The sequence below is a fragment of the Dermacentor albipictus genome, chromosome 5, assembly GCF_038994185.2.
Source record: "Dermacentor albipictus isolate Rhodes 1998 colony chromosome 5, USDA_Dalb.pri_finalv2, whole genome shotgun sequence".
NCBI classification, from domain to species: domain Eukaryota; kingdom Metazoa; phylum Arthropoda; class Arachnida; order Ixodida; family Ixodidae; genus Dermacentor; species Dermacentor albipictus.
This window is the reverse complement of record NC_091825.1, coordinates 108289427-108433605: the sequence shown is the minus strand read 5'-3', so window position 1 is coordinate 108433605 and position 144179 is coordinate 108289427. Positions and strand designations below refer to the sequence as shown.

Sequence of the window (144179 nt, the reverse complement as noted above, 5' to 3'; positions counted from 1 at the left end):
CACGTACGCCCTTACGCCGATTAACGCGTTAAATACACGAATAGGCTCAGAAATATTTTCTCGAAAAATGAAAAAACGGTAAGCCTATAGCCCATGGAAATACTGTTTCGGACAGGTCGAATAATTTATAACAAAAGCGCTAGTTCATCGCAGAAATCACTCCGCACGTACGCCCTTACGCCGATTAACGCGTTAAATACACAAATGAGCTCAGAAATATTTTCTCGGAAAAATGAAAAAACGGTAAGCCTATAGCCCATGGAAATATTGTTTCGGCCAGGTCGAATTATTTCTCTCTAAAGCGCTAGTTCATCGCAGACATCACTCCGCACGTACGCCCTTACGCCGATTAACGCGTTAAATACACGAATAAGCTCAGAAATATTTTCTCGGAAAAATGAAGAAACGGTAAGCCTATAGCCCATGGAAATACTGTTTCGGCCAGGTCGAATAATTTCTCTCTAAAGCGCTAGTTCATCGCAGACATCACTCCGCACGTACGCCCTTACGCCGATTAACGCGTTAAATACACGAATAGGCTCAGAAATATTTTCTCGAAAAAATGAAAAAACGGTAAGCCTATAGCCCATGGAAATATTGTTTCGGCCAGGTCGAATAATTTCTCTCTAAAGCGCTAGTTCATCGCAGACATCGCTCCGCACGTACGCCCTTACGCCGATTAACGCTTTAAATACACGAGTAAGCTCAGGAATATTTTCTCGAAAAAATGAAAAAACGGTAAGCCTATAGCCCATGGAAATACTGTTTCGGCCAGGTCGAATAATTTCTCTCAAAAGCGCTAGTTCATCGCAGACATCACTCCGAACGTTCGCCCTTACGCCGATTAACGCTTTAAATACACGAATAAGCTCGGAAATATTTTCTCGGAAAAACGGAAAAACGGTAAGCCTATAGCCCATGGAAATATTGTTTCGGCCAGGTCGAATAATTTCTCTCAAAAGCGCTAGTTCATCGCAGACATCACTCCGCACGTACGCCCTTACGCCGATTAACGCGTTAAATACACGAATAGGCTCAGAAATATTTTCTCGAAAAAATGAAAAAACGGTAAGCCTATAGCCCATGGAAATATTGTTTCGGCCAGGTCGAATAATTTCTCTCTAAAGCGCTAGTTCATCGCAGACATCGCTCCGCACGTACGCCCTTACGCCGATTAACGCTTTAAATACACAAATGAGCTCAGGAATATTTTCTCGGAAAAACGGAAAAACGGTAAGCCTATAGCCCATGGAAATATTGTTTCGGCCAGGTCGAATAATTTCTCTCAAAACGCTAGTTCATCGCAGACATCACTCCGCACGTACGCCCTTACGCCGATTAGCGCGTTAAATACACAAATGAGCTCGGAAATATTTTCTCGGAAAAACGGAAAAACGGTAAGCCTATAGCCCATGGAAATATTGTTTCGGCCAGGTCGAATAATTTCTCTCAAAAGCGCTAGTTCATCGCAGACATCACTCCGCACGTACGCCCTTACGCCGATTAACGCGTTAAATACACAAATGAGCTCAGGAATATTTTCTCGAAAAAATGAAAAAACGGTAAGTCTATAGCCAATGGAAATATTGTTTCGGCCAGGTCGAATAATTTCTCTCAAAAGCGCTAGTTCATCGCAGACATCACTCCGCACGTACGCCCTTACGCGGATTAACGCTTTAAATACACGAATAAGCTCAGGAATATTTTCTCGAAAAAATGAAAAAACGGTAAGCCTATAGCCCATGGAAATACTGTTTCGGCCAGGTCGAATAATTTCTCTCAAAAGCGCTAGTTCATCGCAGACATCACTCCGCACGTACGCCCTTACGCCGATTAACGCGTTAAATACACGAATAGGCTCAGAAATATTTTCTCGAAAAAATGAAAAAACGGTAAGCCTATAGCCCATGGAAATACTGTTTCGGCCAGGTCGAATAATTTCTCTCTAAAGCGCTAGTTCATCGCAGACATCACTCCGCACGTACGCCCTTACGCCGATTAACGCGTTAAATACACAAATGAGCTCAGGAATATTTTCTCGAAAAAATGAAAAACGGTAAGCCTATAGCCCATGGAAATATTGTTTCGGCCAGGTCGAATAATTTCTCTCAAAAGCGCTAGTTCATCGCAGACATCACTCCGCACGTACGCCCTTACGCCGATTAGCGCGTTAAATACACAAATGAGCTCGGAAATATTTTCTCGAAAAAATGAAAAAACGGTAAGCCTATAGCCCATGGAAATACTGTTTCGGCCAGGTCGAATAATTTCTCTCAAAAGCGCTAGTTCATCGCAGACATCACTCCGCACGTACGCCCTTACGCCGTTTAGCGCGTTAAATACACAAATGAGCTCGGAAATATTTTCTCGAAAAAATGAAAAACGGTAAGCCTATAGCCCATGGAAATACTGTTTCGGCCAGGTCGAATAATTTCTCTCAAAAGCGCTAGTTCATCGCAGACATCACTCCGCACGTACGCCCTTACGCCGATTAACGCGTTAAATACACAAATGAGCTCAGGAATATTTTCTCGAAAAAATGAAAAAACGGCAAGCCTATAGCCCATGGAAATACTGTTTCGGCCAGGTCGAATAATTTCTCTCAAAAGCGCTAGTTCATCGCAGACATCACTCCGCACGTACGCCCTTACGCCGATTAGCGCGTTAAATACACAAATGAGCTCGGAAATATTTTCTCGGAAAAACGGAAAAACGGTAAGCCTATAGCCCATGGAAATATTGTTTCGGCCAGGTCGAATAATTTCTCTCAAAAGCGCTAGTTCATCGCAGACCTCACTCCGCACGTACGCCCTTACGCCGATTAGCGCGTTAAATACACAAATGAGCTCGGAAATATTTTCTCGGAAAAACGGAAAAACGGTAAGCCTATAGCCCATGGAAATATTGTTTCGGCCAGGTCGAATAATTTCTCTCAAAAGCGCTAGTTCATCGCAGACATCACTCCGCACGTACGCCCTTACGCCGATTAACGCTTTAAATACACGAATAAGCTCAGGAATATTTTCTCGAAAAAATGAAAAAACGGTAAGCCTATAGCCCATGGAAATACGGTTTCGGCCAGGTCGAATAATTTCTCTCAAAAGCGCTAGTTCATCGCAGACATCACTCCGCACGTACGCCCTTACGCCGATTAACGCGTTAAATACACGAATAGGCTCAGAAATATTTTCTCGAAAAAATGAAAAAACGGTAAGCCTATAGCCCATGGAAATACTGTTTCGGCCAGGTCGAATAATTTCTCTCTAAAGCGCTAGTTCATCGCAGACATCGCTCCGCACGTACGCCCTTACGCCGATTAACGCTTTAAATACACGAATGAGCTCAGGAATATTTTCTCGAAAAAATGAAAAAACGGTAAGCCTATAGCCCATGGAAATACTGTTTCGGCCAGGTCGAATAATTTCTCTCTAAAGCGCTAGTTCATCGCAGACATCACTCCGCACGTACGCCCTTACGCCGATTAGCGCGTTAAATACACAAATGAGCTCGGAAATATTTTCTCGGAAAAACGGAAAAACGGTAAGCCTATAGCCCATGGAAATATTGTTTCGGCCAGGTCGAATAATTTCTCTCAAAAGCGCTAGTTCATCGCAGACATCACTCCGCACGTACGCCCTTACGCCGATTAACGCGTTAAATACACAAATGAGCTCAGGAATATTTTCTCGAAAAAATGAAAAAACGGTAAGCCTATAGCCCATGGAAATACTGTTTCGGCCAGGTCGAATAATTTCTCTCTAAAGCGCTAGTTCATCGCAGACATCACTAGGCACGTACGCCCTTACGCCGATTAACGCGTTAAATACACAAATGAGCTCGGAAATATTTTCTCGGAAAAATGGAAAAACGGTAAGCCTATAGCCCATGGAAATATTGTTTCGGCCAGGTCGAATAATTTCTCTCAAAAGCGCTAGTTCATCGCAGACATCACTCCGCACGTAGGCCCTTACGCCGATTAACGCGTTAAATACACGAATAGGCTCAGAAATATTTTCTCGAAAAAATGAAAAAACGGTAAGCCTATAGCCCATGGAAATATTGTTTCTGACAGGAAGAATAATTTCTCTCAAAAGCGCTAGATCATCGCAGACATCACCCCGCACGTACACCCTTACGCCGATTAACGCGTTAAATTCACGAATAGGCTGAGAAATATTTTCTCGAAAAAATGAAAAAACGGTAAGCCCATGGAAATACTGTTTCGGCCAGGTCGAATAATTTCTCTCTAAAGCGCTAGTTCATCGCAGACATCACTCTGCACGTACGCCCTTACGCCGATTAACGCGTTAAATACACAAATGAGCTCAGAAATATTTTCTCGGAAAAATGAAAAAACGGTAAGCCTATAGCCCATGGAAATATTGTTTCTGACAGGAAGAATATTTTCTCTTAAAAGCGCTAGTTCATCGCAGACATCACTCCGCACGTACGCCCTTACGCCGATTGACGCGTTAAATACACAAATGAGCTCAGAAATATTTTCTCGGAAAAATGAAAAAAACGGTAAGCCTATAGCCCATGGAAATATTGTTTCGGCCAGGTCGAATTATTTCTCTCTAAAGCGCTAGTTCATCGCAGACATCACTCCGCACGTACGCCCTTACGCCGATTAACGCGTTAAATACACGAATAAGCTCAGAAATACTTTCTCGGAAAAATGAAAAAACGGTAAGCCTATAGCCCATGGAAATATTGTTTCGGCCAGGTCGAATAATTGCTCTCAAAAGCGCTAGTTCATCGCAGACATCACTCCGCACGTACGCCCTTACGCCGATTAACGCGTTAAATACACGAATAGGCTCAGAAATATTTTCTCGGAAAATTGAAAAAACGGTAAGGCCAATGGAAATATTGTTTCGGCCAGGTCGAATTATTTCTCTCTAAAGCGCTAGTTCATCGCAGACATCACTCCGCACGTACGCCCATACGCCGATTAACACGTTAAATACACGAATAAGCTCAGAAATACTTTCTCGGAAAAATGAAAAAACGGTAAGCCTATAGCCCATGGAAATATTGTTTCGGCCAGGTCGAATAATTGCTCTCAAAAGCGCTAGTTCATCGCAGACATCACTCCGAACGTACGCCCTTACGCCGATTAACGCGTTAAATACACGAATAGGCTCAGAAATATTTTCTCGGAAAAATGAAAAAACGGTAAGGCCCATGGAAATATTGTTTCGGCCAGGTCGAATTATTTCTCTCTAAAGCGCTAGTTCATCGCAGACATCACTCCGCACGTACGCCTTTAGCCGATTAACGCGTTAAATACACAAATGAGCTCGGAAATATTTTCTCGGAAAAATGGAAAAACGGTAAGCCTATAGCCCAAGGAAATATTGTTTCGGCCAGGTCGAATAATTTCTCTCAAAAGCGCTAGTTCATCGCAGACATCACTCCGCAGGTACGCCCTTACGCCGATTAACGCGTTGAATACACGAATAGGCTCAGAAATATTTTCTCGAAAAAATGAAAAAACGGTAAGCCTATAATAGCCCATGGAAATACGGTTTCGGCCAGGTCGAATTATTTCTCTCAAAAGCGCTAGTTCATCGCAGACATCACTCCGCACGTACGCCCTTACGCTGATTAACGCGTTAAATACACAAATGAGCTCAGAAATATTTTCTCGGAAAAATGAAAAAAACGGTAAGCCTATAGCCCGTGGAAATACTGTTTCGGACAGGTCGAATAATTTCTCAGAAAAGCGCTAGTTCATCGCAGACATCACTCCGCACGTACGCCCTTACGCCGATTAAAGCGTTAAATACACAAATGACCTCAGAAATATTTTCTCGGAAAAATGGAAAAACGGTAAGCCTTTAGCCCATGATAATACTGTTTCGGCCATGTCGAATAATTTCTCTCAAAAGCGCTAGCTCATCGCAGACATCACTCCGCACGTACGCCCTTACGCCGATTAACGCGTTAAATACACGAATAGGCTCAGAAATATTTTCTCGAAAAAATGGAAAAACGGTAAGCATATAGCCCATGATAATACTGTTTCGGACAGGTCGAATAATTTCTCTCAAAAGCGCTAGTTCATCGCAGACATCACTCCGCACGTACGCCCTTACGCCGATTAACGCGTTAAATACACGAATAGGCTCAGAAATATTTTCTGGAAAAAACGAAAAAACGGTAAGCCTATAGCCCATGGAAATATTGTTTCGGCCAGGTCGAATTATTTCTCTCTAAAGCGCTAGTTCATCGCAGACATCACCCCGCACGTACACCCTTACGCCGATTAACGCGTTAAATACACGAATAGGCTCAGAAATATTTTCTCGAAAAAATGAAAAAAACGGTAAGCCTATAGCCCATGGAAATATTGTTTCGGCCAGGTCGAATAATTTCTCTCAAAAGCGCTAGTTCATCGCAGACATCACTCCGCACGTACGCCCTTACGCCGATTAACGCGTTAAATACACGAATAGGCTCAGAAATATTTTCTCGGAAAAATGAAGAAACGGTAAGCCTATAGCCCATGGAAATATTGTTTCTGACAGGAAGAATAATTTCTCTCAAAAGCGCTAGTTCATCGCAGACATCACTCCGCACGTACGCCCTTACGCCGATTAACGCGTTAAATACACAAATGAGCTCAGAAATATTTTCTCGGAAAAATGAAAAAACGGTAAGCCCATGGAAATATTGTTTTGGCCAGGTCGAATTATTTCTCTCAAAAGCGCTAGTTCATCGCAGACATCACTCCGCACGTACGCCCTTACGCCGATTAACGCGTTAAATACACAAATGAGCTCAGAAATATTTTCTCGGAAAAATGAAGAAACGGTAAGCCTATAGCCCATGGAAATACTGTTTCGGCCAGGTCGAATAATTTCTCTCTAAAGCGCTAGTTCATCGCAGACATCACTCCGCACGTACGCCCTTACGCCGATTAACGCGTTAAATACACAAATGAGCTCAGAAATATTTTCTCGGAAAAATGAAAAAACGGTAAGCCCATGGAAATATTGTTTTGGCCAGGTCGAATAATTTCTCTCAAAAGCGCTAGTTCATCGCAGACATCACTCCGCACGTACGCCCTTACGCCGATTGACGCGTTAAATACACGAATAGGCTCAGAAATATTTTCTCGGAAAAATGAAGAAACGGTAAGCCTATAGCCCATGGAAATATTGTTTCTGACAGGAAGAATAATTTCTCTCAAAAGCGCTAGTTCATCGCAGACATCACTCCGCACGTACGCCCTTACGCCGATTAACGCGTTAAATACACAAATGAGCTCAGAAATATTTTCTCGGAAAAATGAAAAAACGGTAAGCCCATGGAAATATTGTTTTGGCCAGGTCGAATTATTTCTCTCAAAAGCGCTAGTTCATCGCAGACATCACTCCGCACGTACGCCCTTACGCCGATTAACGCGTTAAATACACAAATGAGCTCAGAAATATTTTCTCGGAAAAATGAAGAAACGGTAAGCCTACAGCCCATGGAAATACTGTTTCGGCCAGGTCGAATAATTTCTCTCTAAAGCGCTAGTTCATCGCAGACATCACTCCGCACGTACGCCCTTACGCCGATTAACGCGTTAAATACACGAATAGGCTCAGAAATATTTTCTCGGAAAAATGAAGAAACGGTAAGCCTATAGCCCATGGAAATATTGTTTCTGACAGGAAGAATAATTTCTCTCAAAAGCGCTAGTTCATCGCAGACATCACTCCGCACGTACGCCCTTACGCCGATTAACGCGTTAAATACACAAATGAGCTCAGAAATATTTTCTCGGAAAAATGAAAAAACGGTAAGCCCATGGAAATATTGTTTTGGCCAGGTCGAATTATTTCTCTCAAAAGCGCTAGTTCATCGCAGACATCACTCCGCACGTACGCCCTTACGCCGATTAACGCGTTAAATACACAAATGAGCTCAGAAATATTTTCTCGGAAAAATGAAAAAACGGTAAGCCTATAGCCCGTGGAAATACTGTTTCGGACAGGTCGAATAATTTCTCAGAAAAGCGCTAGTTCATCGCAGACATCACTCCGCACGTACGCCCTTACGCCGATTAAAGCGTTAAATACACAAATGAGCTCAGAAATATTTTCTCGGAAAAATGGAAAAACGGTAAGCCTTTAGCCCATGATAATACTGTTTCGGCCATGTCGAATAATTTCTCTCAAAAGCGCTAGCTCATCGCAGACATCACTCCGCACGTACGCCCTTACGCCGATTAACGCGTTAAATACACGAATAGGCTCAGAAATATTTTCTCGAAAAAATGGAAAAACGGTAAGCATATAGCCCATGATAATACTGTTTCGGACAGGTCGAATAATTCCTCTCAAAAGCGCTAGTTCATCGCAGACATCACTCCGCACGTACGCCCTTACGCCGATTAACGCGTTAAATACACGAATAGGCTCAGAAATATTTTCTGGAAAAAACGAAAAAACGGTAAGCCTATAGCCCATGGAAATATTGTTTCGGCCAGGTCGAATTATTTCTCTCTAAAGCGCTAGTTCATCGCAGACATCACCCCGCACGTACACCCTTACGCCGATTAACGCGTTAAATACACGAATAGGCTCAGAAATATTTTCTCGAAAAAATGAAAAAAACGGTAAGCCTATAGCCCATGGAAATATTGTTTCGGCCAGGTCGAATAATTTCTCTCAAAAGCGCTAGTTCATCGCAGACATCACTCCGCACGTACGCCCTTACGCCGATTAACGCGTTAAATACACGAATAGGCTCAGAAATATTTTCTCGGAAAAATGAAGAAACGGTAAGCCTATAGCCCATGGAAATATTGTTTCTGACAGGAAGAATAATTTCTCTCAAAAGCGCTAGTTCATCGCAGACATCACTCCGCACGTACGCCCTTACGCCGATTAACGCGTTAAATACACAAATGAGCTCAGAAATATTTTCTCGGAAAAATGAAAAAACGGTAAGCCCATGGAAATATTGTTTTGGCCAGGTCGAATTATTTCTCTCAAAAGCGCTAGTTCATCGCAGACATCACTCCGCACGTACGCCCTTACGCCGATTAACGCGTTAAATACACAAATGAGCTCAGAAATATTTTCTCGGAAAAATGAAGAAACGGTAAGCCTATAGCCCATGGAAATACTGTTTCGGCCAGGTCGAATAATTTCTCTCTAAAGCGCTAGTTCATCGCAGACATCACTCCGCACGTACGCCCTTACGCCGATTAACGCGTTAAATACACAAATGAGCTCAGAAATATTTTCTCGGAAAAATGAAAAAACGGTAAGCCCATGGAAATATTGTTTTGGCCAGGTCGAATTATTTCTCTCAAAAGCGCTAGTTCATCGCAGACATCACTCCGCACGTACGCCCTTACGCCGATTAACGCGTTAAATACACGAATAAGCTCAGAAATATTTTCTCGGAAAAATGAAAAAACGGTAAGCCTATAGCCCATGGAAATACTGTTTCGGCCAGGTCGAATAATTTCTCTCTAAAGCGCTAGTTCATCGCAGACATCACTCCGCACGTACGCCCTTACGCCGATTAACGCGTTAAATACACAAATGAGCTTAGAAATATTTTCTCGGAAAAATGGAAAAACGGTAAGCCTATAGCCCATGGAAATACTGTTTCGGCCTGGTCGAATAATTTCTCTCAAAAGCGCTAGTTCATCGCAGACATCACTCCGCACGTACGCCCTTACGCCGATTAACGCGTTAAATACACGAATAGGCTCAGAAATATTTTCTCGAAAAATGAAAAAACGGTAAGCCTATAGCCCATGGAAATACTGTTTCGGACAGGTCGAATAATTTATCACAAAAGCGCTAGTTCATCGCAGAAATCACTCCGCACGTACGCCCTTACGCCGATTAACGCGTTAAATACACAAATGAGCTCAGAAATATTTTCTCGGAAAAATGAAAAAACGGTAAGCCTATAGCCTATGGAAATATTGTTTCGGCCAGGTCAAATTATTTCTCTCTAACGCGCTAGTTCATCGCAGACATCACTCCGCACGTACGCCCTTACGCCGATTAACGCGTTAAATACACGAATAAGCTCAGAAATATTTTCTCGGAAAAATGAAAAAACGGTAAGCCTATAGCCCATGGAAATATTGTTTCTGACAGGAAGAATAATTTCTCTCAAAAGCGCTAGTTCATCGCAGACATCACTCCGCATGTACGCCCTTACACCGATTAACGCGTTAAATACACAAATGAGCTCAGAAATATTTTCTCGGAAAAATGAAAAAACGGTAAGCCTATAGCCCATGGAAATATTGTTTTGGCCAGGTCGAATTATTTCTCTCTAAAGCGCTAGTTCATCGCAGACATCACTCCGCACGTACGCCCTTACGCCGATTAACGCGTTAAATACACAAATGAGCTCAGAAATATTTTCTCGGAAAAATGAAAAAAACGGTAAGCCTATAGCCCATGGAAATATTGTTTCGGCCAGGTCGAATAATTTCTCTGAAAAGCGCTAGTTCATCGCAGACATCACTCCGCACGTACGCCCTTACGCCGATTAACGCGTTAAATACACAAATGAGCTCAGAAATATTTTCTCGGAAAAATGAAACACGGTAAGGCCCATGGAAATATTGTTTCGGCCAGGTCGAATTATTTCTCTCAAAAGCGCTAGTTCATCGCAGACATCACTCCGCACGTACGCCCTTACGCCGATTAACGCGTTAAATACACGAATAGGCTCAGAAATATTTTCTCGAAAAAATGAAAAAACGGTAAGCCTATAGCCCATGGAAATACTGTTTCGGACAGGTCGAATAATTTCTCACAAAAGCGCTAGTTCATCGCAGACATCACTCCGCACGTACGCCCTTACGCCGATTAACGCGTTAAATACATGAATAGGCTCAGAAATATTTTCTCGAAAAAATGAAAAAACGGTGAGCCTATAGCCCATGGAAATACTGTTTCGGCCAGGTCGAATAATTTCTCTCTAAAGCGCTAGTTCATCGCAGACATCACTCCGCACGTACGCCCTTACGACGATTAACGCGTTAAATACACAAATGAGCTCAGAAATATTTTCTCGGAAAAATGAAAAACGGTAAGCCTATAGCCCATGGAAATATTGTTTCGGCCAGGTCGAATAATTTCTCTCAAAAGCGCTAGTTCATCGCAGACATCACTCCGCACGTACGCCCTTACGCCGATTAACGCGTTAAATACACAAAAGAGCTCAGAAATATTTTCTCGGAAAAATGAAAAAACGGTAAGCCTATAGCCCATGGAAATACTGTTTCGGACAGGTCGAATAATTTCTCACAAAAGCGCTAGTTCATCGCAGACATCACTCCGCACGTACGCCCTTACGCCGATTAACGCGTTAAATACACAAATGAGCTCAGAAATATTTTCTCGGAAAAATGAAGAAACGGTAAGCCTATAGCCCATGGAAATATTGTTTCTGACAGGAAGAATAATTTCTCTCAAAAGCGCTAGTTCATCGCAGACATCACTCCGCATGTACGCCCTTACGCCGATTAACGCGTTAAATACACAAATGAGCTCAGAAATATTTTCTCGGAAAAATGAAAAAACGGTAAGCCCATGGAAATATTGTTTTGGCCAGGTCGAATTATTTGTCTCAAAACCGCTAGTTCATCGCAGACATCACTCCGCACGTACGCCCTTACGCCGATTAACGCGTTAAATACACAAATGAGCTCAGAAATATTTTCTCGGAAAAATGAAGAAACGGTAAGCCTATAGCCCATGGAAATACTGTTTCGGCCAGGTCGAATAATTTCTCTCTAAAGCGCTAGTTCATCGCAGACATCACTCCGCACGTACGCCCTTACGCCGATTAACGCGTTAAATACACAAATGAGCTCAGAAATATTTTCTCGGAAAAATGAAAAAACGGTAAGCCCATGGAAATATTGTTTTGGCCAGGTCGAATTATTTCTCTCAAAAGCGCTAGTTCATCGCAGACATCACTCCGCACGTACGCCCTTACGCCGATTAACGCGTTAAATACACGAATAGGCTCAGAAATATTTTCTCGGAAAAATGAAAAAACGGTAAGCCTATAGCCCATGGAAATACTGTTTCGGCCAGGTCGAATAATTTCTCTCTAAAGCGCTAGTTCATCGCAGACATCACTCCGCACGTACGCCCTTACGCCGATTAACGCGTTAAATACACAAATGAGCTTAGAAATATTTTCTCGGAAAAATGAAAAAACGGTAAGCCTATAGCCCATGGAAATATTGTTTCGGCCAGGTCGAATTATTTCTCTCTAAAGCGCTAGTTCATCGCATACATCACTCCGCACATACGCCCTAACGCCGATTAACGCGTTAAATACACAAATGAGCTCAGAAATATTTTCTCGGAAAAATGAAAGAACGGTAAGCCTATAGCCCATGGAAATATATTTTCGGCCAGGTCGAATAATTTCTCTCAAAAGCGCTAGTTCATCGCAGACATCACTCCGCACGTACGCCCTTACGCCGATTAACGCGTTAAATACACAAATGAGCTCGGAAATATTTTCTCGGAAAAATGGAAAAACGGTAAGCCTATAGCCCATGGAAATACTGTTTCGGCCAGGTCGAATAATTTCTCTCAAAAGCGCTAGTTCATCGCAGACATCACTCCGCACGTACGCCCTTACGCCGATTAACGCGTTAAATACACGAATAGGCTCAGAAATATTTTCTCGAAAAATGAAAAAACGGTAAGCCTATAGCCCATGGAAATACTGTTTCGGACAGGTCGAATAATTTATAACAAAAGCGCTAGTTCATCGCAGAAATCACTCCGCACGTACGCCCTTACGCCGATTAACGCGTTAAATACACAAATGAGCTCAGAAATATTTTCTCGGAAAAATGAAAAAACGGTAAGCCTATAGCCCATGGAAATATTGTTTCGGCCAGGTCGAATTATTTCTCTCTAAAGCGCTAGTTCATCGCAGACATCACTCCGCACGTACGCCCTTACGCCGATTAACGCGTTAAATACACGAATAAGCTCAGAAATATTTTCTCGGAAAAATGAAGAAACGGTAAGCCTATAGCCCATGGAAATATTGTTTCTGACAGGAAGAATAATTTCTCTCAAAAGCGCTAGTTCATCGCAGACATCACTCCGCACGTACGCCCTTACGCCGATTAACGCGTTAAATACACAAATGAGCTCAGAAATATTTTCTCGGAAAAATGAAAAAACGGTAAGCCCATGGAAATATTGTTTTGGCCAGGTCGAATTATTTCTCTCAAAAGCGCTAGTTCATCGCAGACATCACTCCGCACGTACGCCCTTACGCCGATTAACGCGTTAAATACACAAATGAGCTCAGAAATATTTTCTCGGAAAAATGAAGAAACGGTAAGCCCATGGAAATATTGTTTTGGCCAGGTCGAATTATTTCTCTCAAAAGCGCTAGTTCATCGCAGACATCACTCCGCACGTACGCCCTTACGCCGATTAACGCGTTAAATACACGAATAAGCTCAGAAATATTTTCTCGGAAAAATGAAAAAACGGTAAGCCTATAGCCCATGGAAATACTGTTTCGGCCAGGTCGAATAATTTCTCTCTAAAGCGCTAGTTCATCGCAGACATCACTCCGCACGTACGCCCTTACGCCGATTAACGCGTTAAATACACAAATGAGCTTAGAAATATTTTCTCGGAAAAATGGAAAAACGGTAAGCCTATAGCCCATGGAAATACTGTTTCGGCCTGGTCGAATAATTTCTCTCAAAAGCGCTAGTTCATCGCAGACATCACTCCGCACGTACGCCCTTACGCCGATTAACGCGTTAAATACACGAATAGGCTCAGAAATATTTTCTCGAAAAATGAAAAAACGGTAAGCCTATAGCCCATGGAAATACTGTTTCGGACAGGTCGAATAATTTATCACAAAAGCGCTAGTTCATCGCAGAAATCACTCCGCACGTACGCCCTTACGCCGATTAACGCGTTAAATACACAAATGAGCTCAGAAATATTTTCTCGGAAAAATGAAAAAACGGTAAGCCTATAGCCTATGGAAATATTGTTTCGGCCAGGTCAAATTATTTCTCTCTAACGCGCTAGTTCATCGCAGACATCACTCCGCACGTACGCCCTTACGCCGATTAACGCGTTAAATACACGAATAAGCTCAGAAATATTTTCTCGGAAAAATGAAAAAACGGTAAGCCTATAGCCCATGGAAATATTGTTTCTGACAGGAAGAATAATTTCTCTCAAAAGCGCTAGTTCATCGCAGACATCACTCCGCACGTACGCCCTTACACCGATTAACGCGTTAAATACACAAATGAGCTCAGAAATATTTTCTCGGAAAAATGAAAAAACGGTAAGCCTATAGCCCATGGAAATATTGTTTTGGCCAGGTCGAATTATTTCTCTCTAAAGCGCTAGTTCATCGCAGACATCACTCCGCACGTACGCCCTTACGCCGATTAACGCGTTAAATACACAAATGAGCTCAGAAATATTTTCTCGGAAAAATGAAAAAAACGGTAAGCCTATAGCCCATGGAAATATTGTTTCGGCCAGGTCGAATAATTTCTCTGAAAAGCGCTAGTTCATCGCAGACATCACTCCGCACGTACGCCCTTACGCCGATTAACGCGTTAAATACACAAATGAGCTCAGAAATATTTTCTCGGAAAAATGAAACACGGTAAGGCCCATGGAAATACTGTTTCGGACAGGTCGAATAATTTCTCACAAAAGCGCTAGTTCATCGCAGACATCACTCCGCACGTACGCCCTTACGCCGATTAACGCGTTAAATACATGAATAGGCTCAGAAATATTTTCTCGAAAAAATGAAAAAACGGTGAGCCTATAGCCCATGGAAATACTGTTTCGGCCAGGTCGAATAATTTCTCTCTAAAGCGCTAGTTCATCGCAGACATCACTCCGCACGTACGCCCTTACGACGATTAACGCGTTAAATACACAAATGAGCTCAGAAATATTTTCTCGGAAAAATGAAAAAACGGTAAGCCTATAGCCCATGGAAATATTGTTTCGGCCAGGTCGAATAATTTCTCTCAAAAGCGCTAGTTCATCGCAGACATCACTCCGCACGTACGCCCTTACGCCGATTAACGCGTTAAATACACAAAAGAGCTCAGAAATATTTTCTCGGAAAAATGAAAAAACGGTAAGCCTATAGCCCATGGAAATACTGTTTCGGACAGGTCGAATAATTTCTCACAAAAGCGCTAGTTCATCGCAGACATCACTCCGCACGTACGCCCTTACGCCGATTAACGCGGTAAATACACAAATGAGCTCAGAAATATTTTCTCGGAAAAATGGAAAAACGGTAAGCCTATAGCCCATGGAAATACGGTTTCGGCCAGGTCGAATAATTTCTCTCTAAAGCGCTAGTTCATCGCAGACATCACTCCGCACGTACGCCCTTACGCCGATTAACGCGTTAAATAGACAAATGAGCTCAGAAATATTTTCTCGGAAAAATGAAAAAACGGTAAGCCTATATCCCATGGAAATATTGTTTCTGACAGGAAGAATAATTTCTCTCAAAAGCGCTAGTTCATCGCAGACATCACTCCGCACGTACGCCCTTACGCCGATTAACGCGTTAAATACACGAATAAGCTCAGAAATATTTTCTCGGAAAAATGAAAAAACGGTAAGCCTATAGCCCATGGAAATACTGTTTCGGCCAGGTCGAATAATTTCTCTCTAAAGCGCTAGTTCATCGCAGACATCAATCCGCACGTACGCCCTTACGTCAATTAACGCGTTAAATACACGAATAAGCTCAGAATAATTTTCTCGGAAAAATGAAAAAACGGTAAGCCTATAGCCCATGGAAATACTGTTTCGGACAGGTCGAATAATTTCTCTCAAAAGCGCTAGTTCATCGCAGACATCACTCCGCACGTACGTCCTTACGCCGATTAACGCGTTAAATACACAAATGAGCTCAGAAATATTTTCTCGGAAAAATGAAAAAACGGTAAGCCCATGGAAATATTGTTTTGGCCAGGTCGAATTATTTGTGTCAAAACCGCTAGTTCATCGCAGACATCACTCCGCACGTACGCCCTTACGCCGATTAACGCGTTAAATACACAAATGAGCTCAGAAATATTTTCTCGGAAAAATGAAGAAACGGTAAGCCTATAGCCCATGGAAATACTGTTTCGACCAGGTCGAATAATTTCTCTCTAAAGCGCTAGTTCATCGCAGACATCACTCCGCACGTACGCCCTTACGCCGATTAACGCGTTAAATACACAAATGAGCTCAGAAATATTTTCTCGGAAAAATGAAAAAACGGTAAGCCCATGGAAATATTGTTTTGGCCAGGTCGAATTATTTCTCTCAAAAGCGCTAGTTCATCGCAGACATCACTCCGCACGTACGCCCTTACGCCGATTAACGCGTTAAATACACGAATGAGCTCAGAAATATTTTCTCGGAAAAATGAAAGAACGGTAAGCCCATGGAAATATTGTTTCGGCCAGGTCGAATAATTTCTCTCAAAAGCGCTAGTTCATCGCAGACATCACTCCGCACGTACGCCCTTACGCCGATTAACGCGTTAAATACACAAATGAGCTTAGAAATATTTTCTCGGAAAAATGGAAAAACGGTAAGCCTATAGCCCATGGAAATACTGTTTCGGCCAGGTCGAATAATTTCTCTCAAAAGCGCTAGTTCATCGCAGACATCACTCCGCACGTACGCCCTTACGCCGATTAACGCGTTAAATACACGAATAGGCTCAGAAATATTTTCTCGAAAAATGAAAAAACGGTAAGCCTATAGCCCATGGAAATACTGTTTCGGACAGGTCGAATAATGTATCACAAAAGCGCTAGTTCATCGCAGAAATCACTCCGCACGTACGCCCTTACGCCGATTAACGCGTTAAATACACAAATGAGCTCAGAAATATTTTCTCGGAAAAATGAAAAAACGGTAAGCCTATAGCCCATGGAAATATTGTTTCGGCCAGGTCGAATTATTTCTCTCTAAAGCGCTAGTTCATCGCAGACATCACTCCGCACGTACGCCCTTACGCCGATTAACGCGTTAAATACACAAATGAGCTCAGAAATATTTTCTCGGAAAAATGGAAAAACGGTAAGCCTATAGCCCATGGAAATACTGTTTCGGCCAGGTCGAATAATTTCTCTCAAAAGCGCTAGTTCATCGCAGACATCACTCCGCACGTACGCCCTTACGCCGATTAACGCGTTAAATACACGAATAGGCTCAGAAATATTTTCTCGAAAAATGAAAAAACGGTAAGCCTATAGCCCATGGAAATACTGTTTCGGACAGGTCGAATAATGTATCACAAAAGCGCTAGTTCATCGCAGAAATCACTCCGCACGTACGCCCTTACGCCGATTAACGCGTTAAATACACAAATGAGCTCAGAAATATTTTCTCGGAAAAATGAAAAAACGGTAAGCCTATAGCCCATGGAAATATTGTTTCGGCCAGGTCGAATTATTTCTCTCTAAAGCGCTAGTTCATCGCAGACATCACTCCGCACGTACGCCCTTACGCCGATTAACGCGTTAAATACACGAATAAGCTCAGAAATATTTTCTCGGAAAAATGAAAAAACGGTAAGCCTATAGCCCATGGAAATATTGTTTCTGACAGGAAGAATAATTTCTCTCAAAAGCGCTAGTTCATCGCAGACATCACTCCGCACGTACGCCCTTACGCCGATTAACGCGTTAAATACACAAATGAGCTCAGAAATATTTTCTCGGAAAAATGAAAAAACGGTAAGCCTATAGCCCATGGAAATATTGTTTTGGCCAGGTCGAATTATTTCTCTCTAAAGCGCTAGTTCATCGCAGACATCACTCCGCACGTACGCCCTTACGCCGATTAACGCGTTAAATACACAAATGAGCACAGAAATATTTTCTCGGAAAAATGAAAAAAACGGTAGGCCTATAGCCCATGGAAATATTGTTTCGGCCAGGTCGAATAATTTCTCTGAAAAGCGCTAGTTCATCGCAGACATCACTCCGCACGTACGCCCTTACGCCGATTAATGCGTTAAATACACAAATGAGCTCAGAAATATTTTCTCGGAAAAATGAAACACGGTAAGGCCCATGGAAATATTGTTTCGGCCAGGTCGAATTATTTCTCTCAAAAGCGCTAGTTCATCGCAGACATCACTCCGCACGTACGCCCTTACGCCGATTAACACGTTAAATACACGAATAGGCTCAGAAATATTTTCTCGAAAAAATGAAAAAAACGGTAAGCCTATAGCCCATGGAAATACTGTTTCGGACAGGTCGAATAATTTCTCACAAAAGCGCTAGTTCATCGCAGACATCACTCCGCACGTACGCCCTTACGCCGATTAACGCGTTAAATACACAAATGAGCTCAGAAATATTTTCTCGGAAAAATGAAAAAAACGGTAAGCCTATAGCCCATGGAAATATTGTTTCGGCCAGGTCGAATAATTTCTCTCAAAAGCGCTAGTTCATCGCAGACATCACTCCGCACGTACGCCCTTACGCCGATTAACGCGTTAAATACACAAAAGAGCTCAGAAATATTTTCTCGGAAAAATGAAAAAACGGTAAGCCTATAGCCCATGGAAATACTGTTTCGGACAGGTCGAATAATTTCTCACAAAAGCGCTAGTTCATCGCAGACATCACTCCGCACGTACGCCCTTGCGCCGATTAACGCGTTAAATACACAAATGAGCTCAGAAATATTTTCTCGGAAAAATGGAAAAACGGTAAGCCTATAGCCCATGGAAATACGGTTTCGGCCAGGTCGAATAATTTCTCTCTAAAGCGCTAGTTCATCGCAGACATCACTCCGCACGTACGCCCTTACGCCGATTAACGCGTTAAATAGACAAATGAGCTCAGAAATATTTTCTCGGAAAAATGAAAAAACGGTAAGCCTATATCCCATGGAAATATTGTTTCTGACAGGAAGAATAATTTCTCTCAAAAGCGCTAGTTCATCGCAGACATCACTCCGCACGTACGCCCTTACGCCGATTAACGCGTTAAATACACGAATAAGCTCAGAAATATTTTCTCGGAAAAATGAAAAAACGGTAAGCCTATAGCCCATGGAAATACTGTTTCGGCCAGGTCGAATAATTTCTCTCTAAAGCGCTAGTTCATCGCAGACATCACTCCGCACGTACGCCCTTACGTCAATTAACGCGTTAAATACACGAATAAGCTCAGAATAATTTTCTCGGAAAAATGAAAAAACGGTAAGCCTATAGCCCATGGAAATACTGTTTCGGACAGGTCGAATAATTTCTCTCAAAAGCGCTAGTTCATCGCAGACATCACTCCGCACGTACGCCCTTACGCCGATTAACGCGTTAAATACACAAATGAGCTCAGAAATATTTTCTCGGAAAAATGAAACACGGTAAGGCCCATGGAAATATTATTTCGGACAGGTCGAATTATTTCTCTCAAAAGCGCTAGTTCATCGCAGACATCACTCCGCACGTACGCCCTTACGCCGATTAACGCGTTAAATACACGAATAGGCTCAGAAATATTTTCTCTAAAAAATGCAAAAACGGTAAGCCTATAGCCCATGGAAATACTGTTTCGGACAGGTCGAATAATTTCTCACAAAAGCGCTAGTTCATCGCAGACATCACTCCGCACGTACGCCCTTACGCCGATTAACGCGTTAAATACACAAATGAGCTCAGAAATATTTTCTCGGAAAAATGAAAAAACGGTAAGCCTATAGCCCATGGAAATATTGTTTCGGCCAGGTCGAATAATTTCTCTCAAAAGCGCTAGTTCATCGCAGACATCACTCCGCACGTACGCCCTTACGCCGATTAACGCGTTAAATACACAAATGAGCTCAGAAATATTTTCTCGGAAAAATGAAAAAACGGTAAGCCTATAGCCCATGGAAATATTGTTTCGGCCAGGTCAAATTATTTCTCTCTAAAGCGCTAGTTCATCGTCGACATCACTCCGCACGTACGCCCTTACGCCGATTTACGCGTTAGATACACGAATAAGCTCAGAAATATTTTCTCGGAAAAATGAAAAAACGGTAAGCCTATAGCCCATGGAAATATTGTTTTGGCCAGGTCGAATTATTTCTCTCTAAAGCGCTAGTTCATCGCAGACATCACTCCGCACGTACGCCCTTACGCCGATTAACGCGTTAAATACACAAATGAGCTCAGAAATATTTTCTCGGAAAAATGAAAAAAACGGTAAGCCTATAGCCCATGGAAATATTGTTTCGGCCAGGTCGAATAATTTCTCTGAAAAGCGCTAGTTCATCGCAGACATCACTCCGCACGTACGCCCTTACGCCGATTAACGCGTTAAATACACAAATGAGCTCAGAAATATTTTCTCGGAAAAATGAAACACGGTAAGGCCCATGGAAATATTGTTTCGGCCAGGTCAAATTATTTCTCTCAAAAGCGCTAGTTCATCGCAGACATCACTCCGCACGTACGCCCTTACGCCGATTAACGCGTTAAATACACGAATAGGCTCAGAAATATTTTCTCGAAAAAATGAAAAAACGGTAAGCCTATAGCCCATGGAAATACTGTTTCGGACAGGTCGAATAATTTCTCACAAAAGCGCTAGTTCATCGCAGACATCACTCCGCACGTACGCCCTTACGCCGATTAACGCGTTAAATACATGAATAGGCTCAGAAATATTTTCTCGAAAAAATGAAAAAAACGGTGAGCCTATAGCCCATGGAAATATTGTTTCGGCCAGGTCGAATAATTTCTCTCAAAAGCGCTAGTTCATCGCAGACATCACTCCGCACGTACGCCCTTACGCCGATTAACGCGTTAAATACACAAAAGAGCTCAGAAATATTTTCTCGGAAAAATGAAAAAACGGTAAGCCTATAGCCCACGGAAATACTGTTTCGGACAGGTCGAATAATTTCTCACAAAAGCGCTAGTTCATCGCAGACATCACTCCGCACGTACGCCCTTACGCCGATTAACGCGTTAAATACACAAATGAGCTCAGAAATATTTTCTCGGAAAAATGAAGAAACGGTAAGCCTATAGCCCATGGAAATATTGTTTCTGACAGGAAGAATAATTTCTCTCAAAAGCGCTAGTTCATCGCAGACATCACTCCGCACGTACGCCCTTACGCCGATTAACGCGTTAAATACACAATTGAGCTCAGAAATATTTTCTCGGAAAAATGAAAAAACGGTAAGCCCATGGAAATATTGTTTTGGCCAGGTCGAATTATTTGTCTCAAAAGCGCTAGTTCATCGCAGACATCACTCCGCACGTACGCCCATACGCCGATTAACGCGTTAAATACACAAATGAGCTCAGAAATATTTTCTCGGAAAAATGAAGAAACGGTAAGCTATAGCCCATGGAAATACTGTTTCGGCCAGGTCGAATAATTTCTCTCTAAAGCGCTAGTTCATCGCAGACATCACTCCGCACGTACGCCCTTACGCCGATTAACGCGTTAAATACACAAATGAGCTCAGAAATATTTTCTCGGAAAAATGAAAAAACGGTAAGCCCTTGGAAATATTGTTTTGCCCAGGTCGAATTATTTCTCTCAAAAGCGCTAGTTCATCGCAGACATCACTCCGCACGTACGCCCTTACGCCGATTAACGCGTTAAATACACGAATAAGCTCAGAAATATTTTCTCGGAAAAATGAAAAACGGTAAGCCTATAGCCCATGGAAATACTGTTTCGGCCAGGTCGAATAATTTCTCTCTAAAGCGCTAGTTCATCGCAGACATCACTCCGCACGTACGCCCTTACGCCGATTAACGCGTTAAATACACAAATGAGCTTAGAAATATTTTCTCGGAAAAATGAAAAAACGGTAAGCCTATAGCCCATGGAAATATTGTTTCGGCCAGGTCGAATTATTTCTCTCTAAAGCGCTAGTTCATCGCATACATCACTCCGCACATACGCCCTAACGCCGATTAACGCGTTAAATACACAAATGAGCTCAGAAATATTTTCTCGGAAAAATGAAAGAACGGTAAGCCTATAGCCCATGGAAATATTGTTTCGGCCAGGTCGAATAATTTCTCTCAAAAGCGCTAGTTCATCGCAGACATCACTCCGCACGTACGCCCTTACGCCGATTAACGCGTTAAATACACAAATGAGCTCGGAAATATTTTCTCGGAAAAATGGAAAAACGGTAAGCCTATAGCCCATGGAAATACTGTTTCGGCCAGGTCGAATAATTTCTCTCAAAAGCGCTAGTTCATCGCAGACATCACTCCGCACGTACGCCCTTACGCCGATTAACGCGTTAAATACACGAATAGGCTCAGAAATATTTTCTCGAAAAATGAAAAAACGGTAAGCCTATAGCCCATGGAAATACTGTTTCGGACAGGTCGAATAATTTATCACAAAAGCGCTAGTTCATCGCAGAAATCACTCCGCACGTACGCCCTTACGCCGATTAACGCGTTAAATACACAAATGAGCTCAGAAATATTTTCTCGGAAAAATGAAAAAACGGTAAGCCTATAGCCCATGGAAATATTGTTTCGGCCAGGTCGAATTATTTCTCTCTAAAGCGCTAGTTCATCGCAGACATCACTCCGCACGTACGCCCTTACGCCGATTAACGCGTTAAATACACGAATAAGCTCAGAAATATTTTCTCGGAAAAATGAAAAAACGGTAAGCCTATAGCCCATGGAAATATTGTTTCTGACAGGAAGAATAATTTCTCTCAAAAGCGCTAGTTCATCGCAGACATCACTCCGCACGTACGCCCTTACGCCGATTAACGCGTTAAATACACAAATGAGCTCAGAAATATTTTCTCGGAAAAATGAAAAAACGGTAAGCCTATAGCCCATGGAAATATTGTTTTGGCCAGGTCGAATTATTTCTCTCTAAAGCGCTAGTTCATCGCAGACATCACTCCGCACGTACGCCCTTACGCCGATTAACGCGTTAAATACATGAATAGGCTCAGAAATATTTTCTCGAAAAAATGAAAAAAACGGTGAGCCTATAGCCCATGGAAATATTGTTTCGGCCAGGTCGAATAAGTTCTCTCAAAAGCGCTAGTTCATCGCAGACATCACTCCGCACGTACGCCCTTACGCCGATTAACGCGTTAAATACACAAAAGAGCTCAGAAATATTTTCTCGGAAAAATGAAAAAACGGTAAGCCTATAGCCCACGGAAATACTGTTTCGGACAGGTCGAATAATTTCTCACAAAAGCGCTAGTTCATCGCAGACATCACTCCGCACGTACGCCCTTACGCCGATTAACGCGTTAAATACACAAATGAGCTCAGAAATATTTTCTCGGAAAAATGAAACACGGTAAGGCCCATGGAAATATTGTTTCGGCCAGGTCAAATTATTTCTCTCAAAAGCGCTAGTTCATCGCAGACATCACTCCGCACGTACGCCCTTACGCCGATTAACGCGTTAAATACACGAATAGGCTCAGAAATATTTTCTCGAAAAAATGAAAAAACGGTAAGCCTATAGCCCATGGAAATACTGTTTCGGACAGGTCGAATAATTTCTCACAAAAGCGCTAGTTCATCGCAGACATCACTCCGCACGTACGCCCTTACGCCGATTAACGCGTTAAATACATGAATAGGCTCAGAAATATTTTCTCGAAAAAATGAAAAAAAACGGTGAGCCTATAGCCCATGGAAATATTGTTTCGGCCAGGTCGAATAATTTCTCTCAAAAGCGCTAGTTCATCGCAGACATCACTCCGCACGTACGCCCTTACGCCGATTAAGGCGTTAAATACACAAAAGAGCTCAGAAATATTTTCTCGGAAAAATGAAAAAACGGTAAGCCTATAGCCCACGGAAATACTGTTTCGGACAGGTCGAATAATTTCTCACAAAAGCGCTAGTTCATCGCAGACATCACTCCGCACGTACACCCTTACGCCGATTAACGCGTTAAATACACAAATGAGCTCAGAAATATTTTCTCGGAAAAATGAAGAAACGGTAAGCCTATAGCCCATGGAAATATTGTTTCTGACAGGAAGAATAATTTCTCTCAAAAGCGCTAGTTCATCGCAGACATCACTCCGCACGTACGCCCTTACGCCGATTAACGCGTTAAATACACAATTGAGCTCAGAAATATTTTCTCGGAAAAATGAAAAAACGGTAAGCCCATGGAAATATTGTTTTGGCCAGGTCGAATTATTTGTCTCAAAAGCGCTAGTTCATCGCAGACATCACTCCGCACGTACGCCCATACGCCGATTAACGCGTTAAATACACAAATGAGCTCAGAAATATTTTCTCGGAAAAATGAAGAAACGGTAAGCTATAGCCCATGGAAATACTGTTTCGGCCAGGTCGAATAATTTCTCTCTAAAGCGCTAGTTCATCGCAGACATCACTCCGCACGTACGCCCTTACGCCGATTAACGCGTTAAATACACAAATGAGCTCAGAAATATTTTCTCGGAAAAATGAAAAAACGGTAAGCCCATGGAAATATTGTTTTGCCCAGGTCGAATTATTTCTCTCAAAAGCGCTAGTTCATCGCAGACATCACTCCGCACGTACGCCCTTACGCCGATTAACGCGTTAAATACACGAATAAGCTCAGAAATATTTTCTCGGAAAAATGAAAAACGGTAAGCCTATAGCCCATGGAAATACTGTTTCGGCCAGGTCGAATAATTTCTCTCTAAAGCGCTAGTTCATCGCAGACATCACTCCGCACGTACGCCCTTACGCCGATTAACGCGTTAAATACACAAATGAGCTTAGAAATATTTTCTCGGAAAAATGAAAAAAACGGTAAGCCTATAGCCCATGGAAATATTGTTTCGGCCAGGTCGAATTATTTCTCTCTAAAGCGCTAGTTCATCGCATACATCACTCCGCACATACGCCCTAACGCCGATTAACGCGTTAAATACACAAATGAGCTCAGAAATATTTTCTCGGAAAAATGAAAGAACGGTAAGCCTATAGCCCATGGAAATATTGTTTCGGCCAGGTCGAATAATTTCTCTCAAAAGCGCTAGTTCATCGCAGACATCACTCCGCACGTACGCCCTTACGCCGATTAACGCGTTAAATACACAAATGAGCTCGGAAATATTTTCTCGGAAAAATGGAAAAACGGTAAGCCTATAGCCCATGGAAATACTGTTTCGGCCAGGTCGAATAATTTCTCTCAAAAGCGCTAGTTCATCGCAGACATCACTCCGCACGTACGCCCTTACGCCGATTAACGCGTTAAATACACGAATAGGCTCAGAAATATTTTCTCGAAAAATGAAAAAACGGTAAGCCTATAGCCCATGGAAATACTGTTTCGGACAGGTCGAATAATTTATCACAAAAGCGCTAGTTCATCGCAGAAATCACTCCGCACGTACGCCCTTACGCCGATTAACGCGTTAAATACACAAATGAGCTCAGAAATATTTTCTCGGAAAAATGAAAAAACGGTAAGCCTATAGCCCATGGAAATATTGTTTCGGCCAGGTCGAATTATTTCTCTCTAAAGCGCTAGTTCATCGCAGACATCACTCCGCACGTACGCCCTTACGCCGATTAACGCGTTAAATACACGAATAAGCTCAGAAATATTTTCTCGGAAAAATGAAAAAACGGTAAGCCTATAGCCCATGGAAATATTGTTTCTGACAGGAAGAATAATTTCTCTCAAAAGCGCTAGTTCATCGCAGACATCACTCCGCACGTACGCCCTTACGCCGATTAACGCGTTAAATACACAAATGAGCTCAGAAATATTTTCTCGGAAAAATGAAAAAACGGTAAGCCTATAGCCCATGGAAATATTGTTTTGGCCAGGTCGAATTATTTCTCTCTAAAGCGCTAGTTCATCGCAGACATCACTCCGCACGTACGCCCTTACGCCGATTAACGCGTTAAATACACAAATGAGCACAGAAATATTTTCTCGGAAAAATGAAAAAAACGGTAAGCCTATAGCCCATGGAAATATTGTTTCGGCCAGGTCGAATAATTTCTCTGAAAAGCGCTAGTTCATCGCAGACATCACTCCGCACGTACGCCCTTACGCCGATTAACGCGTTAAATACACAAATGAGCTCAGAAATATTTTCTCGGAAAAATGAAACACGGTAAGGCCCATGGAAATATTGTTTCGGCCAGGTCGAATTATTTCTCTCAAAAGCGCTAGTTCATCGCAGACATCACTCCGCACGTACGCCCTTACGCCGATTAACGCGTTAAATACACGAATAGGCTCAGAAATATTTTCTCGAAAAAATGAAAAAACGGTAAGCCTATAGCCCATGGATATACTGTTTCGGACAGGTCGAATAATTTCTCACAAAAGCGCTAGTTCATCGCAGACATCACTCCGCACGTACGCCCTTACGCCGATTAACGCGTTAAATACACGAATAGGCTCAGAAATATTTTCTCGAAAAAATGAAAAAACGGTGAGCCTATAGCCCATGGAAATACTGTTTCGGCCAGGTCGAATAATTTCTCTCTAAAGCGCTAGTTCATCGCAGACATCACTCCGCACGTACGCCATTACGCCGATTAACGCGTTAAATACACAAATGAGCTCAGAAATATTTTCTCGGAAAAATGAAAAAACGGTAAGCCTATAGCCCATGGAAATATTGTTTCGGCCAGGTCGAATAATTTCTCTCAAAAGCGCTAGTTCATCGCAGACATCACTCCGCACGTACGCCCTTACGCCGATTAACGCGTTAAATACACAAAAGAGCTCAGAAATATTTTCTCGGAAAAATGAAAAAACGGTAAGCCTATAGCCCATGGAAATACTGTTTCGGACAGGTCGAATAATTTCTCACAAAAGCGCTAGTTCATCGCAGACATCACTCCGCACGTACGCCCTTACGCCGATTAACGCGTTAAATACACAAATGAGCTCAGAAATATTTTCTCGGAAAAATGGAAAAACGGTAAGCCTATAGCCCATGGAAATACGGTTTCGGCCAGGTCGAATAATTTCTCTCTAAAGCGCTAGTTCATCGCAGACATCACTCCGCACGTACGCCCTTACGCCGATTTACGCTTTAAATAGACAAATGAGCTCAGAAATATTTTCTCGGAAAAACGAAAAAGCGGTAAGCCTATATCCCATGGAAATATTGTTTCTGACAGGAAGAATAATTTCTCTCAAAAGCGCTAGTTCATCGCAGACATCACTCCGCACGTACGGCCTTACGCCGATTAACGCGTTAAATACACGAATAAGCGCAGAAATATTTTCTCGGAAAAATGAAAAAACGGTAAGCCTATAGCCCATGGAAATACTGTTTCGGCCAGGTCGAATAATTTCTCTCTAAAGCGCTAGTTCATCGCAGACATCACTCCGCACGTACGCCCTTACGTCAATTAACGCGTTAAAAACACGAATAAGCTCAGAATAATTTTCTCGGAAAAATGAAAAAACGTTAAGCCTATAGCCCATGGAAATACTGTTTCGGACAGGTCGAATAATTTCTCTCAAAAGCGCTAGTTCATCGCAGACATCACTCCGCACGTACGCCCTTACGCCGATTAACGCGTTAAATACACAAATGAGCTCAGAAATATTTTCTCGGAAAAATGAAACACGGTAAGGCCCATGGAAATATTATTTCGGACAGGTCGAATTATTTCTCTCAAAAGCGCTAGTTCATCGCAGACATCACTCCGCACGTACGCCCTTACGCCGATTAACGCGTTAAATACACGAATAGGCTCAGAAATATTTTCTCTAAAAAATGCAAAAACGGTAAGCCCATGGAAATACTGTTTCGGACAGGTCGAATAATTTCTCACAAAAGCGCTAGTTCATCGCAGACATCACTCCGCACGTACGCCCTTACGCCGATTAACGCGTTAAATACACGAATAGGCTCAGAAATATTTTCTCGAAAAAATGAAAAAACGGTGAGCCTATAGCCCATGGAAATACTGTTTCGGCCAGGTCGAATAATTTCTCTCTAAAGCGCTAGTTCATCGCAGACATCACTCCGCACGTACGCCCTTACGCCGATTAACGCGTTAAATACACAAATGAGCTCAGAAATATTTTCTCGGAAAAATGAAAAAACGGTAAGCCTATAGCCCATGGAAATATTGTTTCGGCCAGGTCGAATAATTTCTCTCAAAAGCGCTAGTTCATCGCAGACATCACTCCGCACGTACGCCCTTACGCCGATTAACGCGTTAAATACACAAATGAGCTCAGAAATATTTTCTCGGAAAAATGAAAAAACGGTAAGCCTATAGCCCATGGAAATACTGTTTCGGACAGGTCGAATAATTTCTCACAAAAGCGCTAGTTCATCGCAGACATCACTCCGCACGTACGCCCTTACGCCGATTAACGCGTTAAATACACAAATGAGCTCAGAAATATTTTCTCGGAAAAATGGAAAAACGGTAAGCCTATAGCCCATGGAAATATTGTTTCTGACGGGAAGAATAATTTCTCTCAAAAGCGCTAGTTCATCGCAGACATCACTGCGCACGTACGCCCTTACGCCGATTAACGCTTTAAATACACGAATAAGCTCAGGAATATTTTCTCGGAAAAATGAAAAAACGGTAAGCCTATAGCCCATGGAAATACTGTTTCGGCCAGGTCGAATAATTTCTCTCTAAAGCGCTAGTTCATCGCAGACATCACTCCGCACGTACGCCCTTACGCCGATTAACGCGTTAAATAGACAAATGAGCTCAGAAATATTTTCTCGGAAAAATGAAAAAAACGGTAAGCCTATAGCCCATGGAAATATTGTTTCTGACAGGAATAATAATTTCTCTCAAAAGCGCTAGTTCATCGCAGACATCACTCCGCACGTACGCCCTTACGCCGATTAACGCGTTAAATACACGAATAAGCTCAGTAATATTTTCTCGGAAAAATGAAAAAACGGTAAGCCTTTAGCCCATGGAAATATTGTTTCGGACAGGTCGAATTATTTCTCTCTAAAGCGCTAGTTCATCGCAGACATCACTCCGTACGTACGCCCTTACGCCGATTAACGCGTTAAATACACGAATAAGCTCAGAAATATTTTCTCGGAAAAATGAAAAAACGGTAAGCCTATAGCCCATGGAAATACTGTTTCGGCCAGGTCGAATAATTTCTCTCTAAAGCGCTAGTTCATCGCAGACATCACTCCGCACGTACGCCCTTACGCCGATTAACGCTTTAAATACCGAATAAGCTCAGGAATATTTTTTCGGAAAAATTAAAAAACGGTAAGCCTATAGCCCATGGAAATACTGTTTCGGCCAGGTCGAATAATTTCTCTCTAAAGCGCTAGTTCATCGCAGACATCACTCCGCACGTACGCCCTTACGCTGATTAACGCGTTAAATACACAAATGAGCTCAGAAATATTTTCTCGGAAAAATGAAACACGGTAAGGCCCATGGAAATATTGTTTCGGCCAGGTCGAATTATTTCTCTCAAAAGCGCTAGTTCATCGCAGACATCACTCCGCACGTACGCCCTTACGTCAATTAACGCGTTAAATACACGAATAAGCTCAGAATAATTTTCTCGGAAAAATGAAAAAACGGTAAGCCTATAGCCCATGGAAATACTGTTTCGGACAGGTCGAATAATTTCTCTCAAAAGCGCTAGTTCATCGCAGACATCACTCCGCACGTACGCCCTTACGCCGATTAACGCGTTAAATACACAAATGAGCTCAGAAATATTTTCTCGAAAAAATGAAAAAACGGTAAGCCTATAGCCCATGGAAATACTGTTTCGGACAGGTCGAATAATTTCTCACAAAAGCGCTAGTTCATCGCAGACATCACTCCGCACGTACGCCGTTACGCCGATTAACGCGTTAAATACACGAATAGGCTCAGAAATATTTTCTCGAAAAAATGAAAAAACGGTGAGCCTATAGCCCATGGAAATACTGTTTCGGCCAGGTCGAATAATTTCTCTCTAAAGCGCTAGTTCATCGCAGACATCACTCCGCACGTACGCCCTTACGCCGATTAACGCGTTAAATACACAAATGAGCTCAGAAATATTTTCTTGGAAAAATGAAAAAACGGTAAGCCTATAGCCCATGGAAATATTGTTTCGGCCAGGTCGAATAATTTCTCTCAAAAGCGCTAGTTCATCGCAGACATCACTCCGCACGTACACCCTTACGCCGATTAATGCGTTAAATACACAAAAGAGCTCAGAAATATTTTCTCGGAAAAATGAAAAAACGGTAAGCCTATAGCCCATGGAAATACTGTTTCGGACAGGTCGAATAATTTCTCACAAAAGCGCTAGTTCATCGCAGACATCACTCCGCACGTACGCCCTTACGCCGATTAACGCTTTAAATACACGAATAAGCTCAGGAATATTTTCTCGGAAAAATGAAAAAACGGTAAGCCTATAGCCCATGGAAATACTGTTTCGGCCAGGTCGAATAATTTCTCTCTAAAGCGCTAGTTCATCGCAGACATCACTCCGCACGTACGCCCTTACGCCGATTAACGCGTTAAATAGACAAATGAGCTCAGAAATATTTTCTCGGAAAAATGAAGAAACGGTAAGCCTATAGCCCATGGATATATTGTTTCTGACAGGAAGAATAATTTCTCTCAAAAGCGCTAGTTCATCGCAGACATCACTCCGCACGTACGCCCTTACGCCGATTAACGCGTTAAATACACGAATAAGCTCAGAAATGTTTTCTCGGAAAAATGAAAAAACGGTAAGCCTATAGCCCATGGAAATACTGTTTCGGCCAGGTCGAATAATTTCTCTCTAAAGCGCTAGTTAATCGCAGACATCACTCCGCACGTACGCCCTTATGCCGATTAACGCTTTAAATACACGAATAAGCTCAGGAATATTTTCTCGAAAAAATGAAAAAACGGTAAGCCTATAGCCCATGGAAATACTGTTTCGTCCAGGTCGAATAATTTCTCTCTAAAGCGCTAGTTCATCGCAGATATCACTCCGCACGTACGCCCTTACGCCGATTAACGCTTTAAATACACAAGTGAGCTCGGAAATATTTTCTCGGAAAAATGAAAAAACGGTATAGTCCATGGAAATACTGTTTCGGCCAGGTCGAATTATTTCTCTCTAAAGCGCTAGTTCATCGCAGACATCACTCCGCACGTACGCCCTTACGTCAATTAACGCGTTAAATACACGAATAAGCTCAGAATAATTTTCTCGGAAAAATGAAAAAACGGTAAGCCTATAGCCCATGGAAATACTGTTTCGGCCAGGTCGAATAATTTCTCTCTAAAGCGCTAGTTCATCGCAGACATCACTCCGCACGTACGCCCTTACGCCGATTAACGCTTTAATACACAAGTGAGCTCGGAAATATTTTCTCGGAAAAATGAAAAAACGGTATAGCCCATGGAAATACTGTTTCGGCCAGGTCGAATTATTTCTCTCTAAAGCGCTAGTTCATCGCAGACATCACTCCGCACGTACGCCCTTACGTCAATTAACGCGTTAAATACACGAATAAGCTCAGAATAATTTTCTCGAAAAAATGAAAAAAACGGTAAGCCTATAGCCCATGGAAATACTGTTTCGGACAGGTCGAATAATTTCTCACAAAAGCGCTAGTTCATCGCAGACATCACTCCGCACGTACGCCCTTACGCCGATTAACGCGTTAAATACACGAATAGGCTCAGAAATACTTTCTCGAAAAAATGAAAAAACGGTGAGCCTATAGCCCATGGAAATACTGTTTCGGCCAGGTCGAATAATTTCTCTCTAAAGCGCTAGTTCATCGCAGACATCACTCCGCACGTACGCCCTTACGCCGATTAACGCGTTAAATACACAAATGAGCTCAGGAATATTTTCTCGGAAAAATGAAAAAACGGTAAGCCTATAGCCTATGGAAATACTGTTTCGGCCAGGTCGAATAATTTCTCTCTAAAGCGCTAGTTCATCGCAGACATCACTCCGCACGTACGCCCTTACGCTGATTAACGCGTTAAATACACAAATGAGCTCAGAAATATTTTCTCGGAAAAATGAAACACGGTAAGGCCCATGGAAATATTGTTTCGGCCAGGTCGAATTATTTCTCTCAAAAGCGCTAGTTCATCGCAGACATCACTCCGCACGTACGCCCTTACGTCAATTAACGCGTTAAATACACGAATAAGCTCAGAATAATTTTCTCGGAAAAATGAAAAAACGGTAAGCCTATAGCCCATGGAAATACTGTTTCGGACAGGTCGAATAATTTCTCTCAAAAGCGCTAGTTCATCGTAGACATCACTCCGCACGTACGCCCTTACGCCGATTAACGCGTTAAATACACAAATGAGCTCAGAAATATTTTCTCGGAAAAATGAAACACGGTAAGGCCCATGGAAATATTGTTTCGGCCAGGTCGAATTATTTCTCTCAAAAGCGCTAGTTCATCGCAGACATCACTCCGCACGTACGCCCTTACGCCGATTAACGCGTTAAATACACGAATAGGCTCAGAAATATTTTCTCGAAAAAATGAAAAAACGGTAAGCCTATAGCCCATGGAAATACTGTTTCGGACAGGTCGAATAATTTCTCACAAAAGCGCTAGTTCATCGCAGACATCACTCCGCACGTACGCCCTTACGCCGATTAACGCGTTAAATACACGAATAGGCTCAGAAATATTTTCTCGAAAAAATGAAAAAACGGTGAGCCTATAGCCCATGGAAATACTGTTTCGGCCAGGTCGAATAATTTCTCTCTAAAGCGCTAGTTCATCGCAGACATCACTCCGCACGTACGCCCTTACGCCGATTAACGCGTTAAATACACAAATGAGCTCAGAAATATTTTCTCGGAAAAATGAAAAAACGGTAAGCCTATAGCCCATGGAAATATTGTTTCGGCCAGGTCGAATAATTTCTCTCAAAAGCGCTAGTTCATCGCAGACATCACTCCGCACGTACGCCCTTACGCCGATTAACGCGTTAAACACACAAAAGAGCTCAGAAATATTTTCTCGGAAAAATGAAAAAACGGTAAGCCTATAGCCCATGGAAATACTGTTTCGGACAGGTCGAATAATTTCTCACAAAAGCGCTAGTTCATCGCAGACATCACTCCGCACGTACGCCCTTACGCCGATTAACGCGTTAAATACACAAATGAGCTCAGAAATATTTTCTCGGAAAAATGGAAAAACGGTAAGCCTATAGCCCATGGAAATATTGTTTCTGACGGGAAGAATAATTTCTCTCAAAAGCGCTAGTTCATCGCAGACATCACTCCGCACGTACGCCCTTACGCCGATTAACGCTTTAAATACACGAATAAGCTCAGGAATATTTTCTCGGAAAAATGAAAAAACGGTAAGCCTATAGCCCATGGAAATACTGTTTCGGCCAGGTCGAATAATTTCTCTCTAAAGCGCTAGTTCATCGCAGACATCACTCCGCACGTACGCCCTTACGCCGATTAACGCGTTAAATAGACAAATGAGCTCAGAAATATTTTCTCGGAAAAATGAAGAAACGGTAAGCCTATAGCCCATGGAAATATTGTTTCTGACAGGAAGAATAATTTCTCTCAAAAGCGCTAGTTCATCGCAGACATCACTCCGCACGTACGCCCTTACGCCGATTAACGCGTTAAATACACGAATAGGCTCAGAAATATTTTCTCGGAAAAATGAAAAAACGGTAAGCCTATAGCCCATGGAAATACTGTTTCGGCCAGGTCGAATAATTTCTCTCTAAAGCGCTAGTTAATCGCAGACATCACTCCGCACGTACGCCCTTACGCCGATTAACGCTTTAAATACACGAATAAGCTCAGGAATATTTTCTCGAAAAAATGAAAAAACGGTAAGCCTATAGCCCATGGAAATACTGTTTCGGCCAGGTCGAATAATTTCTCTCTAAAGCGCTAGTTCATCGCAGACATCACTCCGCACGTACGCCCTTACGCCGATTAACGCTTTAAATACACAAGTGAGCTCGGAAATATTTTCTCGGAAAAATGAAAAAACGGTATAGCCCATGGAAATACTGTTTCGGCCAGGTCGAATTATTTCTCTCTAAAGCGCTAGTTCATCGCAGACATCACTCCGCACGTACGCCCTTACGTCAATTAACGCGTTAAATACACGAATAAGCTCAGAATAATTTTCTCGGAAAAATGAAAAAACGGTAAGCCTCTAGCCCATGGAAATACTGTTTCGGCCAGGTCGAATAATTTCTCTCTAAAGCGCTAGTTCATCGCAGACATCACTCCGCACGTACGCCCTTACGCCGATTAACGCTTTAAATACACAAGTGAGCTCGGAAATATTTTCTCGGAAAAATGAAAAAACGGTATAGCCCATGGAAATACTGTTTCGGCCAGGTCGAATTATTTCTCTCTAAAGCGCTAGTTCATCGCAGACATCACTCCGCACGTACGCCCTTACGTCAATTAACGCGTTAAATACACGAATAAGCTCAGAATAATTTTCTCGAAAAAATGAAAAAACGGTAAGCCTATAGCCCATGGAAATACTGTTTCGGCCAGGTCGAATAATTTCTCTCTAAAGCGCTAGTTCATCGCAGACATCACTCCGCACGTACGCCCTTACGCCGATTAACGCGTTAAATACACGAATAGGCTCAGAAATATTTTCTCTGAAAAAACGGTAAGCCTATAGCCCATGGAAATACTGTTTCGGCCGGGTCGAATTATTTCTCTCTAAAGCGCTAGTTCATCGCAGACATCACTCCGCACGTATGCCCTTACGCCGATTAACGCGTTAAATACACGAATAAGCTCAGAAATATTTTCTCGAAAAAATGAAAAAACGGTATAGCCCATGGAAATACTGTTTCGGCCAGGTCGAATTATTTCCCTCTAAAGCGCTAGTTCATCGCAGACATCACTCCGCACGTACGCCCTTACGTCATTTAACGCGTTAAATACACGAATAAGCTCAGAATAATTTTCTCGGAAAAATGAAAAAACGGCATAGCCCATGGAAATACTGTTTCGGCCAGGTCGAATTATTTCTCTCAAAAGCGCTATAGTTCATCGCAGACATCACTCCGCACGTACGCCCTTACGTCAATTAACGCGTTAAATACACGAATAAGCTCAGAATAATTTTCTCGGAAAAATGAAAAAAAACGGTAAGCATATAGCCCAGGGAAATATTGTTTCGGCCAGGTCGAATAATTTCTCTCAAAAGCGCTAGTTCATCGCAGACATCTCTCACCACGCACGCCCTTACGCCAATCAATGTGTTAAATACACGAATAAGCTCAGAATAATTTTCTCGGAAAAATGAAAAAACGGTAAGCCTATAGCCCATGGAAATACTGTTTCGGACAGGTCGAATTATTTCTCTCTAAAGCGCTAGTTCATCGCAGACATCACTCCGCACGTACGCCCTTACGTCAATTAACGCGTTAAATACACGAATAAGCTCAGAATAATTTTCTCGGAAAAATGAAAAAACGGTAAGCCTATAGCCCATGGAAATACTGTTTCGGCCAGGTCGAATAATTTCTCTCTAAAGCGCTAGTTCATCGCAGACATCACTCCGCACGTACGCCCTTACGCCGATTAACGCTTTAAATACACGAATAAGCTCAGGAATATTTTCTCGAAAAAATGAAAAAACGGTAAGCCTATAGCCCATGGAAATACTGTTTCGGCCAGGTCGAATAATTTCTCTCTAAAGCGCTAGTTCATCGCAGACATCACTCCGCACGTACGCCCTTACGCCGATTAACGCTTTAAATACACAAGTGAGCTCAGAAATATTTTCTCGGAAAAATGAAAAAACGGTATAGCCCATGGAAATACTGTTTCGGCCAGGTCGAATTATTTCTCTCAAAAGCGCTAGTTCATCGCAGACATCACTCCGCACGTACGCCTTTACGCCGATTAACGCGTTAAATACACGAATAGGCTCAGAAATATTTTCTCGAAAAAATGAAAAAACGGTAAGCCTATATAGCCCATGGAAATATTGTTTCGGACAGGTCGAATAATTTCTCTCAAAAGCGCTAATTCATCGCAGACATCACCCCGCACGTACACCCTTACGCCGATTAACGCGTTAAATACACGAATAGGCTCAGAAATATTTTCTCGAAAAAATGAAAAAACGGTAAGCCTATAGCCCATGGAAATACTGTTTCGGCCAGGTCGAATAATTTCTCTCTAAAGCGCTAGTTCATCGCAGACATCACTCCGCACGTACGCCCTTACGCCGATTAACGCGTTAAATACGCAAATGAGCTCAGAAATATTTTCTCGAAAAAATGAAAAAAACGGTAAGCCTATAGCCCATGGAAATACTTTTTCGGCCAGGTCGAATAATTTCTCTCAAAAGCGCTAGTTCATCGCAGACATCACTCCGCACGTACGCCCTTACGCCGATTAACGCGTTAAATACACAAATGAGCTCAGAAATATTTTCTCGAAAAAATGAAAAATCGGTAAGCCTATAGCCCATGGAAATACTGTTTCGGCCAGGTCGAATTATTTCTATCTAAAGCGCTAGTTCATCGCAGACATCACTCCGCACGTACGCCCTTACGTCAATTAACGCGTTAAATACACGAATAAGCTCAGAATAATTTTCTCGGAAAAATGAAAAAAAGGGTAAGCATATAGCCCAGGGAAATATTGTTTCGGCCAGGTCGAATAATTTCTCTCAAAAGCGCTAGTTCATCGCAGACATCTCTCACCACGCATGCCCTTACGCCAATCAATGTGTTAAATACACGAATAAGCTCAGAATAATTTTCTCGGAAAAATGAAAAAAAACGGTAAGCATATAGCCCAGGGAAATATTGTTTCGGCCCGGTGGAATAATTTCTCTCAAAAGCGCTAGTTCATCGCAGACATCACTCCCCACGCACGCCCTGACGCCAATTAACGCGTTAAACAAACGAATAAGCTCACAAATTTTTCTCGGAAAAATGAAAAAACGGTAAGCCTGGAAATATTGTTTCGGCCAGGTCGCATTATTTCTGTCTAAAGCACTAGTTCATCCCAGACATCACTCTCCACGCACGCCCTTACGCCAATCAGCGTGTTAAATACACGAATAAGCTCAGAATAATTTTCTCGGAAAAATGAAAAAACGGTAAGCCCATGTAAATATTGTTTCGGCCCGGTGGAATAATTTCTCTCAAAAGCGCTAGTTCATCGCAGACATCACTCCCCACGCACGCCCTGACGCCAATTAACGCGTTAAACAAACGAATAAGCTCACAAATTTTTCTCGGAAAAATGAAAAAACGGTAAGCCTGGAAATATTGTTTCGGCCAGGTTGCATTATTTCTGTCTAAAGCACTAGTTCATCCCAGACATCACTCTCCACGCACGCCCTTACGCCAATTAACGCGTTATATAAACGAATAAGCCCAGAATAAGTTTCTCTGAAAAATGAAAAACGGTAAGCCTATAGACCATGGAAATACTGTTTCGGCCAGGTCAAATGGTTTCTCTCTAAAGCGCTAGTTCATCCCAGACATCACTCCCCACGCACGCCATTAAGCCGATTAGGGCATGAAATACTCGAATAAGCTCAGAATAATTTTCTCGGAAAAATGGAAAAAAACGGTAAAGGAACTGTGAAGGAATGGATGCACCATTTCAGGAAAATGAATTCGAGTAGGCCGTGAGTCGGGATCATAGTAATATTCTGCCATTCGAAAGCGCCAAATATTTGAAGCAGATTAACATTAATATATAAAATGGAACTCTATCATAGTTTTTATTGGATAGATACCGTATTCTACTGGGGTCAAGTGGAAATTGTGTCTTTGTCGTCATTTGCAATACGTACCACAATATGCAACCTATACCCATACCCAACCCATACAAACAATGAAAAAAAAACATGAACTATCGTTTGTGGTTGTTTGAGCATTGGGCTGTGAAATTCCCATTGAACTGATTGGCCCTTTGCCTGTAAAATATTTTGACTGGTAAACTTCCAGTGTGTAATTAAAAATAAAAACTTTTTACCCTTGACACAACATGCATTTCCTTTACCCTCTTTGACAAGTCTCTTCCAGGGCCTCCACTGTACAAGACTCTGGACACGAGCTCCGGCAGAACGTCACACACCTCCCTGTACAATTTCTCTTTTTTTTCACTGTAGAGGAATATTTATTTGAAAACTCGTGGTGAGAAATATCACATGTGCGAAATCTCCAATGTAACAAAAATGTCTTTCGAGATGTTTTCGGTTGTAACAACAGTTCAGCATTGTGCACGAGGCTTATTTTGCAGATGGTGCGTAAAAAGGATCGTTGACGTCAGAAAGGAACAAAAACGTGTTAACAACCCGCCGCCAAGAAAGATGTCCATGCCCAATCCACGATTGTCCACTCTTCTAAATAAATTAGTCCGGCTGCACCTGTCCCATTGAGCGGCCCACGCAAAATTGCGAAAATTTGATCTAACTTCTGTACGTTGAGTCTTTGACAATGTAACACTTGGATCACATACCACAGCCTACTAATAAAGAACAGGTTGCACGGGGTAGCTCTAACAAAAATCGATGTCTTTTATTTTCACAGTTCCACCTTATCACGCAAATGTTGCATCGGCGCTCTCCAATATGTCTCGTGATCACGATAGCATTCTAGAGGTACACCGAAGTACTTCGTTGGGGTCTTCGCCCAGGATACGTTTGCAAAATGGTCAGGCGTCGGTTGTCGTGCTCCGTGGGAAAGTTCACTCTGCTGCCCGAGACTTTCCAGAAATCTGCAACACATCCAACAGCCTAAGTTATACCTTCCTGAATAATTAAAAAATAACGTCACATCATCTGCATATGCCAGCAGCTTAATTTTCGCCGCTGCAACCGATAGTCAGAAATTCTCTTTTTTTTCATGATGTTTAAGCACATCGTCTCGATGTAAATGAAAAATAAAAGAGGGCTGAAGGGGCGCAGCCTTTCTGTGCCAAACGCTGCACGCTGATCGGTTCTCCCGTGCTCTGGTTAACGATCAATCTCGTTGTGTAGCTCCGATAAGCCTGGGTCACATACCGAATCACAAAACAAACATTAACATGGTCCAGAATGCAAAGCAAGATTTCATGCGCGACACAGTCGAACGCTTTCTAAAAGTCAAGTGCAAGATGGCCACGTGGCTATCTGTAACATCACAGCACTCCAGCACACATCTCGCTGTATGAATATTAGACATAATTGATCGTCCCTTTATCTCACACGTTTGACGAGGACTAAACATTTTCTGGATTACCGACTGTAATCTTCGCGCTAACACCTTAATATAAATTTTATAACCCACATTGGTGAGTGCAATTGGCGGGTACGCTGTATCTTGTCTAAACTTCACTGCTTCGTCAGCTTTGGCAATTAGGTCAGTATGCGAGTTAGCATAATACGGAGGCAATTCATATACTTCGTAAGCTTCATTAAACACAACCGTGAACACTGGCGCGACTCAGCGCTTAGACGCTTTGTAAAACGCCGCGCTGATCCCGACTGATCCTGGCGATTCTCCAGGGTTTAAATTCTCTGTCACCATTTCTACCTGTGATTCGGTTATTGGCAGCTCTAACCTATCTATCTGCTCATCGTTCAGTCGCGGAAATGGCCCATGGAACCTATCCTTAAACGTGTTCGTATGCACATCATGCAATGCGAACAACACCTGATAGTACTCGAAAAATTCACGCTTACTATGTTCGTTGTCATCCGACAAGACACCTCCCCATTGTATGCTGTCAGTAGGATTTCGCCGAACATGGGCTTTTTCAATTCCAAGCGCTCTTTTCGAAGGCGCCTCCCCTGCAGCTACATGTTCCGCTCTCGCCCGCACCAGCACCCCAAGATAACGCTCTTCTTCGATCAGTTAAATTTTTTTTTGTTTTCCTAATGTAAGTAATCCATTTGCCAGGCGCTTCGCATTCTTTTTCAAGCAGTTTTGCAAGCACAGCCCTTAGAGCGCGCTCATTTAGCTTCTCCTCGTACGCAACGGAACAAAACCGCTCTATTGCTTTTATATTAAGTTGTTCCTTCAAAGTTCCCACTGTCGCCATATTTTCAGTTCTCTACTCGGCCCTATTTTGCCGATTTCCTCCATTGCTGCATGATTGAAACCATTGTCTTTAGTGAGCTTGTCATTTATTTTCCCCAGGTCCCAACTAAACGCAATGCCACGTTTTTGTGATCCCGTCCCATACTCTACTAAACAGCGGTCCTAGAAAGACACCGGCTCTACCTGGCAACTGTTGCATTTTGCAGTCACGTCCAACGTTATATATACGGTCCAGGTGAGCGTGGCTAGCACGCTGAAAGTGTGTGTACGTCGCATCCCACGCACCTTCCACACACTTCGCCACATCCTCTTGAGTCAGACGCGCTACCGTTGTGCCACCGAGTCCCGACAAAAGTGCTATATCCGCGCCTTTGTCCAAGCTGGATGCAGCATATGGTTATGCAAAAGAACGATCGGGGCGCGTTCTCAATGGAGTGCAGATGACGCCCTATGCCTATCGCAATAATGTAGCCGAGTGACAACCAGATGAGGTTATAATGCGTTATCGGAAGGAAAAAAAGTTATTGACCCGGACGTGATTTGAACACGCAACCTTCTGATCTGGAGTCAGACGCGCTACCGTTGCGCCACCGAGTCACGACGAAACTGTTATATCCGCACCTCTGTTCAAGCTGCCTGCAGTATACGGTTATGCAAGAAGAACGATCGGAGCGCATTCTCAATGGAGTGCAGATGACGCCCTATGCCTATCGTAATAATGTAGCCGAGTGACAACCAGATGAGGTTATAATACGTTATCGGAAGGAAAAAAAGTTATTGACCCGGACGTGATTTGAACACGCAACCTTCTGATCTGGAGTCAGACGCGCTACCGTTGCGCCACCGAGTCACGACGAAACTTATATCCGCACCTCTGTTCAAGCTGCCTGCAGTGTACGGTTATGCAAGAAGAACGATCGGAGCGCATTCTCAATGGAGTGCAGATGACGCCCTATGCCTATCGCAATAATGTAGCCTAGTGACAACCAGATGAGGTTATAATGCGTTATCGGAAGAAAAAAAAGTTATTGACCCGGACGTGATTTGAACACGCAACCTTCTGATCTGGAGTCAGACGCGCTACCGTTGCGCCACCGAGTCTTTTTTTTTCTTTATTGCCGTTTTGGACGCATAACACAAAGTAACGTGATAAAACACTTCAGCCACACTTGGACTGACGCGAGTGGAGCTAAAAACTTTTGTGACAAATCATCAAACAGTGATATCCATTCTGGTGGATCAGTCTGAGCCCTGAAACATTCGCGAAGATAAACAACACTTTCGATGAAGTTTTCACGTGTGGATCTTGTATTTATGTCTACATGTCGCACCTGCATTCGCGTTTTCCACAAACTGTGGAGGCCAAGAAGCATAATTAATTCGTAGGGCACTTCTTCACTTTCAACTGATAAGTACCGGTTGCCGTAAGGACTTAAAGGTAGTTCCTTTTTAATCGTCCTCTGAAGGACATCCCAATAAAAAATTGGATCCCAACATTCTAGGAAAACATGTTCCACTGTCTCGGGCTTCCTGCATAACAAGCAGTTTGTTGTCCATGGCACGAAAAGACCCTTATCATGCAGCCAGGTTTTAACAGGCAGCGTACCGGAATACAGTTTAAAAAAAAAAGTTTTGACCACAGGTCTAACGGGCATGTTCTTAACTCTTTTTAAAATATCTTGCCCTGGGCCTCCAAAGTGAGGTGTCCGATAAATGGGTACCGGCAACATCACGTCAACCAACGCTTTGTACAGCTTTTTCTTATTGACATTACATAAGTATTCAGGGCTGAAACGTACTTCCAACATCTTGCACGAAAGAACAACCTCGCGCAAGTATCCTGTCACAGCACCACACATGTTATCACAGGAGACTATCCTTCCAGGGAGCAGTCTGTGTAGGCGCACTTGCATAACAGATCTTAGAAAGGGATCACTTTGATCACGCAAAAACATAAATCGCGAGACCACTTGACGCAAAAAAAAGATGCGCCAGGCCAAGGCCTCCGCTTTTAACGGAAACAAACAGTTTAGTTCGGCTGGTTCTTTCCCAGTTAGACGCCCAAATAAAAACAGCAAAAACACGATGCATTTTTTGAATAGCTGTTCGGGTCGCACACAGCACATTCATGACATACCAGAGCTTCGAAATTAAAAAGACATTACAGATAGAGGCACGGGAAAACATTGATAGCTGTCTTCCTTGCCACGCGACCGCTTTCTCTTTTATTCTCGAAGTTTCTTCTTTCCAGTACGAGCTGGGATCCCGATAACAATCCAGAGGTACTCCTAGATACCGCGTTGGCAAGGTGGACCATCGAAGCCGAGAAAAACAAGCCGGTGCTACGTCCCATTCGCCATGCCAAAAACCGGAGCTTTTTCCCCAATTGATCTGACTTCCAGTCTGAGCGCAGAATTTTTCAATCACAATTGTCGCTTCACAGATGCTCTGTCTATCAGCGCAAAACACCGCTATATCGTCAGCATACGCGAGTACTTTCACGTGCGATGACTGCAGTCTGTAACCTGAAATTCGGTCAGAGTTGATAATTGCCAGGCATAGTGGCTCTAAATACACTGCGAAAAGCAAGCGGGAAAGCGGGCATCCCTGTCTTACTGAAGAACGTACAGCAAGTTTGTCAGTGAGATCGCCATTAACTATAATGCGGGTCGTACCGTTCTTGTAGGCCATTTTTACGCCCTCTACTATAATGTCCCCTAGTTTGGAGTGTTCCAGGATGGAAAAAAGGATTTCATGGGAGACGCGGTCAAAGGCTTTCGCCAAATCGAGCTGCATCATTGCTATCTGACCGCCAACTGCATCGACACACTCTAATACGTTGCGTGCGACATGTATATTTGTAGCGATGCTACGGCCTTTAATTCCACACGTCTGGTGAGACCCTACCAATTTCGTGATCACAGACTGCAGTCTTTTTGCTAGAACCTTCATAAATACTTTGTAGTCGACGTTGGTGAGACTAATCGGTCGATATGACCCCACCAACAGTCGTTCTTCCGGATCATCAGTCTTGGGAATTAGAACGATGTGGGACGTATTGAAAGACAATGGAACCCGTTTGCGCTCATAAGCCTCAGTTATCACATGGAGCATGCACTGTGCAACAGGAAGCCGAAAGGTTTTATAAAAGGCCGCGCTTAGCCCATCTGGCCCAGGAGCTTTCCCAGATGTTAGGTCGTCTATTGCTTTTTCTATCTCCTGTAAAGTTATAGGCAGTTCAAGACGTTCCTTAATTTCATCATCTAGTCTTGGCACCAGCCTCAAGAAGTCTACATGGAAGCCTTCTATGGTCTCGAGCTTATTGCTAAGAAGTTCTGTGAAATGTTCGGCTATAACACACTGAATGTCTCTCGCATCTTCCGAAGTCCGGCCGTCAAATCGGATGCTCCTAATTTCTTTCTGGCAAGCGTATCTTTTCTCGTCTGATAGCGCTCGTTTTGTCGGCGTTTCGCCAGCCCACAATTTTTCAGACCTTGCGCGTATGACGGCGGCCCTATACCTGTCGGCGTCGATTCTTTCGAGCTGGCATTTCACTTCCCGTATTTCTTTCGTGAAAGTTCCCGGCGCGCTATTTTCCATGCTCAGCATCCATTCAAGTTGCCCGTTCATTTCTTTTTCTTTTTCTTTTTCTTTATAGCGAGCCACGCTGCTCTTTTCTATTGCTTTCATTTTTACCCACTCTTTGAACCCTTCCCATTCAGTTGCAAAACTAGCTGGCTGCGCGTCTAGCAGTTTGTCTAGCTTGGTCTTTACTTGCATAATGAACCCTTCATCCTCCAAAAGCCTTGTGTTCAATTTCCATAAGTGCCAGTTAAAGCGCGATTTCCTGCCCTTCATTCCTAAAGTCATGCTCACGAGGCAATGATCACTGAAAGGCACAGGTTTAACGTCATAACTTGAGCATAGCGGCATAAGATCGACAGATACATACATTCTGTCTAGTCTCGCATGGCTCTCCCGCTGAAAGTGCGTGTATTCTGGGTGGGTCCCAGTGGAAAACACATTGCCAACATCCTCGAGACCATACTCATGCACAAAAGTATTCAAAACTTCAGAGCTCTTGTCTCTCAGTGGCCTAAAATTCACTCTGTCAGCTGCGGCGCACACACAGTTGAAGTCTCCCAGTACAAGCAAAAACTTGTCGCCATTCAACCATGGCTCAAGGGATTCAAAGAAAATTTTACGCTCGCTTTCTACATTAGGAGCATATACACAAACAATTCGCCAACAAAAATTCGAAAATGTGAAATCAGCAATCAAAAGGCGACCACTTGGGCATGCAAATACAGCCTCTACGTTCACTCTTAACGTCTTACGTATGAATACAAGGCACCCACCCGACGTCCCAACAGAATGACAAACGCAAACATGAAAGTTTGCTTGAAAGGAAGACACCATGCGGTCAGTGTGCTCTTGGCTCTCTATTTTCGACTCTTGTAAAGCAATTATGTCAATATCGTTATCCAGAAGAAGGCGATTAAGCTGGTATTGTCGCCTTCTTGCTCCCAGACCTCTGACGTTCAAGGTCGCAACTCGAAGTGGAGCAATAAGATTAAAAGCCATGTCTTAGAAGAAGAAACGCCTCTATCCGCATGGTGCCTACCTTCATGGTTGACGTAGCCTTCCTCACGACTGCCAGGACCTCTTGACACCGGTCAACCAACACAACCGGCGCTGACACCGACCAGGACACTGTGTTACTACGGAGGCGGTTTCCCCGCCTTCCGCGTGTCGGCCGGAATGTTCGGCCGCGGTTTTAAAGACGAGCGTCTCAGTCCCCCTGCCTTCGGCGGAGGCTCATCGCCGCTACCGCCAGGCTGCAGCTTGACGTCTCCGCTTTCTTCATGTGGACGTTTTCCAGCAATGGTGCTCGCCGCTTCCTGGTTCGTCTCCATGGTATCAATGCCGGGGGTCTCCACGCTGCTTTCTTTAGCGTCCGCGACTTTCGCCGCCTCCTTTGCCTTGTCATCGTCGTCCTGTTCAGGCTTATGCTGCGCCTGTACACTACCATCTGTTGCGCCGGAGGGCCCCGCCTTCTGCTTCACCAGAGTCGTGAATGATGGCCGAGTCTGGCGCTGTGGTTGTCCACCCACACGGGCTGCTTCCTCAGCATCCGCCTCGTCCATCAGCATCTCGGACGAGTCCTCGCTGGTTCCCGGGCCTGTAATGCTCGCGTAAGTGCGAGTACACTGGTCGTCTTCGTGCCCGAAGCGTCGGCAGATTCCGCAACGCGGGACTCGACATTCCTTGCGGATGTGGCCCGTACCGCGACACCGAAGGCACGGCGGGGGTCTGCCTGGTACCACGACAAGCGCCAACTCACCGCCAACGCTCAGCTGGTGTGGCAAGTCATCCAACTTCACGCCCGCTTTCAACTTGAGGGTGACAAGCCGGGTGGTTGATCCCTTCTCTGTCATACCTTGCACACGCCAGCGCTCCCGGCCTACTTCGGTAACTTTCCCATAGGGCGCAAAGGCGACACGCACGTCCTCATCAGGCACATTGTGTACAAGCCAGTGGAGCTTCAGTCGAACGTCCTGGTTCGCCGGGTCAATCACCAGGCAGCGCCGGTTTTTTACACGCAGCTCCCCGATGCTCGAGATCCTCTTCACCGCGTCCGCGTCCTTGAAAGTGATAGCCCAGACATGGCTCATGCGATACGCCCCCAGGGCGATAACATCCGGAAGAAGCGAATGCGGTGCCAATGCGTCACGGAAATCTTCAATCCGGTACGGTCGCGCCGTAATATCAGCGTGCAAAAAAACTGTATTTAAAACATAACGACCTGTTGGCAGACCTGGCAGAACAACTTGGTAGGTGCCCTCCTGTTCCATCGTCCTGTTTCCGCGGCTAGAAAAGGCCGCTGAAGCCGCTCCAACGGAGCCCGTCATCATGCGTCCGTCACGCTCGGTGGCCGGATGCAGAATCTGCGCCACCGAGTCACGACGAAACTGTTATATCCGCACCTCTGTTCAAGCTGCCTGCAATATACGGTTATGCAAGAAGAATGATCGGAGCGCATTCTCAGTGGAGTGCAGATGACACGCCCAATGCCTATCGCATTAATGTAGCCGACTGAAAACCAGATGAGGTTATAATGCGTTATCGGAAGGAAAAAAAGTTATTGACCCGGACGTGATTTGAACACGCAACCTTCTGATCTGGAGTCAGACGCGCTACCGTTGCGCCACCGAGTCACGACGGAACTGTTATATCCGCACCTCTGTTCAAGCTGCCTGCAGTATACGGTTATGCAAGAATGATCGGAGCGCATTCTCAGTGGAGTGCAGATGACACGCCCAATGCCTATCGCATTAAAGTAGCCGACTGAAAACCAGATGAGGTTATAATGCGTCATCGGAAAGAAAAAAAGTTATTGACCCGGACGTGATTTGAACACGCAACCTTCTAATCTGGAGTCAGACGCGCTACCGTTGCGCCACCGAGTCTTTTTTTTTCTTTATTTCCGAAGTTCACATGAGGAACAATAAGTCACAAACGATAAAGCACTTCAGCTACGCTTGAGCTGAGGCGAGCAAAGTTAAAATTTCTTCAAACTCACTAAATCATCAAGGAGTGTTACCCACTGAGGTTGGACATGCTGCGCCCGGATGCATTCCCGAAGGTAAGCAGCGCTTTCAATAAAGTTTTCACGTGCACTGCGCGTATTAACATCTGCATGCCTTACTTGCATTCGTGTTTTCTGGAGGCCAAGAAGCATGAACAAATCATATGGTACATCTTCGTGATCAACCGGTAAAAACCTGATACCATAAGGGTCCAGTGGTAACTATTTCTTTATAGTTCTCTGTAGGACGTCCCAGTGGAATATCGCGTCCCAGCAGTCCAGAAAAACATGTTCGACTGTCTCTGGCCTCTTACATAAAATACAGTTCGTTGTCCAAGGGACAAAGATTCCTTTTTCTTGAAGCCACGTTTTGACAGGTAATGTATTAGAGTGTAACTTGAAAAAGAATGTTTTCACGCCTGGCCTAACTGGCATCTTCTTCACTCGCTTTAAAATATTCTGCCCTGGGCCTCCACGATAAGGCGCCCGGTACAATGGCACCGGCAGCATGATATCCACAAGATCTTTGTACAGCTTTTTCTTGGGAACACTGTACAAATAGTCTGGAGAAAAACGCACTTCTAACAACTTACAAGAGAGCACAACCTCGCGCAAAAATCCGGTTACAGCACCACACATGTTCTCACCAGAGGACACTATGTTTCTTGGGAGTAGCCTCTGCAATCGGACCTGTATAACCGTTCTTAAGAAGGTGTCATTTTGATCACGAAAGAAAATAAAGCGTGATACCACTTGACGCAAAAACAAATGAACCAGTCCAAGGCCTCCACTCTTCACTGAAAGAAACAGGTTTGTTCTCCTCGTTTTTTCCCAGGTCGAAGTCCAAAGAAAGACGGCAAATATACGATGCAATTTTTGAATAGAGGTCCGCGAAGCACACAGCACATTCATGAGGTACCATATTTTTGAAATTAGAAAAACATTGCAGACAAAGGCACGTGAGAAAATTGACAGATTCCTTCCCTGCCATGCTCCCGCTTTCTCTCTCGCCCTTGACGTCTCTTCGTTCCAAAGTGGGCTGGGATCGCGATAACATTCTAGGGGCACACCAAGGTATCGCGTTGGCATGGGAGACCACTGCAGCCGTGAGAAAAATTGCGGTGTAATATCCCATTCCCCGTGCCAAAATCCAGAACTTTTTTCCCAGTTTACTTGACATCCAGTCTGGTTACAAAACCTTTCCAGAGTGTTTGTAACTTCATAAATGCTTTCTCTGTTCGTGCAAAATACCGCTATGTCGTCCGCATACGCAAGAAGTTTCACCTCAGCAGATTGCAGCTTGAAACCCGTGACATAGTCACTGTTGATAATGGCCAGACATAAAGGCTCTAGATACGCTGCAAAAAGCAGGGGAGAGAGCGGGCAACCTTGCCTCACCGAAGAACGCACTGTGAGGCGCTCAGTAAGGTCACCATTAACTATAATGCGTGTCATACAATTTGCGTACGCCATTTTTACTCCTTCTACTATTACACTACCCAGGTTAGCGTGCTCTAGGATGGAGAAAAGAATGTCATGTGAAACGCGGTCGAACGCTTTAGCCAAGTCCAGCTGTATCATAGCTACCCGGCTTCCAAGCGCGTCAACACATTCCAATACGGTTCTGGCCACATGTATATTTGTAGCAATGCTACGTCCTCTGATTCCACAGGTTTGGTGCGGCCCTACTAATTTGTCGATTACACCCTGAAGTCGTTTGGCTAGTACTTTCATGTACACCTTGTAGTCGACATTAGCGAGGCTGATAGGTCTGCAGGAACCCACTAACATTCGTTTCTCCGCATCATCAGACTTGGGAATAAGTACAATGTGTGAAATACCAAAGGACAGTGGAACTTTTTTGCGTTCATAGGCTTCTGTTATCACTTGTAACAGGAACTGAGAAACATCATGTTTAAAGGTTTTATAGAAGGCAGCGTTCAGCCCATCTGGCCCCGGCGCTTTTCCAGACGGAAGATCATCTATTGCTTTCTCGATCTCTTCCAAAGTAATAGGCAATTCAAGACGCTCTTTTACATCATTGTCGAGTGTTGGCATTAGTCGGAGGAAATCCCCTTCAAACCCTTGCGCATGCTCGCGCCTATTGCCGAAAAGTTCAGCAAAGTATTCCGTAATAGCGCGCTGAATCTCACTAGGGTCGCTTGTAATGTGCCCCTCGTATCTTACTTGCCTGATTTCCTTCTGGCAAGCGTACCGCTTTTCATTTGATAGCGCCCGCTTTGTAGGCGTTTCGCCTGCCCACAAGTTATCGCTCCTTGAGCGTATTATTGCTGCTCTATACCTGTCAGTGTCAATTGTTTCGATCTGACACTTCACGTCTTTTATTTCTTTACTAAAATTTCCTGGCTTATTGGTTTCCATCCTAACCAAGCACTCAAGTTGTTCGCGAAGTTCCCTTTCTTTTCCTTTCTGTTTATACCGAATTGCGCTACTTTTTCCTATAGCTTTAAGCTTCACTCGTTCTTTGAAACTTTCCCATTCAACGGCAAAGCAGTCCACTTGCTCAGTTAGTACCCCATCAAGATCACTTTTAATTTCCTTGACAAATCCTTCATCGTCTAAAATTTTCTCATTTAGTTTCCATAGGTACCAATTAAAGCGTGATTTCCTTCCCTTCGTTCCAAAAGTCGCGCTTAGAAGGCAATGATCACTAAACGACACAGGTTTTACATCATAGGCTGTGCATAGTGGCACGAGATCAGCAGAAACATACAGTCTATCTAATCTTGCGTGACTGTCGCGTTGAAAGTGTGTGTAATCAGGCCGTGTTCCAGCCGAAAACACACTTCCAACGTCCTCCAATAAATAATCGTGCACCAATTGAGTCAACAGTTCCGCGCTCTTGTCCCTCACTGGTCTACACTTCACTCGGTCAGTAGCAGCACATACACAGTTGAAGTCGCCCAATACAAGCAACACCTTGTCACAATTCAAGTACGGCTCAATGGAATCAAAAAAACATTTACGTTCACTTTCAACATTGGGGGCATAAACACATACAACGCGCCAGTGTAGGTTTGAAAAAGAAAAATCAACAACCAAGAGGCGGCCACTTTCACATGCAAATACAGACTCCACACTGATACCTAATGTGTTGCGAATGAAGATAAGGCATCCACCCGATGTCCCAACGGAGTGACACACACACACTTCAAAGTTGGCGCGGAAAGGGGGCACCATGCGGTCAGCATGTTCTTGTGACCCTATCTTTGATTCTTGCACAGCTATTAGGTCAAGGTCATTATCAATAAGCAGGCGATTAAGCTGACATTGCCGCCTTCGTGCTCCCAGCCCTCTAACATTCAAAGTTGCTACACGCAATGGGGTTCTTAGCTCAACTACCATACGTTTACGTAATAAAAAGGGGCGCGCTCCGCATGGTGCCTACCTCTGTCGACCATGTGATTTTCCCGACTGGTGTTCCGCAATGATGTACGGGGGGTCTGTCTGGCCACCCAAAGGGTTGACTGGTGCTTGTCTCGAAGTGGTCTGAGGCACCTCCTCGTCGCATCCTCCACTTTGCATGCGCGCAAACTCGAAAAGTCAGCCAAAAACACCGTGTCGGTCGATACACAACCGACGCTGACATTCCACAGAACACGGGAAAAAATTTACGGAGGCAGTTTACCTGCCTGCCGTGACTCGGCCAAAAGGTTTATACGCGGCTTCAACGACGAACGTCGACTTCCTGTCGTTTTTGGAGGCGGCTCCCCACTGCTACTACCACCGGGCTGCAGGTTCTCCCCGGCGCTCTCTTCGCGGGACCGTTTTCCAGCGGTTAGGGCAGCCGCTTCATCGTCGGCGTCCATGGCGTCGGCAATGCGAGGCTCCACGCGGTCCGGGGTTTTCAGCGAAGCTTTCGTATCGGCCACCGCACTGTGACCGCTGTCGCTTTCGGGGTCACGCTGCGCTCGCTGAGATGCCACCATTGCTGAAGACGTCAACGTTGTCGTTGTCTTCTGCTTAACCAGAGGCGTAAACGAAGGCCCATCTTTCGTCTCCGTTTTCCCAGTTGTCCTCGCTGCCTCTTCTGCGTCCGCCTCATCCATCAAATGCTCCGAGGCATCTTCACTGGTTCCAGGGCCGGCGATGCTTGCATAAGTACGGGGGCACTCACCGTCTTCGTAACCGAAACGTCGACAAGCTCCGCATCGCGGCACCTTACACTCCCGTCGAATGTGTCCCGTACCTCGGCAGCGAAGACATAACGGAGGCCTTCCAGGCACAACGATGAGTGCCAACTCACCCCCAACGTTAAGCTGGTGCGGCAAGTCGTCCAGTTTAACGCCAGCTTTCAATTTCAGCGTGACCATCCTACTCGTTGAGCCTTTCTCTGACACGCCGTGCACACGCCAGCGCTCTCGGACCACCTCGGAGACCTTTCCGTACGGTGCGAGCGCGACACGCACGTCCTCGTCCGGCACGGTGTGAAGCAGCCAATGGAGCTTGAGACGTACGTCCTGGTTTGCCGGGTCAATAACCATGCAGCGGCGTTCTTTGACGCGCAGCTCACCGACGCCTGAAATCTTCTTAACGGCATCCGCATCCTTCAGTGTGATGGCCCAGACATGGCTCATCCGATACGCCCCCAGGGCGATAACATCCGAGAGAAGCGATTGCCTATCCAACGCGTCTCGAAAATCTTCCACCCGGTACGGGCGGGCCCTGATATCCGCGTGCAAAAAAACAGTATTTAAAACTAAACGCCCGGTTGGGAGACTTGGCAGAACAACCTGGTAGTCGTTTTCCATTTCCATAGCCCTGTTACCGCGGCCAGAAAAGGTCGCTGAAGCCGCTCCAACGGAGCCCGTCATCATGCGTCCGTCAAGCTCGGTGGCCGGAAGCAGAATCCTTTGCGCCACCGAGTCACGACGAAACTGTTATATCCGCACCTCTGTTCAAGCTGCCTGCAGTATACGGTTATGCAAGAAGAACGATCGGAGCGCATTCTCAATGGAGCGCAGATGACACTCCCAATGCCTATCGCAATAATGTAGCCGAATGACAACCAGTTGAGGTTATAATGCGTCAGCGGAAGGAAAAAAATTTATTGACCCGGACGTGATTTGAACACGCAACCTTCTGATCTGGAGTCAGACGCGCTACCGTTGCGCCACCGAGTCACGACGAAACTGCTATATCCGCACCTCTGTACAAGCTGCCTGCAGTATACGGTTATGCAAGAAAAACGATCGGAGCGCATTCTCAATGGAGCGCAGATGACACGCCCAATGCCTATCGCAATAATGTAGCCGAGTGACAACTAGATGACCATATAATGCGTCAGCGGAAGGAAAAAAAGTTACTGACCCGGACGTGATTTGAACACGCAACCTTCTGATCTGGAGTCAGACGTGCTACCGTTGCGCCACCGAGTCTTTTTTTTTCTTTATTGCCATTCTTTGACAACTGAAACAGACATACAGATGGCGTAAGGATGATATGTACAGTGCTGTGGTGATATAACCACCTGCCGTCATTTGGCAGGCGTGCATTGTTAGAACTGCTTTAGACAGACGAGTTCATCTAACAAGGTAGCCCATTCAGGCTTATCTTGTCGTGCATCGCAAGCCTCGCGCAAGAACAAAATACTTTCAGTAAAGTGCTCTCTAGCTGGGCGAATAACCAGTCTTTCATGCCTGACGTCCATACGTGTTTTCCACAGGCTGTGTAGAATCAACGCCATAAGCATATCATAAGGAACACCACCTTCACTGGGAATTGGAAGGAAACGGATGCCGTACGGTGTGATAGGCAACTCCTTTTTTAGTGTACGTTGCAGAATGTCCCACAAGAAAAGTGCGTCCGAGCAGTCCAAAAATATGTGTTCGATCGTCTCTGGTTTTTCTACACCTGCTGCAGTTGATCGACCATGCGACAAAGAGGCCTTTTTCTTGTAGCCAAGGTTTGACGGGAAGGGTTCCAGTATGCAATTGGAAGAAAAAAGTTTTAACCCCAGATCGCACTGGCATCCGTTTCACTCGCTTCAATACATCTGCCCCTGTGCTCGGTGAATACATAGATCGGTACAAAGGAACAGGCATACAAACGTCAACTAGGTCCTTATACAATTTTTTCCTCCCAACAATAGCAAGATAATCAAATGAAAAGCGAGCATGCAAGAATTCTACGGACCAAGCTACCTCCCGTAAAAATCCGCGGAGACTTGCGCCATTTGCCGTTCTTGAGGTTACGATAAATTGAGGTAACGCATTTCGTAAACGTAGTTGGCACACTGTTCGCAAGAAGGGATCCTTCTGATCTCGCAAAAAAAGAAATCTTGAGACAACTTGCCTCAAAAACAAATGCGCCAAACCAAGGCCTCCTGACTTCACGGACCGAAATAAATTAGTGCGGCTCGTTCTCTCCCAAGTGGATCCCCATATAAAAACAGCGCATGCTCTGTGTATCTTTTGGATGGTCATTCTTGACATGCACAGTGCAGTACATACCAGATTTTTGCAAAAAGGAAAACATTGCATACGGTTGATCGCGCGAAAATCGATAAATTTCTACCTCCGAACTTTGTTGTTTTAACTTTAACTTGCTCTAGTTCTTCTTGCCAATAGTCTTTTGTATCATGATAATGTTGCAGAGGTACCCCAAGGTACCGCGCAGGGGTCGTGGTCCACTGCATATTTTCAAAAAATTCTGTTGTATCATTCCAATTACCATGCCAGATGCCCAATGACTTACTCCAGTTTATCGCACTTCCAGTGACCTTGCAGAATCTGTTCGCCACTTCTACTGCATTAGAGATGCTTTGCTTGTCTCGACAGAATATGGCGATATCGTCTGCGTACGCCAAGATTTTAACTTCTCTGGAGTCCATTGCAAATCCCCTTATGTTATTACTACTAATAACCTTTAAGCAGAATGGTTCAACGTACAATGCAAAAAGTAGAGACGATAATGCGCATCCTTGGCGGAGTGCTGACTTAACTTCTATCATAGCCGTAGGCTGTTTGTTAACTATTAGTTTCGTAGATACGCCAGCGTAGCACATTTTAACACCTTGCAAAAGAACAGAACCTATCTTGGCATGTTTTAAAACAAGAAAAAGGATTTCATGTGACACTCTATCAAACGCTTTTTCAAGATCAAGTTGCAACAGTGCAACCTTTTCTGAGAAGGCATCGCAACTTTCCAATATTGTTCTCGCTGCATGTATATTGGTGACAATGGATCGTCCTCTTATGCCACATGTCTGGTGCGACCCTACTAATTGCTGTATCACATTTTGGAGTCTCCGTGCAAGAACATTCGTGTATATTTTATAATCTGTGTTTGTGAGACATATCGGGCGGTACGCCCCTGTCGACAGTAGTACATGAGGGTCCTCGGACTTCGGTATCAACACCGTGTGACTCTGACGAAAAGAAGGGGGCAGCACGCAGTTCTCACACGCTTCCGCAATTACATTGTAAAGGGCAGTGGCTATGTCTTGTTTAAAAGCTTGGTAGAAAGCGGCGCTGAGACCGTCTGGCCCTGGCGTTTTTCCGGAACTTAGTGCGTCGATCGCCCATTTTATTTCTTCTAAAGTAATCGGTTCTTCGAGCCTTTCCGTTACTTCCCTTTGAAGACTTGGCAATAGCGACAGGAATTCAGTATCGAATCCTTCATCGCGAATGCGTTCTTGCCCTAGTAGATTGCAGTAATGCTCATAAAAGGCCTGTCTTATTGTTTCTTTATCTCGTGCAACCTCACTGCCGTATGTTACGGCTGTTATCTCGTTCCGCGAGGCATAAGCTCGTTCGTCCCCGAGTGAGCGCTTTGTCGGCTGTTCGCCGCACCATAATTTTTCTGCGCGTGCGCGGACGACCGCCCCTTTGTATCTTTCAGCTTCGACTAGTTCTAACTGGGATTTAATTTCTTTAATTTCCTTCGTATACTTTCCGGGACTGACATTCTCAACACTCAAATAAAAATTTAAATTATTTTGCATTTCTAATTCTTTTTTCTTTTCCTCTCGGCGCAAGGCACCAGACCTCTCTATGGCTAACATTTTAACGTCTTGTTTGAAATTCTCCCACGCTTCTGCATAACTTTTGTGTTCTGTCTCGAACCATCCGTGAAGGCTATCATTAACACCCCTCAAAAATAATTGATCTTCTAAGAGCTTAAAGTTAAATTTCCACAACTCCCAGTTAAAACCAGTCGGCTTTTTCGGACCAACGACAAAGTTGACTAAGCTGTGATCGGCGAAGGAAACATGATTTACTTCATATAGAAAACACAATGGTATTAGATCCGCTGTAACGTAGGCGCGATCCAACCTGGCATGACTATTTCGCTGATAGTGAGTGAATGGTGGCGTCTCTGCATTGGACATCACATCCCCAACATCCTCTAAATTGTATTTTTCTATCGCTGCGTTCAAAGACTTCACACTTGCATCATGAATAGGTGGGCTTCCAACTCTGTCTTTTACATTACAGACGCAATTGAAATCACCCATCATCACAACAATTCGGTCACACTGCAAATGGTTTTCAACACTTTCAAAGAAATTCTTTGGGTCGTTCACCTTGTTAGGCGCATACAAGCAAATGACGCGCCACTTAATATCACGGAAACATAAATCACAAACAATAAGCCGGCCACTATCATCTGTGAACACATTTTCTACTGAGAGGCCTATAGCGCTTCTCAGAAAAAGCGCACAACCACCTGAAGTACCACATGCGTGCGAAACACACACGTAAAAGCGGGACCTAAATGATTGCAACATTTGATCCGTCCCTTCTTCACTATCGACTTTTGTTTCTTGTACACCGATTACGTCAAGATTCTTTTTCATGAGCAGGCGACAAAGCTGATATTGCTTGCGCCTTCCTGCAAGGCCTCGAACATTAATTGTACCAAATCGTAAGGCTGTGTCTAGAAGTATTTTCATGGTAATGTGAGGAGGCGCGTGAGACTAAAGTCCTTCTTAAACAGACTACTGACACTGACTTCGTTCGAATGCAACGACAGTCTTTACATCTTCCCCTCCCCCACCTCAGTACTCACACATACTGCGAACACTTGCTGGGGGCTCACGTCGGTCCCGACGGTGGCCCTTTTCGGCCAGTTGGGATATTAGGCGTCGGCTTGAAGCTCGACCGACGGCCACTCGGTGTTTTCGCAAGTGGCTCCTCGTGGCTTGACCCACTTGATCCGTCACCCCTTTTCTCGTTAGCTTCGAGTGGACGTTTTACCGGGCCCGCTCCTTTAAGGGGCTCCGTCGTGTCCATGAGACTCGGAGAGTGTCCGGGCGATTCCGCAGGCTCGTTGCTTGTCTTGTTCTTGTCATTTTCCGCGTGGTGCTCTTTTTCTTTAGCTCGAGCAGGCTTCTCCTCTAATTCTTTGGTGTCCGCTTTCTTCGCTGGTTCACGGGTGTCTTCCTTTGGATCAGGACGTTGCACCACGCCACCTTTTCCAGCCGTCTCTTCAGCATCGAATGCGTCCATTGTGTGCTCCTGGATGACTTCATCACTTTTGGATGGTCCCGCCACATTCGCGTACGTTCGCACGCACGAGCTTTCGTCGTGCCCGAAGCGCCGACACAAAGCACAACGCGGTACGCGACAGTCTCGCCTGATATGACCTGTGCGGTTACACCTCAGGCAGAGCGGGGCACGCCCAGGCGCAACCAGCAGTGTCATGATGCCGGCGACCCGAAGTTGATGAGGGAGGTCGTCTATGGTAATTCCTGGTTTCAGCTTCATCGATACGATGCGGGTTGACGAACCTTTATCGGTGATGCCTTGCACGCGCCAGCGTTCCTTGAAGACCTCCGTAACTTTCCCAAAAGGCGTGAGAGCGGCGCGGACGTCCTCATCTTGCACGTTGTGAAGGAGCCAGTAGAGCTTAAGCCGCACATCCTGGCTGGCTGGGTTAACCACCAGGCAGCGACGCTCCTTAACCGTAATGTCTCCGAGGGCCAGCATTTTCTTCATAGCATCTGGGCTTCTGAAAGTAACCGCCCACACGTGGTTCATCTGGAAAGCCCCCAAGGCGTCAACCTCGGGAAGCAAACCCAGACGCACCAGCGTGTTTCGAAAATCTTCGACTCGGTAGGGCCTTGCCTTTACGTCTCCGTGAAGAAAAAGCGTGTTGGCCACGCATGGTCCTGTAGGCAGAGGCGGCAAAATAACTTGGTAGTCCTGGCTATCAATAGCAGCATTCCTGTTACCGCGGCTCGTCTGAGCCGCAAACACCGCCCCAACGGAGCAAGGCATTCTGCGTCCGCACCGAACGGTAGCCGGAAGTAGGACTGCCTTGCGCCACCGAGTCACGACGAAACTGTTATATCCGCACCTCTGTTCAAGCTGCCTGCAGTATACGGTTATGCAAGAAGAACGATCGGAGCACATTCTCAATGGAGCGCAGATGACACGCCCAATGCCTATCGCAATAATGTAGGCGAGTGACAACCAGATGACCATATAATACGTCAGCGGAAGGAAAAAAAGTTATTGACCCGGTCGTGATTTGAACACGCAACCTTCTGACCTGGAGTCAGACGCGCTACCATTGCGCCACCGAGTCACGACGAAACTGTTATATCCGCACCTCTGTTCAAACTGCCTGCAGTATACGGTTATGCAAGAAGAACGATGGCAGCGCATGCTCCACGGAGCGCAGATGACGCCCAATGCCTATCGCAATAATGTAACCGAGTGACAACCAGATGACCATATAATGCGTCAGCGGAAGGAAAAAAAGTTATTGACCCGGACGCGATTTGAACACGCAACCTTCTGATCTGGAGTCAGACGCGCTACCGTTGCGCCACCGAGTCACGACGAAACTGTTATATCCGCACCTCTGTTCAAGCTGCCTGCAGTATACGGTTATGCAAGAAGAATGATGGCAGCGCATGCTCTACGGAGCGCAGATGACGCCCAATGCCTATCGCAATAATGTAACCGAGTGACAACCAGATGACCATATAATGCGTTAGCGGAAGGAAAAAAAAGTTATTGACCCGGATGTGATATGAACACGCAACCTTCTGATCTGGAGTCAGACGCGCTACCGTTGCGCCACCGAGTCACGACGAAACTGTTATATCCGCACCTCTGTTCAAGCTGCCTGCAGTATACGGTTATGCAAGAAGAACGATCGCAGCGCATTCTCAATGGAGCGCAGATGACACGCCCAATGCCTATCGCAATAATGTAGCCGAGTGACAACCAGATGAGGTTATAATACGTCACCGGAAGGAAAAAAGTTATTGACCGGGACGTGATTTGAACACGCAACCTTCTGATCTGGGGCGCTATTCTGGACACGCATGGCGGCTGCACAGCCGCCATTATCCGCCATGTTTACTCTCTTATTGGCTGTGGCGAGCTCACGTGCCTAGAAATTTTTGCCGGGAAACGGAAGTTTTGCGAAATGTCATTTTGCGTTTTCATCAAGATGACGAAACGTGACGTGGAGCTGCAAATGTTATGGACTAATACATTTTTTTGGTCCTTGGCAGATATATTGTGATGTTAGTGCTTCAAAAAGAATGTGAGCGGTAGCGTGCAGAAGCTAGTGCAATGCATCTGCGATTGCGCGAATATGTGGTGGCGATTCAAGATATGCGCCATGCCAGCTTGCTGATTGGCTGAAGGAATATCTCGTGAGGAGCGTCACAGGAAGGGCTGTTTCGTAATCGTCATTTTGACAATGCGTGACGTTGCACTGGGCCGCCATTGCTGAGATTTTCCGCCATAATTTTTGCTGCGACGAGCCGCGCGAATTATGCTAATGAGCAGCCATATGCAATGACAGCCGAGAGGAATGCGTATCGCCACATTTTCCCCATCGTTTGGCGCCACGAAAATTTTTTGTTCATAACGCGTGCTCATAGTATTTGCATCGCTCTCGGGTGGTGTTGGCATTTGTGTTTGGGGCCATCATTTTTTTAAAGAACGCGTTTATACAAAATAATATTGGTTGAACATAGCAAACTTTCAGCAATGTTGTCCACTTTTCACTGCTGCATTTGTATTGTAATCGAGATTAATGCCTTTTCGCACAATCAGACGTTATGACAACGGCCTCTTTCTAATTTATAAAAAGAAATGTACGCAAGGCGGCGCCTTGAAGTTTCCTCCCGCGGTGCGAGTAACCAGCGAAATGAACAAGAGATGGCAGCGCCGGCGCTTGCGTCGCGCTAGTGGTTATCTCTGGCGCCCGCAACGCTATCGGTGATATTCGGCCGTTTCTCAGCCAGCCGAGTCGGGCTGAGTCACTTACGTTTCACGAAATAGCGATAACGTGGCCTAGAACGTGCGCGCATCACCACTGGTAGGTCGCGTATGTTGTCTCAAGCAAGCAAACAAGCGCGTTGCCGCCAACATGCGATGACTCATTGCATTTTCCGGGGACACGCATCCTAGCTATTGAAGCAGACGACGGCTTGTACGCAGCAGACGACGGAAGCGCGATGCGTTTTCGACGGAACAATCATAAGCTTTGAGATAGCTGCTTTATTTTTACTGCGGAGGAAAACTGTTTTGCTTTACCGATAACGCTACATTCAGTGTCTTTATTTCAGTTTCTTAGGCGAAACGTCAAGTTGGCGTCACGTTACATAAGCAAAACTGGGCCACCAGCGCCATTTTGTTTGCGCCGCGCCTACGTCACGCACCGAAGAAAATGGCGGAATGTCCAGAATAGCGCCCCTGGAGTCAGACGCGCTACCGTTGCGCCACCGAGTCACGACGAAACTGTTATATCCGCACCTCTGTTCAAGCTGCCTGCAGTATACGGTTATGCAAGAAGAACGATGGCAGCGCATGCTCTACGGAGCGCAGATGACGCCCAATGCCTATCGCAATAATGTAGCCGAGTGACAACCAGATGACCATATAATGCGTCAGCGGAAGGAAAAAAAGTTATTGACCCGGACGTGATTTGAACGCGCTACCATTGCACCACCGAGTCACGACGAAACTGTTATATCCGCACCTCTGTTCAAGCTGCCTGCAGTATACGGTTATGCAAGAAGAACGATCGCAGCGCATTCTCAATGGAGCGCAGATGACACGCCCAATGCCTATCGCAATAATGTAGCCGAGTGACAACCAGATGAGGTTATAATACGTCACCGGAAGGAAAAAAGTTATTGACCCGGACGTGATTTGAACACGCAACCTTCTGATCTGGAGTCAGACGCGCTACCGTTGCGCCACCGAGTCACGACGAAACTGTTATATCCGCACCTCTGTTCAAGCTGCCTGCAGTATACGGTTATGCAAGAAGAATGATGGCAGCGCATGCTCTACGGAGCGCAGATGACGCCCAATGCCTATCGCAATAATGTAACCGAGTGACAACCAGATGACCATATAATGCGTCAGCGGAAGGAAAAAAAAGTTATTGACCCGGACGTGATATGAACACGCAACCTTCTGACCTGGAGTCAGACGCGCTACCGTTTGGCCACCGAGTCACGACGGAACTGTTATATCCGCACCTCTGTTCAAGCTACCTGCAGTATACGGTTATGCAAGAAGCACGATCGGAGCGCATTCTCAATGGAGCGCAGATGACGCCCAATGCCTATCGCAATAATGTAGCCGAGTGACAACCAGATGACCATATAATGCGTCAGCGGAAGGAAAAAAATTTATTGACCCGGACGTGATTTGAACGCGCAACCTTCTTATCTGGAGTCAGACGCGCTACCATTGCGCCACCGAGTTTTTGTTTTCTTTATTGCCGGATAATCACAGATACAGGACATTGACCACACTAAAGTAAGAACATAACAAAGTGTTACACAGTCATTACATATACTTCTCGAAATGCCCTTGTCAAAAACGCTTTAAGGTCACCAGTGTATCCAGTACAGGTAACCATTCTGGTGGTTCAGCCTGAGATTTATACACGTCTCTTATTTGTGAAACACTTTCAATAAAATATTGTCTGGCTGGTTTGGCGTCCACATCAGCATTTCGTACGGCCATTCGTGTTTTCCATATGCTGTGTAGGCTCAGCGTCATGATCATGTCATAGGGCACGTTGTTTTCATTTTCAACTGGGAGAAAGCGGATACCGTAGGGTGATATGGGGAGCTCTTTTTTCAGCGTTCTCTGTAAGACATCCCAGTGGAATATTGCATCCCTGCACTCTAAGAAAATGTGTTCGATTGTCTCAGGCTTTGAACAAATGAGACAATTAACTGACCACGGTACGAACAGTCCTCTCTCTTGCAACCACGGTTTAACAGGCAAGGTATTGGTATGGAGCTGAAAGAAGAACGTCTTAACTGAGGAGCGGACTGCCATTCTTTTAACACGTTTCAACACGTCTCCTTCGGAGCCTACACAATACATGGCACGATATATGGGCACTGGCAACATAATATCAATCAGATCCCTGTATAAACGCTTTTTTGGTACATTACTTAAGTACTCCATTGAGAATCTCACTTTTAGCATTTGAAAAGACATAACGACCTCACGGAGAAAGCCGCGAACACTCCCTTTTTTTGTGACATTTGATACAACATATTCAGGAATTACATCACTCATTCGTAATTGTAAAATTGTTCACAGAAATCCGTTATTTTGGTCACGCAAAAAAATAAATCTTGACACAACTTGTTTGAGAAATAAATGACATAAACTGAGTCCACCGCTACGGACTGATCGAAATAAATTAGTTCTGCTGCATCTTTCCCATGTTGAACGCCACACGAACACTGCAAAGACTCTGTGCAACTTCTGCACGTTGGTACGAGACATACAAAGCACTTGAAGAACATACCACACTTTCGCGACTAAAAACATGTTGCAAACTGTAGCACGCGCGAAAACGGAGAAATCCCGCCCACCCCATTTATCTGTTTTCTCCCTAACGCGTTTGGTTTCCTCGTTTCAGTATTGCGTAGTATCGCGATAATGTTCCAAGGGCACTCTGAGATATTTGACAGGTGTCACAGTCCATTTCATGTTAGCAAAATAATCTAATATGTTTTCCCACGGCCCATGCCAGAAGCCTAAACATTTGTTCCAATTTATCATACTGCCCGTGAGCGAGCAAAAAAGTTCTGCTTCTTTAATGGTCTCCTTAACGCTTTCCTTATCGCCACAGAAGACTGCTATGTCGTCAGCATAACACAGTATCTTTACTTCACTTGCGAGTAATTTGAAACCATGTATTGTGTCATTATTAAGAATTTTCAAGCAGAAAGGTTCGAGAAAAATGTCAAACAATAATGATGATAATGGACACCCTTGCCGAATACTACACTGAACTTTGAAACTTTCGCTGACACTTTTGTTTACAATTATGCTAGCTGAACTGTGAGTGTAACACATTTTCACACCTGTCGCAATCACAAACCCAACATTAATATATTCCAAAAGACTAAAAAGAATTTGATGCGATACACGATCGAAAGCTTTTTCTAGATCAAGCTGTAACATTGCCACCCGTTCTGAAAAGTCATCGCAGTATTCAAGTACGCTTCTGGTAACATGAATGTTAGTAAATATTGAGCGTCCCCTGATCCCACATGTCTGGTGTGGTCCTACCAAAACTGTGATCACGGTTTGCAATCTCTTTGCCAGTACTTTCATATATATTTTGTAATCTACATTGCTTAAGCTTATCGGTCGATAGGACGAGACCGATAGAAGTTTGGCCGGGTCATCTGTCTTGGGTATTAATACAACGTGAGAACAGCTGAAAGATAGGGGCACTGCATTTTCATTATATGCTTCGGTTATTACATGATGCAGGGCTTTTGCCAGATCTACTTTAAAAGCTTTGTAAAAACAACTGCTTAAACCATCCGGGCCTGGAGATTTGCCTACGGATAACTCATCAATTGCGTCTTCAATTTCGCGTACGGTAATATCTGCTTCAAGGCGGGTCTTCACCTCATCATCTAACCTTGGCATTAAGTGAAGGTACTCATTTTCAAAGCCAGTTGCAATATCAATGTTATGATCTAACAGATTTTTAAAGTACTCTACAAAAGCAAGTTCAATTATCCGTTTGTCTTTTGTAATAACGCCCTCGTACTGTATTTCTTTTATTTCATTTTTGACGGCATAACTTTTCTCATCCGCTAGCGAGCGCTTAGTAGGCGTTTCTCCTAACCACAGTGTTTCGCCACGAGCGCGAACAATGGCTCCCTTGTATCTTTCGACATCTATTGCTTCCAGTTTGTTTTTGACATCTTTAATTTCATTATTTAATGCCCCTGGTTGTGTGCTTTCTGCGTTCAGCAAATAGTCTAATTGACTACGGAGCACATTTTCTTCGTTTCTTTCACTGCGGCGTAGTGCGCATGCCCTCTCGATTGCAATAATCTTAATCTCTTGCTTGAACAGCTCCCATTCAGCGATAAAACTATCCGTTTTAGACAGTAGTCTTTCTATGCATTCTTTTGATTTGCTTACAAAGCTATCATTGTCCAGAAGCTTATCATTAAACTTCCAAAGTGTCCAACTGAATGACGACCCTTTGTGCTTTGCTCCTAAGGAAACCATAACCAAACTGTGATCACTGAATGAAACATGTTTTACTATATAATCTTGGCACAGCGGCACTATATTTGCAGATACGTATAATCTGTCCAAGCGTGCATGGCTTGTGCGTTGGAAATGAGTGAACTGTGGCCGTTTTCCGCCAGCTGCAATATGACCGATACTATGGTGTTGGGCTGCTGAGCACGAGGTCGCGGGATCGAATCCCGGCCACGGCGGCCGCATTTCGATGGGGGCGAAATGCGAAAACACCCGTGTGCTTAGATTTAGGTGCACGTTAAAGAACCCCAGGTGGTCAAAATTTCCGGAGTTCTCCACTACGGCGTGCCTCATAATCAGAAAGTGGTTTTGGCACGTAAAACCCCAAATATTATTATTATTAATATGACCGATATCTTCTAGGCAGTGATCCTGAACTATTGCGCTTAATTTCATGGCACTATTATCGCGTACCGGTTCGTTCTTTATTCTATCAGCAGAGGCACACACACAGTTAAAATCACCAAGCATTAGAATCAGTCTTTCCGAGTTTAAAAAGGGTTCAAGGCTTTCAAAAAAAGCTGAGCGCTCCGTTTCTCTGTTAGGCGCGTACAAACATATTGCCCGCCACTTCAAAGCAGAGAAAAGAAAATCACATACAACTAACCGCCCAGTTTTACACACAGTCACGGTCTCTACTACAATTCCCAGGGAGCTGCGTAGCAACAAGGCACAGCCTCCGGACGAGCCTACTGCGTGACATACGCATACATAGTAGCGTCCAGTAAAAGGTTCTACCATGCGATCTGTTTGATCTTGGCTTTCGACTTTAGTTTCTTGAATTGCTACGATGTCAAGGTCATTTTCCAGTAAAAGACGGCTTACTTGGTACTGTCGACGCCTTGCAGAAAGGCCCCGCACGTTTAACGTGCCTATGCTAAGCGGTGCGTCAAGTTTTACTGCCACTTATGAGAATAATCAAACAGGTCGCATGGCGCTCACCTTGTTCTGTGCGAGGCTGAAAATTTTGACTGGAGGCTTTTCTATCTTCAGTTGCCACGTGCAAACACACCATGAGTGCCTCAGAAAGAAGGAACTGGGGTACCAGCCCCTTAGCTTGTCCTCGCCCACTTTTAGCATGTGTAGCGTCGGAACCAGGAGGCTGACCCGGGCTTCACTGAAACAGGGGGCTACGTGCCCCCTGGAAAATGACGGTCTAGTGGTACGTTGGGCTTTGGCTTGAAGCTCGTGCGGCGTCCTTGGGTCGCTTTAGGGGGTGGCTCGCTGGCAGTGGGCTCGTTTGAGGCCGCGTTCGCTGCTGCTGTTTCCTCGCGTGTTCTCTTCCCTGCACCGGTCCTCGAATCCTTCATGTTGACATCTTCGGATTTCTCTAGAGGCGTTGACTGACTCTTGATGGGTTTTTTCCCTGAACTGTTGGGCGCACTGGTATTCGTCGCGGGAGGCAGTGCAGGTTGTACAACTTCCTCACCGTTATCCTCTTCCTCTTTGTTGACGTTGGGTGAATGCGACGAAGGGGGCGTTTCCTCTTGTTCGGGTTCTCTGGTCTTGCTGGTAGAAACATCCTCAGCTTCCGATTCGTCCATTTGTAGCTCTGCGTTGTCGTCCCACGCAGATCGGCCTGTGACCTTCGCATAAGTCTTCACGCACTCTTCCTCAGCGTGGCCAAAACGTCTGCAACACGCGCACCGAGGAACACGACATTCGCGTCGTATGTGGCCAGTCCCTTTACACCGTAGGCAGAGCGGAGCTCTTCCAGCGACCACGACCAATGTCAGGTCGCCTGCCACTCGTAGTTGATGTGGGATGTCTTCCTTCGTGTAGCCTGCCTTGAGCTGAAGACTGATAATACGCGTAGTAGAGCCTTTGTCCGATAATCCTTCCGTTCGCCATCGCTCTCTTGCGACTTCGGTGACTTTTCCGTAGGGTGCAAACGCGGTCCATATGTCTTCGTCGTCCACATAGTGAAGGACCCAATGCAGCTTTATACGAACATCTTGGTTATTTGGATCTACGACGAGACAACGGCGCTCCTTCACGATCACTTCAGTTGCAGAAAGCAACCTATTCTTAGCCTCCGTAGTCTTCAGCGTGACCGCCCACACATGGTTCATTTGGTATGCCCCTAACGCTTCAACGTCAGGGAGCATTGCCAAAGCACCCAGTGCATCACGAATATCTTCGACACGGTAGGGCCTTCCATGAACATCCGCATGAAAAAATACAGTGTTTAAAACAATACGACCGGTTGGTAGAGCAGGTAAAATAATTTCATAATCCTGGTTGGCACTGGCTGCATTCCGGTTTCCACGGCTAGACATAGCCAATGACACCGCCCCAGAGGAGCGAAACATTCTTCGACCGTTCACGGCGGTGGCCGGAAGTGGAATCTGTTGCGCCACCGAGTCACGACGAAACTGTTATATCCGCACCTCTGTTCAAGCTGCCTGCAGTACACGGTTATGCAAGAAGAACGATCGGAGCGCATTCTCAATGGAGCACAGATGACACTCCCAATACCTATCGCAATAATGTAGCCGAGTGACAACCAGATGAGGTTATAATGCGTCAGCGGAAGGAAAAAAAGTTATTGACCCGGACGTGATTTGAACACGCAACCTTCTGATCTGGAGTCAGACGCGCTACCGTTGCGCCACCGAGTCACGACGAAACTGTTATATCCGCACCTCTGTTCAAGCTGCCTGCAGTATACGGTTATGCAAGAAGAACGATCGGAGCGCATTCTCAATGGAGCGCAGATGACACGCCCAATGCCTATCGCAATAATGTAGCCGGGTGACAACCAGATGAGGTTATAATACGTCACCGGAAGGAAAAAAAGTTATTGACCCGGACGTGATTTGAACACGCAACCTTCTGATCTGGAGTCAGACGCGCTACCGTTGCGCCACCGAGTCACGACGAAACTGTTATATCCGCACCTCTGTTCAAACTGCCTGCAGTATACGGTTATGCAAGAAGAACGATCGGAGCGCATTCTCAATGGAGCGCAGATGACACTCCCAATGCCTATCGCAATAATGTAGCCGAGTGACAACCAGATGAGGTTATAATGCGTCAGCGGAAGGAAAAAAAGTTATTGACCCGAACGTGATTTCAACACGCAACCTTCTGATCTGTAGTCAGACGCGCTACCGTTGCGCCACCGAGTCTCTTTTTTTTCTTTATTTCCAGCTTGGCTACAAGCCTCAAAAGTTTTTGTGATCGTAGATCACACTCGTTTTATACGTGTCAAAGTATCAAGCATTGACACCACTGCTTCATCGCAGTCATTCATCTTGTACACGTCACGCACCTTCACAACCATTTCCACAAAATATTCATACACAGTTCGGCCTTTAACATCGCAATGTCTATATGCCAACAGACTACGCCATACTGCGTGCAGTCCAAGTAAAAAGATAACATCCATCTGTTCAAAATCGCGTTCAGGGGGTAAAAAACGAATGCCATGTGCATTGAGGGGTAGGTCTATCTTTAACGTTCTCTGTAATATATCCCAAAAGAATATGGCGTTATTACAATCGATGAAAACATGTTCAATCGTTTCAGCTTTGTTGCACAGAAAGCATCTGCTTCCCCATGGCACATAAATCCCTCTTTCCTCTAGCCACGTTTTAACAGGCAAGGTTCCCGTGTGAAGCTTGAAGAAGAATGTTTTAACGTTCGCCGGTATACACATATTTTTAACCCTTTTAAGTACGTCTTGCCCAGGCCCTTGTTGAAAATTTAACCGATAAAATGGAACAGGGAACACACTTTCAATGAGATCCTTCATAAGACGCTTTCTTTTTACATTGGAGAGGTACTCAAGGGAAAACCTCGCCCTAAGGAAACGATAGGATGTTACAACTTCACGCAAGAACCTTGAAATTGTGTAGTGAGGGCCAATGCCTGAAGAAACAAAAAAATCAGGCATAGAAACTGTTAACATGGTTTGAAAACAACACAGAAACGGGTCTCTTTCGTCCCTTATCAATATGAAACGTGATACTACTTGCTGAAGAAACAAGTGGCACACCGACAGACCACCTTTCTTTACTCGACGAAACAAATTTGTCCTTGATGTTCGCTCCCACGTAGAACACCAGATGAACGTGGCAAATATTCGGTGAAATTTTTGAATGTGCTTACGTGTACAATACAGTGCCTGCAGAAGATACATAATTTTCGCAACGAGAAAAACGTTACAAATAGTGGCACGTGCAAAAATAGACAACTCACGGCCACCCCATGCTTCGGCCATCGCACGCATTTCATCCGTTTTTTCGAGCCAAAGTGACTCGTTCTCACGATACCCATCCAAAGGTACCCCCAGGTAAGTGCTAGGTGTCGTGAGCCACCGAATATCTTCAAAAACACCGGGCGTGGCATTCCAATGGCCATGCCAGAGACCAATACTCTTTTGCTTATTGATTTCACTGCCGCTTTTCTCGCAAAACCTTTCAGTAATTCTTAATAATGAGCTGACACTCTCCCTATCTGCAGCGAATAGGGCAACGTCATCGGCATAAGCTAGAACACGTACTTCACAGGACTGTATCTTAAACCCCCTGATTTCTGTACTATTAACTATTTTTCTACAAAGCGGCTCCAAAAACAAAGCAAAAAGTAAAGTACTTAACGGGCAACCCTGTCAAACGGAAGAAAGTACTTGTATGCGTTCTGATAGTTCACCATTAACAATTAGAGAGAGAGAGAGAGAGAAGGGAAGACGGAAAGGCAGGGAGGTTAACTAGACTGAGTCCAGTTTGCTACCCTACGCGTGGGGAGGGGAATGGGGAGTGAAAGAGAAAGAGAGGGAACTTAAGTGTAGGTTGTCTATAGTCGGGCACTCAAGTCCGTCGCCTTAAGGTAGCGAAAAAGCGCTCTAACTGCTTTTTGGGCCAATGAGCTGTGAGGCCAGGCTCCCAAGATCTTCGCTTCCGTGAATGGCCTGTCATCCAGTCTATTTAATGCACACTGGAGAGTCTCACGTTGATTATCGAAGCGAGAACAGTGGCACAGAAGGTGGCTGATGGTCTCTTCACACTTGCACTTAGCGCACATTGGTGAATCCGCCATTCCAATGCGGTAGCTGTAGGAGTTGGTGAATGCTACTCCTACCCACAGCCGACACAGCAGTGTTGCGTCACGTCGTGGAAGGTTCGCTGGTAATGTAAGTTTTAGTGATGGGTCGAGACTGTGTAAACGACACTTAGAGTTCTGTGGTGTATGCCAGCAACCTAATGTGATTGCACGAGCAAGACTGCGAAGCTCTCTTGCAGCGTCGACTCTGGATAAAGGTATAAGGACTGTCGGTGAGCCAGCCTGGGCACGTCGGGCAGCGTCATCGGCGAGGTGATTACCAACGATGCCACAGTGTCCCGGCAGCCACTGAAATATGATGTCATGTCCTCGTTCAGATGCGCAATGGCAGGTTTCGTTGATTTGTGACACCAGCTGTTCATAATTGCCACGTCGTAAGCTTCGCAAGCTCTGGAGGGCTGCTTTCGAGTCGCAAAATATTGCCCATTTGTTGGGCGGTTCTTTTTCAATGTATTCGACAGCAGCGCGAAGAGCGGCCAGTTCAGAACCTGTAGATGTCGTTACGTGAGAAGTTTTGAACTTGATGACGACCGATTGAGATGGTAGAACAACGGCGCCCGTAGAATTTTCGGACACGGAACCATCCGTGTAAACATGAATTCGGTTAGCATATGAAAAATGTAGAAGTTCCAATGTGGTCTGCTTGAGAGCCGCGGTGGGCAGGCTAGCTTTCTTCACTATTCCTGGAACAGCAAGGTACACAGGAGGCTTCTTCAAGCACCACATAGGGGATGGCGTTCTTGTTGCGGGTGAGTGCCTCAAAGACAAAAAGTGCCGGTTAGCCGCAATCGATCTGGAGAACGCTGCCTTGGGTCTTTTCTCGGGCAAGTGAGCGAGATGGTGGTCAGGGACTCTGGATATATGGCGAACATGCGCCCGGAGTGTGTCGATATCTATATAGGTCCTTATTAGGTTGTCTCTCGCGAGGGCAATTGTTGCCACGGTTGAAGCATTTCGAGGTAGCCCCAGACATGTTCGAAGGGCTTGGCCTTGAATGCTCTGTAGGACATGGATGCTAGTTTTGTTAGCATTGGACAGCACTGGTGTGCTGTATCGCAAGTATCCTAGGAAGAGCGTCCTGTATAGTTGAAGCATAGATGCCACGGATGTGCCCCACGTTTTACCGGCAAGAAACCTTAGTATATGGGAGATAGAAGTAAGCCTCTTCTTCAAGTATGAGATGTGGGGGCTCCATGAAAGGTCTCTGTCTATAATAACGCCTAGGAATCGGTGAGTTTTTGCGTACGAAATTGGTTGGTGGTCAATAGAAATGGGGTACCAGGTCATGGGCTTGTGGGTAAAGGCGACTAAGGCGCACTTCTCGGTCGAAATGCTTAGGCCTTGCGCACGCAGGTACGATGATGTTAGAGTCACTGCTTTTTGGAGCCGTGCACGCACCTGGAGACGTGTAACTGCCGAGGCCCATATGCATACGTCGTCAGCATATATCGAGAGGTTTACTGTATGCGGTAGAACGTCGGCAAGGCCAAGGATTGCAAGGTTGAACAAAGTGGGGCTAAGAACCCCACCCTGAGGGACGCCACGATAAGTGTAATGGTCAGTAGTTCGGCCATCTGCACTGTGCACAAAGAAGGATCTTTTGGATAGATAGCTCCGAATCCACCGAAACATGCGTCCACCAATTCCATTATTTTCCAGGGCATCAAGGATGGCTTCATGCGTTACATTGTCGTAGGCGCTTTTCACGTCGAGGAATAGTGCAACCGGTATACGCTTGTGGTGTTTTTCTTGTTGTACAGACGTGACTAGATCGATGACGTTGTCAATAGACGAACGGCCTCTTCTAAAACCAGCCATGGCATCGGGGTATACGTTGTGGCGCTCAAGATACCATTCTAGGCGGGTGAGAATCATTCTTTCCATGACCTTCCCAACACAGCTGGACAGCGCAATGGGTCGGTAGGACGCTAGGTCAAGTGGCGACTTTCCAGGCTTCAGGAGTGGTATCAAGCGGCTGGACTTCCACCGCTCAGGAACGACGCCATCAGTCCATGACTGGTTATAACATTCCAGAAGTCTGCTTCGGCCATCTTCACCTAGGCGGCATAAAGCAGCGTAGGTGATGCCGTCTGGTCCTGGCGACGATGAGCGCCTGCATGAGGCCAGAGCAGCGTCCAATTCCTCAAGTGAGAAGGACACATTCAATTCCGGGAAGCGTGTCGCAGGAACCTCACCTAGAATTTCGCCACTGATGGTGACCACACTGCCCGCAGTCTTCACACAGAAGTCTTCGGCTATATCGACCTGTGAGCGGCCTTGATAGAGGGCTAGGGATGAGAATGGGTGTCGTTGCTGTGGAGACGAGCCAAGGCCGCGCACCGTCCTCCATATGATAGACAGTGGCTTGCGGGGGTCAAGTGATTCGCAGAACGTCTTCCACCGTTGTTCCTCCAGCCTGTCCATACGACGTTGGATTTTCTTCTGTATACGTCGAGCGACTCTAAGGTCATGAATTGACTTCGTGCGCCTGTATCGCCTCTCGGCTCTTCTGCGAATGGTTCGAAGTCGCTCAAGCTCCATGTCAAAATCCGTACGTTTTTTAGCGGATGTAAATGTGTACTTAGACGATTCCAGTACACTTGTAATAAGATTCTCAATGGTGCCGGTAAATCCTTCTTTGCATGCCTCTTCCACCTTTGTCTTATACGTTGACCACCTTATATATACTTGTCGGGAAGTACAAGAGGAGAAGCTTCCGAATCCAGTGATACTTAAGTAGGTGGGAATATGGTCACTACCATGAGTCTCGATGTCAGAGAACCATCGAACATTTTGATCAAGTTGCCGTGACACCAAGGTCAAGTCTAAGCAACTGCTGTAGTTCGAACCACGCAAGTACGTCGGACTGCCATCGTTCATAATGCTAAGTTCATGGTCGGAAGCAAATTCCACAAGTTTCCGGCCCCTCGAATCTATTCTGGAGCTTCCCCAAGCCAAGTGATGAGCATTAAAGTCTCCCGTGATAATCCAGGGTCCAGTAGTCGCCGTCAGGATGTCTCGCAATCGGTCGCCGTCGAACCGACTATATGGGGATATGTAGGCGCCGATAAGGGTGAAGGCCACTTTATTCTTTGTAATGCGGAGACACACGTATTGGTTTCCATCATGAGGCTGCACGGAGTGGGGAATGTAAGTCAGTTCTGTACGGATGTAAACAATTACTTTGCTGGATTGCCCGCACGTCGACGCCATAAAGGCTTCGTATCCAGAGAGTCTTAGCGCTTTGGACACGTTCGGTTCACATATTACCACTACAGGAAATTGGTGCGTGAAAACGTATTGGCGGAAACATGAAATCCGTGATTTAAGTCCTCTGGCATTCCACTGGAAAATCGTCGCGCTACGCACTTCATCACGGAATGAAGGCAGTGGAAGAGCCATTGTGCTTATGCAAGATTTGCAAGCACTGGGCTCAGGGCATCCAACACTTGCACTGCGCTTCGAGCTGTTGGCGTATTCGAGTTGCCCACAAGCGTGCGAATCGCATGTATCAAAGACTTGAGCATTGTAACAATTCGGCGGTCATGCTCTGTCAGCTCATCTGGGTGAGGGGTGGAGCATTGTGGTGCCTTTCCTTGTTGGGGTTTTTCCACAGGGCTTACCCTTGGCAGTGGTGGCCATTCCTCATCCACGGCATTCTTTTGAGATGCTCCGTTATCTATACATGGTTTGGAAACATTCTGCACTGAGGTTGGAGCAGATTTAACAGCAAGAGGCTGTGCGGCACGCGTATTCTGTGTGCGGAGAGCAGAATTCCTTGATGAGCGTCTGCGACGAGAACGACGTCGCCTGACGTCAGCAGCTGCTTCACGATGAGTGGACCGGTCCCTCACCATTTTCTTCAAGATGGAGAGTTCTCGCTTAACTCTAGGACATTCCTTTGATGAGGCATCGTGGGGCCCTTGACAGTTCGGACACTTAAAAGTTTTTGCCTGGCAGTTGCCTGCAGAGTGTTGCGCTGCACAGCGGGAACATACAGCAGACTTTCCACATACGGCGCTCACGTGACCGAATTTCTGACAGTTTCTACACTGAAGCGGCTTCGGAACAAAGGGCCGGACAGCATGTCGAAAATGACCTACCTTCACATGCGATGGAAGGCAGTCACCTTTAAAGACAATTTTCACGCATCTGGAAGTTCCGAGACGGGCCACCTGTAGTATCTGGATCCCATGATTGGCAGGCTTTATCAAAAGGGGTAAATCCTCGCCTGAGATGGCCGCATCAATGTCATATATGACGCCTGTAGTAGTCTCTTTTCCCATCGGGATGATGGTACGGACGTTCATGCCACCCAGAACAGTGACGGCTCGCAGAGAATCTAACGCCGACGCTTGGGCGACGTCTACCGCGACAATATTCTTCCGAGGGTTGACTCGTACGTCCTCAATGCTATTCGGCAACAGTCTCTCGAGTTCAACCGATGCAACTTGCCTGTTGAGGAACCTCATGTTGTCGGAGGGTAGCACAGGTAAGAAAAGGATGGTGTACTTCGGCGAACTCTGCGGAGTCCTCATAGTAGATGTGTCCACAGAGGCCCTAAGCATCCGCCGCTTTGCTTTCTGGCTCAGGACAGTCACGTAGTCGTCGTCGGAGCTGTCGTCGCTCTCGGTCGAGTCTATCAGGGTAGCCTCGCTGTCGCTCGAGAGGCTGTTCCGCTTCCTTGAGGCTGCCGACGCGGGCGCCGCTACATCAGGTGGGAGTGCGGGTGGCTCCACTTCCATTCCCGTCGGGCAGGGAACAGTGATGCCCGGAAGGAAGCGAGAATTACCACAAATAACTGGTGACGGAGAACAAGCACTCAGCAATAGAATCACTTCTTCTTCTTCCCTCCACCATTAACAATTAAATTGGTACATGAGCTTTGATATGCCATTTTGATGCCTTTACACATGACGGAACCAAGCCCTACATAATTAATTAATAAAAAGAGAACACTATGTGGTACCATATCAAAAGCCTTAGCTAGATCTATTTGCAGCATCGCTACCTTGAGGAGAGCGCTATCGCAATATTCTAAAATGCTTCTAGCTGTATGAATATTTGTAAATATTTTCCTACCTCTGATGCCGCATGTCTGATGCGGCCCAACTAACTTCCGTATAACTCCCTGCAGCCTTGCTGCAAGAAATTTCATGAAAACCTTGTAGTCAACATTAGTCAACGTAATTGGCCTGTATCCCGTTACATTACGTAGTATATTTTTTTCTTTGCCTTTTGGGATATGTACTTTGTGCGCACGATTGAACGATGGTGGTAAAGTCCCCCGCTCGAGTGCCTCTGAAAATACTTCATGCAATGCTGTTGCCATGTCCGTATTGAACGCCCTGTAAAATGCCGCGGTAATCCCATCCGGACCAGGCGATTTGCCCGAGCTTAGTTCCTCAACAGCCCTCTCAATCTCTTCCATACTAATATTCATTTCTAATAAATGCGTTTCCTCTTTGCCTAGCGTCGGCATTTCTGCCAGAAAGTCATCCTCGTAGCCCGGCGCCTTTGGCTCACGACAAGCAAACAAATCTCTATAGTAACTTTCAAATGCCGTCATGATAACTTTCTGTTCTCTGAATATCCTACCATTATATTCTATTTCCAATATTTCATTTCCTCGGGCGTACGCCTTTTCATCTGACAAAGCTCGCTTTGTAGGTACTTCCCCCGCGAGGTATTTTTCGGCTCGTGCTCGTATAATTGCACCTCTGTATTTATCCTCCTCTAAGCTTTCTAGTTTTCTTTTAATGACTTGCAGTTCTTGCGTCACCAAACCCGGATTAGCTGTTTCGATTCGCACCAAGTCTTCGAGCTCCTGCCGCAACATCTGTTCATGTTTCTGAGCCTGATACTTCATATGCCCACCTCTTTCTATTGCGTTCAATTTTACCCTTTGTTTAAATAACTCCCATTTCTCTGCGGCACTGCGTAGTGGGTCATTAAAAAATTGATATATTTCTTTTTTTGTTTCATCTATGAACACGTCATCCTTGAGAAGCTTGGCATTCAATTTCCATCTTTCCCATTCAAGCTTCCTTTTTTGCTTTTGGCCAATCTCGAAGGTCACTAAACAATGATCACTGAAAGAAACAGCATCGACATCGTAGTTCTGACACAAAGGCGCAATCTCCGAACACACATACACTCGACCTAGTCGTGCATGGCTGGTGCCTTGAAAGTGTGTGAAATGCTGGCGACTTCCACCTCTTGCGAACTGTGCCACATCATTTAAAGAGAATTTGCTCACGCATTCTTTAAGATACGCAGCACTTTCTTCATTTACACCAGCAGTAGTTGAACCGTCTTCCTGATTAAGGACACAATTGTAGTCACCCAACACAATCAAACACCTCTCACAATCAAAATACATACTCAATTCGCGAAAGAACAAACATCTTTCATGCGGCTTTGTAGGTGCATAGACACAAATAAATCTAAATTTCGCTTCCCCGTAAGAAAGATCGCACAAAACAAAGCGTCCTTGCAAGCAACTTGTAACCGTTTCAACAACAATGCCAATTGAATTTTTAACAAACAACATACACCCGGCTGATGTTCCCACCGCATGGCTCACGCATACATTGTACCTCAAAGAAAATTTTGCTACCACGCCTTCGGTCGCCTCCTCTCTGCTAACCTTCGTCTCCTGGACCGCAAGCAAATCTAGGTCTCTTTCTTGCATTAGGCATTTGACCTGATATTTGACCTGCAGTATACGGTTATGCAAGAAGAATGATGGCAGCGCATGCTCTACGGAGCGCAGATGACGCCCAATGCCTATCGCAATAATGTAACCGAGTGACAACCAGATGACCATATAATGCGTCAGCGGAAGGAAAAAAAAAGTTATTGACCCGGACGTGATATGAACACGCAACTTTCTGACCTGGAGTCAGACGCGCTACCGTTTGGCCACCGAGTCACGACGAAACTGTTATATCCGCACCTCTGTTCAAGCTGCCTGCAGTATACGGTTATGCAAGAAGCACGATCGGAGCGCATTCTCAATGGAGCGCAGATGACGCCCAATGCCTATCGCAATAATGTAGCCGAGTGACAACCAGATGACCATATAATGCGTCAGCGGAAGGAAAAAAATTTATTGACCCGGACGTGATTTGAACATGCAACCTTCTGATCTGGAGTCAGACGCGCTACCGTTGCGCCACCGAGTCTTTTTTTTTCTTTATTGCCGGTTTGCAATACATACATATAAGAACAAAACACTGCGAGAAAAAATTTTAAAAGCGTCTGCCACTCTGAGGCTGACGCGAGGCATTTAAAAGCACTTCATAGATGCCAGCTCATCTAATACTGAAATCCAGTCATTGTCCTCGTTTCTGGCCTTGTACACTTCCCGCATGAGGGCCATGCTCTCAATAAAGTTTTCCCTTGAAGACTGAATATTAATATGCTCATGACGTATCGCCATTCGTGTTTTCCATAGACTGTGTAGACACAATAACATCAACATATCATGAGGGACTCCATCGTCATTTGATGTAGGGAGAAAACGGATACCTTACGGCGTCACCGGTAGCTCCTTTTTTAATGTTCGTTGCTAAATGTCCCACAAGAATACTGCGTCTGGGCAGTCCAGGAACATGTGCTCTATGGTTTCTGGTTTTCTGCATATTAAACAGTTTACTGACCATGCTACAAACAAGCCTTTTTGTTCGAGCCATGGCTTAACCGGTAAACTTTCGCTGTGAAGTTGAAAGAAAAAGGACTTGGCTGACGAGCGCACCGGCATCCGCTTTACCCTTTTTAACACATTTCCTCCATTTTATATACAAAACTTCGTCCTATATATAGGTATAGGCAGCAATGTGTCGACAACATCTTTGTAGAGTTTCTTTCGCCTAACACTGCTTAAATACTCTAAAGAAAAACGCGTGCACAAGAATTGGTACGCCCATACAACTTCACGCAGGAAGCCCTTGATAGTTGTTCTCGCTGGTCGTGTTGACACAATATAATTTGGTAAAGCGTCACTCAGACGCTCCTGAAACACAGTTAATAAAAATACATTTTGTTGATCGCGCAAGAACATAAAACGTGAAACCACTTGCTTCAAAAACAAGTGAGCTAGGCCCAGGCCGCCTCGTTTAACCGATGTGAACAAATTGGTGCGGCTGGTACGTTCCCACACAGATCCCCAGATAAATACGGCAAATTCCCGGTGCAGTTTTTGTATGCTCGTTCTTGATGCGCATATGGCCTGCAGCACGAACCAAACCTTGGCGACGAGAAAGAGGTTGCATACGGTTGCTCTCGCGAACATGGAAAGGTCCCTCCCACCAAATTGTTTTGTCTTTCCCTTCACTTCTGTGCATTGCTCTTTCCAGCAATCTTTCGTGTCCCGAAAATGCTGTAGCGGTACACCGAGGTACCTCATAGGGGTAGTCGTCCACTGTACACTTTCCATTTCACAGGGAAAATATTCCCAAACCCCATGCAATATGCCTACTGATTTTCCCCAATTAATGCACTTCCTGACATTTTACAAAAACTTTTGGTCACATCAACCGCTTTATTAACACTTTCTTTGTCCCGCCAGAACACTGCTACGTCATCTGCGTATGCTAGTATATTTCACTCGTGCCTACCCGATAACCTACGATTTCACTACACAAAAGTACCTTTAAACAAAATGGCTCTAAATATGATGCAAAAAGCAAAGGTGACAAACAGAAACCTTGTCTTAAAGAAGATTGGATTTGTATATTTTTTGATAATGTATTATTAATTATAATCTTAGAAACTATTTGATCATAACACATTTTAACACCTACTAATAACATACATCCAACGTTCACATGTTCAAGTATAAGAAAAAGGATTTTATGCGCCACCCTATCGAATGCCTTTTCAAGGTCCAACTGTAATATTGCCACCTTCTCTGAAAAGGCATCACAACACTCAAGGACCGCCCGTACCACATGAATGTTTGTCATAATGGACCATCCTTTTATTCCACACGTTTGGTGTGGTCCAACTAACTTCTGTATGACCGACTGTAGTCGCCTCCCGAGAACTTTCGTGAATATTTTGTAGTCTGTATTTGCAAGGCTAATGGGACGATATGCCCGCACCGAGAGTAGAGTTTGAGGGTCTTGACTCTTTGGTATTAATACCACATGGCTCTCACGAAACGAAGGTGGTAGAACTTGTTTCTCATATGCCTCATTATTTAACTGATGCAAAATTATTGCCATTTCCTTTTTAAAAGCCTTATAAAAAGCGGCGCCTAATCCGTCAGGCCCTGGCGCTTTACCTACAGCTAACTCATTTATTGCTTGTTCTATTTCTGCGATAGTAAATGGCTGCTCAAGGTTCAGCCTTGCGTCCTCATCCAACTTTGGAAGAAGCGTTAAAAATTCACTATCGAAATCTTTCGAGTGCTCGCGTTTACTGCCTAACAACTCGCTGTAATATTCATAAAAGGCCCGCTGAATGTGTTGGTTTTCATGTACAATTGCGTTTCCATATGTGATGGCCCTTATCTCCTTTCGTGAAGCGTAGCCCTTTTCGTCCGACAGAGCTCTTTTGGTCAGTACTTCACCGCACCATAATCTTTCTGCGCGCGCACGTATAACCATACCTCGATATTTCTCTTGATCGCCGCTTTCTGAGCTTTTACTTCTTTTATTCCCTTCGCAAAGCTACCTGGGCAAGCACTTTCCATGGTTAAGCAGAAGCTAAGTTGACACTGCAACTCTTTTCCTTTTCTTTGTTCCTCCCGTCGTAAAGTGCATGATCTTTCCATTGCCATTAACTGCGTTTCCTGCTTGAAACATTCCCATGCTTCTGCAATACTTTGATGGTCCTTTTCTAATAGGTTCTGAATATGATATTTAACTTTCTGAACAAAAACATCATCATCTAGTAGTTTAGAGTTTAATTTCCACAACGCCCAATTAAATTTTGGTTTTCTAGGGCCCAACGCAAACATAGCTAAACAGTGGTCACTATATGACACAGATTTTACCTCATAGTTGCTACACATTGGAATCAAATCAGCAGACATATACACTCAGTTTAATCGTGCGTGGCTGACTCCTTGAAAATGCGTGAACCTTGTATTCGTACCATTTCCCATGGCATGGCCCACATCTACCAGATTCACTTCGCCAACAATTTCGGCTAAAAATTGCGCGCTTGCGTCGTGAACCGGCGGGCTTAGCACTCAGTCCTCAGCGTAACACACACAGTTGAAATCCCCCATCAATAAAATGTTGGTTTGACAATTCAATTGGCTTTTAAGGCATTGAAAGAAAACATTGCGTTCACATTCCTTGTTAGGTGCGTACACACATATCGCTCGCCACTTCACTGCTCCAATAACAAAGTCGCACACTATTTGTCGGCCATTAACATCACAAACCACGCTTTCAATAACTACGTCCAGAGAAGTGCGAACAAAAAGGGCGCACCCACCAGACCTCCCTACACCATGTGACACACACGCATAATACCGTGGCCGAAAAGTCGCTACCATACCTTCCGTTGCTTCTTCACTTTCGATTTTAGTTTCTTGCACTGCGATAATGTCAAGATCGGTTTCCATGAACAGCCTGCTTAGCTGGTACTGTTTACGTTTAGAACCAAGGCCCCTTACATTTATACTTCCAACACGTAACGCGACATTGGTGGAATTCATTTTGTTATGAAGAAGGAAAAGACCGGTCATGGCCTACATTCACTGCACATAACTCGCTGCACACTCACGTTTACCGGCATAGCGCAGCGAAAACCATCCTCTGGACTGTCGTTGTTGGATGCCATATCTATGAATTTCCATCGCGAAACTTGGGTCTTGTTGCAGTCACCCGCTACCCCACCGTTCCCGCGCACACCCTCCCTCCACCCATCCCACAAAAAAAAATAAAAGGAAAACGGAAAGCGTCTGTAGGCACATGCTCATGCTATGTCAGCGTTGACGCCGACGGTTTCCTATCGGGCGGCACATTCGGCGCCGGCTTCAAAGTCGGTCGCCGGACGTTGGTTGTCTTCAAAGGGGGCTCGCTTTGAACCGCTTTGATTTTTCCTGGTTCGCCGTCATTGCTATCCTCAAGGGACCTCTTCGGCGCCGTACCGCTTGGGCCACTGATGTCCATAGTTGTTGCCTTCTCCGCTTCTGTCTTTTTGTCTTTGCCGCTGTCCTTTGTGGCGACCTTGGCCACTGCGTCCTTGGCAGACTTTTCCGCGTCCGCCACTGTTCTTTGCACTTTATCGTCCTTTCCATGCTTGACAGTGCTGCTGGCCCCGTCAGGCGTAGCGAGGACTTTTGCCTTTGAGCCTTGCGTAACGTCGGACCCACCAGCCGCTTCCTCGGCATCAGCGGCATCCATGACGTGCTCTTGTAATACCTCGTCAGACTTTGCGGGGCCTGCGATGTTCGCATACGTCTGCACACACTGGCTGTCATCGTGGCCAAAGCGCCGGCAAATAGCGCAGCGCGGTACGCAACAATCCCTCCTGATATGTCCCGTGCGGTTGCACCTCAAGCATAAGGGAGCCCTTCCAGGGGCTACGAGAAGTGCCAATATACCGGCTACTCGAAACTGATGTGGCAGATCCTCAATGGTCACGCCCGCCTTCAGCTTCAAGGTTACGGTGCGCGTTGTCGAACCTTTGTCCGTGATGCCTTGCACACGCCAGCGTTGTCTGGTCACGTCACCGGCTTTTCCATATGCTGCGAGTGCCGCGCGGACGTCTTCGTCTGGGACATGGTGAAGGAGCCAGAAAACCTTCACGCGTATATCCTGGTTAGCCTGGTCCAACACTAGGCACTTTCTTTCTTTTACCTCAGCTTCGCCGCACGCCAACATTTTTTTCGTAGACTCCGAGTTCCTGAACGTAACCGCCCAAACGTGGTTCATCTGGAACGCCCCCAAGGTGACAACCTCGGGCAGTAGTCCCAGACGAGCCAGCATGTCCCGGAAATCTTCGGCGCGAAAAGGTCTTGCCGTCACGTCCCCGTGAAGGAATACAGTATTCAAAACGCAGGGTCCTGTAGGCAATTGCGGCAAAACAACTTGGTATTCTTTGTCTTCATCGCCAATAAGCCTGTTTCCGCGGCTCGGCTGAGCCGCAAGCACCGCCCCACCGGAGCAAGTCATTCTGCGTCCGCACCGAACGGTAGCCGGAAGTAGAATCAGACGCGCTACCGTTGCGCCACCGAGTCACGACGAAACTGTTTTATCCGCGCCTTTGTCGAAGTTGGATGCAGCATATGCTTACGCAAAAGAACGATCGGGGCGCGTTCTCAGTGGAGTGCAGATGACGCTCAATGCCTATCGCAATAATGTAGCCGACTGAAAACCAGATGAGGTAATAATGCGTTATCGGAAAAAAAAAGTTGTTGACCCGGACGTGATTCGAACACTTTTTTTTCTTCTTTATTGCCGACTTCGACGTTCTAAATCATGGTTTACAAAGGATAAAACATGTGAGCCACACTTCGGTCAACACAGTACTCAAATCTTTTCAACATTGCTAATTCATCAAATACAGAGATCCATTGCGGTGGATCAGGCAGCGCTTTGAAACCATCTCTCACACACACAACACTCTCAATGAAATTTTCCCGAGTCGGTCGAGCAACAATGTCTCCGTTTTGGAATTGCAGTCTAGTTTTCCACATTGCGTGGAGGCTCAGGATCATAATAAGGTCATACGGGACATCCTCGCTGTTATCAATCGGTAAGAAGCGTATTCCATATGGGTCTAAGGGTAAGTGTTTTTTCAATGTTCTCTGCAGAACATCCCAGTGAAAGATGGCGTCCCAGCAGTCTAGGAATGCATGTTCTATTGTTTCCGGTTTTTTGCATAATAAGCAGTCGGTGGTCCAGGGGATGAATATATCCTTTTCATGAAGCCAGGTCTTAACGGGAAGTGTGTTTGTGTGTAATTTGAAGAAGAAAGATTTAGCTGACGGCCGTATTGGCATTTTTTCACTCTCTTTAAGACGTCTTGTCCTGGGCCTCCACGGTGTGGAAGACGGTACAAAGATGCAGGGAACATCGTGTCCACGAGATCTCTGTATAGTTTTTTCCTTGTAACGTGATTCGAACACGCAACCTTCTGATCTGGAGTCAGACGCGCTACCGTTGCGCCACCGAGTCACGACGAAAGTGCGATATTCGCGCCTTGTTCCAAGTTGGATGCAGTATACGGTTATGCAAAAGAACGATCGGAGCGCAGATGACGCCCAATGCCTATAGCAATAATGTAGCCGAGTGACAACCAGATGACCATATATTGCGTCAGCGGAAGGAAAAAAATTTATAGACCCGCACGTGATTTGAACACGCAACCGTCTAATCTGGAGTCAGACGCGCTACCGTTGCGCCAGCGGGTCACGACAAAACTGCGATATCCGCACCTCTGTTCAAGCTGCCTGCAGTATACGGTTATGCAAGAAGAAAGATCGGAGCGCATTCTCAATGGAGCGCAGATGACGCCCAATGCCTATCGCAATAATGTAGCCGAGTGACAACCAGATGACCATATGTTGCGTCAGCGGAAGGAAAAAAGTTACTGACCCGGACGTGATTTGAACACGCAACCTTCCGATCTGGAGTCAGACGCGCTACCCTTGCGCCACCGAGTCACGACGAAACTGCGATATCCGCACCTCTGTTCAAGCTGCCTGCAGTATACGGTTATGCAAGAAGAACGATCGGAGCGCATTCTCAATGGAGCGCAGATGACGCCCAATGCCTATCGCAATAATGTAACCGAGTGACAACCAGATGACCATATGTTGCGTCAGCGGAAGGAAAAAAGTTATTGACCCGGACGTGATTTGAACACGCAACCTTCTGATCTGGAGTCAGACGCGCTACCGTTGCGCCACCGAGTCACGACGAAACTGTTATATCCGCACCTCTGTTCAAGCTGCTATGCAAAAAGAACGATCGGAGCGCATATTCAATGGAGTGCAGATGTCGCCCAATGCTTATCGCAATAATGTAGCCGAGTGGCAACCAGATGACCATATAATGCGTCAGCGGAAGGAAAAACGTTATTGACCCGGACGTGATTTGAAGACGCAACCTTCCGTTATGGAGCAGGGAAGAAGTTTGGGCGGGTTGGAGGGATACATACGAACTGGGATACATAGCGCAAGAAAGGCACAGAGATAAGCAGGAACACGGGACGGGCGCTAACTTTCAACAAATTGATTTATTGGAGTTGGTGAGCATGCATATATATATATATATATATATATATATATATATATATATATATATATATATATATATATACTGACTGGGACGCCACTGCAATAGACACACAGAAGGCAAGGAGGAAGAGCAGTCATGTGACTACTATGCCCAAAAATTCAAGCTCTTTCTTTGATAAAAGTATAGACGGCGTGCTAACGCTATCGTCACCTGCTCTGGCTATCTCAGCTGCTTCGACGATTTCCCTCGTAATCTTATTCCTGTGGCGATAGACAACAACAGTTTGCTTCAGGAGAGGGAAGCATGGTGCTTTCGCGTCACATTTTCTACAATGTGCAGCCAGATGCCCATCTATTGCGATGCTCTCCATATGCTCCGCCAGACGCACGTGTAAACATCTGCCCGTCTCGCCCACGTAGCACTTCCCACACAAAAGTGGAATCTTGTACACCACGTTGCGAGTGCATTTACCAAAAGGATCTTTGTGCGTGGTAGCGCAACCAGGCTTCCGTTTCCTCATGGGACAGCTCAACACACTCAACCTCAAGAGTTTGTTAGGTGCTGTAAAAACAACGTTAACCCCAGAACGTTGCCCAACCTTTCTTAGGTTGTGGGAAACCTTATAAAAGTAGCGAATTACAGCCATCTTTCGTTTGTCCCTTTCTTCTTTCCTCTCTTTTTCGTCACCCGCTCAGAAGAACAAACTAACCGTATGGTAGCCATCTCATGCGTCTGGGGTAAAAGCTGCTTTCGCATCGTGCACAAACCTTCCGTAGCTGCCATGGCAGCCTTCAGAAGGCACAGTTGATGTCCCTGTCATGGCGTTCCATCGTCTTTTGAGTTTGACTTGTTTACTAAGTAGACTAGAAGAGACGCCGCGAAGCACGAATATTGCTACGTCGGCGGCGTCTCCGCCGCCCTCCGGTCCGGAGGCATGTTCGGACGCGGTCTCAGCTTTGACTGCCGAATGGTCGCCGCCTTTGGCGGCGGTCCTTCCGAGATCCTTGCAGCCAGGACTTCATGTTCGTGCAGCGTAGCGTCATGGACGCGCTTGGAGACTGAGGCGCCACTTGTTCTCTCACTCACGTCCATGACTGCTGGCTCCTCAGATGACTTCGACGGCGTTGTGGCATCCTGCATTTTCACGACGCCGGTGGCATCGCCAGCTTCGTCGGTCAGCTTTCGGCTTTCCTCGTTAACACTTACGTCTTGGGGCATGTCGGGCGGGCTTAACGTTGCCGTATCATGTTCCTCGAGCTTCGACGTTGCTTCGCTTGCGGCTTCTTCAACGTCAGCCTCGTCCATGACGAGTTCAGCAGTGTCTTCTGCTCCAACCGGCCCCGCAACATTTGTGTACATCTTCACGCACTCAGATTCTTCGTGTCCAAAACGATGGCAGTGCGTGCAGCGAGGAACTCGGCATTCTCGTCTGATATGGCCCTTACTGTGACACCGCAGGCACAGTGGCGCTCTTCCAGGCGTGACAAGAAGGGCCATGTCACCGGCGACGCGAAGGTGCCGTGGAAGGTCATCTACCTTAATGCTGTTATGCAGCTTGAGGCGCACGAGGCGCATCGTCGACCCCTTGTCTTGGATCCCTTGAACTCTCCACTTTTCCTTCGAGACCTCGGTCACATTTCCGAACGGAGCAAGTGCTACACGCACATCATCGTCGGCCACATTGAAAAAAAGCCAATGAAGCTTCAGATGCACGTCCTGGTTTGCCGTATCAATAACCAAACAACGTTGGCCCTTCACCCTCATTTCGGCACATGCCAAAGCTTTCTTCATCCCTTCCGTGCTCTTGAAAGTCACAGCCCATACGTTGCTCATCTGATATGCACCCAACGCTATCATATCACTTCAGGGAGCAACCCAAGACGCACCAACGTGTCCCGGAAATGTTCGACCCGGTAAGGCCTCGACCTGACATCCGCATGCAAAAATAAAGTATTCAAAACACTATGACCTGATGGCAGAGTAGGCAAAACAACTTCGTATCCCTCGGTATGCATTCCGTCGACCCTGTCACCACGGCCACTGTTAGTCGCAACCACCGCTCCTTGGGAGCACATGAAATGCACGTCCTTTCACATCTATATCCGCACCTTTGTTCAAGCTGCATGCAGTATACGGTTGCACGCCAGCTAGTGAGTGGTTTCTCTCCGAATTCCTCTGTGTGAGTTGACTGGACGTGACTTACCTTCAGCCCTTCTACGCCAGGGAGTGGTTTCTCTCCGAATTGCTCTGTGTGAGTTGACTCGACGTGACTTCAACCCTTCTACGCCAGGGAGTGGTTTCTCTCCGAATTCCGTTGTGTGGGCTGACCAGTGTGCTGACAAGGCCCTCTACCAGGCAGCAAGAGAAAATGAGGTTGCCCGGATGTTGTAGAATATAAGGACAGCGAGACACAACATGGAGACACATCTTCCCTGCCTTTGCGTGCCGCAGTACGCACGACGAACGTTCTGTACTTTTTTTTTGGTGCACACTGCTCATCCGTAATGATATGTTAAACTTCTGTTACTTCATTTTACATCACCTCATGTTCCCTGCCGAACCCTCTCCGATGGTCAATCTGGTTCGAGCTCCAAGCAGACGCAAGCTGTTGAAAGTCGTCGAAACCTTGTCCCCGTGACAACTGGTGGCAGCCGTAACTGCAGTCTTTGAAACTTTAGATGCAACATCTGTTCTCATGAGAACAGTTGCAAGAGTGAAAAACCCCGGTGTGTGAAAGGCGATGCTTGTTTTAAGAGTGTTCAGTAAACATAATGAAAACATGCAAAACATCGGCATGCCGTTTGTACAGTGCACTAGAGTACACGCGCTGCTTCTAATAATTTTACTGGTATACATGAGGATGCAGAATTCGGAAACGGAGAAATGTTGTGCTCGTCTAAGAAATGGTCTGCTCAGACATATACGTCCAACTTTTTTTGACTGCTCTACAAAATGCGTGTCGGCTCTCAGACTTGAATTTTTCAAACAGTACCTGAAGAACGAACACACTTGTAAAGCTTCAGACTCAGAACTATTTTGTCTGTTGTGTCCATCAAAGTTTTCAACCACAGCTTGAAGAAGACACACGATACACAGTGGTGGCTGGGCCAAGAAAGCGCTTATTGCTATAATGCGTGTTAATATAGGCATTGTGCGAAACGTTGGGGAGCGAGGTTGGAAGGGAGGGAAGAGCGGCGATAACCTCTGCCGTACGCTGGAGTGACGTCACACCGATGCAGCACAAATGCAGCTGTTAGTAGAAATAAGTATATGTATCCCAATTCTGTTCTTTTTTTCTCTCGTTATGACACTCTTGCTGCTGCGCACCCCAAATAAATGAACTCCTCGGGTCTAGGGAACTGATATGACAGGCCGAAGCAAGAAAGACGATGTTGCAGGAAAACAAGACAATACTTTATTTGTAGGTTTACGTTTTGAACAGTTCATCCAAGGCTCTCCTGACAGCTTGGCCAGCAAGCTGCGGTTACATAGCAAATGCAAAAAGTCCGCCTCTGTCTCTTCGGTGGTCAGTGGTACCAAGTCTGTGAACTGCCACTTGTTGACTCAGTCACCATGTCAACATGCGGCTTCGTTGCAAGTACGCAAGCCTCGCCAAGGCGCTTCACCAATCTTTCGTCCGATGCCGCTGTTTACCCTGTCTTGTAAGGTCAGGGCAAAGAAAAGATAAGGACTTAAGCGTACAGAAGCACCATCGTACCATAAACTAATAGCCCTTTACCACGTATACGAAACGTGCAAGTCACCTAAGCACCAGCTGTGCTCTTGCCATCAGCCTAATTCACGTCCACCGTAGAATGGTGGACTCTTCCAGCGATCTCAAATGATCCCTGCCTTGCGTCCCCTCACTCTATCTTACGACTCCAAATTTCATAATTTCATCACAGTACCTCTGCCGCGATGAAATCATGCGGCTGTCCTGGAACGTGTTCTCTTTACTTTGACCCTCTTCCCCCATTAGGTTACCCAAACATCCCGATCGGTATCTGCTCTACGCAATACATGGCCTGCCCAACTCAATTTTTTCATTTTATTGTCAATTAGAATATCGGTTACTCCTGTTGACTATCTTATGCACACTTTTGTCTCCTGGTCTCTTAATTGCACACCTATATTTTTTTTCTTTCACTCGTTGCGGGATCCTTAGCTTCTTCTCGGCCGGGCGCGCTAAATCTTTCAATTAGATAATTTTAAACCACCGCTGTCGCATCGACAAGAGAGAGAGAGAAAACTATTTGGTCCATTAAGGGTTTAGTGTTCGGTCTTCGTCTTCATCGCTGCAGACACTTGACCTTCTTAGCAGTGTTGGGCCCCTAGTCCAGGGCTCCACTGAGCCGCGCTGCTTCGCTTGCGTGCTGCACCATTGCCCTTTGGGCGGTGAGCTCGCAGCTGGTGTGCCGGCTCTCCCACTGCTCCGCACTCGGGGTTTTGTGTTGGTGGAATGTGTAGTTACGTTTACACTCCCAGGTTATATGGTAACGAGTGGGGGTTGCCCCGCACCACGGGCAACTGTTCCTAAATTGTGTAGGATACATCTTGCTTAGTTTATGTAAGTAAGAGAAGGTTCCCGTTTGCAGCCTCCGCCAACTAGCTGCTTCTTGCTGTGTTAAGGCTTTGTGTGGCGGGGAGTATATAATTCTCTTGCCTCTGTGGTAGTTCAGTAACTCTGAATAGCCGATCTCCACGGTGAAGTGCTGTCCCAGGGCGTGTGGCCACTCGACTCGGTACGTGATCTCGCGAGCCAAGCTGTCTGCCCTTTCATTTCCTTCTATCCCCGTGTGTGCCGGAATACAGATTAGTTTGTGGGTAGCGGTGTGTCTGAGGTGTTCTGCCTTGCGGAGAATAGCTAAGGCAGCCCTGCAGATTCTACACTTTGTGTAGTTCCTGCATGTCTCTTTTGAACACGTTAAAATGACCATTGATTTGTCTTTTCGATAGCCCTCAACCGCTGCCAGCGCAACAGCGACTTCCACCGCTTCCACTATCCTGGCGCATCGACAAACATTTTCTCGTACGATATAGTTCTGTACGTGCTAGCTTAGTCGCACAAGATATGCACCTGACGCAAACTATGCAGATAGCACGTGATAAGCTTGCAGTGGGCGCGGTGGTAGCGCGAAGCGTCCTCAAAATAATTATATATTAGAATGGGAAGGACAAGTTCGAAACAAGTAATGGCACGTGCCGATTCTAACGTGCACAAATGTAATTTTGAGTTTAAAATGTGAGATATTGTCGGGCATTGGAAGCATGAGCCGATTACCAATGGGGCCTGCGGTAAAACCACAAATAAAAAGTGCAGGGTTACATTGGTCAGGCCTCTTTCGAAGACAGATAGCCGCCGTTGGGGCGTAGTGGCTTTGGCCTTGCACAGCTAAGCCCGAGGGCACGAAGTCGAATTCCTGCCGCAGAGGCCACATATCGATGGGCGCGAAATGCAAAAAAACTCCCATGCACTGTGCAATAGGTGAACGTTTAGGAACCCAAGGTGGACAAATTTAATCCAGTGTCCCCCTCTACGGCGTGCCTCATAATCATACGGAGGTTAGATGCGCAGGAAAAAATTAGTTTAGAGGAAATGATTCAAGAACATGGATGAAGAGAAAGTGGCGGCTGTAGCGCACAAATATATGTACAGTAAAAGCGTGTACACAGATGGAGGATAAGGTAAAGAAAGTCGGCAACCAAGTACATGGTAATTGGAAGTACTAGAAGACAGCAGCTAGCTGGGTGAGCCGGTACATCTGCATTATTATTACTTACAGTGCACACAACTACACGGACACTATGTCCATTTCTTTAGTGCACGCTGTAAGTAATAATAATACTAGAAGACCGCCCGGAGTCACCGAAAAGAGAGTGAGAGAAACAGACGGCAGATTGGATGGAAATTACAGAAGAAAAAGCCTATCAGGTTTTACGAAGGCGGCAAGCACAAAGTCGTGAAAGAAAATTTCTACGACTACGCAAAGAGGAATTTCCTTGCTTTCTGAGGCCTGAGTTGGCTGAATCGAGACAAAAACATACAGAAACAAATATTCGCAGCAAGATGAGACATGTGTCTGCTGTAGAAAAAGATCCGGAGAGGACTCGGCACATTGGAATATAATGCCTAGATATTCAACCATCCCGAACCGTAGGGAACGTCCACTTTTCAGAAGCGTTGTTCAAAGAACTGGTGACCGGAAGAGATAAGCGAAATAAGTTTACCGTATTGGTTAAAAAGAAAGACTAGATAAGGTGGGACCGGGATCGTTATAGGTATATATAATTTTAATAGATTAAGTCGAGGTAGCAAGGTGCTGTAGACTGAATATTGATTATGTAATTAGGGGACTTGTCTTCGTCAGGGCGTCAAACAGACAGAAAAAACAGCAACATAAGCACCTTTGTCGGAACGATGGCTTCAGCTACGTTCTTTGCTCAAGCACTGTTAATAACTTCAAGCAGCCATCTTCCTGTGAACCTCTTGTTTGCTTTATAAAGACTACAAAAGACATAGCAAGAGTTATAAAGATATAGTAAACCCTACATCATTATTGCCAAGGAAGGTGACTATAGGCACACCGTTTCAAAGGTGATTAATTTAAAACTATCAGCAGCATTAGCTCAATTTCGCTAAACAGCCCTCCGTCAGTGAAACCCACATGATTTGTCGCCCTTTACCTGCAGTCGCTGGTCAGGCGACGTTAATGGCAGCTCCGTGCCCCTGATTACCCCTGTCGAGGGTAAGGAGCCGCTGCACGCGGCAACCCGGCTTACTTTGGCTGCGTACTATCGGGTGAACGTCGGCGGGCAGGAGATCACAGGGCGAACACTGTGCGAAGACCGCATGTGCAAGGACCTAATGGCCGTTTTTCCCTTGTGTGGCAAGCGCGAACAAGGGGGCAGCAAGGCGCACTCAAGACACCGGAAAACGACAATGAAAGGGTTCTCCCGCGTTGGATTCGCTATGTTCGTTTATTTTTTCCATTCAGAACTGAGTCAACAACTTTACTTGCGGCGCCTTCGCTGCCCTGCGGAACGGCGTGGGCGGGTTTGGCGACGTACGTCTTGATGTAGAAGTTTATGAAGAGGCAGAGAATGAGGAACGTCTGCACGTTACCCAACATGACCAAGTGCTTCGGGAAGCCGCAGTCGACGAAGAGCGGTATGGACAAGTGTATCATGATCAGGACGAACTGCACAATCTGCAGTGTGGTCAGGTACTTTTTCCACCACAGGTACTTGCGCACGGAGGGACCGAAAGTCGTCAGGAAGTAGTACGAGTACATGACGACGTGGACGAACACGTTCAGGCACATGCTCATGGTGGGCTGACCTTCGGGTGCGAACAGCGCGAAGAACCACGTGTTGGCTACCACGATCGTGTGGTGCAACACGTGCAGGAGCGAGACGTGGGTGAACTTCTTGCGCAGCACGAAGAACACGGTGTCCAGGAGGTCGCTGTAGTGGGCCGCGATGTAGATCCAGCCGGTGCGGTAGTACTCGCGCATCTCGTCGGTCATGTAACCCGTGATGCCCTGGCACCAAAGGTTGTAGTGGCCGCCCGGAAGGTAGGTGAACTTCAACACCAGGTACAGGAAACGGATGCCCAGGGCTATCGAGATCAAGTTGTAAACGCGCACGAGGTTGATGATCCGGAAGGGTTCCCGGTTCTTCATCCAACGAGGGCCGGCAATTTTGACGAAATACAGGTAGGATAGCAGAAGCGTGAACACGAACAGAGGGTCCGTTACCACAGGGTAGTCCCGTGTTCGGGGATCGCCCATCTGGCGGATCTGGTGGGACAGCGTGAACGGGTTCAGGCTGAATTTCATGGTTTCGGTATCTCTGAGGAACGCAGTGCCAGGATATATCTACGAGCTGCAGAATAGAATGGGCTGTGTTAAAGAGACAGTAGTGGCAAACACTTAATTAACCTAGAAACTTCTCACATCTTAAAACAATCTAGAATGTAGAATAGCAGCTCTAGTTTCATAATAAAATTACGCACAAGACACTTTCGTGCACAAATCAATCACATTGGCTCGATCTAATGTTTGACATAGTGAGTGTTAAAACATACGTCGTGCAGCGCAACTTGTAAAAGATTATGCGGCTGACTTTTATAATTTCACAAGTTCATTCCAGCTTGTCAGTTCTCGGCCTCGTGCTTAGCTGCGCAACGCTTGTCAGTCAAGTGCAGCGTGCTTGTGTCCCCTCGTCTGCATTGTAATGACTTCAGAAAACTAACTTCTCTCTCTCTCTCTCTTGGATAACTAAACATTGCTAAGGAAATTATTGACGTCAAAGTAGAGTACTCAAACGTGAATGCAGTGCTCGGATTTCGACAAGATAGTTCAAGTATATATACAATGTAAAATTATCTGGAGGAATTCACCAAGCTTTCCGGTCGAACTCATGTTTGCCGTTGGCCTACCGCTCACTCTATGTCCGACATCGCGGTTGATTGACGTGCGCTCTTGCGAACAGTTACAGGGTAAGAGCATTTTTGTGAATGCGGGCCCGGGGTATTAGAATTTCACTCACGCACTGTGCACTGCGCACGCGCACAGCGACCCGTCACTGCCACTCTCCACGATTCGAACACTAAAAATTCCCGGGATGGTAGTCATTCACCAAACTGGCGTCAGCCTAATAATCCGTTCGAAGTGTCTACGCCTTATGAACGCAACGGCCACAATTCGTTAATCCCAATACATGTCTTAAAGTACACTTACTTAAAAACTTAATTCACGAGATTGTGTTAATCAGTCAAGTATGCTTTTCAACTCCTCGTGCAAGCTAGGTCGGCCCCTTCGAGTGAGCCAGCTCGAGGACTAGAATTGCGCTACCTGCCACAGACGATTTCTTTATACTATGTGTAGTCTCTAAAAAATATAAGTAGAACGCCCGGTATTGCGAATTTTAAGTTATGCATAGTCTCTAAAAAATAAAAGTAGAACACTCGGCGCTGCGAACGTCGCGATTCACGGCGCATTGACGGAGCAGACAAATGCATCACAAATGTCCGGACTCTCTATGTGCTACTGTTGAATATCATCGCGAAGCCCCTGTATGAACACCAAAATATCAACCAAATTCATCTGCAGAACTGGTATCGATTACATCATGACAAGCATCCCGCTCACGAAGATGAATGTCTTTGCGGCTCATATTAATAAATTCAAAAATGTCAAAACGCGTTCTCTCGAATGTGCACACACACCCACCTCCAAGAGCAGCGACAGCGGCTTCACCTCGCATCCGATTCCGTGCATATGCAGTGGGCGAGACGCGGTCAGGGGTATCCCTTCACGCCTCTCTTCAGGAACAAGAACCTTATTTGCGGGTCTTGACACAATGGAGCATTGTGAACTTTATTTTTTGCACAAGGTGGACGCTTTTGAAGCGCACCAGTATTTTATTTATTTATTGCGTTTTAAGGTTGCACGTCAGCCTTACTCGCCAAGCTAATTTGCCTTCTTCTTTAAAATTCTCTCGTTTTACCAGCCGCAGCAATGATATCTCATTGTAGTACCTACCTTAAGCTGTCCCCCCCCCCCCCCCCTATGGTGCCTTGCTCTACGCTACACATTTTCCTTCCTTTATGCCGCGTTTCGGTCGTCTTAATTACGGCTTTGTTCTCGACGACTGCCATGAGTGAGCGAGCGGCCTTGAGCGGCCGGCTATGCTAAACTCAGGTAGCACAAAAGGTAGCACAAAAAAGAAAGAACATATCGTTCTTTCTTTTTTTTTCGCCGTTTCTCCAAGACAATAAAATCGCCCTAAAGAATCAGGCTCGAAATAGAAATGCATCGTCCGGGAAAAGTCGCATATTAATCGCCAGCTGGGATGATGTTTTCAAGACAATCTTAATCCCGTCAAAAAAAAAAAAGGAGAGAGAGAGAGATACGTGGTAAGACGTGCTGTTTAAAAAAGTTCCGGTGTGATCGAGTGCTCTAAGACCCGTTTCAAGACATTTCCAAAATTTCGCGGAAAATGTGGTCCAGTATTATGTTGTCGTTTTTGTTTGCAACTATAGCTTAAGTTTCCTTTATCTTTTTCACGGTGGCAGTGCGAAAGCTACAGGTATGGAAGAGCATCGCTGAGGCGAACTTGCGACAGGCGGTGCTGCAGCTAACAAGCATGGCTTACTGGGATATCTTCAGAATGGTTTTAGAATCGGCGCGCGTCTGGATGATAACTTATTTGTTCTCACTCAGTCTATAGAAACATCCAGAGAATAAAGGAGATCATTACATGTGGCTTTGTTAAACGAACGCAAACGACACATGGTGAAAACGTTCGAGCCCCACAGGGGCAAAGTACATTGAAGGGGCGTCAATCGCAGCCTCAGCCGCAGCGTCTGTTCGCGAAAGCGGAATCCAGACGCACTGACCATTTTCATGTGCAGGTCGGGTGGCTTCGTCGGCGTGGTCATTCCCGCTGATAATGCAATGCCCTGGAAGCCATTGAAAGGTTATGTTGTGTCTCTTGTCATGGCTGCGATGATATATCTGTCGAATTTCTGAGGCCAATCGTTCATAGGGTCCGTGGCGCATTGGGCTTTTTATGCACTGAAGAGCTGCCTTGGAGTGACTAGAGGTTGTCCATTGTTGCGGTGGCGATTAATGACATCAAGTGCAGCACGGAGGTGCCGCAAGTTCTGCATCCGTCGATGTGGTCACACATGATGTATTTAATTTGATTTCTTCAGATTTTGCCTGGACGATGACTGCGGCAGCAGAGCTGTTGAGCTTTACCGAACCATCTGTGTAGACACGTTGCCAGAATCTGTGCACATTGTGAATGTGTTCCAAAGTTGCTTGCTTGAAAGCTTGCAACGGCGTTCCAGCTTTCTCTCTGATGCCTGGAATTATCAATTGCACTTGCGGCCGGTGCAGACACCACAATGAGTCTGATAATCGAGTAGCAGGCGTGAATTGTGATGGCAAATAAGACTGATGTCTGACAATACTTTTGGCAAATCTTGAATGTGGCCTCTTTGATGGTGAGAAAGGAGCGAAGTCGAGCGTCGGTAGGTAAGCTCTCCCAAATAACAAAGGACCTAAGAAAGAAACGACAAAGCATGAACGTGTCCAACTCAAGAGATCAGATAGAATTTGAGGAACTGTCAGAACTGACCAACAAGGAGAAAGTAAGGGATATTCTAAATTATAACGTATGAAAGACTGATGAGGCAGTAAAAGATGGACGCAGCATGAAATCAATGAGAATAAAGCTTGGCATAGGACGGGCACTGAAAGATAAGCAGGGTAATATCATCAGCAATTTCCAATATTAGTAAAAGCAGCGGAAGAATCCTATACTTACCTGTACAGTACCCAGAGCAGTCACGCTACCTCTATTTGAAGTAGTAACAAACAGGATATAGAGGAACATTCCATAACTAACAATGAAGTTAGAGGGGCCTTGCAAGACATGACCCTGGGAAAAGCGGCAGGAGAAGATGGAATAACAGTCGATTTAATCAAAGGTGGAGGAGATATCATGCGTGAAAAGATTGCGACCTTTTATACACAATGTGTCACGACTTCAACTGTTCCTTAGAACTGGAAGAATGCTAACATTATAGTAATACAGAAAAAGGTAGACATTACGGAATTGAAAATTATAGGCCCATTAGCTTACTTTCAGTATTGTGTAAAATATTCACCAAGATAATTTCTAATAGTATAAGGGCAACACTTGACTTCTATCAACCAAGAGAACAGAGTGGTTTCAGGAAGGGATACTATACAATGGATCACATCCATGTCACCAATCGGGTAATGGAGAAAGCTGCAGAGTACAATCCACTTCTCTATATGACTTTCATACATTACGAAAAGGCATTTGATTTAGTAGAGATACCAGCAGTCATATAGTCATTACGTAATCAAGTAGTAAAAGAGGCATACGTGAATATCTTGGGAAATATCTACAAAGACTTCACTGTTACCTTGGTTCTCCACAAGTAGAAAGATACCTATAAAGAAAGAATTCAGGCAAGGAGACACACTCTCTCATGCTATTCACTGCATGCTTGGAAAAAGTATTCAAACTAGTCAACTCAGAAAGCTTGGGAGACAGGATCAACGGCGAATATCTCAGCAACCTTCGGTTTGCAGATGACATTGTCCTGATCAGCAACACTGGCGACGAGTTACAAAAAATTACCGAAGACCTTAACAGAGAGAGTGGGCGTAAAGATTAATATGCAGAAGGCAAAAATAATGATGAATAGCCGGGCAAAGGAACAAGAGTTCAGGATCGCCAGTAAGTCTCTAGAATCTCTGAAGGAGTACTTGAAGGAGCACAGTACCTGGGTCAATTACTCACAGGGAACCCAGATCATTAGAAGGAAATGTACTGAATAAAAATGGGTTGGAGCGCATACGGCAGACACTGTCACCTCCTGACTGGAAGCTCACCATTATCATTGAAAAAAAAGGTGTTCAGTCAGTGCATTCTATCTGTGCTAACATATGAGGCAGAAACTTGGAGGTTCACAAAGAAGGTGGAGAACAAGTTAAGGACCGCGCAAAGAACGATGGAACGAAAAGTGTTAGGCGTGACGCTAAAAGACAGAAAGAGAGCGGTGTGGATCAGCGAGCAAACAGGCCTAGCCGATATTCTAATTGACATCAAGAGAAGACACATGGAGCTGGGCAGGGCATGTAATGCGCAGGATGGATAACCGGTGGACCATTAGAGTTACAAAATGGGTGTCAAGAGAAGGGACGCGCAGTTGAGGATGGCAGAAAACTATAAGATGAGGTGATGAAATTATTAAATTCGCAGGCGCAAGTTGAAATCAGTTGGTGAAGGAAAAGGTTAATTGAAGATCGCAGGGAGAGGCCTTCGTCCTGCAGTGAACATAATAGGCTGATGATGATGATATGATGATGATGATGAAATGGTTCCAGGGCTTACATTTGAAAATGCGGTTGTTTGATTTAAGCCAGGGTTACAATCAGGACTCGATGGGAACCAAAGTTCAGTGGGACGCCTCATTGCCGCATTGGCGCTCGTGGGAAAATTACTAATGAAGCTGTGCAGTGTGATACGGGCTGGACAACTTTTGAAGCGAGAGAGGCTCCGAGTAAGATTAGTTTAGAAGAAAACTTAGGAATATTGAAGAAAGTAACTAGATTCCGAGAGTGTTCAGATTTTGGTACAGGAAGAACATTGACTCATAGTGAAGTAAAAGAACTAAGAAGCTTACAAGACTACGCGACCGATATGGTCAGCAACATGGCAAAAAAGAACGTCAAACACAAAGTGAGAGAGGCTGAGACAATCTCATGGGTGGTGGCAAAGGAAAAGAAAGCTGCTATGAGTAACTACCTCAAAGGAAAAAAAACGAAATCAGAAAAGAAACAATTCATGATAACTCAAAGGGAAGCTCCTTACTTTTCGAAGCGATATCAGGATGCCAGGTACACCAAGGACGAATTAAGAAACATGGGTTGCTGCAGTAAAGCTAGGGAAACGATGGAAAGCGTTTTATTAGAATGTGAAGATATTTACCCAGTTCTCCGGTTAGGCTCCTCTGGCCTCCTTGAAGCCCTAACTCTGGTTAACCTCCCTGCCTTTCTCTCCTTTGCATCTCTCTCTCTCTCTTGAAGCCCTTGGGTTCAGAGACAGCAGGGGGAAAGTAAACATGTCCACAATAGATATTAGTAAGAGGTGATTGGAGGTTTGATGGCCGAAAAGTAGGGAGACCACAAATAATAGAAACCTACAAAAACAAAGTTCTCAGTAATGGTTCAAAAAGTTTGATGCTGAGAATTCTTGGTGTTTGCGTATTTTCTCAAAAATATAGGTAGGATATTAGGCAAAATAAGAATAAGAGCTTGGTGGCGCAACCCACAACCCCGTTTCAAAGGGGACGCTCATAGCATCCATCCATCCAACTTACATTCATGCAGGCTTAACAGGGTTTTCCCACTTCTCACAATCCAGGGTAGTTAAATGTACAGTTGCGGCTTAGGAATAATTATTTCGTTTCGATGGCTGGCCAGCGCGATCGCGAGCTGAAGAAATCGCGATGCTGACCGCTGGGACGCTGTTATAGATAACTGCCGACCTCACCCGCGTTAAACATGGGAAGAGCCCAGCACCCTCGATATCAAGACGCGTATTCCTGCACAGCAGCGCCACTTATCGCAAGTTCGCAGCTGTGGTCGCCGGCCACGTTTGCTATTTTCCGTTGCCGGGCACTGTGGCATTGTATGCGCGAAGGGGCGTGCACGGGAACTCTAGCTCCATAATAAGTGGATGAGCAAACAAATTACCGACGGTGCAGGATGTTTTAATGCGAAAACATTATGTGTCCCATAAGGCATAAAAGCCGGCGATGTCCGTGACCAGTGGTTAGCCACCATACAGTGGTAACAAAGATCATCATGCGTGAAGCCATCAGCGTCTTGTATGACGTCAGTAGTAATACAGAATTCGAACAAGTTAGAGTAAGGTGGCTAAAGGTGAAGTGAATAAAGGTGAAGTAAACTGAATGAAAGTGAATTATAGTGGAATAAGGTGGAATAAAGTTGGTTGAGGTGGACCAAGGTGCAATAATGCGTATTAGGAGTGCTACAAATTAGAGCAAGGTGGATTAAAGTAGATTACATTGGATTAAATTTGGACAAACTAAAGCAAGGTGAATTAAAGTGGATTAAGGTAGACTTGTGAAGGAGGCGTGGTAATGTAACACATCACGTATCATGGACGCAATCAATTAATTAGAGAAGTCATGCTTTCGCATTCAAATCACGTAAGAATACTTAAGTGACTGGCAATTTTTTTTAAAGCAACGGTTGCAGTACACCTGTGTACATAAAAGAAACGTATATACAACCCATAATGGAAAAATGAACACCACCGTTGATGCAAAATTTGGCACTTTCTGCACTAGAATGAAAATGCAGAAGCAGGTAAAAGGCTCCGAAATAATCACAATAGCAGAGTTCTTTTGGAATGCAGGAGGCTAAACAGCAGCCGGGTAAAACACGCCTCCAAGTTTTGACACGATAGCAGGAATAACCGCAATAACGCAGGCCTCCCATAATTTTTAACGCCATAGCGTTAAGGGTCCCGTGTCACAGAAAATCCGGTGTCGGTGTCCGACGCCGGGCGTATTGTTAGCGAAAATCACCCTATATATTGACACGTGGAGTTGTTTACCTTTTACGGGCGAGTGTTTTTCACCGTCTAACAAATGTTATCGCTCAGCGCGGGACACGCCCGCATGTATCGGAAGTATCTCGAACGTTATCGATTGTTCTGCTGTCGTCGAAGCTTGTGTAATCTGATTGCATGTGTGACGCGAATTGTGTAGAACTTTCTGGAAGACACGCGGGCACCACTGATTATTCTGGAACCTTCGATGACTCGTTTATAAAAGCCGAGGCGCTTGACCGGCAGATGCCATTTTCGACGATCGCCGCTGCCGCCTTTCTTTGAGTGCAGCCTGTTTTTTAGGGCACACATTCGCCCAATAAAACGCTATAGTTTCGTCATTCCCCGTCTTGCTGCTTTCTACACCGTCACTGCTACGCGACAGTATTCAATACGGCAATAAAGTTCTTCTATCACTGAAGTTGCTCATACCTCGTCTTACATTCTTTACAAAGTTATTACTTGGGATTTTGAGAATGACAGCCCACAAACAAATGTCATGAAACAGAACACCGGCAGCGGCATGCCTCTTACGTTAAATATTCTCTGACTGAAATATTAAAAGTGCTCAACATTAACAGAAGATCGGCCCACGCAAGAGGCCTCATTTCTACCAGAAAAAAAAAAAAACGCCTTCGTGCATAGCGTTCGCCGCCACCGTTTCCCGGCAAACATTACGGTTACATAAGCTGGCGTGATGAGCAGCCAGGGATCCTTGAATGCTATCGCGTTCCACTCTTAAAGGTGAAACTTAAGTGTTCTTCAAATTTTCCATACCAGACATGTTTATTATTTATAAGGCAAGCCAAGGAATAATTCCTATTTTGTTAAGCATGTCTGAGCATGATTTTCTCATGCAAATTTTCTCACCAAAAAGAAAATTACACTGCAATATATGAAAAATAGCACATTTGTTTCTCCCAGTCACGTAACAAGAGAACCGTGCATCGCCTGCACTGCATCGTGCATCGCAGCTGAATGAACTAATTAACAAGGCCGCAAGCTTTATTCCGTTTTCTTGTAGGCGAAAGACAAAGGCAAAAAAAAAGAATAACATTCTATTAAGGCACAAGAACCAAGCTGCAAAGAGTCTGTACACAGGGGTTATTTGCGACAAAGTTGCTCTTAGTGTAACCATTCGAGGAAACAAGCTTCCACATTTGGAAAGTCCTTGCACGCGCATTGCAGTGACGGATTAATCCTAATGCTCAAGGTTGTTACAGAAACCTCGCCTGCATTACGTCTTATTTGTATGAAGTAAACTTCTAAATCATTTTTTTAGTCAGTGATAAGTTACATTAACATTGAAAAATACTCAGGACTTAGAAACTGTAATTTAACAGACTGTCCTTGCGAAAGTAGATCATTTTCAGTTTTCACACAAATATGCAAAAGGTCAGCGATTGGTTAGTGTACGTATATGTTCAAGCAAGTATTTGAATCGTCAGATTACATTAAATGATATTTAATATCTGAATGCATAAAACAAAGGAGCCCAGACATTCTAAGAACATTTATTTCACACACTGCGATATTTAAGGGAATTTTGTCCTGTAAATTGGAAGCAAACAAACTGCATAAATATAATTTATCCATCATATAATTTATCCATCATGTTCTCGCGATTCATCATGCAATTATAGCTGGGGCATTTAAAGCCGTGCTTTTATATAGTAGACAATATTACTTACTGTAGCCAGAGCGCCAGCTGTTAACAATTCTTTTAACTGCCTGAACCAACAAGAACCAGTGAAGGCACAAGAGGCTGCTGGACTAAGAACTGCTCTTACTTGAAAACACAATTTCCGCTTGCTAAAGGTTAGCACATGCGTAAGTTCCAACAGCCTTCGCGATAAGTATAGCGACAACAGTTCCAGTCGGTCACCATGAAGAAAACTAATCTAAGCATGCGCATCAAGCTACAAAAATTTATTTCCTGCGTGAAGCACGCACCTACGGAGCGCTTGCGCATCACCCAGGTGCACATGTCTGAATAATATATATATATATATATATATATATATATATATATATATATATATATATATATTGCTACGGCATGAGCCGGGCGAGGAGAAGAAGAAGAAGACGTTAGCGTGTGCATGCGTGTGCAGCCTCGGGACGCCATCTTTACTTCGCCATCAATCTCGGTCCTTAAATAAAGCCTGTTTAACTTTAACCGTAACAGTTTTGTGGTGGAGGTGCGGGGTAGTCGAGCGAGGCGTCGGCTCCGGCGTGGTACTTGCTGCAGCAGCTCCGTCGTCTTGGTCGAAGTATATATATATATATATATATATATATATATATATATATATATATATATATATATATATATATATATATATATATATATATATATATATATATATATATATATATATATATATATATATATATACACATTTGATAACTCTCATACTGCGCCTTCCCACGTCACTGTGTCCGTACTTCACTGAGGTTGCAGCACCGTTTTTACCAACGCATAGGCAGAAGGGCTCCGTCCCAATCACAACCTACTTTGTTACATAGCGTGTAGTGCAAATGCCTGATATTTGGTCTTCACGCCTCGAACTTTCACATAAAGTTTAGCATGTGCAGATGGTATAGGTCACAAAGAGGTACCATCACACACCCATGATGAAGGCAAGCCTTAAAGCTAATGACATTGCGCTACAGCCTGCCTCGGTCGTTCATACCGTAGACGGGTGAACCTTTGTCACTATACGGCTGATATGGGGTACAGTCATTCACGCATCTGTCTATAGCAATGAATCGGCACGCTGTGATGCAAAGAATTGTGTGCCCGTGTGCGCTGCTGGTTGATTTGAGAGACAATGCTTGCGAACAACCGAAGGCACAAGGACACGCCGCAGCTACAGAGTATTCATTCCGGTACACCGATACCTTGAACATAGCAGCTGCTTCGATACTGCACTTTCTACATGCCCTAGCTGTGGCGAAGCGCTCGAGCCCTCTAGACAGAAGTGTAAATGCTCCCAAGCTATGACGATTGTCAACTGCAGGCCGAGAAGGAGGCGGTTTCGAAGTTATTTTCGGAGTGTTCGATGGCGTGCCGTCGCGCAAAATCTCACTGCAACAAGAGACATGCCACCACCACCTACGCAGGCTAGCTGCACAACTTGGGTTCTGTACTCTTTGTCACTCGGATGCGGTCGCATCTACATGGACCAAACGGGCAGTTAGCCATAAGTGAAGTAGTAACTTAGCGCGATGAAAACATGGAAACAAGAAAGGTGTTACCGTGTCTTTATCGCGCTAAGTTACTACTTCAGTTATGGACGACCAGTTAACTAGCCCAACAATCAACTCTTCAAGGGCAGTTAGCCGCCTACCGAAAAGCTCTAATTCACTAAACGCCGCAGGTGGCTCACGTTTTCCAGCCCCATCGTAACGAGTCGTCCGCGGTTTGGTCGCACAAGACGAGTAGTCGGCCGAAAAACAGGGCAAGGTCGACTCGAAAGGTCGACCACCTCGAGGTCGCGTCAACTCGGAAACGGGGGCACGGTGGGGCATAACCGTGTCGTCTCTTCCTCCCCGAGACCGAGAGACGTCGATTATCTCCTGAATTAAGACAGCGTTATGTTCATCCGCCACGGAGAAAACAAGTGCTCGTTCGTCTGCAAGCTTCTCATTGTTTTGCTTCATTTTCCCCCGCTGTTGATCCCACTGACAGGCCGCGTTTTCACTCGGCACCGGCGTAAGCTGCTTGCTCGCAGCTTCCAACAGCCGTTGGAAGCTGCGAGCGGGCTCATTTACGCTTACTTTGTCGCGACCCACGTCGCTGTTCCGCCTTGTTCAACTGAGTCCTCTCGCTCCGCGCAAACCCGGGACGCGCTCGCTGTATACAGTAAACACCACGATCCCCTTTCTGCCCACAAACAAGGAACAAGCTCGGCTGACCTCGCGCTGCACCGTTTGCATGGCGAGGCCTTCGGTCTACTAAGCTCTATTGAGATTCCCCCCCCCCCTATTTTTTTAATACCGCCGTGGTTTCGTTTATTTTGAAGACAAAGAAAAAGACGTGCCGTTTCGCCAGCTTGGACTTTACTGTGCGTTTGTTCTTCGCTAACCGCCACATAATTTGTCAAACCGTCTTAGATGAGCTCTATTCCTTGTTCCCAGGATATTTGCACCTAGTTCGTTGGTATGGGCCACGAAGGTTTAGTCCCAAATAATCTGCTGATGCAAGTTCGTTGTATAGCGTCGCTTGATGGCCCAGTAATCCCCGTTTTACCAAGATATAGGGCGTTTTATACGTGGAGTAACGCGGTCTCCTCGAAAAAATTGCGCAGATCTGCTCGAAAGGCGGAGCACCGATTGCGACAGCAATTTAGTAGATAGCTGTACCAGAGTCCTTCCATCCAAGGACTCTGGTAGTAGTTTTATCGACCGTATAAAATTGCAAACATTCGCTTACTAACTAAATCAGCAATGATAGAATGCGTAAGCGCGACTCAACGAGGACGTAGAAAAAGACACACAGAGACAGCGCTGTCCTTGTGTGTGTGCTTCTTTCTACGTCCTTGTTACGCTCGGCCGGAATGGATCAGGGAGGTAGCGGGTGTCAGCCTGGTGCCGGTGGTTGGCAGGGACCACTTAATGTGCTTCCCTACGTCCTTGTTCAGTCGCGCTTACACATTCTGTCATGGATTCAAATCAATATGCCCGTCAACGTGTTTGAACTAAATTAACCAGCACGTTGTCACGCGCGCACAGGTAAACAAGAACAGATTTCACTCGATGACAGCGGAAACTGTCTGTGAAAATGCTGGAGTTAGGAATCGCGGCAGCAACCACGAGCACCTGTCATGCACCTGTCGCTTCAACGCGAACAAAACGTCAAAAGGCGTACCTTAAGCTACCCGCACTCTGCAAACATCGCAGATCGTTTTGAAGATGAGGCCCGCACGGGCGCGCACTTTAGCCACGTCGCAGATCGCTTGCAAGACACACGAGCGCCGGCAACGCGTCCCTACGGCGTCCGCCAAAGACGACTACTGCAGCGCCTGCGATTCGCGTGGCCAACGCCGCAGTAGACGCCGCGGTTGTATCCACACAGCGGCGGGCGAGGACATCGAGGCATCCTAGCAGCCGCCGAAGAACGCCCCTCCTCCCTTGCCTGACCCCCCTGCCTTGCGCGCTATAGGAGAGGGCACGCTTCAGGGCGGCGTTCCTCGCCCGCACACGCGAGATTGAACCGCATTCGCCGGCTCACTCTCGCATGATTTCACTCATACGGAACCTCACGGCGACGGCAGAAGTGCGCCATATAATTGCTATTGCAATAATATGACTCTGCCTAGGCACTACGGAAGAGAAGTTTCTTAGCGCATGTTGAATGCGTTTGTCCCTAGGCGTGCTGACATAGCGGAGTGGGGCCGAGTTTACGCTGTTTCGTTTACGAAACAGGCCAAGCAGCAGGCACTGATGCCCATTTGGCGACCGCTGTGTCGGACAGACTGTCTCACGCTTGCGGCGATCGTGCTAAGTCAGTCGTGCCGGATCATACCTTTCTCGCACCTTACGGCGATGTACCTTGAAAATAGCACCATAGATGTTTCCGTGGGAGAAGTAGGAACTGTAGCAGAGGTCGGGCTTCAGATATTGAAAATCTAAAAGGCAGAGCGCCTTAGCAACTGCGGTTGAACGCGAGTGGCTGAAAGGCTGCCACTGCAACCGCTATGAGCATACGTCGCGCTACCCTAAAGCCTTTTACGCTAACCTAACCTAAGGTTGACCTAACATTAACCTAACCAAACATGGCCGAGACACGAACACAATAATCCTCACAGAGTAACCGCTGTGAGAACGCGGTGAGAATACGCCATGCCATCCTAACGCCTTTTACGCTAACCTAACCTTACGTGGGCGAGACGTAAAGCCAATAATTATCACGGCGTGACATCAGGCAATGGCGTTCAACCACTGTTGCTAAGGCGCTGTCCGTTCATTTCACTCGTAGGGGACCACTCAGAAAGGCTCTTGAAAAGTTGCAGACAGCAGCATGCGAAAAGCCTGCCAAGAGCGGAGATACTGCATCATGAGGGCATGCCCAGCCTCTGCTATGGCCCCTACTGCTTCCCCGGGAAGATAAGTGATGTTTTTTTTAAAGGTAGAGCGCCATACGGGGCGAGAAAGGTTTCATCCGACATGACTGACTAAGCACCAGTGCCGCAGGCGCAAGTCTGTCTGGCGTATCATCAGACACACCGATTACTAAATGGGGGCGTCCGTGTACACTGCTTCACCGCGCCGGCAGCCAGCGTCAGCGCGTAAATTCGACCCCACTCGGCAATGCCGGCACGCCTAGGGACAAACGCATACAAGATGCGCTAAGAAACTTTTCTGCAGTGCCTAGGCACAGCCATATAATCAAGGAACAAAATACACCAGATTTTCTCTCTCGTATCCGCTCTCACTCGCGCCTGCGCAGAAATGTAGGGCACCTCCGGCAGTGCCTCGGGAAATGCCACGCCTCGCTGCACTTACTAGCAATTGTAAAAATGCATACGGGTGCTTGGACCATACTTGGATTCAGATAACTCGGAGCCTATCTGCCTAGACTATCTGCCACTGCTGCCACCATCAGTAGCAAGGCGATCGCTAGGGTAGTTTTTTGAAGAACATTTGTGCTTTCTGGCTGGCAGTAATGTTTTGGTGTCAATAAAAATTGTTTCTAATTGACATAACAAAATGTTCTTGCGCAACTCTTTTTAGCAAAATGTCAATGACATCATGCATACATAATGGCTATGCCATGCTCAAGAGCAAATGGCGGCGTTTTTTTTTGTGAGCTCTACAAACGAACCCTCGTTTTTGTTCTATTTCATAACTATGTATACCCTAAAACATGCATTTGCAATAGAATGGAGAAGCAAGGACATCGGTAATGCAGCATGTCACCAGAAGCAACACCGACTTGATGCCGCCGTTGAGCCACTCATGAGTGAAATCGACTCAGAACAGAGACTCCCATTCGAGCCACTAGGTTCAGCTTCAGCTGGTGGCCCAATTAAACAAAATGTCAATGCCACGGCTTTTGCATCAACGAGTGGCATCCTAGAGCGGCGTGTTTCGTCAAGAACCAATGACGTCATGCAAAGGCAGATTCCACAACCGAGTGGCGTCATCGACCGACCTGCTAGAAAAACAACATGTAATGACGTATGGCATTATGGCGTAATGGCATCATGGCGTAATGACGTCTAACTGGCAGCGATGCTTCTGGTGACTGTGAACAAACAGAGAATGAAAGCGATTAGAGCATTGGTGAACTCGGCATTCCTGCAGAAATGATCCGCGAGCTGCAGGACTGGACTTGCAACGAAAACATATCACCGCCAGCACTTTCCTCGCTCTTTACGATCTTGAAAGACCACAAATGTTCCGTGAACGTTGCTGAAGACACTGCGTTCAGTGCAAATAAAATCTTGAGCTGATAGAGGTACCTCTTGCATTAATTTTATTCAAAGTGCACGCTCTCGAAATTTCGTGGCAAGTCGACTCTCTCCAGGAAGATATGTGGTGTCCAAATCCACACCCCAGCCTCAGTTGCCTCCAAGTAAGAGAAATGGATCTCCAAGGCCGTGCTTTACAGAGCTGGAATTGAGTCATATCTATCATATTTTCAACATCACCCATAGGCATAATGTTATATACTGATGATGTCATAGGATTTGCATGCGACCCACCAGCTTGAGCATTCATCTTAGGTACAAAGATGCAGTCTGTGTACTATGGATGGGGTATATGCCAGCAGAGAGGTGCATATGTCAAGGGGAGGGTTCAGTTTTTGGAAAGCAATGGACATTTAATGACATATGCTAACTTTTTGCAGCAATCTTAGGGAGAGCACCATGTGGCAGACATGCTTACCAACTGGCCTTGTTTTCAACTTTCCAATGAAGTACATATATGCATTGGAGTAATAAAAATATTAATACTGCTTTGAATGTGCAGTCTGCTTCCTAAATATCTGCCACCATCTTCAGTTGAGCAAATCTCAAACGAAGTTTTGGTACTTGCAGACATTCAGTGTGCAGTATTCAACTGCAAGCCAAAGTCACTGAGAGAGCAACTGAGTTGTGTTGCTTTCTCCTATTTCGACCTAGCTGTGCTTCAAGTCATTTTTTGCCACAAGGACTTCTACACTCATCTCTTTATACTGCACGTGGCTGTTGCCATACTGTCCAGCAGCGATATTCATCATCAATACTGTAACAACACAAATGAGCTTCTAAACTTTCGAGTCACTTTAAGGGAAGCAAAATGTATCCTACGATGTTCCCTCCATTGGTGTACTTAAGCAACAATATGTTAAAACACAAGGCTGCTGATAACTTCGGTGTGCTTCCAAAAATTGTATTCATTACTGTAAGAAGTTGATAACTAGTTAAACAAAAACACTGCAACAGATTGGTAACCGCAGAGCAGAATGCATGTTGGCTGGAACATATTACTACCCTTGCCTCAGCAAGGAGCAAGGTAGTATACTCATAATGTACATCGGTGGGCTATTGGCAGAACGTTGTCGTGGCCCTTGTTCACCTTGAGGACTTCCAAGGGCAATACGATACTTGTAGCTAGACAATATTCAAGTGCTGTGAAGATGGCAAACCTTGCTCACGACAATCACAACTGTGAAGTGATTGTTGGCAAAGAGTTCAAAGTTCTCACTAATTAATGCACAAGTCTTTGTGCACCGCAGCTGGGCATACTTATGGTACAAGTGGTGAGCCTCTTTAGTCTTAGAAGCTAAGCCGCATTAAAAGCAAATGTATCATAGTGCTTTCTGGGGAGCTGCAGACTCGCAGTCTTTTTTCCTCATATTCATCCAGTGAATGCTTCAATGCTTGATGCCAGAATATAGCCATGAGGAAAATACCATGCTTCCCACTTTTTGACTGAAAAATAGGTCTGCATTTCACATCAATTGAAGCCAGACCTGTTGCTGTAGATTTTTTCAGGCACGATGTCTTCTGCAATGTAGTTCACTTCCAGTATTTTTTTTGGACAGGCTAGGCCCAACTTCTATATTCCAGGCATTCTTTCCAAGATCATACAGAATTTTCAGAAATAGCCTAAGGCAGATAGCATCATTCTAGTCAAGGAGCTGGATTACTCGGGAACGGACACTTCCACAAAAAATTCAAATGTATAATTCGATAAAAAAAATCACTAATGACCTTTTAATCAATTACTTCAGGACACTACTAATATTTACTGCTTGCAGCTGGCGAGCTCGCAAGGTGCATCCACTGGAATGAATTTTTAGGATGGCACCAGTTTCGAGATATTCATTCCCAAAGTATTTTACAAATATGGGCATTCCAGCTACTTTCGTGCCTCAATGCATAAAATGGCAGTATGTTAAGTAGAACAAACGGTCATTTTTACTGCAAGTTTTATGGTGCATATCTTGATACCTAGGAGCTCCTTAAAATTTGTTTCAAGTAGATATGCCTTGCAAACTCACCAGCAACAATTTGCAAATTACAATGCGCCCTAGAGTAATAAATTAATGATTAGTGAACTTTCTTAATCACTCTATTATGCAATTTATCGCGCAAGTAATAACCACCACTTCGAGTAATCAAGCTCCATGGCTAGAGTTATGCCATCTGCTACAGGAAACGTAAGAGAATTCTGTATGGTCTAGAAAGGACATCCTGTATATACAAAGCAGTGTATATATGTAGAAGCAAATATGGAGTTGGGCTTCTGGTGCATGAAGTCCTTTTCGCATCATTACAAGTAACTCCAATTAATGACCTATATAATTTATTGCTAAGTAAACGATATGAAAGAAAACGGCAAAATCATGATGCATTCTTTGATGACACAGCTAACTTACGGCCCAAAGCTAATTACTACCCAACACATAACAACGATGTCTGGTATGTGCCATCCTTTCGTACTAATTACGGTTGCCAAATGCTCCGACATATAATTACAACTCTTCTTAATCGGAGCAATGAACACTGAGGACCTAACAATACGTTTTTTTTTTACTGCAAGTTTGCACCTCCTTTCTCCCTTTTTCTTTTCTCATTGTTATTCTTCGTTTTGCATTCTTCAGTGTTCCTGAGCGTATCGTGTTAATTCTGCCGCCTTCACTTATTTGTTATTGCAAGAGGATGTTCACAAATTTTTTATTGAATATGATGTTTACCTATGCACTGTAGTATTTTTTTTTATTGTTCTGTCCATGTTCTGTTGCTGCAGGTCTTAATGTAAGGGGGTGCGCCCCTCTGTCAAGCCAGTCATAGGCTTTTTGGGTGCACCCCTAACATCCCTGATGTTGAAATAAAGGCATTTGGTGAAATAAAGGTATTTGAATAGACTTGTGATTTTTGTTGAAAAAGTCACATGTACAGCTTTGTTTACTTAGCTTTGATGGCAACAATACCCCGACATACGGCTGTAAGCCCTCTGAAGTACCTAATAGCAGGACACAGTTATTTTGGAGCATTTAACCAATTATTTACAAATTCCCGACAAAGGGTGTTGAGGGCTTAAATCGTGGCTTTCAGATTGTGGTTTTAGAACATGAAAAATAACAGTGTAGTTCTCTTCAACCTTAAAACCTGAAGAAATACTTGCTCAAAGCCCCAAAATACTAAAATGCGGTGCAAAATATCTGCTCTGGATTTGCAGCTAGAATGATCTGTGCCACAGGCAAAAGGAAATACTTCATTTATGAAATATTTATTGGCGATATTAATGTTTTCTGTAGAGTGGGTGGCGGTCCTGTGTGTTCAAATAATTGGGCGGCTCAGAGAAATCAGGCTGTGAAAGATCCATCAACGACAGTTCTTGTGTACTTTTGTGAAGTGGGGTTGGTATAATGCAACTATTCCTCTTACTTGATTAGACCTATTTCTTTCATGTCATACACCACTCGCAAACAACCCACTCCATGAGAACAAGGGGAGAGCAGAATGGGGGGGGGGGAAGGGGGCATACCAGGCAAGTGGATTTGGAAAGTGGAAGCAAGTGGATACCGGACACTTGGATTTGGTTTCAGCGCTCATACAAAAGCGCTTCATACATGCCTTTTCATAGTGCTTAGTATTCAACTGCACCTTTGCAAACACTGGTGTTGTTTCTATACAGAATGTTAGAGGCATAAGTTTGGCGATGATAACAGAAGCTGGTATTCGAGCATTTAAATTCACGAAAATCACAGACGCTGCTTCCGTCTAATGTAAGGTTTTCCATAACAAAGCAAGCAAGTAATCACAATAATTTAGACATCTTCCACGTGAAAGAAAATTAGAGGAATGGTTCAGCTGGCGAGCAAAAATGTGAAAAAGGGAAAGAGGAAGCCTACATTGTTTCTTCTTCATCTCCACTAAAATGAAAAGCGGAAGCAGTTAGCAGCAGGTGCTTAACAAGTATTGCTGATAACTGGTCTATTCATGCTCCAGCTTGCAAGGGCAATGATAAAGCAACAATGTGACAAGTTTAGACATCCATTAGGAAAGCCTGCCACAGATACCTAGAAAGGTTAAACATTCATATCTGCAAAAGCTTTGTGCCCATTAGATGTAAAGAGAAAGTACAGTCGATTGTATGGCAAAAAGAAAAGGCTTAGGAAGTAGTGGTAGCCACAGCTCTTTCAGTCTCTCTCAGAAGTAAACATTCCAGCTGGTGTTTCTTGATTGGAAGGTTAGACATAAACACGGAACTTGTGGAAGGAAAAGCTCATAGCACGGACAGAATATTGTTGTAATCAAAATTTTGGCACAACACTGTCGTGGTACGTAACAGCATCATTAATGCAACAGGTCACTGACCAATGTCAAAGAACAAACTTGATGTTCCAAGATCTCTAGATCTCTTGTTTGACAAGGGCATCCTTGTACAACAAAGCATCTGTACCAGAGAGTTTGCTATAGTAACTCTATGACCTGAACAAAATCTGAACAAGGGTACAAAAGTACCCTTGTTGAACAAGGTGATCTGTATAGATCCTGAAACCTCAAGTTTTTTTTTTTTTTTTACACTGCCTGGTCAGTAGTCAGTTCTGTTGATGATACTGCATATGATTATTTTCTCTTCACAGTAAATTAGTTTGGTGCTGAAGAGAGAGTGACATAATGCTTGAAAGGGATGAGTGCAGAGGTGGGACTGCTTAAAGTCATTTTGCAGGAATTTTTGGAGCAAGGAAAATTGCGTTTTGGAGCAGACAAGATAGCATTTTGTAGCTGTTTGGAACAGGCCAATATAAATTTTGGTAGAATAATGAAATAACAAATCTGGCAGCTCACTCAGAAACCACGACAGGACACACAATACACCAACATGAGCACTGTACTGCAACTGTCTTAAGCAACATCATAAGCTGAATAACGAAGTGGATTACCATGATACTGAAACTGCCTAGTGCATGCAAATTTTGTTAATAGTGCTTGCAGATTTTTAATTAGTGGTAGCAATCACAAAAAAATATGCAGTCTGCAAGAGTGAGTCAAATTGAGAAAAGTATCCCAAATCATTTTTTATAAATACATATTCCTTTAATGTCTCGACAGTGGGGGTGAAGTGCCTGGAAATGCGTTTCACCAACAGACTGTACAAGGAAGCCAGAGTTACGGAACTACTGTGGTTTACTGAAAGCCATTCCTACATAATAGAAATGGTTTCCTCTGGCCACAAGGCAACCAGAACGCGGGGCGGTAGAAGTATACATTATAGCTATAGAGTACTTGAATATGGAAGAGTACGTCAAGCAGCGGCATGGCACACGCTTTCCTGTAAGGCCGAAAACATCGGTGGCACTAAGATCGAACTAACTATTCCGCGCCAACGCCCATGATAGTGGAAAATGTTCTCGTATTATGTGGTCCAATCGACGCGGTAACATAATTTCTGGGTCACCTTATGTCACTGCAGACCCAGAGAGCTCCGGTCGACCCTGGGTTAGTATAACATGGAACTAGTTCAATCTGCTTTTATTCCAAACTCACCATTAGAACTCCGTGATAGGTCGAGATGGTCCAGATCTCACAAAAAATGGGCGCAAACACAGATTGCAATAGTTTTATGTTGTGCCAGCTTTGGGGACAGAGACGCCCACCCGCTGAACCCGCTGCTGCGTGTGCCTCCCTAATATCTAGTTTGCTCACAGCTCCCCCAGCCTACTTTTCATTGTTTTGCGCCTCAGCTAGGGAGCATCGCGTTGCTCGGCCCACTCAACTGTATTCTAGTACACTCTAAATACAGCCGCCTGGGCTGTTCTGACAGCAACAACGACAGTCGGGGGTAAACACACACATGCGGGCCACTTGCCGGAAGCGCTGAAAAGTCTAGTGTAATAGGAGCAAAAACGACGAGAAACTGTCCAGGAGGCGCCATCGGACGGTGTGTGGAATGTGAACAGCCGCACACTTTTTTTTGGGAGAATGAATCTGCTCACTGTTCACGGCCACTACCTGAGCAGACATGTTGAAGCTATTCTGGTGCAGTGCGGCGCAATTTCGGTCAATTTTCTCTGTTTGGCACAGGAATTTGCATTTATATCAAAATGGCGCAATTGCCACAGAAATACCACCCTGGTGAGTGGCATCCTGCAAAATGAAGAGGGCCACATCTGTGCAGCTGAAACATAGAATGCTGTACCTTGGCTGACACAAAACAACAAGTTTAAATGAATTCCACTTTTTATTGTAAAACCTTTGAGCTGTACATATTTTTTTTTCATATATACATTCCCCATAAATTTCCCATATATAATTCCCCATATTTCCCCATATAAGTATATTTACAATATGTATTTCTGTGTGTCACATTGCAATGTATACAACACATGTGGCATCTGCACATTATATACTGTCGGAAGAGGCACAGCCACAGAAGTCCACTGGCACTACTACTACTATTTGGGGTTTTACGTGCCAAAACCACTTTCTGATTATGAGGCACGCCGTAGTAGAGGACTCCGGAAATTTAGACCACCTGGGGTTCTTTAACGTGCACCTAAATCTAAGCACACGGGTGTTTTCGCATTTTGCCCCCATCGAAATGCGGCCGCCGTGGCCGGGATTCGATCCCGCGACCTCGTGCTCAGCAGCCCAACACCACAGCCACGAAGTCCACTGGCAGTGGCTTTGAACATACTTTTGATGCCACTTCTGAAAGCGATGGCTGCACTTCACAAAATCATACAATGACATCACTTTGATGTGGCAATTTGTGTCGCTAGTGTGAAGATGAAATTTTATAAGGCTGCTTCCGAATTGGTTCCTGCAACAGCATTGTTCAATTTTACAAAACAATCAAACTGATACGGACTGATACAGAATGCACCCCCAACTCAGTTAAAAAGAAAGTGAACAAGCAAATGAAGTTCAGCGGTACGTACTTGCGTAGTAGACAATCATAAATCCCCTGCACTCTAAGCCAACTTTTAAAATCTCAATGTAATCTCTGTAATCTAAATGGCAGAATTTGTACTCAAGCAATGTTCGGCATGCTGTGTTCTGTCAAGGAGCACAGCACGCAACTTCAGCTACAGTTTGTGATGAGTGCATTGAAACTGACGTACAGGAAATTTGCGTTGATGCAGTTGTGCCATCTGTGGCGCTCAGAAAAACATTAGGCCCATCCAGAAACCTGGGATCATATGAAGCCAATATTCCAACCTGAAAGAGACAAGAAAAGATGTTAATGTCTTTAATGCCTCGACCATAAGAATGCAATAAATAGCTCAATTTACAAAAAAGAAACAAAAAAGCATCTGGCCTTTAACTCCAGTTTTTGTTTATGTGCATGTTTAAATTTAATTTTGGGATTGCAGAGTCAAACTCTACATGTACAGTCGCGGACAGAATAAAATGAACCACGGGATCTCCGAAAACCTTCAATTCCCGAGCAGCCTGTAGCAGTAACCAGTAAAATTGCCCACGACCACGTTGTTAGCATATTCTAGTCGAGGTCCGAAATGCAAATACCAGATTGCGTTGTGAGGTTGCGGAGATATTCAGCTTTTTCTTAGATTTCATGGTCCGTAATATTCTGTGCGCGACTGTACGTGACTTTTCTTAGACATAAACTTTGCTCAGCCATTGCTCTGTGAGTAGCTGGCGGACGGTGAAGAAAGAGCTGCATGCAAACAAGAGACTGTTCGTGAAGAACTGCTTCTGTAGCGGAAGTGCATCTTGGAAGTTGGAAGGCCCCAATAGAAAATACGAAACACTGATGCTGGCATCAGTGAAAGCCCAGTGTTGAAGAAGGGTCAGCTACACTTGCCAGTGGTGTACCTTAAGGTTTGTCCCGGACAGTTTGTACAATAAAAACTGCATCCTTACTCTGAAGAAAGCAATGCAGCCTCTGCTTGAAGAGGCTTACAGCCCAGCTACAGGGCAGTACAAGCAAGGATGAGCAAAGTAAGCACAACTCTCGTGCTGGCTACCAAACAACTGTATTAGATGAAGCAGCTTACTGCAGAACATCACTCCTGTAACCTGCAATTGCATGTACACAGTTTGTACACGAGATCGCTTCAGACAATAAAAACGACAATTTGATCCAACATCATAGGGCCAATATTAATTATCATCTAGCCTTTAATAGGCCACTTAGTGATAGCATAAAGTAATGAAAAAGTAGGTAGCACGCACGTTGGCACATTTTATTATTCTGAACATGTCAGCTGTTTCAGGAGTTGCCCATTCCTTGTTTGCAAGTTATCTTTGCATTTTTCAAAATTCAAAAGCACCCACAACCGTATAATGGACAGTGAACCAACACAAGGCTAATGGAGCGTAACAGTTCATTAAAAGGGTCTGCACACACACCTTTTCATACACAGGGAAAGGGTAACTGTGGAATAGTCAAGGTGTATAAAATAAGATGTTGCTTCTATTGCCTTATGCGATCAGAAAGTGGCCTATCTGGAAGGTAGACAATACTGTGTGAATTAGGTTCTGATGCTGAGGCATAAAATTGCAATTCTTTATTTCCTGCAGTGATCCAATGTTGTAGATTGTGTATACGCAAGTGTGGGCTGTAGGACTGATGTTGTGGCACATATAAGCTGCTGTAATTCATTTATAAACTTAGCTGGCAGTCAGCATGTGTCCTGTGTTCTCTTTGCTCTGCCCTGTGGTAAGCGGTGCTGTTGCATCATGGATCATTACCGACATGCCCGATTTAGAATCCTAATAATCAAAAACAATACGTACTATAACAGCCACTCTTTCCAAATTGCTCAAGCAAGAAGTGTACCTGTCTGCACAAAGTATAGGAATACATGAAATGAAACATCCTCTCTTGATCCCTAAGGGTGTCAATACACTGAAACGACTGAACCGTATCATGGTTTCAAACCAAACTAGGTCAAGAATATTAGCATCGCGAGTTGGCACAGGCACCATTTATGCATAGTCAAAAATCAAAGATCAAGGAAGTCTTTAGAAAGGCAAGAAGGCACTGTCACGTCGCCCAATATAATCTCTGGGAAGTTAAAATCTAAACAGAGTATGCAGTTAGCTCCTGAAAATGTTAAGACTAAATCGAAGAGGTGTCTAAGTCTGTCACAGAAGGCTAATCGCAATTGCGTGAGCGATAAGAATATTTGAGTCAAAAGAAAGAGACCCATTTACAAAAACAAATGTTTTCAGTGATAGGAATCGCAGAAGACACACTTGATTTAACCAGCACCAATGCGCCACTACCCCATTCTTTGTGGGAAGACACTACTCCAATTTTTTTCTCTCTCCCCCTTCTCCATTTTATTGTGCAGTTCAACCACCCTTACCATACCCTACACATCAGCTTATTCTCCCTCCCTTTCCCAAATTGAAAGTGGGGGAAAGTGAGCTGTATGTACATGAACGTTGCCAAGGAAACAGTTTTGCTGCACTGATGAAGACTAACTCCTTTGGTAAATTGCTGGCTCCAGCAAAAATCCTTGTTCAACCACTGTTATTCACTTCAAGCCTCAATCTCCCTGAGAACTTTGTCTTAGCTTTCACAGAAGGCAACAGAAGCTGGACCTTAATGTTTTCAAGGACTTCTCCTACTGTTCATGCACCACCATCAAAATAAGTTTTGGGTCCGTTAGAGAATGAAGTTGTGTTTCACTCAGCAAAAGGCCCTAATTAGACATATACGAGATGAAATCCGAAAAATTTGGGAATGGTGTTGCCATAGGAGCCATAGACGTGGTAAAGACAGCCATAACTTCATTTGGGATTCCACATGTGACATTGCTGCATGAACACTATGTATCATGCTAATTGGATGAAAGAAATCTAAACATGAAAATTTATAGCAAATACTTACCACACATGCTGTTATACTGTCATGGTCTCGTACTAGCAACTCCTTTGACTTCACAGCTGCCACTGTCGGTAGTTGACTGCAGCATGAAAAGAACAGGGCATTTTTTGACATCCAGCTCTAGCGAGCACCAAATTATGGGGACAAACATGTGCCTGATCATTGTTGCCATCTTGCATTCATCTTGTCCCTCAGCAGTAGCTGAATTGGCAGAGCAGCTTGCCCGCTTCTTGACCCTTGGAACAGAGACGTAAGTGGGAATTCAAGAGAGCATATTTTCAACAAATTTACAAAGATATCAGAGAGATATAAAAAGAAAGGCTGGGAGGTTAATGAGGTTTTAAAGTCACCAGGTTTCTTAGGCTCTTTCACCTATTCGGTGGCTCCACTTTCTCTGCTGGGATAATGGTCTTTCATGCAACCGAGTTGTGGCAACTAGGTCTGAAATGCACATGCCGTCTTGTTAGAGCTTTGTGATGCCCAAGATTTAGATGCTGTCGTTGGCGATGGCGCTGTGTCTTGTTTCTCAGCTGCTTGAGCAGAAGGTTGTGAAGCACCTTTGTCGCCAAGTCTGCTGTGCATCTCTTGTCGAGATGCGCAACTGATATTGCTGAGCGTTACGTGCACGTTCAAGGCATCTACAGTCAGTCCAGTTCTCAACAACTGCAGAAGGGCTTTAGTAGCCTTTTGCAAAAATTGACGCTTGAGACCATGGTTCTAGTAACCTTGGTTTGTGGACTGCTCACTGTCCAATTGGATTTGGATAGCACGCACACAAACTTTAGCTGTCAAGGGAAGGGCAGTAACAGAGAATGTTCGAAAGGTGATAAGCCACACTTTCAAGCTAAAGCACATGAAACAAAATGCCAAAACCTAGCTCAGGTGTGGTGTTCAAGGTACTGCGATCTGCTCATACAGTTGTGGACAAAGCTGCCCAGGCAAACCAGTTTTTGCATCGCTAACTCTTGCCCTTATCCCACTGCTACCTAATGTGCATTCCTTGGGAAGATGGTGTTGGAAGGAAGATACCTACATTTTGTCACATATTGGGAATGTGTACTGTTTTTTTTTTCTCATTAGAGTACTCATCTGAGAAATTGAGGTCACTTCATTTCTAACTGTAAAGCTCAAAATAAACAATTAAAATGTTTAGAATATTAAAGAATACGCATTATTATCTTCAGTAAGGAAGCAGCGCATGCATCGGGTATTCCACGTGTCTGCTTTTTGAAAGGCTTTGCTTTTTTTTTTTTTGCTTATGCTACAGGTCACTACAGCTCACAGCCCTGACTCAATGAGTGAGTCACTCCATGTACAACTGTCAGGTAGACAAAGTAAGACACAGTAATATGAGTAAAAAATTGCATTCGGCATAGTTGGTGCTTACTAAAAAGCATGTTAACTGCTACAAGGACGAAACACAGATAGGAATGAAAATGACCACCCATGTCACTGTCCATGTTATTGCCTGTGCCGTCCTTTTTGTTTTGTCTTGTTTGTTTCGTCTTGTTTTGTTTCCTCAAGTTTTGTCTTCGTAGTGGTAAACATGTCCTTCCGAAATGAATGCACTCACCTTTTCATCTTTCTAGATGATACCATTTTAGAAAAGCACCGCAGCTACTGTACATATTTGAATTTAGGCTGGCATCAATACTAGGCTGACTGCCGAAATCTCGAACGTAAAAAAATAAAAATATATGCTTTCTTTGAATGCAAGCCCAACAAAAAGAGGCATTTGACTGCAATAAAAAAAAGGAAACATGAAACATTGTCAAAATTTCGCACTTTTGCAATGCTTGCGTTATCATATCTACCAAAATTTTTACCACTTGCAGCCACGACCTAGTTCCCTACCTAAGCAAAGTAGACATGTCATAGGCATATTAATGTGGACAGGCTTCTGAACTTGTTCTGGTTGACACCTCTAATGTTTGCAACATCCTTCGTCATGATCTACGTCGTTATAGACATTCCAGCTGCTCTTTGCATCCTGACAAGATCAGCAACCTCTTTTTCCACCTTGTGGCATCAACATTTCTGGCGTCGGCAGTGCCTGGTGGTTGCCACCATAACATATCCTCGAATCTAAGCCAGCCCCTATTTGGTGCAATAATTAAAAAAAATAATGAATCTGCCCACCCATTAGAGTAAATACAGTACTTTTTTATGTTGCAGTGTTTTCAATATCGGTCTATGTTGCAAACACTGTTCTTTTACAAAGGAGTGTAGTCCAAGCCGGCTTGTAATTTTTGTTTTGAGTGCAAACCCTAAAGACAAGATGCTGTGAATGGGCAGCTTTTAGCAACTCTTGAGGTGTCTTTTTTACCATCAGTGATGGAGTGTACCCAATTGAATGTCATGGCACCACCATTGCTTTCAGAAAGCCAAGTGTGAGTGTTTTGTCAAAGTTCATGCCCTCCTCGCTACAAATCAAGCAGTAATGTGTGATAACCACGCACTGTACATACCCCACTTGTTCATTTAAAACATAAAAACCAGCAGAATGCTGTTTACTGCACTAAAAGTAAATTAGCAAAAAACATCCAATTTAGCTGGCATGTGCAAATGTTAAATGTCGGAACTATGAGGGATCGTTTAGAGTCATAAATATGAGAGTTTCCCGTTCCACAACGCCTTGTGGCCTTTAAGGCCAAAATAAAATTAAAATGCTGACATGACTTAAGACAGCTTTGCCATTCCTGTTCAAGGGGCCCTGAGACACCTTTCGAACATAGTAAAAAAACTTTGTCAATCTATTAATGCGGCTCCTGTGAACAGGTGAGATAAATATTATCGCACTGCACATAGTAGAGGATTTACAATCTTGTGTAAAAATCAGTGAGCAGACACTTGTTCTAGCGTTGCAATGCCATCATAGAAAGCTGATCAAAAGCAGTTGGCTGATTAATGCAACTGGCTCATTTTGTGATTGCGAGAACATTCTCGGTGAATACTTTGTTTAGCGCAAACATTCCTGCAGAGCAGCTGTGTGCGACTTGTTTAGAGTGCAAGGGTTCGAGTAGAGTGGTCTGTAAACTCCGCCTGTCCAATGGATTATTGTGCACCTAAATAAACATGGTCTGCCAGCAAGCAATGAATTGTGTTTTGTTGCTGTGCCTTGTTTTAGAGCGGGTGCTCTCATTCAAATTCCAGCAACAGGTAAAAATATTTCCAAACATATGAACCATTACACGCAAGACAGCAGAAGCATGTATGGTTGTGAACATGAGCGCTAGGTAGGCTCCTGTCTGATGAAGGGGCTGTACAAGCTAGCAGAAAAATATTCTCACTTTCTTCCACATGTTTCATTCTTTACAAATAATTCCAACTTTTTGACACTTTCGAAGAGTTACACACTTGAATGTGAATGCAACTCTGCCAACTTTTCTGCGCCGTAGTAAAATTAAAAGTAGACAATGTTGCACAAACAGCACCAGGTATAGTGGTGAGCAAAAGTAACAGACATGCCAACACAACCTGGCACCCTGTTGTTCGAGCTCGTGTGACACTGATTCCGATGCAGTGCTCTCTTTCTGGTGCACACACACTAACGCTTCACGAATTCTATGCAAGCTGCCGCTGCTTGTCAAGTGTAGCTCAGTGGGGGCCTGCTGCAGAAGCTGCTCGCGTAGAACTTGTGAGGCGATAGTGCGCACGCTTCAATTAATGAAATTCTGGGGTATTACGCGCCAAAGCCAAGATTTGATTGTGAGGTACACCCAGTGGCGTAGCTAGGTCTGGCACCTGGGGCCCGTAGGTCTTCTGTCACCCTCCTCTCCAGGTGTAGCCGGCGGAAAGAGGGGTGCCTTCAGACGTATATGACACCCCCCCCTCACTGGCCCCTTGCACCCAGGGCCCACGGCCCCCCGGCCCCCCCTGTTGCTACGCCACTGGGTACACCCCACCTGGGGTTCTTTAACTTGCACCCAACACCTGGTACACGGGCATTATGGCAATTCACCCTAATCACAATGCGCCCACCTCAGCCGGGATTCTATCCCACACCCTCGGGCTTAGTAGCACAACGTCATAGCCACTATGCCGCGATGGCGGGTAGTGCGTGCGCTTGCAGAAAGAGTGAGTGGTCATGCCAATAAATAATACAAAAATGCACATGTGCACCGCACTGTAATCGATGTCATGCGATCTTGAGTGGCGCAGCGACAGGTTTCACTGGCATGCTCTTCAGCACGCACTCACACGGGTTTGTCACTTTTGCTCACCACTGTACATGTGGTTGAGCCACTCGCTCATTCACATTCAAGTTTCACATAGAGGCAGCACTTCGTAATGAGTGCATTTTAATGCCACGTTTGAGTTCATTATATGCCTGTTTCACACCCCAAAAATAGGAATTGTGCGTCGCCTGCGGAACTTCGTAGAATGTCTGGGAATGGACCATCTGTCATTGCTAGGGTGAAACCGCAAGGCCACTTGCAAAACAAAGCATGCACCTTGCTTCATCATTGCAGTGACAAACTGCACCAGTTTCATTCACTTGAAATTTATACAACCTGTTTGGTACTGCTGCAGGTGAAACAAACTTCTTGTTTATTCTGAATGAAACAAACAAATAAGGCACTCACTGCTAAGTGTGACCTGTGTGCAAAGTTTCAGTCTAATTAACCGGCAGTTCAGCCAGAAGAGTCATGTAGGCTTGTCGCTCCTATATGTGCAACATACGGTATATTTCCATGCACAAAAACAAACACACCATCTTGTCCCACTGGTCTTTTGTAGAACTCTGGAAGATAGAGGGTAAAAAAAAGTTTTAAATGCATGTGTACACATCCTCCCAAGCAAATCAGATGAGAGGCGCGGCCACAGGTACAGATAAAATCAACATGTGATTCCACACAACCATGAAGAATCTGCTGAACCAGACAGGAACCCAGAATTTTTTTGGGGGGGAGTGGAGGAAGTAACCCTGGGTAACTTTTCTATGCAAATGAGAGGGGAGGGGGGTACCTTTACTAGTACACATGTGAATAATGCCCACCATTTGCCATAAAGGTGCGCAAACCCGCAAAAGAAATGAAATAAGGTGTATCTGACAGGTACTGCCTGAGATACACCTGTCCTTTACTTGGCAAACAAGGAACCACGTCAAATGGACTCACGCAGGAAAGAAGTGCAGGAAGAACACTGCCAAGAACAAGCAAACAAGTGAAAGTGTAAAATAAAGATTTCTAGTAGCGTTTCTTTAATTAGCTCTGGAAGAATTACAGAGAAATATGTATTTTCAGAACAATCACAGTTCTTTCGAATCCCTCGTTTACTGCTCCACCAAGTTAAGTGCCAAAATCGACTTATATTGTTATTAGGGAAGTTGCGTAACAATGCGTGGCTGCCAGTCCCGTACAACCGCGTAGAGCGCAAGACGCTGCAGTTCTAGATGGACTGCACCCACTGCAGAAGGTTAGAAAAACACCCACATAAGCACAGCAGAGAAGTGGACGTCAGGCGGCTCGATTGATAACTGTAGAAGCATCATTCAACACACACGGAATTGTTCTCCACTTCCGGCGGCGCTTTCTCTACTTCCTTTTTAAATAAAAAGATGTTGACCCATAAATATTTTCATAAACAACGGTTATATTTGTTAATTTTCGCTTTTTCTTTCTGTCTGAATGTTTCCTCGGCTCTCTCCCTTAGTAGATCGCTTAATTTCTCAACTCCTTGCGACTTTTGTTTCCAGTTGCCAATTTTACATGATGCGGTTGTTACACGATGCATTCCTCAGTAGACAGGAATTGTAGGCACTGCACATTGTTCAAGCCTCCTCGTGATGCCGTTCAATGTCGGCCCTGGTTTCAGGACCTTTTCAGGTGTAAAATGAAGGCCACACAATCTCCACTTGGCCAGTTGCTCGTCTGTAAAATCCTTGAGCTTCGGGTAGTTTGCGTATTCGATCCGTTCACTGGCGCTAGACGGAAAAGTGGCCACTCAGTACTGCGAAACGAGTATTGGCGAAATCGCATGTCGCACCCTGTAATGCCCAGCGTATCGTATAAGCTACGCTGCCTCTTATACATAATGTTCCGAATGAAGCATGGGAAATTTAACGGGCAGCATATAGCAGCGTTTTTGATACGCTATACTTGCGAACACGCAGGTGCTGCGAACAAACAGGCCAGGAAATCATTCGGCGACGCTCATTTTAAAAGAAGACTGCCTTATATACGTAACACAATCTTTATAGCATAGAAATCGGGCGACTTGTGCACTACCGTGTCTTTCATGCTAGAAATTCGGCACGGACCTATCAAGTTCGCCCGCAGTACCAAGTGATATGCGGTAAACTGAGGAGAAAGGGGTGCTTGCCACAGATACTTCTAGACGCAAAAGGACGTTTTTCCTACTTCCCATGCACGGGAAAACGAAACGAAGCACAAATGAAAAGTACACTGCTACTTGCGGTTTGAAGGAAACTTGTGGAAGGAAAGGCCGCCGCACATCTGCTACCCCTAGAAATTACTAGAAATAATAAGCTACTATGTAACAGACGTCAAACTTGTCAGCATTCACAATTCTTGCCCAAATTTTCCTCCAACCCGATGGCCCGATGGGTTCCAAGTTTCAAGCGGCCGGCGTTGGGCGTACCCGGTGGTTCGAACGAGTGCGCTGGGCGTACCCGGTGGTTCTAACGGGTACGTTGCGTTCACCCAAATAGCCAACTTATTACTGATTTGGCTTGGCTCCCGTTGGATTTTTAAAAGGCGGCGGTAGTGCGCTTTGGACATTTCTTGAATTTCTTGTGAGCGTCTGTGCAATGGTGAAACCTTTTCGAGGTGTTTCTGCGTTGTATGTTCGATTTAAGTGGTCTTCGCTGCCGTGGTTAGTTTGTTTGGCTGGTTAGTACATGTGCAAACGGTCTTTTGTGATGTTCTGGAGTTGTGGAAGGTCGTCGCCCCTATTGCAAGTACTTGCGTTGTCGCGACATCATTCGAACACTATACGATCAGAGCAGAAACAAGTGCTGTAACCTACCCCGGTTATTGTGTAGGAGTCAGCTCTCGAAGTATTGGTCAATGCATGGTGGGAGCCCGTTTTATCTGCGGATGCGTGCTTGCACCAACTCTGACTCAAACTCTGATCATTCGGGACCTATGAAAGCAGTGCTGTGTTGTTTTTGTTCCCTGCTTAGTTCGCCTGTTTACATACTCGCCTGAATGTGTGCTATTGTTGTTTTTAAGTTTTCCCCCGTGGGTCTGTACCAGATACCTCGCATTCAGCTGCTTGTCACCTGTGGTCGTTTATAACTTTGCTGCAGAATTTTGTCCTTAAGTCGAATAAACTTTGGAAGGAAATCGTGAAGCTTTACTCCAGGAAAGCGCTTGTACGGCCATAGAATTTACAGTTGAAATGCAACACATATCCGCATTTAAATTTTAGAAGAATTTATAGTTTCCGTAAATTGAAATTGCAGATAAACAGAATTCAATAAATGAAGATTTCTATATGCACACCAAATAAGTTCTGCAAAGTAAAACGGTTTGTTACATTAAAGTTCAATATATGGAGGTCTAATTGTACAAAATTGATTGATATAGGGGTTGATTGGATACAGGGTGTGCATATTTACACGCCTGGTTCCGTAGTCAGTCGTTACGTGCCGCTCTACTTGGGCAATAAACCAAGCAACAATGTTAATGTTTTTGAACTGTTCATATATCGGGAGCACACCAAGAAGGTGATCTAAAACCTCCAGGCATATGGTGACTTTCTGTTCCAAAAGAAAAAAAAAGTAATAGTAATAATGTGTACAGTGGCATAGCAGAGTAAACAAACAAAAAAGCTGTCTTTTTAAGACAATGCTACATTTTTTTTTTTCAGCAGCGGTGCAAGGTGTTCTAGACCAGTTAGGATATTTGAAAATTCAGTGTGATGGGCCAGTCTGTTTCCCTTAGTGTTATAATGGCCTCATATTCTTGCGAAGTTAATCATATGACTCCTGTATCCTTACTACATTGAACTCCTGAAATGTTTTATTCCGGCCACTGCTCCTCATCCACCATGCTGCTTCTGCTGACGTTCAAAACATTGCAGTTGAGCTGGAAGCTAGAATCAAGCTAGAAGCTAAAGGGAAGCTAGAATTAGCACTAGTGAAATGTGAAGGTTGTTAGCAAAAGTGCCCACAGTGTGCGAGGTCACAGTTTACGCGAAGATAAAAATTTTGAGAAAAATTGTATAAATTTTGCTGTTGATGTTGTTTTATTAATGCTGCTCTTGCTTTAGTTATCCTTTCTTTTTAGTCACCATATGTGTTAAATGTCACAGCATTTGATATTATAGCATTGACATATATCAGTGGGGTGGGGGGTCCTCATCTGGATAGTTCGTTTCTAATGCATACACTTTGCATGGCTTGTTCGCGTTGCCAACACCTACTGTATTACTTTGCTATTAAAACCTTCACAATTGTTTTTCACACATAAATAAAACAAGCTGTCTAAAAATGTTCCTTTGTCTCATGCAATATAGCGCTCCTCTCAACTAAAGCTGCATGTTCTCGAGACACAAGTTGACAGCTACATGTTAGCTGCAAAACCTCTTAAATTTGCAACAATATTGAATATATTGAGACAAAAAAGCTATCTTGGTGAACATAATGCTGCAGATGCTGACCAGCACATGAGTAGTGCTTCTTTTATTACAAACATTTAATCACATTGCAGAGAGTGTGTACCACTTAAATCACAATCATTTTATTGAGATATTTTTGTGTCATTTGCATGTCGCAGAAGCAGGAAATAGTAAGCTGACTCTGCCTTAAAGCAAACATATGCATGAGAGAGCGCTTAAAGCATTACTTGTTCAAACCGAGGAATTGGTGTCTAGATTTCACGACGAAGAGAGTAAAATGTGAGGTCACTTACCCTGTATTCTGAAACCATCTATGACTGGAAGCTTCATTCCACTGAGATGAGCGCAGTGCCACCCCTTGACTGAAGACGACGCTGTGTTTCACAGTAATTGACATGAAGTTTAATTAAAGCTAAGCAACTGCCTGTGTCAAGGAGTGGGGCTGCTGTGCATTTGAATCCAGGTGGAGGGTTGAGTGGAGAATACAGAAGTTAGTCATCTTTACCAATCCTTGAGCCTCTTAAGAGATTTCCTACAACATTTAAGCTCAGCCTTTCTGTTTTCTTACAGCATGGTTATTACAGGTGGTACAAAACATTCCATTGTACAGTTTCTATAATTCTTTGGGAAAACATACATCACCTCACTAAACAGGAATAGGCTCAATAGGTTCACTGGTATCATCTATAGTGTTTCCATCCAAGACCTATTGCTATTACAAGGCATTGCAGACATTCAGTGACGTAGCCAGAAATTCATTTCAGGGAAGGATTCTCCACTGGCCACTACCACTCCCCATCACCTCTCTCTCTAGCACTATATAAATGTGTGGAGGGTTTTACATCACACCAAGACAAACTCCTAGCACTCCCCAGACAGGAATGCTTTAGCAATGAGGATGCACATTTTTACGTTGCCAAAACTTTGTTTAACTTCTGACAAAAGTTTTTCATTGCTAAGACTATGCCTAAAATTATGCTATCATCCTTGTGCTGTTTTTAAAAATGACTATATTAAAAATAACATTTTGTTTACAAATTGATGTACTTATATAATGTATATTATGACCTTGTTGGTACATTACTTAGGAAAGTGAACTGTGCTAAAAACATGACAGCGCTCTGTCTTGTGTCTTCTTGTTTGCAGCCCAGACTTGTTGCAGCCCAAGTAACAGTGAAGGTCAGCGTTATTTTCTTAACAGATTTGCTAGTGAGTGGTTCAGCCATGGCTGTGTATGGAAGAGAGCGGGCACTATTTTGCAAGTCGCCTATTACTTAATTGCAGGCATTATGGGCATGCTTCCCTGACACCTGCCTATTCTAAAGACTGCAAAGCAGCAAGCACAGCACATGCTATGACAGGGTAGGTGAATCTCAGCTAAGGCAACTGGCCACAGCTATCTGGTGTTGAGCGATCGAGCAGTGATGAGACAATCCCCCTATGTTCCATAATTTTTCACTTCATTCTTGATGCCCTTAATGCGTGTCACCACCCTAGCCCCCTTACTGTATCATCCTCCCCACTCCCTGGAGCTCTCTGAAACTCTTTTCAGCTAATCACTGTCCCACTTTTCAACATTCACGGGGTTGTTGAATGACACAGCATTCTATAACATTCCTATATTTATGTTTCTGTGTGGACATCGAAGCCATTCACCTAGCTCCCATAGTTTGTTGTGGCGGCTTCTTAGCTTCCCTGGTCCAGCACCCCGTCCTTGATATAGATTGCCGCGCGCAAATCAGCATTCTGTAGGCCTTTCTTTCTTGTCCCGTTTTCTCTCCATTTTTTTCATTCTTAGCAGTGTGTACAAACTAGCCTGAGAGCAAGCTCTTCTGAAGTTTATTAGCATAATGAAAGTCAGAGTCAATGGAAAGTAAAAGAAGAAAGAAGAAGGTGGGGGGAGTGTTTTTTATGAGTTTTCTAAACAAGCAAGTTGATATAAGTAAGTTGTATAATAGCAAGCACCAAGTATGAAAGAATAAAAAACACATTTGCACTTCTCGTCTGACGAAATTTACTGTGCTTTTACAGAAATGAAAATCATTGAAAAGGAAGTAAGTGTTTACGTTGAGATACGAGCACGTAATCTGTAAGCCTCGTAAGCTTATGTCAAGTAAAACAACATGAAATCCTGAGAGATTGAGCTTCTTAAGTACACGTGTTATAATAGGAACACGAACCTTCTTCAGTATGATAAAAGCACTGTAGATCAAGGTTCTCCACGTAGTGGAAACATTGTTAAATCTGTTAAGATGTGAATGTGGGCAAGTTGGTAACAAAGTTCTATCTTGCTAAAGCACATTACTGTCCTCATCGAACTAATGACTATAGTTTCTTGTACATGTGTCTTGATCACATTCAGCACAACATTATGCATTTTTAGCTTTCTTTAATACATTCTGTAGCCCCTCAATGGATTCAAGATGCTAGAAACCTATGTTGAACTACAAAGTGCTTGCCATTAAAAAAGACAAGTCAGTTCCTGTGTTAGAAATATTTATTAGTTAGAGAAAGGCTAAAATTTAGTATGAACATTAGCCATGTCTTGAAGTTTTCATCCTACTCATTTTACAGTTGAAGCTAGCTTGCTTCTCAGGTTACTTGTGCTTAGAATTAAAGCACAACAAACAGATGAATGGCTTGCCGGGGCGTTATTCACAGAAAGTGAAGTGGTCACTTTTCTCACTCTCACCATAGTGTTTGGGCTACTGCTGGTACTGTTGGCCGCATAGCAGCCAGTGCAGAGCCACTGAGTGTCGTGTGCCGATGTGCCAGTTTTTCTTAGCATGTGGACACTTCTCCCACGAGTTTCTTCGATGTTGTCTTGACGAGGGCCGAACAGTGAATGAGCCAGTTCATCTTGAAATTTTATAATTGGCGTAGAGTTTCCTTCAAGCATGCCACGAATGTTCCACGCATTTATGATGACACATCCAACAAGCAACTCAACAGCTACCTTTCTGTACCACTTGAGTCCTTTTCTAAGGCAGTTGTGGTATAACGTCATTTGGTCACTATAGTCGACGCCCTTTTTTGCTGCATAGTAATCGAGACCGGCCTGATGTTTCATGATTGGTGCACCGTCCCTTGTTTTCTTCCCACTGTCCACCAAAGTTGCTTCATATTTGGCGACAGATGTGAGTATCAGAACAGGCCTCTTGTCCATCCACTTCAGTGCCTTCACTCCATTTTTGGACTGAAGTTCGGTAACACTGCCATTTGCAACCTTTACTTCAGTGAGATCTTTTGGCAGCCCTTTCCTCACGAGCGAACTGTGCCACGAATGAAAGTGTCTTCCTTTAGAAGGCGAAAAGTGAGCGGCAAGCTCATGTAGAAGTTGTCTACGGACAGCGGGCACACAACTTCCTTGTAATTTTGCCGGAGTTTCAAGCATACATCTTCGGCATGTCCGATGCGAATTGTGCAGTCACACTTTCCGGCATATACATCAACCTTTAGCCTGTAACCGTCTTTGGTACATGCCTTGAACAGCCTGACTCTGTAAGAATGAAAGTCTGCCACACCATGGCACTATTGTTTCATCTATCACAACCTCCTTTCCTGGCTCAAGCACAGTGGCAAAAATTTTGGTTCAATTTCTCTACCAGAGGATGGAGCTTAAAGACATGATCCTGCAACTCTGCAACCAGTTAATTGTCTGCAAAATGCCGGAACCTCAAAAGTAGGGAGAAGGCGGTCACGGCTCATATTTTGATGAATGTGTTCAACACCATACAGGTTACTTTTTGCCCAGTAGTGACTCGGATAGGAAGATGGACGAGATTAATACAAATTGGTATTCCAACAAATGCTTTCGTTTGTTGGAGATTGGTTTCCATCCAATTTTTCAACTTTGATTTAGATTTGGGAGTAGGAAGACGGAGGAGACCAATACAAATTAGTATTCGAATAAATGCTTTAATTTCTTTGGCATTGGTTTCCGTCCAATTTTTCAAGCGTGATTTAGATTTAGGAGTAGTTGACTTCAACACTTGTGTGAACCTGTTTGTTTCATTGACCATCATTTGCCAAATGTCATCCGTAATAAACAGTGAACATAAAGATGGGGCATAACGGCTAGATGGCAACTGAATAATCGTGGGCGGCCTAGAGTACGTGTGGTGTCACACTAAGTGAAGTGGTTGTTGCCGGTGTCCATTTCTCTAGAGATGGGCTGAGAGAAATGAGAGCATTGTATCTTGAATCATTCACCTCAGAATCATCAGTCAGGTCTGACTCTCCATTCGACATGCTGGCTGAGGTCTGTGATGGTTCGTAAACACTATCTTTGTCACTGATTTCACTGTCCACTGCTGAACATCTGACACTGAAGCACTTGACTCATCTGCTGGTGATCGCGAAGTTGCTGGTGCATTCTTCTGGCCCAAAACTAAGTTTATTTGTTTCCTCTGCATTGTGCTTTTTTTTTTCATCCATAAGGGGCATGAGGATCTATTATTTTAGACACGCTGAAAAGTTTGGGAGTAGCAAGAAAAATGGAGGTACTTATTCCAATGGCACGTATTTCAAAGGCTGCTGCGAAAGTTTGCAAGAAACCCAACTGCGAAATGCGCCGCCACTCCACTCTCCGAAACAAACACGCCACCCCATGTCCAATGCAATAAAAATATGTATTAGTTGCAATTTCAAACCTCAGATGGCAACACAAGAGCGAGAATTCTTGCGTGTGGGTCACTGGTGAGTCACGCCACACACAGCATAAAAACGTTTTCGTTGAGTGCATCGTGGATTGCCAGTGGGTCATAGCATTTAACATCAGACAAGTAGTCTACTGGCTATCTATAATCTCACACAACAAAAATCACACCTCTGAGTTAAAGTGTCATAATGTTATTGCAGCAGCAAGCAGATGAATGCCCGTAACTTTGCTGCTGCATAAGAGCACAGGCTGTGCTATGATGGCACTCAGAGTGACACGTGACTTAGATTCAAGGCAGCATCAGTTATTTGTTGAATCTGTTGCTGCAGTGAACTAATTAAAGTTTAGAGAAATAATGAAAAATACAACCCGAATGTCTGGGTGCTTTTGTTTTACTTCGCACTGTAGCAAGAGAGATGAATTTCCGTTTCGTCTCCTTTTCCCGACGTTCGCACGCGCGCAGAGAACGAAACTATACGTCATTGTCTACTGTGTAACATTGCGATCATGAATGCTCTTTTATTCTCTCGCGTTTGCCTCAGTGCTGGGGCACTGACTTATACCGCTAATCACGTGTTCTCGTGTAGAGCGCGCATTATCGTCCGCTACAGGAAACGAGACAAGCGCAACACCTCGCGCGACACCGTCACCGGAAGTGTGCCGGTGACGGTGAAAAAAAGAAGACGGCAGGGTATACCCGCCGCGACCCCTCGGCTCCGGTATGGGAGAACGCAGTGAAGGAAATTTGCTTACACAGGCAAAACGGGGAATGTCGAGAAAGTGTTTATATAGGCGGCGACGCTCGCCTCCTGAACTCATGCGATCGCGGCACTTCAATCATTCTCTATCTGCTGTTAATGAACCAATTTGAAAAATGCTTGCGGTAGAACACTTCTTAGAGGGCACGTAAAAACTTTCAGTGTATAACCAAAATTTGTTATGTAGCCTGTGAGGGGCCCTTTAAAACAAACTCGGTAAAAATCGGCTGTACTGTGGGATGTTGTTACAGCTGCGTCGAGCTTCACAGCCCTCTACACAAGCATTGCTGTGAAGCCTGTGGCAGAAATAGAGTTTTATTCAATCAAAGGACTGCATAGAGCGCGCTCTCGTGTTGTGCTACGTGAATTAAATCATTCGTTTCCTGCCTGCACAAACGTTTGCATCTCGAGTGGATTTCAAGCACACCGTATAATAACGTGCAGTTCCGTCGTGCTTCGCAGCACTATACACAAGCACTGCCGTAAAGCTAGTGGCAAAAGTACGATGTCATGAAACCAGATCAATGCATATACCTCGCTATTTTGGTGCGCTGCGTGAATGGAAACATTGCTTTCCTGCCTGCACAAACGTTTGCATCTCGAGTTAATATCAAACAAATCATATAATATGTGCAGTTTCGTCGAGCGCTTCACCGCGCTGCACGCAAGTATTGCCGTAAAGCCTGTAGTATAAATAGGGTTTCATGAAGTCAAATTAATGCGCAAACCTCGCACTTGTGGTGTACAAGGTAAACAAAGAATTCGTTGCCATGTCTCCGCAGTAGTTGGTCACGTTGATTTGTGTGAGCATATTGGTTCATGTGCCCCATCTACCTCTGTGATGAGAAAATAAGCAAGAATATCAGCTGCTATGTGTCGATGCATATGCTTTTTATTACAAGGTGTAGGAGCAGTACATCTTACTGCATGAGTAAACCACTCATGGAAACAGTACGTTCCTTGAACATTGTAGCTATTTAATAGCCTAGGAAGCGCGCTATATTGGAAGTTGCAATTTTTTTTCTGTTCGCAAAATTCCATAACTCGATGCTTTTTCTAAAAGCAAAAAATTATAAATTTCGCAATGATACGTATGCTGCGTCAGTAAGTTAAGTAGGCAGCACATAATTAGGCTAAACCAGAGGAATATCCGCAGGTAGGGATTTATACAAATGTACAAAGTATTTAAAAAAAATGTTTTCTCAAATGTTTTCCTGCAGTGTGGAGTAAGGAGTTGCATGTGCGTCCAGCGCTGATTTCCAGCGCTTAATTTTTGTTGAACCTTGATGTAACAAAGACGTAACACTCAGCACTCTATTTTGTTACATCAATTTTTTTTTTCCATGGAACACTGCATTCTACTATACGTGCCGCTCATGCGCCCCAAAATTTTGGCCCCTCTAAGGAAGTCACTGTTCTCTAAGTTTCGCCCGAAACTTAGATATCGCTACTTCCAATTGACACTCGTGAAACCAGCAGCGACGTCGGCTTGCCGCCTTTACACCGGCCGCAAATTACTTTTAAAAAATGTGGCACGCGCGGGCCGTGTATATGCACTCTGCTGCGCGCGGACAGCCATATGCACGGGCACGGCCGGGCAAGAGACGTCGCGCGCTCTCTGACCCTAGCGCGCACTTGATCACGGGACGTGGACAGCGCGCATAAAGCTGCCATGCTTCTCGGCTCACAATCGCACCCTTTCATTCGCAATTAACCCAAGCATGTGGGATGCAACGGAGCACTATAATTTTTGTCACACTTGGACTTTAAACCAAACATAAGGGCGATGGCGAAAATTCGCTTAGGGTGTCCAAAAATTGCTATCGCAATAATACACTATGGAGAAAGGTATTATGTAAATTATCTGTGGATGGGTCGAAACCCCCTAATTTCCCAAACACGCACCCATCCACTGGCACGCTGCACACATGGATCCCGCGCGGCACGCTGCATCATTAAGGCGTATCGTTCTTCGCTATGATCATTTATGCAGTAGTCACTTGGCGAGAAGCTTAATTTCCAACCTATGCGCAAGTGTCGTAGCTGAATTTCGAAAGTACACGGACCATATATATGTTGGCAAAATAATCGGAACTCACTATTTAGACTCGCTAAAATTATAATTAGCTGCTCACTTGAACTCATAAGAATATACTACTCAGCCGAGCTCACTCGGGCTCAAACTCGCCAAAATACTGCTCAGCTGGGCTCACTCAGACTCATGGGATGATCTCAGGGAGTTGACTCATCAGTGAGTTTGCCAGCGTATGATGTGTGCTGAACCACAAACCTGGCTTTCTTGAATAAAAACAGTTGGTCGCTGCAGCATATGGATTCACATAAGTGTAATTCAGAGAGCGCGGCATTGTAAAGGCTGCCACAGTTACCATGCCATGCTGCAGCTCATTTCAATCATGTCAAATGCAATACCCCTGCCAGCTTTTAGTCAGTCGATCAAATGTGATTGCTATTTATCTCATCACAACACCTCATTTTCCTGCCTAAGGCTTTGGGTGAATTTTCCTTGGCATCCATTTTGTTACTCTAACAGGTTACCAGTTATCTGTTGCCTATACGAAATTTGAAGTTGTGCACATGTCATGTGGACTCCATGCCAAACTCGTAGTACTGCATGCGTTTTTGCAGTTAGGTCTAGAGTTACAGAATCGCATGTGGGAGTTACTTTAGTTAGCAGCTGTAGCTTTGGAACAAACACGTGCATGAGAGTGTGCTTAAGTGTTACCTGTCAAGACTGGGAGCACCAAGGCAACTTGTGCAGTAAAGGCATGGGCAGTACGAGCCCACAGATTTTACTAAGTGTGGCTGAGGTGATGCGTCTAGATTTCACTATGAAGAGAGCCAAATAAAAGGTTGCCTATCCATCATACCTATTCTGGAGCCTTTTCTTGAGCTTTTCTAAAACATTAAGCTCAGCGTGTACACTTTATCACAGCATAATTATTACATGTGATATAAAACATTGTATTGTGCAGTTTCTCCAACTCTTCGTGAAGGCATCTATCCATACATTAAACAGGAATAGGCTCAATGTTGACATATCTCCACAGTAGGATCTCCAGGACCTCGTACTGTCACAATGCATCACAGACATTATTTAAGTGAACTCCAGAAGTGAAGCTCTTCGTTAACATTGGCTAAAATTGTATTTTTATATAGCAAAGTGATCATGCATAAATCTGTATGTCATGACAGAACACTTTGTTTCTCACGGACTTTAGTTTCCAATTGTTTTCAAGATCAGGAAAATTGTGCAGTGTGCTAGTTGGTTCAACATACTTAACACTGTTGTGCGGAGTGACGAAGGGACAGGACTTGAGCGAGAAAACAATAGACACCTGAGCACAAACTATCAACTGGTGATTATCACAAGGCAATGATTCTGCTGAAAAGTAGGAACCAAAGGAAAAGACAAGTCGTGGAAGCATACAACCTCAAGGTGGACCCACAGGGCTCATGTGTCAGCCTGCCGTCTATTTCACTCAGCAATAAAGAGATTAGCATAATCACTGACAATAGAGGGTGTAGGTAGACCGGGAAGAGGGCTCCTGTGCATGCGTGTAGGCTTTATGTACGCTTCACTTGCAGAAAAATAAACCAGTTCATAGTTTGCGCTCACGTGTCATGTGTTGTTTTCTCGCTCAAATCCTGACCCTTCATCGCTCTGCGCAACAGTGTTAAGTTTTCAGGTTGTTCACAATGTGATGTAGGAAGGGTAAAATTGATGGGAAATCCCAATATTCTCGGGCATATTGCGAAAAATATGGCCCAAGTCAAGTGTCATTTTAGGCTTCACTGTCCCCTTATATAGGGCAAATAGTAATAGTTTGAATCCTATGGACACTGGTTGCTTTTTCTGACTTAACCTAGGCAGTGCTCAGCTCTCAGTAGAAAGGAACAGGTAAACAGGAGGACTTGCCACATAAGCAGAAGGTAGCACTCCAGACTTAAGCTTAATATACTGCGTGCTTCCACAGCCCTAGGGGGCTAGTCTGTAAGTGTTGACTAAGTGGACTGTCCATTCCAATACACGCTGAATGAATAGAGCACGAGAGCCCATGGTGATGATTGCCACTTGCTCTACCAGCTTATAGCTCTACCTAATCAGTGTGTGCTGAAACAGTCCACTTAGTGGATCCTTACAGAATCCTTCCCTAGACTGATGTTTATGTTGGTAGGTTGCAAGTATTGCACTTTCTTTCCTTTGATGTGGGCAGTTCCCACATATGGATGCAATTTAACATATTGTATTCATATTGCCTTTGGTCTATACTTATCTAATTCATGCTTATAACCAGGCCTACAAGCTCTTGTCCTGCATATTTATATAGCCTTCTCATTGGAGAATGGAGTCATTTTTCATTATACCCTCAAGCACTTGAAGTAGACACTGCAATAACCCCAAGGGAGGGGGGACAGTAATGCAAAAACCTTACTGGGCTTGTGGTGCTGCTGAAGGATGCACACATACCATTTATGCTAAAATTCCCAGCAGACATTCCAAAGTTTGTACGAGTTCGACTTTAGCTGGCTAAACTGAATGATTCATATTGAAGGCAATTCTTGTGACATTTGGTCAAACTGAATGAAACTGGACAGCACAATTAGCTGTGTTCATCTACCATTTATACGACTGCTGCCCCAAGCATTTTTCCTGTTACTTTGCCTTTCGTTTCTGTACTATCAAGTGCAAGTACACATGTACTTTATCACTGTACAAGTAGAATGGCTTCAAGGCTTTTCCTGGGCATTCAACAGTCACTATTTATTCCTATAAACCTTCCTGCATGTGAAGGCAAAAGAAACTTATTAATTCATGCTGGAAGTATAAAAAGACAGGTATTTGCACAGAAAATGTTTATTTTGAGCACCGAGGTTCTTGCTGATGTAGATATGGTGCTGGCTCCCTCCTTGCCCGAAGCATGTGCTTGCTGTACACAGCACCAGATGATGGCTTCCTAGGTCAAAAGGTCAAAGTGAAATAAGAGGCATTTTGTTTTAGCCCCGGAAAGAAAAAGCAGGATTGAGACATTAACATGTATAAAAAATACTTGCCTAAAGAAAAATTAATACACAAGCAAATTCACTAAAGAGGTTCACTTTCAAGAGCGAAAGTATGGTTACGATGAAAATTACAAGGAAGCTTCACTGCTCATTGAGGTTTCGGTTCAGTAGTTGTTGAGCCACGAGGGTTAGCATGCTACATCTTGCATATTATGTTTTGTAGAACAATATTGCACTTTGAACAATGTAGTGCCTATTTAAATGAACTGACAAGGAACGCTGAAACTCCAGGCTAGTTTGGTCTGCACAAGATATGATACAGACACTGTACTGCATTCATTTAGTGTTTTTGTCACTGATCTCGTGCACAAAGGTCATTCACACCTATCCTACATGAAATGCAGTTACTTCTTTGAAGCTTCATCTAGTACTTAATTTTGCTGCATGCTTATGTCTAAGGGAGTTCGTTTGGTTCCTGTTAATGTAGTACATCTAAGCAACTGTTATCAAATGCCCATAGTGTTCCCTTGCATGTACAAAACATTTTTGGCCCTTTCAATGCACAATACTCATTACATTTGACACTTGGGACTCATGCAAGGCGCCATTTAGTATTATATGCTTGTCCACATCTGATAATACTTTCATAGCTGGGTCATTCCCATGCCAAATGCCTTGGTTATTACTGTGACCATCTCACACTTTTCCTTTAGAATCTTCTTGTCCACTTTTAAGGAAGCACCCCACGACACAATGTCTCCATCCTAGTGGTGCTATGGAGTTAACTTATGTGCTAGTTGTAGCAGATGACGTCAACTGAAGGCCACTGAAGATAAAACTCTCTGCGACAATTCCTTTTACACAAAAAATGCAAACAATACAGAATAGTCAAAATGTAGTTATCTGGCAAGACTGGCTGCATCCATCATCTTTGTTTGGTGCAATTCTGAGGTGGCTCCATGTTACAAGACGCTTGGCGATTATTGCCATATGACTGTTCGGGACTCTATAAAACACAAGAATTGCCTTACTACGGCCTTTCTCTTTGTGCAGCGGCCAACGTTATTATTCGTCCAATCGCACCGTGTCCTGTTCGTGCGTCCATAGACTAAATTCTTCACCACATTGTTTTTGCAGTATTTCGTGAGTGACCCATGAACTCATCTTGGGGTGGGACTTCTTATCTTTGGCGTTTGCTTCTATCTCTTGTCGTTAGCGCCTCACACAACTGGATGATGCCACTGGCAATTCTCTTCCTAACCACGAAGAATGCATTCGTCTCGTCACCTCTTCCGATTACGTTCTTTGGCCACCTAGAGAAAAGATTATAGGTGTCAACTCCTGTAACATTGTGGATGGCGGTGTATTCATTCTACCCTATGACCATACCCTATCTCGAGCAATTCGGATTACCCCTGGCCTTATTCGCTTCTCTGAGGGGTCTGCATTGCTTACTGCAATAAACCAAATTGAACCCCAACTGTTGCCTCGTGGATCAACTGTCACTTGAGCTGTTGACACTCATGTCGTTGCAATTGTCACGCAGACAGCTCAGTGTGTTCTTGCGTCTGTTACCGTGCGCTGAACAAAATCGTGCGCAAAGATGTTCACCCCGTGTCACGGATGGATGATGCACTACATTCACTCCACGGTGCTGAGTATTTTTCTAGCCTTGACTTTAGACCAGGCTACAGGCAAATACCGATGTCCAAATCCGACAAAGCAAAAACGACATTTGCTACCCCTGATGGGCTCTACGAGTTCAGTGCGATGCCTTTTGGACTCTGCAATGTGCCTGCCACATTCGAACGCATGATTGATAAGTCTCGTGTGGCTTGAAATGGAAAACCTGTCTGTGCTATCTCGACGACATTGTGTTTTCAACCATGTTCTCACAACATTTGCAACATCTTGATGAAGTCCTTGCCTGTCTTGCAAATGCTGGTTTGCAGCTCAACACACGCACACGCACACACACACACACACACACACACACACACACACACACACACACACACACACACACACACAAATGCAGTTTGGCCAGCAAGGCCATCAAAGTTCTGGGGCACATAGTCTGCAAAGAAGGTATTCGTCCGGACCCCGAGAAGCTTACTGCCATCCTCGAATTTTGTGTCCACTGCGTCAAAAAGACATGCACAGTTTTCTTGGACTTGCTTCTTCCGGCACTTCATATGCAACTTCGCTACACTTACGTCCCCGCTCCATCAACTCCTCCCCAGTAATGCACCCTTTGTTTCGTCCGACAAATGTGAACATGCTTTCCTGCTTTTGCAACATGCCCCGACGTCAGACCCAGTACTGCGCCACTTTGATCCAACCGCGCCCACCATCTTTCACACCGACGCTAGCAGTCAGTCTCGGTGCCATTCTACTACAATGCGACAACACATTCCGCGAACGAGTAATTGCTTAGGCTAGTCGTGCACTAACCAGTGCAGAAAATTACTACACCATAACCAAGCAGGAGTGCTTTGCTGTTGGGCCGTGCAAAAATTTCACCCATGTCTTCATGGCCGCCATTTCACAGTTGTTACCGACCATATCACAATGTGCTGGCTTTCATCGCTAAAGAATTTATCAGGTCACCTGGGTTGCCGTGTGCTTCAACTACAGGAGTACGATTTCAATGTCACCTACAGGGCTGCAAAGAAGCATCAAGACACTAATGCACTCTCTTGCTACCCTCTGCCGAATCATGACGATTCACCATAACCTCTCCGTGATTGTGTATGTCCCGAGTCCTCTTCATCGGCTTTACCCATTGTAGACCTCGAATGGCTAAGACACAACAGCCCATCTGTCCTTGTGACCCATACTGCTGAACTATTCTCAAACGCATGGAAGATTCTTCGTCACCTCCAAACGCCTGACTTCGTCGACAACTTAATCAATTCAAGCTGCACAATGGGGTTTTACATCGCAACATTTATCACATCGATGGCAACAAATGGGTCCCGGTCATACCATGTTCTCTGCAATGCGAGGTGCTTGAAGCCTTTCACGATCATGAGACGACTGGTCCTCTAGGCTACCACAAGACTTACAACAGAATATGAAGTTGCTGCTCCTGGCCTGGCCCATCTTCAGCCGTTGCGAAGTATGTTGCACCCTGCGTTCATTGTCAAAGCAAACCCAACAGCTCCTTCTGGCTCTTTACAACCTCTGCCTTGTCCCGCTTCGCCTTTTGAAGTAGTTGGAATAGACTTGTACGGTCCTCTTCCCATGACCTCACATGGAAATCGTTGGATTGCAACGGCCATAGACCATCCAACACGCTATGCGGAGACAGCATCTCTACCATCCTGGACTGCTGCTGAAGTCGCCGATTTCTTTCTACACAACATTATCTTACACCGCAGCGCTCCGCGCGTTCTCCTCAGTGACCGCAGCAGTCTTCCTCTCTTCTATCCTTACCGACGTTCTGTGTGCCTCTAACACAATTCGCAAGACGACTTCCAGTTACCATCCGCAGACCAACAGCTTGATGATTGCGATGTACAGTCATGTGCAATATGAATTGCAACACCGGTGCCCGTGGTCGAAGGGGTTCCAAGGCTGTACGGCTGTGCAGACACATGGTAAGTTCCAGACCGAAACACAGCTTCAATTAGTGGTGTCTATTAAACTGCTATTTCGAATGTCAGAGCTGCTGCGCAGCCGTGGAGCCCCTTCAACAACGAACAAGAGTGTTGCAAGTCATATTGCATGCGACTGTACATCTACCCTGGCCACACGAACGGGGATGCAATCCTGTCGTTCATGACATTCGCCTATAACATGGCTACGCAACGTACCACTGGATTTTAAAATTTTTTCTTCATCTATGGCTGTTCACCAAGTTTCATTCTTGATGTATCATTCCTTTCGACTCCTGTACCCACATCAGTTCCTTTCTTGGAACAGTTTGTGCCTCGCCTCGCAGAGTGCAGACGCCTCGCCCCGCTTAACACCGACGTCTCCCAGGACGCTCGCAAGTTTCGTTACGACTCGACCCACTGTGCTGTAACTTTTTCTCCTGGTGACAAAGTTCTTTGGACTCCTGTGTGCGTTCCTGGCTTATGCAAAAAATTTTGCAACACTTCTTGCTTATGCAACACTTCTTGAATGCCCACACCACCGTATCGTCGGGCAGCGAGCACAACCTGCGACACCCATGTGGCCACAGTGACGAGAGGCGGCCTGCGCAGCTGGCCGGTTGGGGTCATCAGGTTGTCGCCGGCCATCCACTGATTATATTGTTCACGGACACGGTCTTTAACAGGCTTGTTGAGCACGACGTCCAGTGGCTGAAGTGTTGACGTCATGCCTCCCAGAATGACGGCGAGTTCCGTCCTCCCGTCGCGGAGTGCCAGCTTCAATCCTGCGGTCAAGTGCCCGCGAAAGGCATCCAAGACGAGCATGCTCGGACACCGCAAGAGTGCCCCTGGTTGCCGATTCCAGACGGTCTTAATCCAATTGAGCATGAGGGCCTCGTCCATATAGCCCTTTTCATTCACGCGTACGACATCCCGTGGGAAAGCCTCTTTCGGCAGCGTCTTCCTCTTGAATATTATGTATGGGGGCAGCTTTCTGCCATCTGCAGTACACGCGAGCATCACCGTGAATGCTCGTTCCCCGTAGAAAGAAGCTCGACTTCTTTTGTGCCGCATTCGCACACTGTGGTGAGCGACGGCATGTCGAACCACACCGGCATTTCATCAGCGTTGCCGATCTGTACCAACATGTAGCCATGCTGCTGCCGGAGACGGATAACATAGCGCTGGAATTCGACCAACTTGTCCTCGTATGCCTCTGGCTGCTTCTGCCAGATTGATTTGCGGTGTCGAAGTGCGAATCCCTTGCGTTGCATGAAGCGACGAACCCAATAAATGGAGCCCTTGAATTGTTCCTTGGGCAGTCCGGATTCTCGGGCGATCTCAATAGCTTTGATGCAGATGAGTTCTGCTGTGACTGGCAAAGATCTGGCACGATGCTCGCGGACAAAATCCGCCACCCTGTCTTTGAGCTCCGGGTGCACTGCGCCATAGAATAAAGAACTTCGTCAGAATAAAGAACCGCGCAGCGCCCGCGAGTTGGGCCGCGTCGGTCACCAAGGGGGCGATAACAATGTGGATGCCGAAAGGTCTGCGCTCCTACATGCTGCCAGATGACTATTCATGCTGTGCCAAGGGCCGGTATGTAAGTCAAGGGGTGAACTTTTAGTAATATTTTTGGGAAAAAACCTCAACCTATATTCCGCACTATACGGTACTCGCACTGCTGGAGACATCTGCCGTGGCCGAGAGCCTACGGCTTCCCGACTACTCGGGTGCCACCACCTGTGCCACACGCAGATGCACTGCGGCACCCTGCCTAGATGGAGTCCATAAGCCAGGAAAGCCACGCACGGCAATCTATGTCCGCAGCACCCTGGCGCGTGCTGTTCTACCTGTTGCTGACATCGCCGGTGGCCCCTTGGAGTCATGCGCCGTTGTGGTACGCCTTGGCAGCCAGGACACGGCTGTGGCGAGCATCTGCATCCGTCCAGGAAAGCCGTGGGATCCCTCCAGCCTCATCCAGCTGGCTGTTCGCCTTGGTGGGCATGCAGTCCTGTGCAGTGACTTCAACGTACACCACACGGATTGGGGAAGCCGCAGCTGCACCCGCTGAGGCAAAGGCCTCACAGATGCCATCAGCTGAGCTGGCCTGCTGACCTTGGAACACCAGGGAGCCCACCTACGTCTACCGCAGAGCTCGCACGGCCATTGACCTCTCCCTCAACACTGAGCAGTGCTCCTACCCCTGGGCCACAACTTCGGACAAATGGGGGTCTGACAACTTCCCTATTGTGATCAGCCCCAGGTCTGGGAGAAGGCCTAGGTCAAGAACTTACGTCACAGACTGGTCCCTGTTCCGGAAGCACTGCAGCAAGTTGGACGATGGCCGTGACTTCCTGAGCGCCATCGTGGATTGTGCTCAGGCTGCCACCGTTCAGTGCTCTACCCAACCAGATACCCCCGCTCCGGACCTCCACCTGCTCAACATTCGTGCCTCCAGGCGCCATATGGAGCGTGGAGCAATCCGGACGGGCAAGGCAGAGCATTGGACCGAGTAAAGACGTGCAGATGCCCGCTGCAGACGCCAAGCCCGGCGCAGGAGCCTCTGCTCTGCCATCGAGGGCAGGTCCAGGGGACCCCTGGCTTGGAGACTGCTCAAATCCCTCACCAGCAGGAGAGGAAGCCTACAACCTGTCCTCGCCGTGGCCATCACGCTGAGCATCAGCGAAGAGGCCCTTGCGGAGCTCCTCGCCAACCAGTTTGCGCTGGCTGTACCACGCACTGCAGCCATCCTGAAGGTAGGGCAGCCTTCTGTCAGCCTGCCTAGCTGCCTGCACAACCACCACACAGGGTCTTCGCTTCTGTAAATGGCCTGTCATCCAGTCTTGGGAGCCTGGCCTCAGTTCATTGGCCCAGAAAGCAGTCCGAGCGCTTTTTCGCTGCCTGAGGGCAACAGACTTGAGTGCCCGACTATAGACATCCTACAATTAAGTTCTCTCTCCCTCTTTCACTCCCCATTCCCCTCCCCACGTGTAGGGTAGCAAACTGGACTCAGCCTGGTTAACCTCCCTGCCTTTCCGTCTTCCCTTCTCTCTCACCACCCAGGGTGGCCATCGAGCCAGGTTATGGCTATCTACCAGGACCCGCTGACGCTGCACGAGCTCCAAGCATCGCAGTGCACCAGGAGCCCAGTGCACCAGGAACCCAAATGCTTCGCAACCTGGCCGCCAGCGAGCAGCTGCACCTGCTTGACTGCTTAAACATCTGGCAGTCAGGGCAGGTGCCGGAGTCATGGCGCACAGCCTACGTGGCCCCCATCCTGAAGGCCGGCTGAAAAACGTGAGCTCCTATCGGCCAGTCTCACTCACCTCTGCTGCTTGCAAGCTGATGGAGGCCATTGCTTTCTGGCCGATGAACAGATAGGCTTCCAGCGGAGCTGATGCAGTGCGGACTCCATCGTGGACATGGTCTCCACGCTGGAAGAGGCCAAGGCCTGCGGTGACGCCGTGCTCCTGGTGCTTATCGGCATGAAGGGGGCCTTTGACGGCCTGCCCTATCCAGTCGTTCAGCAGGCACTGGACCTATTTGGTAGAGGGCGTCCCACAAGGATCAGTGGTGAGCCCTTTCCTGTTCAACCTGGCCCGACTGCCTGCTGTCCTGCAGACTGACCCCCACAACCACGTGAATACCTCCATCAACGCGGACCACATCGCCCTATGTGTGCGAAATCCACCACACAGCCACAGCAGTGCGCGCTCGGCTCTGCAAAGAGCCCTCGACACCGCCGCTGCTTACCTGAGCTGCATTGGCCTTGCCATCTCGGCAAGGAAGACGGAGGCCATGCTGCTCCACCCAAGAGCAACCGCCCGCTGCACAGCTGCAACTGGAAGGCGACCTTGAAGCCCGGCAGTGACGTACCCGGGGCTACACGTTCATCACCGGCTGACCTGGCTGCCTGCTGTCAAGACCCTGCATGTCCAGGTCCTCCGGGTCCACAAGGCAGGCTCCCAGCTTGTTGCCCGAGGACAGAGCTGCACCACTAGGTGGGCTCTGCGGCTGTACCATGCAGTAGCCATCTCACGCCTGCGGTACGTCCTCCCACTCGTGGCACTATCACGTGCCCGTCTCAAGGAGCTGGAGCTGCAGCATAGGGCCGAGATTAGGTTCTGCCTGGGCGCTCCCTGCAGCTCTGAAATCGCTGCAACCTTGGCCGAGGCAGGAGCATGGTCCCCATCACTCCTGTCACAGCCCACATTCTACAATCAGCCACAGCTGTGCACATCGCTGAATGACACTGCGTTCAGGAATATCGGTCACATACCGACCGCACACACAACCCCCATCACATCTGCACTGAGCATTACGCTGCGGAGAAAGCTTATCAGTGAATGGCTACTGACAGCGCAGCGAAATTTTGGTTCTAAAGCAATTTTTCCCGACCGTGCAATGAGGCCGCAATTTGGTGACTTTATTCACTACCGCCCTTAGCCGGCAGATCTGAACCATGCATCAGGAATGTGCATTTCCATTGGGGAACAATAGAAACTCTTATTTAGGCTAAACAAGCGCGCGTACGTACGTACTTACATGCCGCACTCGGGACATCTGCCATTCAAATATTCTGCCATGTAGCAGCACCGTAACCAAGTAATGTTACTGTTACGTGCTTCTGACAAAGACTCTAAATAACTCTGAAGGAGCGCAGTTCCGTGTAATATACGTTCTCTGCATTAGGACACTGTAGCACTGCTGGCCGGTGTGGCGGTCCCTGCAATGCATCACAAAAGCTCGTGAGGAACCTGGCTATAAAGTATCGTCACAGAACACCTATATATGGCATCATGCAGTCGAAAGATTAGCTACGCGTAGTAGATGCACGTCAAACGCAAAAACGAAGTATACTTACGAGAAGCAAAAGCCCGAAAAATAAGCGATCCACCGCTTCGTGCACTCCGAGCCTGCCATATGCCATATTATGCCGCCAAAAAGGCCGGATGTGACATCACGGACGTGAAAAAACAAAGACTAGATGTGGCGTCCCGGACGTGACGTTTGGGTGAACCTAACGCTTGCGCTGCGTTCACCGGGTGAACGCAGACACTTTCGTTTCAAGCACAGTGTAAGCTTTCAAACGTTTCGGAAGCCAAAACCAAAACCTGAAATACGCAGCTTAGAGCCGATGGATTCGCGCAATAACAAATTTTCCGCTGCTCTTGTGCGCTTACGTACAAAAAACGTTACACGTTACTAAACTAAAATCAATTTTGTGTCATATTTAAGCCCACAGTAATTAATTTGTAAACGTCCACAAACAATAGCACAAAGCACAGTCGCACAACTACATGGGCTTCAAGATCGGATACGAATGTTTGTGCAATCTCGAAGGTGATAAAGTTGGTTCTTTATTCTATGATAATATTGTTACAGTGAGTTAAAGAGAGTGGTCGGTGAAATGTCGTACAGGCCGGAAAATTGTTTTTCATTGTTTGCGCAGCTTTCTGAATTTTGTTGGGTGCGCTTATCTTTACATACAGTGTGAATACTCCTCGTGATAGTGAGCACCGAGCGTTGGTATGTTTTGACCACGACCTACTGAACTACAGACCTGCACAGATCTCCCTCCTCCAGCACGCCTGGTCTAGTTCGCCCCTTTTGCCGCTAGGGAAAGAACGTACGAGCAGAGTGGCGCTAGTCATAACCTGTTCGCTGTCGTCTGCTTCTGCGATCTGTTCAGCGCTTGTCTTGCCATTTCGGCAGGCACAAAGCGCTTGTTTTGGCCGTAAATGAATAAATTCACAAATATACAAAAGAAGACAACTTTGCGAATGCTTTGCGTTTGAATAGTGAAACTAGAAGAGGATGAGCGGTGCAAGAAATGTAAACAACGAGCATAGGTGGCCGCTGCAATGCTAGATCAACGGCATAAATTTCCCTTTCCTAGCCTCCTTAAGAGACTGGAAAAATTGTTTAAAAAGATTCATAGAATAATCTAGCTTTCTTTAGTTGATTACAGACAGCCTAATGTCGTAGATGACATTAGGATTTACTACTGTGTGCCGTAGTGAAAGGAAGATGATCTGGTAAAAGTATAGTAAAAGTATTCACTAGTAAGTCCTCCACCCGATATGTGCAATAGTCTGATCGATTCTGTTTCAAGGGAAGGTGAGCATATCTTGTTTTTAATATCGTTGGATGTCTAGCTCAGTAGAAAGCTTGCAAAAAATTAAGCGATCCCAGTGCTTTAAAACGTACGTGCTGCAGTGCAGGCCTTAAAAATCATGTCACGGAACTCTTTTCAAACTGTAAAGCTAGCTTTTCCGCGTAGTACGCGGCAACATAACGGTGGTGCTGAAGATACGCACGCAGTGCAGCTGTGTGCGTAATTCACTTTTTGAACTCGTGACGCAAGAGTTAAAATGAGTGGTAATTGTTCTGTCGTCGAGCATTACGGTGGCTTCAAGTTTCTAAAGAGCGCAGACGCGAATTTTACAACGTGTACAATGAAACTGTTGGGTACGTTGCGAACTCTATACACAATGCGATTTATAATAATTTCCTTGAAAAAGGCAGTGGGGGCGGCTATTTGACGCTATTTTAGAGAGCAGCGGACTACATGCTCCGACATTTTTTAGGTTCGGGGAGTCAACTTTTGGAGCCA

General features: G+C 45.2%; 1 protein-coding gene, 2 long non-coding RNA genes, 18 other non-coding genes and 1 pseudogene across 43 annotated transcripts; 1 reads left to right on the top strand and 21 right to left on the bottom strand.

Moving 5' to 3' along the window:
• Positions 1-40560: 40560 nt before the first annotated feature.
• On the bottom strand, positions 40561-40632 carry TRNAW-CCA (transfer RNA tryptophan (anticodon CCA)). The gene has a single exon. It is a non-coding gene; the product is annotated as a tRNA-Trp (tRNA).
• A 181-nt stretch (positions 40633-40813) lies between these two features.
• Positions 40814-40885, bottom strand: TRNAW-CCA (transfer RNA tryptophan (anticodon CCA)). The gene has a single exon. It is a non-coding gene; the product is annotated as a tRNA-Trp (tRNA).
• Positions 40886-41064: 179 nt separating this feature from the next.
• Positions 41065-41136, bottom strand: TRNAW-CCA (transfer RNA tryptophan (anticodon CCA)). Its single transcript has one exon. It is a non-coding gene; the product is annotated as a tRNA-Trp (tRNA).
• A 5045-nt stretch (positions 41137-46181) lies between these two features.
• On the bottom strand, positions 46182-46253 carry TRNAW-CCA (transfer RNA tryptophan (anticodon CCA)). Its single transcript has one exon. It is a non-coding gene; the product is annotated as a tRNA-Trp (tRNA).
• A 180-nt stretch (positions 46254-46433) lies between these two features.
• TRNAW-CCA (transfer RNA tryptophan (anticodon CCA)) lies at positions 46434-46505 on the bottom strand. The gene has a single exon. It is a non-coding gene; the product is annotated as a tRNA-Trp (tRNA).
• Positions 46506-51696: 5191 nt separating this feature from the next.
• TRNAW-CCA (transfer RNA tryptophan (anticodon CCA)) lies at positions 51697-51768 on the bottom strand. Its single transcript has one exon. It is a non-coding gene; the product is annotated as a tRNA-Trp (tRNA).
• A 183-nt stretch (positions 51769-51951) lies between these two features.
• TRNAW-CCA (transfer RNA arginine (anticodon UCG)) lies at positions 51952-52023 on the bottom strand. The gene has a single exon. It is a non-coding gene; the product is annotated as a tRNA-Trp (tRNA).
• Positions 52024-57106: 5083 nt separating this feature from the next.
• On the bottom strand, positions 57107-57178 carry TRNAW-CCA (transfer RNA tryptophan (anticodon CCA)). Its single transcript has one exon. It is a non-coding gene; the product is annotated as a tRNA-Trp (tRNA).
• A 181-nt stretch (positions 57179-57359) lies between these two features.
• Positions 57360-57431, bottom strand: TRNAW-CCA (transfer RNA tryptophan (anticodon CCA)). Its single transcript has one exon. It is a non-coding gene; the product is annotated as a tRNA-Trp (tRNA).
• Positions 57432-57613: 182 nt separating this feature from the next.
• On the bottom strand, positions 57614-57685 carry TRNAW-CCA (transfer RNA tryptophan (anticodon CCA)). The gene has a single exon. It is a non-coding gene; the product is annotated as a tRNA-Trp (tRNA).
• Positions 57686-59754: 2069 nt separating this feature from the next.
• On the bottom strand, positions 59755-59826 carry TRNAW-CCA (transfer RNA tryptophan (anticodon CCA)). The gene has a single exon. It is a non-coding gene; the product is annotated as a tRNA-Trp (tRNA).
• A 618-nt stretch (positions 59827-60444) lies between these two features.
• Positions 60445-64248, bottom strand: LOC139060336 (uncharacterized; annotated as a pseudogene).
• A 1469-nt stretch (positions 64249-65717) lies between these two features.
• TRNAW-CCA (transfer RNA tryptophan (anticodon CCA)) lies at positions 65718-65789 on the bottom strand. The gene has a single exon. It is a non-coding gene; the product is annotated as a tRNA-Trp (tRNA).
• A 183-nt stretch (positions 65790-65972) lies between these two features.
• On the bottom strand, positions 65973-66044 carry TRNAW-CCA (transfer RNA tryptophan (anticodon CCA)). The gene has a single exon. It is a non-coding gene; the product is annotated as a tRNA-Trp (tRNA).
• Positions 66045-66227: 183 nt separating this feature from the next.
• Positions 66228-66299, bottom strand: TRNAC-ACA (transfer RNA cysteine (anticodon ACA)). The gene has a single exon. It is a non-coding gene; the product is annotated as a tRNA-Cys (tRNA).
• Positions 66300-75350: 9051 nt separating this feature from the next.
• Positions 75351-75422, bottom strand: TRNAW-CCA (transfer RNA tryptophan (anticodon CCA)). Its single transcript has one exon. It is a non-coding gene; the product is annotated as a tRNA-Trp (tRNA).
• Positions 75423-81541: 6119 nt separating this feature from the next.
• Positions 81542-81613, bottom strand: TRNAW-CCA (transfer RNA tryptophan (anticodon CCA)). Its single transcript has one exon. It is a non-coding gene; the product is annotated as a tRNA-Trp (tRNA).
• A 180-nt stretch (positions 81614-81793) lies between these two features.
• Positions 81794-81865, bottom strand: TRNAW-CCA (transfer RNA tryptophan (anticodon CCA)). Its single transcript has one exon. It is a non-coding gene; the product is annotated as a tRNA-Trp (tRNA).
• A 180-nt stretch (positions 81866-82045) lies between these two features.
• Positions 82046-82117, bottom strand: TRNAW-CCA (transfer RNA tryptophan (anticodon CCA)). The gene has a single exon. It is a non-coding gene; the product is annotated as a tRNA-Trp (tRNA).
• A 7247-nt stretch (positions 82118-89364) lies between these two features.
• LOC139060024 (very long chain fatty acid elongase AAEL008004-like) lies at positions 89365-121577 on the bottom strand. 21 transcript variants are annotated; one of them, XM_070538718.1, is made up of 6 exons: positions 121342-121577; positions 119650-119679; positions 115091-115171; positions 114939-115014; positions 112198-112294; positions 89366-90326 (listed from the first exon to the last, which is right to left on the bottom strand). In XM_070538718.1, exon 6 carries the CDS (start codon positions 90278-90280, stop codon positions 89411-89413), a length of 870 nt encoding a protein of 289 aa, XP_070394819.1. In that variant the 5' UTR covers positions 90281-90326; positions 112198-112294; positions 114939-115014; positions 115091-115171; positions 119650-119679; positions 121342-121577; the 3' UTR covers positions 89366-89410. The 21 variants fall into 21 exon arrangements, with proteins under 21 accessions (XP_070394829.1, XP_070394819.1, XP_070394816.1 ...); XM_070538715.1 differs by having other exon boundaries at positions 115085-115171; positions 119522-119679; positions 121347-121577; XM_070538716.1 differs by having other exon boundaries at positions 119522-119679; positions 121347-121577.
• Positions 121578-121725: 148 nt separating this feature from the next.
• On the top strand, positions 121726-140761 carry LOC139060028 (uncharacterized). The gene is made up of 3 exons (XR_011514577.1): positions 121726-121789; positions 124668-124700; positions 140627-140761. It is a non-coding gene; the product is annotated as an uncharacterized lncRNA (long non-coding RNA).
• On the bottom strand, positions 133803-142505 carry LOC139060027 (uncharacterized). 3 transcript variants are annotated; one of them, XR_011514574.1, is made up of 4 exons: positions 142428-142505; positions 141317-142289; positions 140890-141185; positions 133806-133915 (listed from the first exon to the last, which is right to left on the bottom strand). It is a non-coding gene; the product is annotated as an uncharacterized lncRNA (long non-coding RNA). The 3 variants fall into 3 exon arrangements; XR_011514576.1 differs by lacking the exon at positions 140890-141185 and having other exon boundaries at positions 133803-133915; positions 142428-142498; XR_011514575.1 differs by lacking the exon at positions 133806-133915 and having other exon boundaries at positions 141034-141185; positions 141317-141661; positions 142428-142502.
• Positions 142506-144179: the final 1674 nt, after the last annotated feature.

What these genes read in the sequence shown, in the direction of transcription:
- LOC139060024 (XM_070538707.1), bottom strand. Translation starts at nt 90,280, where the DNA reads ATGAAATTCAGCCTGAACCCGTTCACGCTGTCCCACCAGATCCGCCAG.